The 123,803-nt window shown below is 44.6% G+C and overlaps 1 protein-coding gene across 17 annotated transcripts; it reads right to left on the bottom strand.

The window, feature by feature from the left end:
* Window positions 1–30,741: 30,741 nt before the first annotated feature.
* Window positions 30,742–104,578, bottom strand: ZBTB40 (zinc finger and BTB domain containing 40). Of its 17 annotated transcripts, none has more exons than XR_008376948.1 (19): window positions 104,444–104,573; window positions 67,307–68,065; window positions 66,703–66,836; window positions 55,334–55,526; window positions 54,577–54,719; window positions 50,344–50,536; window positions 48,200–48,336; window positions 47,609–47,810; window positions 47,114–47,247; window positions 45,354–45,522; window positions 44,596–45,063; window positions 43,653–43,859; window positions 40,545–40,709; window positions 37,757–37,971; window positions 36,478–36,640; window positions 35,673–35,759; window positions 33,752–33,978; window positions 31,688–31,977; window positions 30,742–31,587 (listed from the first exon to the last, which is right to left on the bottom strand). XR_008376948.1 is itself a non-coding variant. In XM_053576687.1 (19 exons), exons 2-18 carry the CDS (start codon window positions 67,998–68,000, stop codon window positions 32,427–32,429), a joined length of 3,549 nt encoding a protein of 1,182 aa, XP_053432662.1. In that variant the 5' UTR covers window positions 68,001–68,065; window positions 104,444–104,573; the 3' UTR covers window positions 31,850–31,977; window positions 32,385–32,426. The 17 variants fall into 17 exon arrangements, 12 of the variants coding, with proteins under 12 accessions (XP_053432658.1, XP_053432656.1, XP_053432659.1 ...); XM_053576687.1 differs by lacking the exon at window positions 30,742–31,587 and adding an exon at window positions 32,385–32,444 and having other exon boundaries at window positions 31,850–31,977; XM_053576683.1 differs by having other exon boundaries at window positions 30,742–31,977; window positions 104,455–104,578.
* Between the last annotated feature and the right edge of the window lie 19,225 nt (window positions 104,579–123,803).

Below are 123,803 nucleotides of genomic sequence, written 5' to 3'. Positions count from 1 at the left end.
CCATTGTACCTGGTGGGCCAAGTGGTCAGTCCCAGAAGCAAGTGAGAGACCGGTGGCCTCCTGGAGGTGGCTCCTGAGCATGGGTGTCCACGGGGGCACATCCCTGACTCTGCCGCTGGCTTCTAACTGGCACAGACCCCTGTCCCGCTTCCTCTGCCTTTGCTGCCAGCTCCTGTGGTCACTGGAGGAAGAGTTGGACCCAGGGCTGGTGGTTATATAGGGTGAGTGGACCCAGGGGTGGTGATTATATAGGGTGAGCGGACCCAGGGCTGGTGGTTATATAGGGTGAGTGGACCCAGGGGTGGTGGTTATATAGGGTGAGCGGACCCAGGGCTGGTGTTTATATAGGGTGAGTGGACCCAGGGGTGGTAGTTATATAGAGTGAGGAAGGTGATTTGGGGAGTATGTCCTATGAGTCGGATTCTGTTTTATGTGCTTTGCTTCTGTTTAAGCTTCACACAGCCCTGCAGGGGAGGTGCAGCTAAGGAAACAGACACTCAGAAAGGCCAAGAAGTGCTCAGATCCAGACCTCTTTGACTCCAAATTCCACTTCTTTACTCTGCATCTCTATTTCTTATAGAAAGAAGGAGACAACTCCATTTAGGCACTTTTTCTAACAACTCTGAAAGACTGCCTCACAAATGTAGGGAGCATCCTATTACCAGAGGCATTCAAGCAGATACTGGTTAGAGACTATTCAAGGATGCTGCAAAGGGACCAGAAGGGCATGGGGAACAGATTGGATGACACCCCAAAGTGAGAAACTCAAATCCCTGCATGAGGTAGACAGGCCCCCTCACAAAATCTGTTAGGGGAGCATACCCAGCTCCAGCCGATACGGCAGTGGAGCCCAACTTTCTGCATTTCCCAGAGAAATTATATATATGTACCTGGAACTTTTACTTGGTATCTCCTGATTTTTACCATCGACAGAGGATGCAAACATTTTAAAAACACCAATGCTTGGGCAAACCTGTAGCCACAGCCCACAGGACTCTAGCCTATTCTTCATTGCTTATGAGATGTTAGAGTTCACGGGTGGGAACTGAGTCCTGGGGGTTCAGGGGAGTCGGCAGAGGAGGGGCATAAGAATGCAGATAGCATGTGGTCACAAGCGCTCACAGGCACCCCTATTTGTTGGTGTGGGAGGCCTTGCTGGGGGTTGGTGTTCTCCACCCCCACACACACGTGGAGCCAGCCAAACATGGGTTTTGCCCATTTGGAGGGGAGAAAACTGAAGGCAGTAAGTTTTCTGAATCCAGAAAACCCTTAGGATTTGGGGCACATGAGGCGTGGTTCCCAGTCAGAAGTCTGCGGCATGTTCCAAATCCTCTTTAGCAAAGTAAGAGGTTGGTTCTGCCACACATTCTGGGGGTACTAAGAGCAACACACTTTCATTTGTCTTTCTGCCCCCTAGGAAACTCCCAGGCTAGCCCAGCTCAGGTGTGCCCTACCCCCCATTTCAAAATGGCAGTCCACAGGTCTGCCAAGGGGAGGGAAGAGGTGTTTAGACAAACAGGCATTTTCATCTCTTACGGGGCCCTTTAGGGAGATGGCACCTCCCATCCTCTCCTGAGGTCGGGCCGCTGCAGGGCAGCCAACAGAGGAAGGCCCAGGTGGGTGGCTGGTGGCTGGTGGCCGGCCCCCTGAGTGAGGCAAGGCTTCCTCAGCTTCACTATGGGCACTGTCATTCCCTGAGTACTGTCATTCCCTAAGCACCCTTCAGGTGGGACTCTATTATCTGTTTTCTCATTGAATCCCTGCAATGCAAAGCTACACCCATTTCTAAGACAGGCACAGTGAGACGGGAGGGGACTGACTAGGTGGAAGTTCTGTGAGGTCCATGAGCAGAGTCCCTGATGTTTGTGGTTTATTTTGTTTCCTTTCCCCCCACTGGATTCTGAACTGCTTGAGAGCAGAGTCCACACAGGGTCCTGGCTGGGTCTTCCTGGTGCACAGTGGGTGCTCAGAGAACGTGTGCTGGACGACTGGGCATCTGAATGAGCAGGCATGCAAGAGGCCCACACTCCGCTGGCCAGATGGGCCAGACGAGCCAGGGCTGCATTTCTGGGCTGCTCTTCAGGTGTGCTAGCTAGACCTGCCAAGTGAGCTTGACCTGAGCTCTAGGAGTGAATCCGAGAGCAGCCAGCCTCTCCTATCAGCACATTGGGACCTTGCTAGACAGAGCAGGCATGCTGGGGGTAGGGCCGGCCCGCAGGGCTGGGCTTGGTCCTTCCTCTGCTTCCAGCTACTCTCTGACCCAGGTCTTTTTCTCCCAGAAGTGGGAGGGAGATTCAGGGAGCATCAGGCAAACCTTGATCACGTGTGGACCTTCCCAGGAGTATTTCTTCTCACTTCACCTTTCCTTTTCTTTCTTTTTTTTGATCATTCCCATTCACTTCAGCTTTCTGAGCCTCAGTTTCTCCAATTATAAAACTGGATAATGCCACCAACGCAAAGGGTCGCTGGGAAGCTTAAGTGAGTTCACGGAGGCGAACGTGCTTAGAAAACTATTGAGAGATCTGAAGTTGGAAGGCATCCCGGTATTTTAGGGGGGACTGGAGCTGAGCAGCTCTTCATACCAAGGACAAATCACACAGGGGACCATTTTAGGCCTTTCTGGCAGGAGATGGGCACATATATGAATGTGGAGGGGGCAGTGGTTAATAGCTAAGTCTTCACCCATTCTTGAGCCACCCTGACCCCTGCCTGGACATCTTGTTGCCTTGGGCTGTCTCACTCAGAGCAGAGCCTAGACTCCCACAGAGAGGTCCCCACCCCACATTCCAGGGCAGGCTTGGTTCACTCTGTGATGGGGGGATGCGGTGGTGGGGTGGGCATTCTGACCTTTGCATATAAATCTCTCCTTTTCCGGGCGGCGCCTGTGGCTCAGTGAGTAGGGCGCCAGCCCCATATGCCGAGGGTGGCGGGTTCAAACCCAGCCCCGGCCAAACTGCAACCAAAAAAAAAATAGCCGGGCGTTGTGGCGGGCGCCTGTAGTCCCAGCTGCTCGGGAGGCTGAGGCAGGAGAATCGCGTAAACCCAAGAGTTAAGAGGTTGCTGTGAGCCGTGTGACGCCACGGCACTCTACCCGAGGGCGGTACAGTGAGACTCTGTCTCTACAAAAAAAAAAAAAAAAAATCTCTCCTTTTCCCCTTGCTGGAGGATGGAGTCGTTGGAGATTTTAGGAAGAGCCTGGTTTCCTAACACGAGGCCCATGTTGTTTCCTCATTTGCTTAGGGCCTCAGTTTTTCCATCTGTAACATGCCTTCCCCAGCTGTCTTCCTGAGTTGCAAAGAGCATAAATGGAACTTGGCACTGACCCTCCATTGGCTTTATGCTGGTGTTCCTAGGTAATAAGATACGACCTTGCCCTTGAAGTACTCCCAGGTCCGAAGGGACACAGCTCTCAGACAGCCCCCCAGAAATGAGTGAGGAAGTAGGTTATATTCCACAGGAGTTTCACCTAGACCCTGAGACTGTGTTTAAAATTTGTACTTTGCCTCTAGAGTCAGGGCAGAAGTGTCCAAGACAGCCCTGGTCAGATAGACATATGGTGTGTGCCACATTTGTAATTTAAATTATTTTAGTATCAGGCTGGGCGCCGTGGCTCACGCCTGTAATCCTAGCCCTCTGGAAGGGTGAGGAGGGTGGATAGCTTGAGCTCACGGGTTCGAGACCAGCCTGAGCAAAAAGAGAGACCCCTCATCTCTACCAAAAATAGAAAAACTGAGGCAAGAGGATCGCTTGAGCCCAAGAGTTGGAGGTTGCTGTGAGCTACGATCCACGGCATTCTATCCAGGGCAACAGCTTGAGACTCTGTCTCAAAAAAAAAAATTGGGGGCGGTGCCTGTGGCTCAAATGGGTAGGGCCCCAGCCCCATATGCCTGAGGTGGTGGGTTCAAACCCATCCTCAGCCAAAAAAAAACTAAAAGAAAAAAAATTATTTTAGTATCACATTAAAAAATAAAAATAAATTAAATGTAAGAATTTATTGGTTGGTTGAATGTTGCCTGGTATGTAATACTAATTTATCAGTCACTTCACTAATTCAACACATATGTGGGCATCCCCTATGGCCCAGTGCCACGTGCTGGAACACAATGGTTGGCCACACAGACGACACAGACTCTGATCACACACGGTCAGCCTCATGGGAAAGTAGATAATTAAATAAGCAGTTACAAAATCCCCTTCCACGCAAGAGAACCGTAGGCGCCCAAACTTAAATTTACAATTTAAAACATTCTCCCCCCCCCCCACAAAAGTCCTTTCTAAGCTGAATGTAATTTAGTCCTTTCAAAGTCGTCACTATGAACCAAGAGTTGTTGGATTTTGATGTGGAAAAGGATCAAGAGATGAGTTAGTCCAAACTATTGCTTATAGATGGTATAAGACAGAGGTGCTTTCTGGGCCTCAGACGTGAGTAGATGTTATTTGCCCCTGTACTATAATGTCCCACGCTGCTGTTTGGATCATGTTTCTAAATTTCTGTTTCTAATCTATTATGGGCTTAAATTAAAAAAAAAAAATTTAGGGTGACGCCTATGGCTCAAGGAGTAGGGCGCCAGTCCCATATGCTGGAGGTGGTGGGTTCAAACCCAGCCCCGGCCAAAAAAAATCACAAAAAAAAAAAAAAAAAAAAAAAAAATTTACTGCTTGTTAGAATTGTTTGTAAAGTAAGAGTCAATAGGTCTAAGTGAGTAAAGAATGTGAGTTTAGCATAGCTGCCCAGAGGTCTCTTCTGCTTATTCTTGGCTGTTCTCTGGCTATTTGTCCTCAGGTTGGAAGGTATGTGAGGTGTTGTTGTAAATACATAAGAGGCTTATTAATGGACAGGCATGCACAGACTAATTGCTTCCTCCTGTTTACACATAATCAATCACTTCCACAGTTTGGAGCCACTAGCAAGTGGCAGACAATGGAAGGACAGCTGGGTGGGGATGGCCTCAGAGGCCTGGGCTACTCTGACCTTCATGTTTGAGTCTTTCCCATCTTAACAAACCCAAACAAAAGCCTCCCTTGACCTTCTAGGTGGCCTATTGCCTCTTCCCTCTCCCTCCCTTCTGGCAAACTTCTGTTCTCACTGCCTCTATCTCTCTACCTTCTGGTCTCTTCTCCACTCTGCTCGCCTTGTGCTCACCAGAGTCCATTATCGATTCCACAGCCCCTTGCACACCCCCCACCCCTGACTGACATACTCCTCCTCTTCCAGCACCACTGCCACCTAGTCACATAGGTCAGGAACCTGTACCTTGTCCCAGGATGCTTTTCTCCACCAGCCACATATCCAGGACAGCCCATGTCCTGTTGCTTTTGCCACCTGAATGTACCCTGGGGGCACCCATGCCTCCAGCCCCATTTCAGTCTCCACTGCCACCGGCCTGGCCTGCACCCCTACCACCTCTCACCAGGGCCACTTCTGTGGCTGAATTGCAGCCTCTGTGCACACTCTCTGGACCCCTCCAGACACTTGCCACACTGCAGCCAAAAAGGCCATCCAGTGCACAAGGTCATAGTCAGCCCTGTCCACCTCTCCTGGATTAGAACCCTTCCAGAGCCTTCTATTGGTGTCCCTAGATAAAGACCCAAATTGTAATCACGCCAGCAAGGTCCCACCCAGGTGGTCTGGACGCTGCCACCTTTCCAGTCACTGCTTCTCCCTGTGAGCACTTTCCCAGATGCACTGCCCTGCTCCTTCACACACACACACACACACACACACACACACACACACACACACACACGGCCTTTGCCACTGAGACTCCCTCTTCCAGCTGCCTTCCCCTCCCCCATGCCCATCCTCCAGCTTGGCTCAGACTCAGGCAGCCCTGCCTCAGGAAGCCACCACCAGGCCTACCTCAGCCCTCCCACTGAGCCAGCACTCTGGCTCAGGTTGAAATTCTACCTTGTTCCAGGTATCACACCACCCTCCTGTGAGGGCAAGGACCACCCCTGCTCTCACTGGACACCAAATCCTCAGTGTCTGCCACATGGGCGTTCCCCTGCCCCCTGCAGATACTTTCTGCTTTGGTCCTGGCTCCCTTCTGGGGCCTGGCCCAGACCTGCAATGGAGGCTCGATTCTCCCTGTCACAGGCAAATCATGTTACCTCTCGGGGGTGCTGCTAGGCATGGGGGGTGGGAGGTGGGGGGCCTCTAAGGGCTCTCAACATCTAGGATAATATGACAGAATATTCACTATTCATATTAATCTTAATAACAACCCTTTGAAGTGAATTCTATTATTATCTCCATCATATCTGTGTAAATGAGGGTTGCTGGGGGAGGGGTGAGATGACTTGTCCAAGATGCCACAGCTACTAAGTGGCACAGTGGGGATTCAAACTCAGATCTGTCTTGTTCCAAAGCCCAAGCACTTAGGAGGCAGCCAGGAAGGGGTAGGTGAGTATGTGGGGAGGGGACACATGGGGGGGCAATGAGGACAGCTGATGCCGCATTGGTTCTGGGTTATTGATTTATGGGGGTGGGTTTGCCCTACTCACACACCCTGGCCCCTTAGACTTTTGTGGGGAACGCTGGGGGGCTTATGGCCCTGAGGAGAGGCAGGTGACAGGGCTCCCAGGCGGCAGCTGCGGGGGGGGACGGGGGGATGGCTCTAGATTTGCTGGGAGGCAGCAAAGAGCTCTGGAGTCAGACCTGGTTCAGACCTCAGGTCTTCCTGTGTGCTGTGTGGCTTTGGGAGGTCACCTTTCCTCTCTGAGCTGCAGTCCCGATCTGTAAAACAGGGACACCATCATGTGTCCTTTAGGGTTGTGGAGAATAAAATAACAGGATACCTGGCACAGAGTGGGGCCCTGGGTATCCCAGCCCTTTGCCCACCTCTCCCCATGAAGCCTCAAGTCCTCCCTGAGGAAGAAGGCTTAGGCTCATTTCCAGAAAGTGGAACTTTATGTCCCTGGTCTTATAAAATAACCTATCATCATTTTGCCTTGTGGTGAGGTGTTGAGCCTACATCAGCATTCCAACAGATGGGAGTAGGTCTCTGGGCATTTGCCGGGGTTTTCTAGAAAGAGAATTGAGAGAGGGTGGAGAGAGCATCAGTGTGTGTGAAATAGAGGGCGAGGTGAGTGCCTGATGACAGCAACTGTGCAGGTGGCGGTGGGGGGTTGTGTGGGTGTGAGCAGGTGGCACCTCTCTAGAGCAGGGGAATCGTTCCAGAAGGGTGACTTAGTAATACCCACTATTGAATGCATTGACATGCTAAGCAACTCTAAAGATCTCTGTCTGATTTTCACGAAAGCTGCCGAGGCAGCGGGTGGCACCATCCTGGCTGGGAAAGTCTGATTCCAGGAGCCAGGGTCACGGACAGCACTGAGGTCACCCCTACCCGCACCACTGCTGCCACCTTCCCAGTCACCACCACCATGGCTGCCCCTCTAGTTGGCACTGCACAGAGGAGCTCCGGCCCCTTGAGCAGCCTCAGTCGCTGATGCCACAATGCCAGCCCAGGGCTCCGGAGCGCGTGGCAAATCCTTCTCCCCTGCCTCCTGGGCTCATTTGCTCATCTATCGTGTAGGCAAAGAAGAACACCGTCCCATCTCCATCCCATTCTATCCATCCACGTTTTCTGAGGCCTGACAGCATGGAGACCTGTGCTGGGTGCTGGGTGCTGGGTGCGGGGGCTGCAGTGCCTGCCTCAGGGGACTGCTAGTCTGATGGCACAGACAGACCAGACCAGACTGTTTCATGGCATTGGAGTAGGAACATGAACAGGGTCCTACTGCAGGGTCCAAAGGAGGGAGAGCTAAACAGCGTGTGGGCAGATGAGGGGAGTGACTGCAGTGAGCTAGAGAGGAGAGGTGACTTCTCTAAGGTCACACAGCCAGCAGCAAATCTGGGCCTAGAACCCAATCTCCTGGCTCTTCATCCAGTGCTCTGGCCCCCACATTAGGCCATCTCACCACGGAGCAACCAGAACACGGAGAGGGGGCCAGGCTGGAGGTCTGTTTGAGTCAGCCTGAGGGAGAGACGGGGTGAGAGAGTATGTGTCCTGGTGGCCAGCAGGGAAGCAGAAAAAGCGCTAGAAGGTGCCACTGTCATTTATGAGGTGCCCACTGCGGGCTGAGAGCTTTGCAATTCCCCTCTGCACTAACGTCACACCGAGGCTGCAGGGGTGTCACCATTTACATCAGACTCCCTGAAGGCTCAGGATAGGGGGAGCAACCTGTCCAAGGTCACCCAGCCAGGAAGCAGCAGAACTGAGATGGGAACCCAAGGACATCTGACTGACTCCAGTCTGTGTGTGTCCCCTCAGCCAGAGAACTCCCTGGGGCAGGTTTCTTGGGAAGGAGAGAGAGTATAACTTGGGTGCTAGAAACCCCTTAGTGGCTCAGGGGTCCCCCAGAAGGAGTTCTCAAGAGTCTGGTTTAATCTGGATTTGCATCAAATGCAGATTGACTTCCCAGGATGTAAGTGGATGAAGGCGTGAGAGCCCAGTCCTGCCCTTACTGCAGGGCTCAGGGCTGCTGGGGCGCAGGCTGTCTGAATTCTAGCCAAGCTGTTTTCGGCCCTGGCCCAAGGTCGTTTGTTCAGTAAGAAAGGCAGCTCTTGGCCCAGTGTGCCTGCCCTCCCTGGCTCTGAGCTGGGAGCTGGGGTGAGGCTGAAGGACACTCTTTTTGGTGAAAGCAGATTACCGGGTCAGGGGCTGGCTGGGTGGGATGGCACCGTGGTGACAGGTCCATCAGGCTGTCTCCCTCCACCCTGTTTCCTGGGCTGCTGGTGACAGGCCCTGCCTTGGGCTGTGAAGGGGCCACTGCTGAGGTGGAGGCAGTCTGGCCCCACACCTGGGCTTGGCCTGCTTCCCTGGTGGCCTCACGGGCAGCAGCTCAGCCCCTCTGATGTCTCCTCCCAATTAACCTAAGCTTCTGGTCTCCAGCCCTGCTTCGGTACTAGACCATCCAGAGGCACTGACCTCTCTAACTCCATCTCCTCCCTCTCTCCTGACCACCACCTCCTGAGTATCTCCCTATCGCCAGGTGCCCCACCTCCAATCCCACTTCCACGCACGGCCAGGACAATCTTGCTAGAGCAAGTGACTCCCCTGCCGATCACCTGCAGCGGTCCCACTGCCCCAGAGAGAGCTCCTGCTACTCAGCCCAGGAGGCAGAACTTCTAGAACTTTGTTTCTAGAAAATGAAGACCCGCTTCTCCTCTGCCTGGCACCACCCCCCACCCTGCCACCCACCACATGGCCTAACTTCTACTCTGCAGGTCTCAGCTTGACATCACCTCCTCCTTGAAGCCTTCCCTGATCTAAACCCCTAAAGCTGGGGTTGGGAGCCCCCTGTGCTTACCCTTGGTGATTCCACTGTCAAAACGCTCGGTGACCTTCAGGGTGAGCAGACTTGCTCAGTGGTTAGCCCACATGTCTAATTCCATCCTGGCACTGACCACTGCAAACTGGGGGTGCCTTAAACACCCCCTTAATAAGGGGCATGGAGGCTGAGGGGACAGTGATGTGCTCATAGGCACTGCAGGCAGGTGGCTGTTGTGAGCTGATGAAGGACCCCAGCTTAGCCAGCACTGTACCCCGCATCCTATCCTTAGTGGCTCAGCTTCCTAGGGGCTCCACCCAGCCAACTCTGTTCAGTCAGACTGTAGTATGGGGCCAGCCCTCCCTGCCCCTCCAAGCTCCTGGCAGTGGGGGAAACGCCCTGTGAGTGTAACCAGGATCTCATAGCCCTCTCTTCTCTGGCTCTCCCGCCTCCACTTTGGGGCCCCTTGGCTGACCCCTGAGTTCCTGAGCTCACCCTTCATACCCTCCTAACTCCAAACCAAGCCTCCTGCTTGTCCTGGCCCCACCCAGCCTCCAGCTGCTGGCCCTGTGTGGTGGCCCTACCCTGGCCCTCCATCTGCTTGGGCTTGTTCTATCAGCCTGTCCCCCACCCCCAGAGCTTGTGCACCCCAACACAGGAGCTCAACAGTTCTGGCTCCACCTCCTGTCCCCACCGCGCCTAGGGGCTGGGGGGCTGGGGATGATGAAGTCGTCTGGGAAGAAGGGAGCTAAAGATGTAAACGAGCCCGTGAAATCCCTGGTGACAGCCGTGACCACTGTGGCTCCAGCCATTAAACACGGAGCTTTAACGGCCCCTGAAATACACCTGGGGCACTTGTCAGCAGCTCCTGCTCATCGCACGTGCACACATGGCCGTGCACACGCGTGCATGCACACACAGCTCAGCCAGCAGGCAGAGGGCGGGGGGAACACCTGGAGATGGTGCCAGCAGCCCCTTGCCTGAAAGATGGGAGATTAGGATTGGGGGCAGACCTCCCTCCACGTCTGCGAGGGAGCAGACCTTCTTTCAGGTGACATTTGCATGGTACTCACTCTGCCCCTGCACCCTCCCCAGAAGGACTGGATATGGGTCAGATGTGTGTTAATATCCACCCTCCTCTCCGCACGCAACACAAGCCTAGCACACAGCAGGCACCAGTATTGTAAGGACCGAGCCTGGTCAGTTGCATTGGCCATCAGGGAAAATTCCCAACCAAGAACCTCAGCGTTTATCTGAGTCCCATCTGGTCCAGTTGGAAGCTCCTGGAAGAAGAATTCTGGACTCACTGCTGACTTCTGTGTGACCAAGGCCTCTTTGTCTTCAGGCCTCAGTTTCCTTATCTAAATAGTCCCTGTCCTGCCCTGGTCAGAGGAGCATCCGTGGATGCTGTCTGAAACTGTGTGATGGGTGTTGGCAGGCTGGTGGTCCCTGCGGGGATGGTGGCCCAGCAGCCATGAGGGGCCAGGCACTCAGGGATGAGGAGGCCCTGCTGGGGGGGGGTTTGCTTTCTCTGTGGGTGGTCGGTTTAGTTCACATTGCACTAGGCACAAGTCACAGAGTAGATTCTCAGGGAAGGTTCGCTAGTCTGAACTTAGCCACTAATCCTGTTACGAGAGAACTTTCAGGAAGCATTCAGGGGTCCCTTTTTCCATGTCATTCCCCTCCAAGAGCATCCTGCACCCCAGCTCTCACTTCTCCCTCCAGCTGAGAGTCTCACCACCTCTGCCTCCCCAGCTCTAAGCCATGAGAATTCTGAACTATCCTCCCTGCCTGCTGTGGCCCCTCTGTGCCCCGTCACTGCCCTAGCTGGCACACCCCTCTGCTCCTCACTCTGGCCTCCCCTGCTTCCCCCCTCCTGGGTCAGGTGTGTCCTCAGGGCTGCCTCAGCCTCCTGAGTGTCCACATCACAGAACTGGTCACAGAGGCATGGCCATGCTGGGTGGTATCTCTGTTCCCCAGGCACTGGTGATAACTTTCAAGGCCTGGCATGTGGGAAGAACCGACACAGGCTTGCTCTAAGGGCAGCTCAAGGTTGCCATGGTCCCGTGGGCCCTCACTCACGACTCTGGTGCCCACCTGGCCCTGTAGCACCCGATGCCTGTTGTGCCTGGCCACACCTAGGCGGGGGCCCCTCTGCCGGGCTGCCCGTCCTGGAGAGCCCAGGGGCAGCTGCTCACCTGCAGCGGGTTCCGCCAACTGCACAAGTGTGCTCATCTGGGGACCGTAAGTCCCGGCACAGGGTAGGGTGAGACAAACACCAGCCGTTCCTTTCTGGTGCCTTTGCCCAACATAGCAGGCCCGTCTCTTCTGTTCCCGAGGTTCTCAGAGCTCAGTCTTTCCATCTCAGTCGAGTTACTTTTGCCCTTTCCGAGGGTCATCTGTCACACGTAACAGGAAGCAGGTGTCAAGGACTTTCACAGTTCCTGAGCAGAAAACTGCCTGTCGCTGTTTGCCTGGTGGTAGCTTGTAATAAGACCAAACCCCAAAGGATTATTCGCCGTGGAAAAGGCCAGACCAGCGGGGGCAGGTAAGACAGAAAGAAAAGCCGGCAGGCTTGGCAGCAAGGGACGGGGGCTCCAGGCAGGGCTGACAGGAGGGACAGGACCCTGGAAGGGGGCCGGCGGGGGCAGCTGGTGGAAATTGAAGTGCAGACAGTTGGTACTGGGGATAGTACTTGGGGCCTGGGGTGGGGGCACTGTGGGGGAGCATCTGGAGAGCTGGGTGGGGGAGACAGTGGGTGGCAGAGGAACTGTGAGCAAATGAGTCACTTTCCTGGGACCCGTTTTCCCCTCAGTAAAACGGAGATAATACTAGTAGTTTCCTCATAGGGTTGTTCTGAGGATGGAATGAGTTAATAATATAAGTACTGCTGTTAAAACAATGGTGGACGCGTATGTATTTGCCGTGACTATTACTGTTAATGACTGCGCATTTTTGCCATTGTTACTATACCAGCCAGATCGTTTGTTTAGCAGCAACAGTGTGCTGGGTGCTCTTCCTGTAATAACTCATTTCATCCTCACCACACCCTGTGGATAAATGATTCCAGTTGGCAGAGGAGGCCTAGAGGGACGAGGTCAGTTGGCCTGGGTCACAGGCTGGGCAAGCAACAGCAGATGGACAAGGATAGGAAGGCCGGCGTCTGACCCCAGTGACTGTGCACAGACCTCCACCCCAGGGCCTCAGGCTCTCAGTCCATGGCTCCTTCCCCAGTCCGTGCTGCTCACTCACGAGCCCATGGTTCGGTGGTACCCTGGGAGAGGAGGGGAGCCCGGGGGGCAGCGGAGTCTTGGCCTATGAGGCTGGTGGCTGGCCCAGTGAGCCGGCTGTCAGGGAGCCCCCCCCCATGGTGCCTGGGCGTGTCTGGGGGGCTGTGGTTGGGAGGAGGGGCCCCACGCCCAGTCCCCGAGATGTTAGCCCTGCCCAAACACTTTTCCTACCATCTCATTTCCAACAGGGACTCTTTTAAGAGCAATGACCAGCTTGCTAGCGGACTTCAAAGATAGTATTTGATGAGTTTTAGCAGCTTCAGCAAAACTCTAATTTGAATTTCAGGCGCTGGTGTGTGATTTCCTTGGTGACAGCTTCGAGGGATGCTTGGGCTCGGCTGTCATCCAGTGGGGCTTCTTGCTGGCTGCCGCAGCCGCCTGCCTTCCCAAGGAGAGGCCATTGAAGCTCAGGGAGGAGAGGCACAAACAAGTGATAGGGAGAGAGGGGCGTGGGAGGGAGGGGCACAGGAGAGCAGAGGCGAGGGACAGAGAGGGAGAGAGAGAGGGAGCGTGATAGAGACAGCAAGAGAGAGAGGGAGGGAGGGGGAGAAACGGAGAGAGGGAGAGGGAGAAGGAGAGGAGGAAGAGAGGATGCGGGTGAGGTTAGGAGGCTTCAGGGAGACAGAGAACAGAGAAAGGAGGGAAGGTAAGAGGACCCAGCAAAGAAAAAGTGAGAGAAGGGAGATGTAGAGAAATAGACAGACAGAAGGGAACTGAGGGAGAGAACAGGAGAGACCTGGGAACCACAAAGAGCCCGGGACAGAGGTGAAGACAGAGTTGCAAGGAAGATGGGTTGGGGGGGGCAGGAAAGGGTTAGGAGAGGAGAGGCAGAGAGAGGTGAGCAGAGGAAGGGGAAGCGCCTTCTCGGTGCCAGTTCCCCTGGGTTGTGGGGCCCTGGCATCCCAGGGGGGACAACACAGGCAGGTGCCGAAGGCCATGGAGGGGCCTGAGACAGGGCACTGCAGGGAGAAGAAAGTCCACCTCCCAGGCCCCGTGCCCTCCAACAGCCCCCTCCAACCTCAGCCAGTGCAGCTGGTCCAGAAGTGAGGGGTGAAGTGTGCTGTCTTCCACCTGCTGCCCCGACCCCCAGCATCAGGCAGTTTTCTGGAGCTCTATGCCGAATCCCAAGGCAGGAGAAGGGAGTTTATTTCCCACGTGGCCTCTGCCCTCCATGCACACACACACAGACACGCACAAGAAACAGAGAGGAGAGGGAGAGACAGGATAAAAGAGGGATCTGGGAGCAAGGAAGAGCCACTTCCTTCTCTGAGCCTCAGTTTCTTCTGCAGAAATTAGGACCAGAACATTACACATCCCGCAGGACTCTCGGAGGGTAAACTGAGATGATTCATGGGAAGGGCTTAGCACTGGCTTAGCTGAATCTGAGCCAAAGGGACAGCCCCGCTCTCGCCCCAAATGGAAGTCGGGTTTTGACATCTGTTTTCCCAGGAAGTTGCCCTTCCTTGGGAAAGAGGAAGGCAAGGCCCTTCCCTTCTGCATCTTCTCTTCCCAAGCTGGGCAGGGTGGGAAGCCTTGGGGTGGGCGTACAAGCAGGACCCCTGCCAGCCTCAGAGCCATGCTCTCGGGGTCGCAGGCCTCATAACTGCCATCTAGACCAGCACTTGGTCAGGCAGGGAGGGTCTGGGAGAGAGGGAAGCCCACAGGAAGGAGCCACCAGGGCTCAGGGATGCCTGAGAAGACAAGACAAAAGTTCTAGAAGAGCATGGTCCAGCAGGGCAGCCGCCAGCCATGTGTGGCTGGAGAGCACTTGAAATACAGATAGTCGGAACTAGATGATGGAGGATGTATGAGAAACCCTAAGATACCTCATTAGTATTTTATACTGATTCCATGTTGAAATGGAAACAATTTGGATGTCTTGGGTTAGAGAAAATGTATCACTAAAATTAATTTCACCTGTTTCTTTTTACCCTTTTAATATGGTGATTATTTTAATATGGCTATCATTTTATTATGGCTATTAGAGAATTTAAAATGACGTACATGACTCACATACTTCTATTGGATGGCCCTGATCCAGAAGAGGTGGGGAGATGGAGGCCCAGAAGGAAAGAGACTTGCTCCAGGTCCCACAGCCACAAAGGACTGTTTGGAAGGCTTGAACTTAGGTGTCAGGGACAGAGCTGGGAAGAGCATTCATCTCCTCTGGCGCTACCCGGGCACACAAGTTCATTAGGAGGAGATGACAAAACATAATTTCTGAGAGTTCAAACAGCTGCCAGGTGGATTAGGAGCTTGAAAAGGCTCCTGACAGGGCCGTCAGAGGATCCTGACCGCAGGCCTGAGGCCTCACCCAGGACAGGGCCAGAGAATTAATGATGCCGGAGCCGCAGAAGGAGTGTGCTCATTTTAAAAAACTGCAAAGGGGCGGTGGGGGGGAGAAGGCGAAGCTGAACTGTGAACAATTATGAAGCCTGCAGAACCTCACATGAACCTCCCATGAATGGGAGTTGTCTGAACCCTCAGGGGACTCCGCAGAAGGCTGTAGGAAGAACAAAGCCAGTGTCTTGAGCTGGACCTGGCTGGGCGACCTTGAGCTAGTCTGGTAGCCTCTCTGGGTGCAGCACCCTCATCAGTGGCCTAGTGTCTAAAGGTGCAAGCTTTGGAATCAGATGAATCTGGCCATCAGGCCCAGCCACTTAATCAGTGACCCTGCGCCAGTCACTTACCCTCTCTGGGGCTCCCCTTCCTTATCCCAGAACTGTGCCTAGGAGGGCCCAGTGGAGGGCAGATGGTGCTTAGTCACCACCGGCACACAATAGGTGCTGGCTGTAAGGCAGATAGTTATTGGCGCCTGCACTGCCTAGGCACTGGGGACCACAGTGAACAAGAGGGAACAGTCCCTGCCTCCGAGGGCTTTCAGGGCAGGCGAGAATACAGACCCATGAGTTAATAAAATTTATGCAACTTTAGATTGTGGTAAGTGCTATGAAGACAACTAAAGGAGGGGAAAGGAGGGGAAGTGACATGGGACTGTTCAGGCAGTGGGACAGGGAGGGCTCTCTGAGGTGACATCTGCCAATCCCAGTGTCAGGAAGGGCCCTCATCTCATCCTCCTCCTGTCCCCAGTGCTTTTCCCACACAGCCAGGGGCTGTGGCTCAGAAATCCAGGGTTTCCCCCCACTTCCACCTCCTAGGTGGAGCCCCCATGACCTTAGAGAAGATTCCTTTTCCACCCCTGTCCAGTGGGGTAATGGCCTTCCTGTGAGGGCCAGCAGGGCAGTCAGCTCACCCTGGTCGCCGACTCTGGCCTGTCCCTGCCTAGTGAGGCAAACGCAGAGACAACAGTGGAGCCTGCATCCACGGATCAGGGGAAGGGCAAGGTGTACCTTGTCTCCAGGGAAAGGGGACATCTGCGTCATCCCTCAAAGTATCTAAGGATAGACAGGGGCTGGTCAGGGAAAAATGAGGGCCAGGCTTCCTGGCACAGGGATAGCAGGAGCAGAGGCTTCTGGCCTCGGCACTGGGCCGGCACAGCCAGAGGGGTGGGGGCTCCTGGCAGGCTGGAGGCCTGAGCGGGAAGCGTGAGGCAGGGAGACTGAGTGCTGAGCTGGGCAGTTGGCAGACAGAGGTCAGCTCCCAGAGGGCAACGTCTGGCTGACTAATCCACCTGGGTTTCATCTCAGCTGCTGTGGGGGGTTGGATCTGTGTCCTAAGCAGGTCCCTCTGACAGCTGAAGCCCCATGAAGACAGCTCCTGGACTTCCCTTTTCTGGTGTGGGGTCTCCAGGGCCTCCAGCCGCCCCTAAGCCCATTTCCTTGGCACGTGCTCTGCTTGTAAATGGCCCCAGAGAGAGATCGTGGATGTCAGGTGGGCCCGTGGGCAAGCTGAGCACACAGGTGCTGCAGGGCCCAGGCCGCTTGCCTGCCTAAGCCCCCCGCCTCTGTCTTCTCACCCCATCTGGTCCTGCTTTCAGCCACTGGGTTAAAATCCTGTGCGACTAACTTTTCTATGTCTCAGTCACCTCGCCTATAAAATGGGGCAGAACCCAGCTTGAGTAATGAGTTCACGATCTCTAGGGCGTGATTGACTCTTCCGTATGCTTCTCCCATCCAACACCCAGGTGAAGCAACCACACACGTCTCCTGCTTTAGAGAGAGAGAAGTGGAGACTGAGGGAGTGGCCTAAGGATACTCAACATGCAATGGCATAGTTGGGACCAGTTATTTGGGCCTATATCATCAGGTTGTCATAAGAGCAATATCTCAAATTTAGGGATGATGTAGAGGTCTCCAGGTGTCTTCCATTGGTGAGAAGTCTTGCTGAGCTGCTTTCTCATCTTCCCTCCGCCCACCCTGCATCCCACCTACCCAAGGGATCAGCATGGGTAGGTACCTGCCGACTCTCTCCAAGGCAGGGAGCTGGGAGAGTAGGCTGCCCTTGCCCAGAGCTCTCTGCTCACCGATTATGGCCCAGTCTCCAGAGCTTTCCTGACCCCTTCTCTGCTCTGCCACCTTCCCCTGCCTGGCCCTGGCATGGCTCTTGTTATCGGGTATCACGATGGCTTTTTTTCTCACCTGCACCTCACTGGAGTGTGAGCTTCCTGAGGGCAGTGTCTCTGAGAATGATCACCTCTGTCCCCCGCATCAAGACTGTGCCCTGTCACTGTGTGGCCAAAAGAACATGTGCTCCCAGCCCTGATGCTCCCCTCTCTCCCTTAACTTGGTGTTGGTCACTCTTCAGTATTATTCCCAGGGTTCCTGTTGGGACATTTTCTCCCCAATGGAGTTTTAATCCGTGGACATATGGTGTATCTCTGTACGTACCGTATGCATATGTGCTTTAGTAGGAAGAAGAACAAAATGTTTTCTCCCCCAGTGGCCGCTGTCCCCCCAGAGAATGCACGCGTTGGCGTATGTCACTTGTGAGTCCTGTGCACCGCACCACACACTGCACTTGCTAGGCTGACTTAATTGCTTCACCACAGTTAATCACTTCTCAGTGGAACATGAAGACAGCAAAATTGATGTCAGGGCACATTTGCTAGTCAGACGGGTGTTCTGGGAGCGGGAAGCCGACACAGATCCCTCCTAGGCTGTGGGCACTCAGCCCAGGGGAGGGTGAGGACGGGCAAGTTGGCCTCATGAGTTTATGGGAGGGCCGAGTTGGTGGAGCACTTGAAGATTGTCTGGTCCAAGGTTACCTTACCAATGGGGAGACTGAGGCCCGGGGAGGAGGAGATTAGAGCATCTGTAACCAGACAGCGAGCCTGTGGAGGGGAGAGGCCATGTCTTCCCCATTCCCGTATCCCAGTGTCTGGTACCGTGTCATAGGCTAGATGTACATGTGGGGTGGGTAGGTGGATGGATGGGCAGGCTGTGTCACCTGGTCTCAGTCCCATGCTGAGGAGGGGCGAGTCAGAGCTGTGGCTCTGGTAAGGCCAGGTCCAGCCGGACTCAGAAAATGAACTAGAAGCACCGGACGGGGTGACTTTCAACACCCCTGACTCCAGACTCACACATCTCCACTTGGACATTTCAGAGGTGTCTCAGACTCAGATGCCCAAGCATATTCCTTGTCTTCTCTCCAAAACCTGCCTTCTCATGGGAGTGCCCAGCACAGCATGTGGCAACTTCATGCTTCTACTTCAGATCAAAAATCTTAGGAATCATGCTTGAGTCCTCCGTTTTTGTGAAATCCCACATCCAATTCATCAGCAAATCCTGCAGGCTCTGGCTGCCCACTCCTCGCTACCACCTGGTCCATTTTCCTTGCTTGGCTAACAAACGAGCCACTCGCAAACATCTTCTGGTCCCAGCCTCATTTTCATTTTTATGAAATTCTGCTGTGATGAGATACTGCGATAGTCCTTTAAGTAGTCTCCCAGGACTGTTCCCCACCTCTCGCACCCCACTCGCATTTATTTATTCTCTGCACAGCAGCCATGGCACTCTGCTCAAAACTCTCCACTGCTCACATCCTTAGAATGAGCTAGAAGGTTCTATGTAATCTGGGTTCCACCCCCTTTCCTCACTTTATCTCCTGTGAGTCTCTCCAAGCCCTCTCTGCTCCAGCCACGTTGGCCGTCCCCCAGATAGGCCATGCACATTCCTGCCTCAGGGTTCCTTCATGCCAGGACATGCACATGGCCATGACCTCAAAGCCTTCGGGTCTTTGCTCAAGTCATTTCATCAGCGAGGTCTTGCCTTGGCTACCCTAAAATTGTAATGTCCTGACACTCCCCGTGGTGCTCACCGTTACTCATTACCAATGACTATCCCCCCCACTAGCACGTGAGCGCCACCAGAGCAGGGACGGCAGTCTGTCCTGTTCACCGTGGTGTCTCCAGCGCCTAGAAGACTGTCCATCCCTAGCTAGTGGTCAGTAAGTATCTGCGTCGTGAGTGAATTCTGAGTTTAGGGATGTGTAAGTGAGGGGGCAAAGCAGGGGGAAGTCTCTATCTCAGGAAGACCCAGGCAGGTGTCACTGTCACTCTTTTCCTCTTCATGTGCTTGAGTCACTAGTCACAGGGCTGTGCGTGGGACTGAGACTGGAGGGCAGACAACACAGTGTGAAGCCACGTTTATGATAGCACCTGGACTTGGAGCAGCATGGAGGTGACAGGGCTGGGGTCACGGTGCGCAAGGTGACCGCTCAGAGACACAAGGCTTCCCGGGGGAGATGAAAACACTTCATGGGCTCAGATTTTCAGTGGGAAATGACAGAAGGTTCCGGAGCTGGATGGCATTAGTGGTTGCACGACAGTGGGAATGTACTTAATGCCACTAAACTTGAAACTCCCCTTAAAAATGGTTAAAATGGTAGACTGTGATTATGTACATTTTACCACAAAAAAGCAAAAAAAAAAAAAAAAGATACAAACGTAAATGACCACATGCTCGATACCCTGGGCTTAACGAGGTATGAGAGGAGTCCAGGGGACAGACTTGTGGCAACAGAGGCTGGACTGGGAGATATTTGGGGTGGGCTTGAGGATGGGGAGAAGCTGGGTGGGCAAAGGCTGGCAGAGGGTGTGGGCAGTAGACGGCGAGGAGCATGGCCAGCACCAAGGCCTGGAGACAGGCCTGTTAGGCACCAAGTACTTGCGCTTGGCTGCGGTGCATGTGACTTTGTGATGGGAAGCCTGAAGCTCTGGGACACCCCAGCCCAAAGCTCTAGGCATTGGAGACACCACAGTCCAGGTCTGAGTCCCTGGGGAAGGATGGTGGGAAGGGGGCAGGAGATGGGGAGTACCTTACACAGCCGTGTTCTGTTCTTCATTTCTCAACCAGTCGGGCCTAACCTGGAAGACCCAGAGCCCAGGAACACTGGACCTCAGGCCCTGGCTCCCTTAGTTGGCACCGAGGCCAGCAGTGGAGGTCCTCGCAGGCTCCCTCGCCCTGTTGTCCCTCAGACTCCACAGCCCTGACTCAATCTGAGGGCTGCCCTGGGCTCTAGACTCACTTCAGACCAGGACTGGCATGGCCACCATCTTTGTGGTGTGGCTGGGCCAGGTCTTCCCCCACCTCCAAGGAGCTTCCCTCTTCTGGACCTAGATGCTTTGGTCACCTGTCCTTGCTGGGTGCCAGGAGTTATCACAGCTCCTCCCAGCACGCACCCACTAAGGTGGGAGGGGCGAGACCATACTACGATGAAAGCTGCCGCACGAGGCTCTTCCTGCTGCTGCTGTCAGCACCCGTGCCAGCAACTTGGCCCAAAGAGGATGTGTTTCCCTCCTTAAGGAAAAGTTCTTCTAATATCGCTTCCTTTAAATGGGACCGTGGGGTCCTGCTGGGGTACTGTGCACACAGCAGAAAAGTGCATCAGTGGACTCGCACCCCGCGGCAGCCCCGGGCCGGGCTCTTCTCATGCCAGATCAGGCATGGTCCCTATAACGCTCCATGCAGAGGCCCCAGGACAAGACAGAGAAACTGAGGTTCAGAGGTAAGTTGCCCACCGCGAAGGTGGCAGTCAGGTCTGGGACCCTGGTCTCTCTACCACCCACACTATATAGAAGGAATCAGAGTGTTGGAGAAGGGCTCGCAGCGGCTATCTAAGGCCACTTGCTGGAGTGGGGCTGAAAAGACATGGCCAAGGTCACACAGCTTATGAGAAACAAAGAATTTGGTTTTCTTATAACGTCTGTTATAAGTGTGCTGGCAAACTGTCACAAATCTTATTAGAACCAAGATAAAACAAAAATTGCACTGAAGATTATGGTAGGCTTTAAAGAAGCATGCTTAAGGTCTGCTTAAGGCAAGTATTTTCTACAATAGTTGTCAGAAAGCCATAAATACACAGGCAGGGAGGCTGCCCCTGGGAATAGCAGGACAGCCCTGCTGCCCGCTCTGTGTGGACAGCAGCTATGGCTGGACAGCACGCCCAGTGCCATGTCTTGAAGTTGGGGGAGGTAGAGAGCTTCCTGGCTGCCTCTAATTTCACTTTAGCTCTGGTTTGGAGCTGGTGAGAAAAAGAAGTAAGAACAGGGCACTTTGTGGTTACACCAGTGTGACCCTTCTAGCAAAAACTAGGTTGACAAGATTCTCAACCTTTTTGGAGCCTCCATTTAATCCATGAAATGGGATAACAGTGACATCATGGTAGAGTCTGCATCGGTCAAATCCAGGAGGAGCCCTGGGCACAGTGCCGGGGGGTGATGGGTGCTCCATCAACAGTAGCGGCACTGATGGGGATGAAGACAGTGGAGGGCAGAGTGCTACCATTACTGTCTGAGCACACAGCAAGGGGTGGCCTTCATGAAGTACATGAAGTATCCTGAACCACACAGCCAACACTTACCACTCAAGTGCATTTCCCTCCTGAATCTGGGCATCAGTGGGAATGTCACAGAGACGAGGGTTCTAGACCTGACTCCCACTTTCACGTGTGTCAATAGGCTTTGGAATATGATAGACCTGGGTTTGGACTTGGGCTCAGGCTGCATCCCACCACCTCACCTGTGCTTTTCCTTGCAAAGTGGGTGTAATGCTGGGTTCGGCTGTTCTCCCCACAGTTTCTGCTACTGACTCGCTGTGTGACCGAGTGACAAACTGTCCTGAAACCTCAATTTCTTCATTTGGAAAATAGTAATTCATGCCCCTGCAGCCTCCGAGCACTGCTGCCAGAATCAAGCGAGTAAATGACTAAAAGTGCTCTCAAATCCAAGGACCGCGGCAGACACAGAGACAGCACAGTCAAATGGGGAAGCCTAGATTTGGTGTCAAACACTTGGACTCCAATTCCACCTCTCACTAGCTGAGGAACCTTAAGTGTAAGGCTGAGGTCTTGTAATGTCTGAATTTCTTTTTTTTTTTCTGTAGAGACAGAGTCTCACTGTACCGCCCGAGGGTAGACTGCCGTGGCGTCACATGGCTCACAGCAACCTCTAACTCTTGGGCTTACGCGATTCTCTCGCCTCAGCCTCCCGAGCAGCTGGGTCTACAGGCGCCCACCACAACGCCCGGCTATTTTTTGGTTGCAGTTTGGCCGGGGCTGGGCTCGAACCCATCACCCTCGGTATATGGGGCCGGTGCCCTACTCACTGAGCCACAGGCGCCACTTTACTGTAAAAGGAGTAACAATAAGGATACCTACTCTCAACCTTCATGTTACTATAAGGATCAAAAGAAACAATGTATGTGAAAGTATCTGCAAATAGCAGATCGCTATTTCAAAGCGAGGCATCATGGGACTACTGCCATCCACACAAAAAAGGGGGAGGCCCTGTCGGGTCAAGCACGTGCTGCCTTCTCTCTCTGTGTGTGATCTGCCTGCCCAGGAGCCCCACTCTTACCAGGTGAGGCCTCTCCTGCTCCCAGCCAATTGGCTGCTGTTTTGGGGCAGAAATAGAGACACCATATGGGTAAAATAACCTGTTCTGCTGATGCCAGAACAAGACATAACTTCACTGAGGCCACATGGCCCAAGACTGGGCAGCATCAGACCCAGGAAAGCCCCTGCATTGATGATACACACCCCCCTACCCACCCACCCACCCTCACCGGGCTGCAGGAGCTGGCTCCCAGCAGGCTCCCATGCTCCGAAGCACTTGCAGAGCCCGGCTCCACTCCTGGTTCTGTAGCTCAGCTGGCTGTATAAGAGATGTCTCCTGGGCACCAGCCATGTACTGACACCAGGGAACTGGGCACAGACAAGACAGCTAGGACATGGACCTGAATAGGGACCATTGTCCAGCTTGCTCTTTTTCATCCCTGCCTCCCAGATACAGAAGCCCACCTTACCTGAGCTTCAGAGGCACCCAGTGGGGTCTCTGCAGTGGGGGAGGGAACATCCTCGAGCTTTGGGTCCCCTGATAACATGACTGGTGTCATTTTTACTGAGTACTTGCTGCCAGCACCTATACCAGAGCCTTCTTTGAGTTACTTTTAATCTGTGCAATCGCCCTAAGAGTTTTTATCATCTCCCATTTATAAACAAGAGAATCATGATAAAAGAAAGGTTAACATACCCACAGTGGCATATCTAATAAAGAACAGAGCAGGGATTTGAACCCAGAGCTGAGTAACTCTCTGGTTGGGCTCTGAATCACTGCATTTTATACGATCTTCTGATCTCATACTCTCCAATAAAATGGCTGCTGTTCTGGAAAATGTCTTCCCTTTAGGAGCCCCGGGGCTGCCCACGTCAGGGACCCGCCCTTGCACACAGTGCCAGGCAGTGTGCAGGGCCCATGCAGGCTGTGGCCAGCCTGCTCTCCAAGGAGGAGTCCTAGGGGATCTGGCATGTGTTGAGTGAGGACTGGTGAAACCGTGAGGAGTGCAGGTTTCTAAAAGTGACACGACCCAGGCTACTAGTCCCAAAGCAAGGCAAACGACATGGCTCTTTTTGCTACTGAACACCCTATTTCCAGCTGATAAAAGCAGGGTTTTAGGCTTGTCTCACTGTCTCAGACAGGATGGATAGCAAGAAAGAGAGGAGAGAGAATAGATAGGGAGTTCTCTACCTGTCCCAGTAGCTATGAGAACAGTGCAGGTGTGACAGACAAGGCTGCTCAAGGCACGTAAAGTAAGGGTAAGGTACTTTTTCCGGCTGATTAGGTATTAAGCAAGAAATGCTTTAACGTCTCAATGGTGTTTAACAGCAAATCCCAGCTGTGCTGTTCATGGGCCGTGTGGGGACTTCACCTCTCTGGCATTGGTTTCCTCACCAGTAACAGGGATAATCTCAGCACCTACACCACACAGTTGGTGCTGCAATTCTAAGTAAGAACCACTTAAAAGTCCCTAGCTCATTGTCCACATGTGGTAAGCACTTAATATCACCACTTACCGACTAGGAGAATATTTCTAAAAAATATTCATCCTTCCCTTCTTCCCCCACCCATGGAAAAAACCAACCAACCAACCAAACACCCCCCTCCGCAGCATTTCTAGGTAACATGAGCTTCAGGGCTTAAGTCTAGACCGGCATGGGTGTTTTGGGTACTTGTTTCTCATCCTTGCCTGGCTAACTAGGTTGTAACCCCCAAACTGGGAGCCATGCACCCCATGAACTCCCAGAACTCCAGGTCTAAAACACCTGTGCACTCAGACACCTGATGTGTTAGACTAACTGCCTCTGGGTGTGTGTGCGTACGTGAAAATGAGGATAACACACCGTCCTTGCCCTTGAAGGGGTCATAGTTTAGTGAGGGAGGATCTTGAGTCATCCTGTGACAATCTAATAATCCCATGCTTCTGAACCCACATGCACTCCTCCTCGACATCGCTCCCACCCCCACGGCTACCCATTCTGTGGTGTTAGTTCCCTGGGCTCTCAGCAAATGCTGGCTTTGGTCTGGACCCTGAGTGGAGCACTTAAATGCAGTGAAAGCTGTTTGGTCCTATATAAGCCCTGTGGGCCCCCTTCCCCACCCCCTGCCCATTTTTATCAGACCCTCCTGATGGCAGGGCTATGCAGCTTCCTCTGGAGGGGACTATGGGTCCCTGGACTTACCTTGTGCTGATGTGTTTGATCAGCTGTTTCTGGCCAGCGCTGGGGGAGCCAGCGCGAGAAGCCGGCAGGAGTGGTGTTTGATCAGAGCAGCTGGGGGCGGTGGGGCCGGGCTGGCTGCTCTCAGCCTTCTGCCAATCTCTTCTCAGAGGGCAGAGAGAGGAGGATGCTCTAATAGACTAGCACACAGGTAACTTGGGGAGCAGCCTCACTGGTGGGAGTGAGATACGGAAGTGGGGTTCCCCCTGAGCACAGACACGAGGGTGAGCAGGAGGTACTGCTTGGCTACGACTGAGCCGTAGGGCGGTGGTTTTCAACCTTTTTTTTTTATCTCGCGCACACTTGAACCTATAGTAAACTTCCACGGCGTAAATTATGCTGATCCAAAAAAAGAATAAAGAAAAGAATATACTTACTATGCTTTGAACTTCTTTTGAAAATAATTTAATTAATGATCTTTAAAAATTTTCGCGGCACATTGGTTGAAAATCACTGCTCCATGTACACAACAGAGCGCTTCCTGCTCTTGGAGAAACCAAGGCAGCATGAGGCACCCCCTGTTTAAAATCCAAAGTGAGATGAAGCTGTGTAAGAATTAAGGCCCGAGCTGGATGCAGCGCTTCATGCCTGTCACCCCAGCCCTGTGGGAAGCCAAGATGGGAGAATCAGTTGAGACCAGGAGTTCAAGATCGGCTTGGGCAATATAATGAGACCCTGCTTCTAAAAAAATATTTTTTTTAAAGAATTAAGGCACAGCATATACAATTGCACAAGCGGGATTCAGTTGTGTAGTAGACGGATATGATAAATGTTACAATGAAGATTTAGGGAACGCTGGGGAAGTCCTTTCTCCATGACAGAGCTCAGGATTCCAGCAGCACACATGACCTGACCAAGCGCCCACTCTTTCTGCCCCACAAGGGGATGGAGAGGAGCAGACGGAGTGCTGGCATAGTCCACTGCTAGCTGCAAACAGCTCACACAGAACGCCTGGGGCACAGCCACACTGCCTTCCTGTCTCCAGCAGCAGGTGACATTTACTAAGCACCCACTGAGTACCCGCCCAGTACCAAGTACGCAGACAAACGCCCAGGCAGCTCTGGGTGAGGGGGCCAAAGACAGATGCACAAGAAAACGCCTGAAGAACTCCACCAAGGAAGACATGAGCTTGGTCTCTACGCCCACGTCCTATCACCCTGGTTGCAGTGAAACCCTAAGTTCTGAGATGCTTCCCAATGAGGAGTGAAGACCCTTGGTCTAGGGCAAGTCCACAAGGAACCATGAGCTACTTTTCACTCCAAACACATCCCTGAGCACAAGCTCACAGAGTAAGATAAACAATGAACACCAGAGGGGCGAGGCGAGGAGGCCAGAACTCCTCACACACTCTTTCCATTTTTCTTGCTCTCACTGGATGTGTTCCCACCTGGCCTTCCAAGGTCTGTACCTTTACTCAGATGTGAGCCCTCAGCTATGGCACCAAAGGGCTCCGAGAGTCTCTGCTCCAGTCCTGGTGCCCTCTCATCACTGTTCACTCTGGCCCGGCACAGGGGCCCTAGGTTGACTCTAGAGCAGCCCAGGATGTTCTGACCCTGGTTTGGGTACCTCTGCCCTGGGTTCAGGTCTTCCATCTTAGGCTACATTAGGCCTCCTCTCTTCCAGCCCTTCTCTGCCCTGACTTTTCCCTAGGTCCTTTGACAGTTTTATGCACATTAACAGCCATTCTTTGCGAAGCATCTGGACTGTCAAGCATTTTTAATTTTTTAAAAATTTCAGATTAATACGAGGGTACACAAGAGTAGGTTACATTGTTTGCATTTGGAAGGTAAAGTCCAAGTTGTAGTTGTTTCCTTCACCCATGATGTGTCCATTGCTCCCTTTGGATGGGAATTGGCCGAGCCCTCTCCTCTCCCCACTTCTTGAATTTAATTTTTTATCTCAGGTGAGCAGTAGTTGTTAATCTACTAGTTTCAACTTACTATTGAGCACATGTGATGCTTGCTTTTCCATTCCTGATACTTAAGAGTGTTTTCTAAATCCATTCAGGTTGTTAGTGAAGATACAAAATCTCCATCTTTTTATGGCTAGATAGTATTCCATTGTATACATATGCCACAGTTTATTAATCCTCTTGTGTGTTGAAGGGCATTTGGGCTGTTTTCACATCTTTGCAATTGTGAATTGGGCCTCTATACATATTTGAGAGCAAATGTCTTTATGGTAACATCTGTCAGGCATTTTATAAATGTTTTCTCCTCACACTCACCACAATCTCACTTAGGGGAGATTCACTTGAGGTCATCTGTCTACTAAGGGGTAGGGCTGGGGGGCTCCCAAGTCCATGCCGTGCCCACTGTGCTGCTGAGTCCCTTATAGCCAGCCACCCTGGCCCCCGCCTGACATCACCGATCACCAGGGGATCCCTCAGTTCATCCCCCACCTCTGCTTAGCCCTGCCTAGCCCACAGCAGCACCTCACCTCTGCTCACGCTCACCTTTATGGCTGGGTCCTGAATTTATGTTGCAATTACCCTGTGGCTGCCTGGGACACTCTCAAGACTACTGCCACAATTATAACTCAGACACCTCCACCTCCTCTCTCCAAAAACTCTTAGCAGAGGGACTTTCCTTCACAAAGATGCTTGTGGGCTCCGGACAAGGTCCATTTGTGCTAGTCTAGGACTGTCCCAGGAGACGCATGCACAGAGCCTTCCCCACTCCCTGCCTCCTCCGCTCAGGGCTGACTTCAACTTCGAGGGCTGCGGGTCTGACCTGCCTCCCCTTACCTTACCTGCTGGGTTCTCCTGTAGACATTATGTGTATCCCACCCGTGTGTGTCTCTCTCCAGTTTTCCTGTTGGCTGCCAGCGATGTGACATCTTCAGCTGTTCACTGGGATAGTTTCTCTTTATTTTATAGCTATCTGCTCAGCATGTTGGGCTTTGGGGACAGTTGAGATTTAAGAGATAAGTTAAAAGTAGTGGGCATTATAAGGATCCATCCCTAAGGATTCAGAGAGAGGAAGAACAGAGATACATAAAGGTAGAAGAAGGAAAATTCTCAGTGCCAGGGAATGCAGGAGATGACCAGCCTGTACACAAAGCACTTTAAAAATACCAACTAGAATTCCCTAAATTCTTTAAATTTGGGCTTTTAATTTGTATTCCAGTACTGTGGAGTAAGTACAATCATGTTCCCCATTTTAGGGTAAGCACCTCACTCAAGGTCACGCAGCACAGCTGGGATGTCCCCAGGTCAGAAACCAAAGCTTATGCTCTTAAACGCTGTCCCACACTCACTCCCTGGAAAATGGGTGTAGGAAACGAGATTCCACATGATAGGAGAGCTCCCCCCTCCCAGGCCATGTGTGGCCTGAAGCTACACAATAGCCTGCCCAGAACCAAACAGAAAACAGGTCTGTAACATCACAGTCCATTGGAAACTCAGATAACACGATTTTTTTCAAAGTACAATATTTTATTTACGCAGATTAGTGCAGGTCAGACACAAATATGGTTTGTAATCACATTTATACTACGAACAACACCACGTGGTTGTCCTGACCACAGGTGGAAGCGGGAGAGACTAGCCTTGGGAAGAGACAACGAACATGTCCACCATTTGGAAATAATCTAAATTTAGCTCAAGGGAATGATTTTTTTCCTCATCGATGTACTCTCCGAAGTACAGACAGTGCTTCCCTTACAGGCCCCATGGCAGCAGCAAGTTTCTGAGTTTCGTCAGGGCTTCCAAGCTTTTGGCCTATGTCCTTCCATCCCAAGGTTTCCATGGCAACAAAGCAATGATCAACTTGCCTCTGACACTCCCTTCATCCCCAAATCTTTCTTTTGCTCCTCTTTTCTTCCTACCTTGGTACCCTGGGCCACGCAGAACAGGACGGAGGGTGCTGACTTCTTCCTTTGGGAGGACTGATGAAAGCCTCCCAGCATCTTCTCCACCACTGTGCAACTGCTAGCCCCGGTTTAATAGGAAAGCTGCACATCCCTCCAGAACCACCTGTCCCCTCTGTGTATGGTGAGCACTTTTATCCCCTCAGTCTATTCTCAGGTCTCAAGTACACCCCGAGATACCCAGGAGGATGTCACCAAATTGTGGTGATCGCAGGGTCACTAACAGCCCCTGGGGTGAGAGAGGAACCCAGGGCCCCTCTCATCTTCTTCTTGATTCTGGGAGCTCCACCTGATTGAGGCTGCAAATAGAAAACAGAGATTTGTCTCCCCATTCACTGTGCGACTGGACCTCATCTTGTCCCTCTGCCTCTGATCATCAGAACTCTCGCCTGAGGGATGAGGTGATGTGCCTCCTGTGGACACTGGCAAGTCACAACACTTCCTCTTCAGAGAGGACCTGAATCACCAAGGGCACCTGGTATTCACACTGTAGACCTTGGTACTAGTTGGCTTAAAGTTTTCCAGACAGAGCTTCTAAGACAGAAGAGACAGGCTTTCTAAAATAAATGAGTAATGACCTCTGCCTCTGCCCCCTGGGTCCAGGCTCTGCTCATGTCCTTGGACGGTGAGTCTCATCTCCCTGCAGTAGCCCCTGCTCTTGAATCATCTACTTGCTATCTCACTTACCTCTGATGGGCAAATTCTATTCCTTACCTGAGACCCATATTCCCAAAGAATCAGATGCCAGTTTGAAATCTGACTGCCTCTCCCTCCTTACCAGCTAGATCAGGAGCTCTGAAAGCAGAAAAGGTCTGGGGATCCACTGAATAAATCCATGTGTTCCAGGAAGCCTGCAGACTCCCCCATACCACTAATGGCCCAAGTTCAGCCCAGAGACCACGAGTACATGGGCGCGAGGCAAACAGAACACCAGCGCCATAATGAAAGAAGTGGTAGGGACTAAGAAGACCACATTACCAGCGTCCTCTGTGGCAGCAATTCAGAAGGTCTCTTGGGTATAAGTGGAGAAAAGAATAAAATGGCAAATTGAACTGGGAAAGCTTTTCCCCATAAAACCCTGCTTGGGCTGCTCTAGGAAGTAATACTGTAGAATCACAGCCAGCCAAGGCAGGGGCCACCTCAGAGAAAACACTTAATTCAGGATGGGCCTTCCGCTCCTTCTTGACTAGAACTGGTGTGCGCCTCCTACTAGTGAGTGTGCCCTGGGTGGGAGGCCATCTGGGGGTCCTGGCAGCAAGTATGACTTCTCTGTTTGCTCTCAGCGTGGCAAGTTGCAAGTCTGGTGATTCTGAAGAAACAAGTGTCCTGCCATGATCTGGGTCCCTATCAAAAACCCGAGAAAGGATTTCACAGGGCTTGAAAGGACCCGACACCTATAGTGCTAGCTCTCTGACACTTACAGAGATCAACTTACAGCTGTCTTTCTTCAGAAAATTTTTTTCTTAAATCACTTTCTCCTACAAGCCCTCAGCAATTGATTTTATGTGTTTTGGCTGCAAGAAGTTTCACTGACACTGCAGTTCTAGGCACCACCCATGACTCGTGAGGAGATGTACCCTCAGCCACTGAGACTGGCACCTACACCTGTGACACGTGCCACCCCACTGCCTTTCAGCGGGTCTTATCTGGTGCCACAGGCAGAGTCAGTGCCATTTTTTCACTTGCAGATCAAGAGCTAGGCCTGAAAAACATTAAGAAGACAGGGACGGCCTTGGTAGAAACAGTGAGGTCTTCACATGGAGGCAAAAGTCTTAAAGGTTTGAGCACCATCTTCTGGTCAGCTTTTGGCTTTCGTGGCTGACTCTCCTTTAAAAATTCCCATTTTGTTCATGGTGAGAAGAGCTCGAACTGTCAAGCTCAAGCGATCTGCATATCAACAAGAGGACAGGACTGCAGGCAGAGGCAGCTGGACCTCCCCATGGACACCATCAGGCTGCCTGCACAAAGCCAGGCTGATGGCAGCCAGAGAACACACTGGTCAGTGTTCAGGTTCTATTTTCTGCTCTTCTAGCAGTGTATGACCTGAGTATCATAAGGCAGCAATGAAAGCTCCAACCATAACTGAACTTGACCCCCTGCCTCTGTACGTGGCATTACGTGGTTTGAGCCTATCTCTGCTAGTGTGGCTGGAGGGTGAGTCAAATTGGGCCTCTCCCTGCAAAGGATCAAGCCACACAATGTAGCAGGGAGCCCTGCCTACTGTGGAAACACTGCACCAGCAAATTTCAACTTTTTGGCATTGAAGGGAAAGAAGATAAATGCTAGTCATTCTCTCCAAACGGCAGGAACCCATATCCACCTAATTGCACTTCATAATGGATTCCACAAACCATTAATTATCAGATTATATTTTAGGAACTAAAGATAAAAAAGCTTTGTGAAATTCAGACTCTAAAAGCAGTCCTGTCCTGCAGTAAGTGTGGCAGCCTGGGGGGCTTAGCCAGCAGGCCACTCCCGTGGCATGGAAGCCAGTGGCAGAAATGAAGGCGGGGTGATCGCAGCTGCTCCTCTGTGCGGACAGGACTGCCCGCCTGGTGCCGCTGCAGCAGTTTCAGCACAGGCTCCAGAGGGAGCAAGCCGAGCCTGCAGGTTGGGCCGACGTTTTAGCCTTTGATTAGAGGAAGACGACGAGGATAATACGGCAGAGCTGTAAAAACCAGGCCTCAGGTAACCAACACCATGAAGAATGTCCTGGAAAGGTATATTCCTTGCTGCTGAACACCTCACATTAAACGCTTCCAGGAGAAACACTCCAAAGGCTTTGTTTTGGGAAGGGCTGACTACTGGCCAGGTGGGACTAGGCCTAGAAAGGAGGGCTTTCTGCACTGTTAACATGGGTACCCATCCCACTCCCACCACTAGGTGCTGGCTATGGCCATGGAGGCAGGGGATCCAAGCAGAGAGGAGGATGACAGGGGTCAGGAAGGGGCCAAGTGTGCTCACGGCTGGGGTCCCTGGATGCCCTGTAGGTGCTTCTTTCATTTTTCAGTGGCCCGAGGCACCAGCAGTGTTTGTGCTCCACTCTGCGGCCAAGGCCCCTGGTCACTGGATGCTGTCAGCACATCGTGCCCCCTTGGTTGCGCTGGTTACCAGCTCCCATCCCAGCACGCTTTCAGATTGTTTCAGAAGCTGTACTTTCCTCAGGATGGACAGTGTCAGCAGGGCCAAAGCAGCAGGCCTGTGAGGGAGGAGGCCTATCAGCTATGAAGGACGGTGGTGCTGGTGTCGACATTTCCCAAGTGAGATGGGTTTGACTGCTGCCAAGCTAAGATGCTCACCGCTCGGGATGGCCAGGGCCAGAAGGCAAAGGGTAAGTTGTGGAGCCTCCTCCCTGGTGTGAAGGCAGGAACCCCTCCAGTGGACGAGCAGCCACTCACTTGGCCTCACCACAGATCAGAGTCACGGTACCATCCAGCAAATCCTCTACAGTCACCGCCACAAGCTCAGAGCTGGTCTGAGATGTCTGAGAATCTGGCAATGTCACAAACACCTGTGACCCAGCAAGCTGGGTCTCCTCCAAAGCGATCACCTGCTCTGCTGGGGCCCCTGGCTCTGAGGCTTGGATCACCTGAAAGGAAAAGACCATGAGGCTGCTCTGGGCAGTGTTCACAGTTAGCTCGCCAGAATTTACATGGTTTTCATCTCATGCTGTAATGATGATATTTATGTTTTCACCTGAGGAGAGCAATTACACGTGCCTAATGGGAAGAGGCAAGTCTAACACACCAGTGATGCAAAAGAGAAGGCAGGCAAACAATTTCAATAACTCTGTGCACTAAATTGCTATAATTTCACTCAGTACGCCATCTCGGGTTGCCCGGACTCTATGATTACACACCAGTGAACACGGGCTCAGTTTCTCATACTGGGTATTCCTGTCTGCAGGAGGACACTGCAGAAGTGCGTGCCTGGGAGAGGAATGCTGCTGAGGGTGGCTGGTCTGGTGCCTGAAACATGGGAATGGGGGTGATTTACCAGAAGCCCAGGCTTGCCACGGGTGAGATCTCTGGACCTCTATCAGGATGAGAGCCTTCCCTGAAGGATACGAGGTATAGAGGTTAGGAGGAAGAAAGAATAGATGATCTGTGATGTTTATCAGCCCATTGACTGGGCTCCCAGCCGGCAGGGCAGGCACCCCATGCCCTTCACTTCCTCCCTTGCAAATCTGCAGCATCTGTTCCAGGTAACCTTCCCAGCTCAAGGAGAACTACTCTGCGGTTAAGCACACCCTTTTCCTGCCTGAACCTCCAAGTTGATGCTTCTGACCTGTGGACCCCAGAACAACTGGATGCCTCTGACATCTTCAAACCAGCGTGCCCTCAGAGGGAGCAGACATCTTGCTCTTGAGAACCAGCTGAGAGTGCAAAGCTGGCACAAGTGAAGAAGCCAAGGTCGGCACCTTCTTGGTGCTACCAGAGCAAGGAGATCAACTGTGAGGTTCAGTCAATAATTATTCAGGATGTAGTTTTTCAAACTCACATTTTGCTTTTTCCCTTCAGGAATGGAACCCCCGGGCCCCACTTTTCCCCCTGAAGGACATATTCCCTAATGTAAGAACATTAATAAATGAAAAAGATAAAGAAACAAGAGCAGAGCAGCACTGGTGATTTGGCAGCAGGAGTGTCACTGGGGTCCTGCGCACCTGACATCCCCTCTGCTGCCAGAGGCCTTTACAAACATAGTTTATCACAGACTGATCTGTGGAACCAGACGGTGGGATGGACCAACAGAGTAAAACGTCCATCAATTTCTAGCTCCTCTCCAGGAAACCACACATGACTGACAATCTACAGGACTGAGTTTCTTTCCATTTTCCGCCCACTCCCTCTGGAGATGATAGGAAGAAGAGTAAAAGAGGACCAGGGAAACAAAAAGAGGCTGGATCAAGGTCGCCCCTGAAGCACTGAGAGGTGGGTTCCTCCCCGAGGTAAAGACGAGAGGCCTAGCCCTGTACAAGTTTGTACCATGTCCAGCCCAGAGGACCTGCACAGCTGTTCTTCTGTACGTGGTCCCTGCCCAACGGTGAGTGATCTGCCTTCTCCAGGGTGTCCTACAACTCTCGCACATCCCAAAGCTTTGCTCAGAAGGCAGGTGAGTGTGTGAACTGAAATGAAGAAACCAGATTGTTCCTCCTTTTGGAAATTCTTGCTCCAGGCTCGCACTACCTAGAGGTCATTTCATACATGGCTACCAGAAGGCTGATGTTCTGTCCTGTTTGGTGAGAGGCTGAGAGAGACTCTCTATGAGGTCTCCAGAGAGTAAGACAGGTGCAACAGAGCCACCTTGAGAAAGCCTTAGGAGCCCCGTGCTAGCGCCCTGAGTAGCTGAGGCCCCAGAATCACCTGCACCATCTGTGAGGTCGCTGCCTGGGTCTCCGTGCCCACCACCTTTGGGTGCTCAGATTCCAAGTGACTGTCAAGCTGGGCCTGGGAGGTGAAGAGCTCCCCACACAGCTCGCAGGGGAATGTGCTCTCCGACTGCTTGAAGTGCTCCGTGGTGACGTGGTGCTGCAGTGCCCCGGGGAAGCGGAAAGTGGCTGCACAGTACAAGCACCTGAATGGCTGGGACCCTGGAGGAGGGGGAGACAGAAGGGATGGGCTGTGGTGGGACGACCGAGAGAAAGCAGAGGAGGGAGAGGTGAGAGGAAGCAGAACAGGATCATGGCGGACAGGCAGATCCTGGTCTTGTGGGACCTGAAGCTTATATAACATAATTGGGGGGAGGGCTTTTTTAAGACAAATAGTATAAAATGACCAATTCAGAACTAGGTGCAGAGCCTTGGAAGGGTCCTGTGCAAGTGAGGGGCATTGATACTACAGCTTTATTAGCATCAGACTCAGGCTAAACCCGTCCTTGCTTAGAGCCCATTATTCATTCAGCTGTAGATAATGATGCCGAGGATATTAAGTTTCATCAATTCTAGGAAGTGCATTTTAACATTTCTGAAACAGGATCAATGGCACCTCATGACTGCTGTGGGCTAGGCGGCAGTCGGGTCCAATTGTCAATGCACACGTGAACATAAAAGTGGCAGCATCAAGACTTGACAGAATGACTGTCCATGGCTCGGAAGAAAATTCCTAAGACAGGAATGTGCATGGTTTTAACTCAGAGGAACCAAATAGTTCAGAAAGGAGGAGGTAAGGGATGCAGGTGTGGCTACATTCCCAAAGCCGAAATCATAAGTAGACCAGTTTTACCTAACACTTAAGAAACCAAAGCCAATGGCCTTCAGTTCTTTGATGGAACCTTCCACTCTGTTCTATCACCAAGGCTCCTGACAGCAGAGGAAACGTGGGAAAACACGAGATCTGAAATGAACACTGCTCCCTTAACACACCAAGTGCCACACTAGAAAAAAATTTTTTTCCTTGAAGCTATAGTGTTTTACAGCTAGTTCAAGAGATGTGTGAGTTGCACAAGCTTCACAAGGCCTAAGGCTCAACACTAGCCTAAGTTAAATACAACTCACATAGCAGTTAATGTGTTCATCAGTTTGTTTCTTGGGTTTTCCTTTTCATGCACACACAGAGTGACGTGATAAGAATGTGTGTCAAATTAAGTCCCAAATAAGCGCTCAGAATAACCTACAGACTCTAAGGGATATGACAGCAGTTTAAGTGGCAGCAGCTTTTCTTTATGGTTTATTAAAACTGCAGCATCTTATAATTGGCATTTTAGCCATTTATTTTTAACTGGACTTTTAGATTTGATGAAATATAGCGCTAACAATGACAATCACAGCTAATGCTTAAGCAGTGGTTCTCAACCTTCCTAATGTTGCGACCCTTTAATACAGTCCCTTATGTGTTGGTGACCTCAGACCATAAAATTATTTTCGTTGCTAAGTAGCACTTAATTTGACACACATTCTTATCACGTCACTCTGTGTGTACATAAAAAGGAAAACCCAAGAAACAAACTGATGAACATATTAAACTGCTATGTGAGTTGTATTTAACTTAGGCTAGTGTTGAGCCTTTCGTTGCTAAGTAGCAACAAAAATAATTTTATGGTTGGGGGTCACCACAACATGAGGAACTGTATTAAAGGGTCGCGGCATTAGGAAGGTTAGAACCGCTGGCTTAAGGGATCTTACTGGTGTCCAGCCTTCAGTTGTTCACATTGCTGTGAGACAGGTACTGTAACACAATTGTTCTCATTTTATAATGAGGAAACTGAGGCACAAGTTAGCTCAGTAACTTGGGCTGGGTTGCTCACCTGGGTACTGTAGCCTAGGAGCATGCTGGAGGTGGCACTGACCTGAATGCTGGCACTTGACGTGAACCTGCAGCAGAGCTGGTGTGGGGAAGAGCTCCTTACACTGGTCACATTCATGGAACTTCATATCTGTGAAGTGCATAAGGAAAGAAGTGGTGGGAAAGAACAAAAGGAAGGCTCTCCAAGGTTGGGGAGTAACAGGGCTGGGAGCAGGGTGATGGCTAATACTTAGTAAGCATCAACCAAGTGCCAGGAACCTTAAATCTGTGATATACTCAAATAATCTAGTGGCAAAGAATATCAGAGCAGGATCCAAACTGCCTGAATACAAAGCAAGTTGTGAGAATAAAATGAGAAAATACACACGAAGTGCTTAGCACAGTGCCTTGCACACAGGAAACGCTCTGTAACTGACAGCTGCAGTGATTAGCCCCAAATTTACCAGCAAGGTAGGTTTTAATAGCTGCCATTCTAAAGACAAAGGAATAGGCTGAGAAAAGAGAAGTCACTTGTCAAGGTCATGCAGTTACAGCCGATAAGGGCTGGAATCAGGATTTCTATGGGGGCCTGCCTCCCACCAAAGGTGACCCCGTTCCCGTGTGCCGTGACTGGTTCCTGCTCAGGGGCTGGCAGGAGCTCACACTGCTCTGTTTCCAGGCTTGGGACCCACGGCCACTTAAGCTGCTGCTACTCACAGACCAGTGCTGCAGCCTTGAGGGGTGCTGGGGCAGAACAAAGGCAACCACCAAAGCACACGTGGCTACAGCACCAGAAGTCAGGATTTCTGGATAGCCCTGCAGAAATCGTCAAGGCCTCTTGACGATTTCAGCTCACACTCTGATTCTACCTGCATGCTCCGCTTTGATGTGCTTCTTATGCTCAATGGTGTTGGGAAAGGTTTTGTCACAGGAGCTGCACTGGAGGGAGGAGAACTTGGAAGACCGATGGTTCTGAGCAGCAAACACATCAGGGTGGTGGGTCCGATTGTGGTACCACAAACCAGATAATTGCTGCAAGGAATTTGGCAAATGTTAGGTTTTAGAAAGTTCCAGTAAGCTAGAGAGCTCACAAGGCCCTCAGCAGAGAGAGAGAGAGAAATGTTACCAAGTATGCTCTGGACCTAGAATCATACTCTCCTACCCACCATGCTGAATGCTGATGTGAGGACTGGCTGTTGTTGGTGGGAACAAGGCAACCACATACCCACTGAGAGGCCGCTGTAGGGCAGGGCTCAGGGGAGTCCTTCACACACCATCACTCCTCACAACAAGCCTACAGGGAGGTGTTAGGCTCTTTCCAGCAGGTGGAAGCTGAGGCACAGATGGACTGAATGACCAATCACACAATTAGTCAACATGAGGACCAGGATTCAAACCCTGGCCTTCTGAATATACCACCTGTGTTCTTCACCGCCGAGCTGGTCCCGCTGCTCTCCAGAGGCCTGCTGGAGAAGCACATGCTGTCCCTGCCTCATAAGCAAGTGTCCCTCTCCTTCCCAGCTCCAGAGCAGCACTGGGAACCCTCTCCCTGCAACTCCATGGTCTCTTAGAGCTCACGCCCAGGTCTTAGTTCTGCAATGCTAAAACTACAGCACAAGGCTTGGCACCAGTTAGTTCTGAAATTATAGGTTGTGCTTCTTAGCCTATTCCCAAATCTGACAAATGCCAGCACAACTGTTTTTTCCTCTGTGGTTTTAGTGTTTCTGATAAATGTGGCTTCTTTTTAGTTCTATATGGGGTTTCACTTTAATTATGTATCAAATTATTAAATAAGATAATTCCAGGTAGTATCACACTCCCCACTGTCACTGTCATGTCCCTTGACACATGGGGTCGATATAGAATGTGAGCATCCAAGGGGAAAAGTGTATGTACTTCAAGACAAGGCTGGAATCTAAGAGATGGGGGGTAAGAACGTGCTGCCCCAATTACAGCTTCCCCCTGCACTCCTCTGACCAGGTCTCCTCAGACAGTGTGAACCACAAGCTGCATTCTTCATAAGAATCAGCCAATTGTCACCTCCGGGATACCGGACACGATGCACAAGCTACACACATAGGAATCAGGGACGCTCAAATGAGTAGGTCAGAGACTGGCGGGGGAGCTCCCAGCGCCACCTGAGGTCACCTGGTAGGCCTTGTTGCAGATCCCACAGCTGAAGGGCTTCCCTCCGACGTGGGTCACCATGTGCCGCTCCAGCATGGACGGGGCACTGAAGATCTTCCCACATGTGGGGCAGGGGTGGTACTCCTTGGAGTGCACCTCGTGGATGTGCTTCCGGTGATCCTGCAGAGTGGGGAAACTCATCCTGCATTTCTTGCAGTCATAAGGATCTTCTATGTCTGGTTTCATGTGGGACATCCATGAGAGAAGGTGGGGAGAGAAAAAGACACCACAGGCAGCAATCAGTGACATGGTGGTGACTGTGCACAGCAACAGATTCCAGACTCTGTTTAAATATCACACAAGGCCACAGACGCCAAGGACCAGAAATCAGAGCAGCGATCACCTAACTATGCCTTTGTGCCAGGAGGTGGGATTCCTCCAAGATTTTAGAATTAGCCACCTTTGCAACATCAAAGAGCTCAGCTTAATTCCTTATTTTATATTTTAGAAGTTAAATACTGTTTTATTCCTTTCCAAGGAGTATCACCCTTATTCCCCCCATTTGCAGTGGGCCTTCTGAGTTTTCTAATTCTCTAAAGAGATTTCCTTTGTCACCAGTGGTGTGACTGGAGGAATGCTTCCTTGTTCCTCACTTTAGGGTCTATAATAAAAACATTTGCATGGTGACCTTTCATGAGTGCTCTATGACAGGCAAGTCCTAAGTAAGTTAATGTACTTTATGGATATTAACTCATTTAATCCTTCTATTATCTTCCCTATGGTACAGATTAGGAAAATCAAGATTTAGAGTGTAAAGTTAGTGTCTTGCCCAAGGGCACAACTAGGAAATGGCCGAGCTGGGTAACAATCCTGGCTCTCATTTGCAAGTACATGCTCTGAACTACGAGCTTAATTAGATAAGACAACTCTTGAGTGAGACCTCAAAAAATAAAAGCTTGCCTTGATGAATTCATTGGCTGCCCTCATGGCAGGAAACTTTGGTCTTTTTCTTAAACAACAGAAAGTGAAATGTTTTAATAGTAAAATCCTTTGCCCACAAGAAGGCCCAGCCCACAAGCTAATCTCATGCAGACATGGATTGAGATTGATTTAGGAATTCTGACATGCGGCAGCACTGACTGCAACTAGCGGGAATTCTGACAGGCAACTAGTTTGCCTGTGGACATGAATTTGGGGATCTCAGTTTTATATTGCCTTTGAAAACATTTTGATGCGTTTTCATAAGCAATGCTGTGGTCTGGGAAACAGGCAAAGAACTGCAGGGGATGAGATATACTAGGACGTGGCAAGTATTTGGGGTCCTTCCCGTTCTGAAAATGAATCATGTATTTCCCCTTTCCTGACTCCCACATACTGCTACTGGGAAAAGAATAAATGGAATGTCATTTTAAAGAAGTCAAGGGGATGTCACAATTGTGGTGTGAGATCCAAGCCAAATCTCACTCATCTGCAAGTCTATTGTAACTGGTTCTTTGGACAGCCTTGTAACTCCTTGTGGAGAAGGAGCCACAATTTATCTTCATTCCTCTTGCACCACCCAGCATCCAGCCACATGCTGGGGATACAGGAGGTCTGGCAAAGTTCTTGTTGGCTGGCTGATGACAGACTTGAATATGCTGGCACAAAGCACATTTGTGAGACACTGTATTTGCCAACAGCTAGAAACTAACGTGTGGGAAGATGGCAGGGGAAGGAAAAGGGGAAGAAGGGTGTGCAAGCAACATGCTGGCATGCAAGAAGGACAAGGTTTGATGGTGACAAATGGCACCTTGCTCTTGTCGCCAATAAAAATATCTGGCATTTCCTGAGCACTTTCTACATGTCAGGCATGGAGCTCCATGCTTTACATGTGGTATCTCATTTAACTCTCACAATAATCAAAGGTGGTGGCATAATTACTGGCTGTAGTTTACAGAAGGGGCCTAAGAGGCTTAGAGTGGTTAAGAAATTTGTTTAAGCTCTCAAGGAAAGTAAGCAGCAGGGTCAAGATTCAAGTCCAAGCCTGTGTGATTTCAGAGTCTAAGCTTTTAACCCCCCTGCTGTGCTGTGCTGATTACACTCCTGTCGCAACAAGAGAAGGTGAAGCAAACGTGACAGGGCCAGCCAAATGCCACGCCGGCGATTTCCTGAAACCATAATGAGGAATCACAGAATTTCTTTTACCTTCCCTGTGCATGCGTGTGTGTGTCTGTGTATGTGCACGCATATTGAATAAAAGTGTGTTTTTGCCTGTCATCAGTTCTGGTAGAAGGAGAGAATGATGGGGTCAGACTCCACTAATTGAGTGAAATATAATGGCATTCAGAAGGGAATGCTGGGCAGGAGGCTTTTAAGGGAACATGACCAGGGACCACTTATGACTGTAGACATTAACTCAGAAAGTGTCTCTGTTGCTCCGATGGGAAAAGGCAGATAAAAGATGAGAGTGGGAGGAGAGTGGTTGGGTAGAAAACAGAAGCTCATGGACTAATGGACATATCCCAGCGCTCTGTGGTCTACCAGTCATAGAGACTCTCTCCTTCAAAGATAATTTGCCTGTCAGGCAAACAGTGCCAGGTGGGCGCAAAAGGAAGATAAGGAAACAGCCTGGCTGGACAGAAATAACCATCATACAATGATATGTTAAAATGAGATTCTTTCTGAAATAGGAATGAGGGACTCTGGGCCTTCCAGAGCAGGGCAGGGGAATGAATGGGGGCTGCATCTGGTGGAGTGATGCCTCTGCTACAGCTGCCACGAGCATTCTCAGTGCCATGCCTAGCGCTGGGTGCCTGCTCTCAGTACGTACTGTGAAAGGTATGCAGGTGGATGGAGAGGCCATTAGCCTGCCGGAAGCCCTTGCCACAGTCCCTGCACACATATGGCTTGTCCCCGGTGTGGGTCCTCACGTGGCGAGACAACTCAATGGACTGGGCAAACACAGCATCACAGTACTGGCATGCATACATTTTTCCTGCAAAAATGCATGAGCTTATTAGAGCCAGCACTAAACATTTATGGCATTCCTACAAACAAAATCAAAGCACACGTCAGGGAAACATCATCTTGGAATAATATTAGAACATCAGGCAATCTGTAATACGCTAGGTGACAGGTCTGAGCCTTCTTATCACACAGCACCTCACAAACATGGGAAGTCACAGAGGGTGTGAGTGTGGTCGATGTAGGAATAAGGACAGAGCACTCATACACAAGAGAACCCATCTGTTCTCTAGGCCGCTGCACACAAGGAAAAGCTCATTTTCTCCCCAGTAAACAGACACGTCCTTGATCACTCAAACTCACTCAAATATGTGAGTTTGGATCTCTTGGCAACATACACAACTCCAACTGTGTGGATCTGCCATGGCACACAAAGACGAGAGGCGTGGATTCCGAATGAGCACTTTCTTTAACTGACTAGTTATAAAGTTATTACGTATCACTTGGATTCTTTATAGTTTCACGCACATAATGAGAATATAATGACCAGACTGCCAACGACTGTTAGAAAACACAGGTAAAGAGCAAATGTGGAGCACTGGCATTTGTAAAAATGCAAGACCAGCTGAACCTCCAAACTCCCTTGTGGGCCAGTCAATGAGGTGAGGCTCCAGACTGGGCCTGAGGCTCACTTCAACCACAGCAATCTGCCTCATTTTCATTTTTTACACACTGGGCTTTGAAATAAGCTTCTGTTGGAAATAAAGCATTTCTTGAGTTACGAATGAAATTACTGGGAAGCCTGGAGCTTAGTCCTTGACCCTCTCTGTCCTTACTTTCCAGCCGATCACTGACAGCTCCCATATCTGTAGCTCTAGCTCCCACAATTCCCCAGAACTCCGGACTTTATGTCTGACTCCCCATTGCTCCACCTCTTCACCAGGAGGTCGAACAGGCATCTCAGATTTATCCTATCCAAAATAGAGCCCCTGATGTCCTATGCACATCCACCTCTGGAGGCAGAGGCTAGAGTGATGTGGCCAAGAGCTAAGGAATGCAAGCAGCCCCTAGAAGCTGAGAAAAGCAAACAATGAGCTTTCCTACAGAGCAGTGGTTCTCAACCTTCCTAATGCCGCGGCCCTTTAATACAATTCCTGTGGGTTGCGACCCACAGATTAAGAACCGCTGCTCTAGAGGATCCAGAAAAAAAACCCAACTCTGCTGAAACTTTTGACTTTAGCTTCATGAGGCCCATTTTGGACTTCTAACTTCCTACCCCAAACAGTAAGATAAAACATTTGCATTGTTTTAAACCACTATTTGTGGTTATTTGTTATGGCAGCAAAAGAAACTAACACACTTTACATAGAAACGGGAGTCCTTAGCCTGGCTTGTAGGACCCTGCAAGGTCTGGCCTTCGCTGACCTCCTAGCCTTCTCTCCGGATGCCCTTCCTCGCCCTGCTGCAGCTCCTCCCAGCTTCCTGTGGTCTCTCAGCGGGTGAAGCACAGTCCCCCTTGGTGGGGGTGCTCCACACTTGTGATGCTCTTCTCCTAGGTCCCCCATTGGCTCCATCTCTCACTTTTTTCAGGTTTCTACTAAAATACCACCTCTCAGAAGCCTTCTCTGGTGATATGAACAGCCCACCCCAGCCCCGCCACTCCCTTGCTATGTACCCTGCTTTGTTTCTTCCTAGCAATGACTATTACCTAAATTTATATTACACATTTATTCGCGTCACCTATTGAAACGTTAGCTCCACATGAGCAGGGTATGTCTATGTACAACATCCCCCTGCCTAGAACAGTCCTCAATAAATTCATTCACTCAGCAAATACTCACTGAGGGCATATTGCTGCCCAGACCCGTTCTAAGTTCCACAGATAGAGCAGTGAGAAAAAAGATTAACAGCTGGACCTTCACAAAGCTTACACTCCAACAGGGGAGACTAAGTTACTGAAGTAGAAACAACATCATTATGATAACGCCATGGAGAAAAAGAACGTAGGAGAACTGGGGTAAGGACTGAGCTCTTACAGGGTGGTCAGGAAAGGACTCACAGAGAAGGCCAAGTGTGAGCAAAGACTCGAGGGAGGTGAGAAAGGGAAGCATGGGCTGTCTGAAGGGAAGAGTCCCAAGCAAAGGGACAGGCAAGCACAAAGCTCTTGGGGCAAGTGCCTGCAGGCCTGAGCCCTGGCCGGGAAGCCACAATGGGCAGAAGAGAGTGAGTGAGGGGAAGAGTCATAAGAGATGAAATCAGAGAGGAATGGGGGACTTAATCGCAGAGGTCCTGGTGGGCTATCCTAAGGACTCTGGATTTCACACTAAGATGAAACGCCATCACAGAGTTCTGAGCAGAGAAGTGACCTGACATGGGTTTAGTTTTAGAAGTATCTAGGGAAATGGTAAGAGCAAGGAGGCCAGCTACAAGGCTACGGTGACAAGGCAGGTGGGATGAGGGCTGCATTACTGTTTATACGTAAATGTTCCAAATAATACACGGACTTTCCCAAGAAGCCTTCCCTGACAATTCACCTCTGACCAGACTAAAAACCTCTTCATTCTTCCATATGGCCCTGGCATCACTCCGTATTACACCACTGATACTCTGAGCTGTCACTGTTTCTATCCTCCCCACAAGCTATGCGAGCATAGGAATGCCCAGCACTGCCCAACCTGTAGTCGGTGCTCAGTCAAAGCTGTCCTCATATTTGAACTCCACCCCAAAGCTCAAAGGATTCTGGCTTCATGTAAATTCTGTAACTATAAAGTCCTACTATATTCGCCAGCCCGAAACTCTCCCAGTGAGTATTTTGTCTGTGTAGACATGTATTCCCAGGTATCTGTATGCCTAGACACTTAGAATTCTGTTTTTAATTCACTTGAGAAACATATCATGCCTAATTCCAAGTGGGCTGTAGGCAGCTCACACAGTGAAGTCAGCAGGAGAAATGACGACCTTCTCCACGCCTTACCCTCCGAGTGCTTCTTCTTGGTATGGTAGGCCAGGGCGGAGGCCTGGGTGAAGGTCATGAGGCAGTGCTTGCACATGAACGGGCGGTCCCCAGTGTGAAGGCGAAGGTGGTTCTTCAGGGTGGAATTGGCTGCAAACTTTGCCCCACACTCTTCACAGGAGAAAGGTTTCTCATCAAAGTGCTCTGTCAGCTTGTGGTACTGCATGCCTAGGGAAGCCGTGCCAAGGACCAGAAGAGACACAACGATCAGCATGCCACATCCGCAGAAGGATGCAGAGAGCACTGTCTCCGGGCAGGCCTCCAGAGGAAGCCCGGCACGAACCGCAGAATGCCTTGCCGTGCTGGTTCCTACTGCACAAGGCCACACCACTCCTCTGCCCAGCTAGTGCCCCGAAGTCACCTGGCCTCACTCTAGGGTGGATTAGGCAGGAAGTGATGCTGGGTTTATCTTCCCCAATCCCCCTCTTGAACAGGACCCAGTCACTAAGGAACAGGAAAACAAAATGCATTTTTGTGTTTCATTAGGTTTATCTAACATCTGGACAAGGGAAACAATTCTGACCATACATCCCATGGCTTCCATGACTCTTGTTGATTAACCTACGAGTCAGGCTTTAAGGGACTGGTTATATTATTTTGTATAATAACCACTATAAGTTACTAGTGCTGAGTCTGCTGTAGGCGTTGGACAAGGTGTTTAGCTGTTATCCTAAATCTTCATAACAACCCAAAAGACCAAGTGGTCTGAGGGTACCTATTAAGAGATTTGGAGAAATCAAAGTTCAGAGAGCAGATTCCAAATTACTCTCCCTCTGTAGGGACCCACTCTGTTTCCTAAGCCCACCCACACCCCTCATTTCACAACCAGGGACAAGGCCGGGAATCCAATCTATAATAGCCAGAATTATTATCTTATATATTCTGTCTTCCTGAATGTACGTACCTGAGGCATGGGCAAATTCCCTCCCACAGAGGTCGCATGTCACTGGAAGCCTCTTCTTCTTCTTCTTGGGGACGTCGGGTTCTCCCCCTGCCCCATGGGCCTCTAACTGATGCTTCTCCAGCTCTTTCTTGGAGTCCTTGGTCTCGCTGCACTCCTTACACTGCACCTGTTTGCTCTTGGCCACTCGGCAGCGCTTCATGTGCACCTTTAGGCGGCAGTAGAAATGGAAGCTTTTGTCACAGGCCTTACAGACGAAGTTTTTCTTGGCAGAGTCTGGGGAGGCAGAAGTGTCCTTCTCCTGTTGTCCTGGCAAAGAACCCGTCTCTCCTTGATCATTTTGTTCCCTAGACTGGCAATCTTCTTCAGCTGGCTCAGCAGCCTTTTCGTCTTCTTTGTCATTGGCTTCAAGGTGAAACTTCTTACTCACTTTCCAGGCTTCCTTCTCTCCATTCTCCTTAGTAAGGAAACCTGAAAAACCGAGAAATCTCATGGCTCTGGGAATTCTGTTTCTACTTTGCTTTGTGACTTTTTTTAACATGCTTCTTACAGGAGACTAGAGACTACTTGGGATATTCGAAAACCCTTTGAAGTAATATCATTGTCATCTTTCCAATAAACACAAACAGCAGCATTTTACATCTGTCTCATGCCACTTTCAGGCATTGAGAACATACAGAATGAATACCTTCAGGTAGTGGTAAATCCTTTCATGAAGTACCGCCTCTTTTCAGACTCCCCCACTCCACCCTGTTTCTTACCAAAATATGCTAACTCCTGCATGATGGGCTGCAGGCCTGGAAAAGATTTGTGGACACTGCACAGGAGGTGACATATTTCAATAGCTGAGACTGCTTTTTCCATGGCTCTGCTCAACACTGCTCTCAGGGAAACTTCAGGGCTGGCTGTCTCAGAGGAAATGCTCAGAATCTAAATGAATACCATGAGACAAAGGTGTGGGGTTAATCTCAGCAGGTTTTCAACTTTACAAAAAAAAGGTAATTCCAAGAAGGAATATACTCCCATTTATAAGTAGTTTATACTTCTTATAATACATACATTGGAGAGCCTGTTTTTCTCAAAGAACAGGAAAATGAACAAAATAAAAAAAGGAAGCACATATCAAGATAAATATACAAACATAAAGATACAAGCAGGGAAGCATAAAACATTTTTTAAAAGAAATTTTTTCCCAGAAACTAGGAGTCACCTAGATAACTCTTTTAGATCTTAATATTAAAAGCTCAGAAAGCTACAGGACTTAGTTGTTGGTGTTTCTGCCTCGCAGATCAGGATCATTCTTCATAATATGTGTGATTGTCTCAATGTCTGGAAGTAATTCTGCATGATTAGTGGCTTCATATTTTTAGATTCTTAGATGTACCCTTTTAAACATCATTTTCTTTCGCAAAAACTCAGCGTTTTAAAGAAGGTTCAAATAGGAGCTTTAAAGAGGCCAAGAATATTATTTCAAAGCTTTCCTCTTTCAGAATGTTAGAATTATCAGCAGAAAGAGTCAGTACACTGAGAAAATAAAGCTAAACCATCCACAGATGGCCAAACGAAATTTTCATTTTGGAAGATATTTTATTTCTGCTCTTTTCAAGTCTATCGAAATAAATCTGATGTCCCTGGAGGCAGACATGAGACTAATTAGTGAGGCTGAAACTGATCAACTGCAGAAGCCCCATCTCTAAAGTGTGTGGTATGCTGAAGCGAGTCTAGCAGATGAATCTTCCCTCTGAAGCCCCACAGAAATGTATGTCATCTTATTCCCATCTGAGAGTCAGACCAACATGAGCTGTCACCTGTAGGAACGGAGTAAGAAATCAGCACTTCTGCACACCTTCCTTACCTACCGGGACCAAAAAGGTGAACGTATAGTTCAATTTTATATTCCTTTCTTATTCTTCCCTTCTCAAGTTGCACGTGATCCTGGGCTAGACATCCATAAGCTCCTCCAAGCTCCACCTGGTATTCCTGGGATACTAGCCACATTTTGAGAAGCCTTACAGAAAATGAGTTGGCACTATTTGTTACCCCATATGGGCAAAAGCTTTGTTCGATCTATGTTTATCTTGGCTTCTCGTGAAGCCAGAATAGAACACGTAATAAGACCAGTTATCCTTTCCTTCATCTGAGAGAACTTGCCTTCTTAGAACAGGTTAGAGAATAGTGTCATGGTTCTCCCTGAGATTTTCCCAGGTCTAGACAAATGGAATAAATCTAGTTATGAGTTACATGACCTGGGTTCAAATCCTGGTTCTACCCGGTACCTGCTGGAGCATCTAAGATGTGTAACTTAACCCCTTGGAGTCTGAACTCTTTTGCCTGTAAACTGTGACAGCATCACCTGCCAGGTAGAGTTGGGAGGATTAAAAGAGCAGAAGTGTTATAAAGTATGGCTAGGCACACAGAAGGTACTCTGCAGGTGTTGGTTCCTCCCTTAGGAATGAAGACAGCCTTGGCATCAACTCTACAGAACACTAGGGATTCCATTTGTTGTTCACTCCCACCACACCTCTTTCACAGTCTCTGCCAGGTGCTCTTCCTCTGAGCTAAAGCACTTGAGCTCCATCCTTTGTTGGATGGCCTCTAGGATCAACTTGTTATGCTTCAGGCATGTTTCTAAAGCAGCACTTTCTGGGGTGGTCACTGAAAGAGAGGGAGATTGAAAATTTATTAGTGAAACTATAAGCACCGTATTTTCCTTCCCCTTTCCTCAACTCAACTCTTCATAATGAGGACACATTTCACCTGTCTCCTGTCTGGGGTTGGCAGGGAGGAAAATGGCAGATAGCACTGTAATCAGAACACAGTAATGAATATAATCTTAGAATAATTACTAAATTCTAAAAAAAAAGGTTTACAAACTCCCATGTCCTTGAACAAAATTACCAGTCCTTACTTCTAATGGTAGGGATGTGAATGGCCACCATGAGAGAGCTCTATTTTCTGGAAATACTGGCAATACTCTCTAGTAGGGACAAAATCACAACAGCGGTCAGTAACTTACCTGCCCGGAAGAAAGCATCAGCACCAGGCTCCCTTCGTATTTCCTCCACGAGCAGGTTCAATGGGCAGGTCTTTGTCTCCTGAGCCACCAGCAGCAATTGCCAAATGATTATAGGGGAGAGAGCCTGCTTTTCTAGAACTGCTGACATCAGGGAACTGAAACCACCTGAACCAGAGTCACGTTTCACGAGCTTCTCTATGACCTTCAAGACAGAGCATAAATACGCACAGAAGAGACTTCCTAGCCGCTGGCCCAGCTGCACAGCTGCAACTCTGGGTATTGGGTTACAGTGAGCATACTTCTGAGAAGGAGTTTTTCAACATCCTTCACCTCTGTCAACCTGAGAGATTTCTTACATAAGTAAAGCTCTTTGTTGCTCCTTTCGAATGCCCTTCCTTACTACCACAACCCTACTTGTTACTACTTTGCCTTAAAAACTGAATTATCTTCTGTTTCTTCTTCTCTACTTAGCATTTCTCAACATGACTGTGTACGTGTATTTATAGAAAATATAAATGTGTGTATATGTATGTATTCACATTTTTTTGCTTCTTTCTCTTTTTAGCCTCCCTCCTTCCCTCCTTCTCTTACCTCTCTTTCTCCAGGGGCTAAACTTGTCATGTCTGAGACCACCTTTAGTAACATCTGGTTGTCTGGGAAAATCTCGGAGAGGTTTTCGTGATACCGTCTTAATAGCTCAGTCCCATAATCATCAAGGCTTGGTCGGACTGTAAGGACATTAGCAAAACAACAGTGTTTGATGCAACAAAACTCCTACGGAAGACCACGGGGTACTATAGATGAGAGAGTAAGCCAGAGATCAACCTGAGGGCTGTCTCCTGTGCAGAGCTGAGTCCAGCTCCCGGCTCGGGGCCTCACACACACGTGTTCTATACTTAATCACTTGGTGCTTCAGGGTCATAGAGCTACAAACACTTTGAAAGTGAGTGCCTGGTGATAGAAGCTAGCAGTTGCTCAACAGGGGGGTAATTAGAAGGCTGTGCTTGCCAAAGATTCAGATGTACAGATTCAAGGGGTGTTATTCATCATGCCTGAGGTAGAGTCCATGTGGTGATCCAGAATACAGCAGGCATGAGACAAGACAGCTCGTGAACTGACCCCTGGCTCTGTTTATATGCTCTTTGGGCCAACTTGTTAGGTTCTATCTTTTAAGAGGTCATTATTTACTTGAAAATAAAGAGAAAAATCAAAGTTATTAGACATTTCCTTTAGCTTTACAGATACTAAATAAAAATTTATTCTTTCTTTGGCCCAGTAACTTCACTTCTGGAAATACCACCTTAAGAAATTATCTGAAGGCGAAAAAAAAAAAAGCCCAAAAAACTACATATAAAGACAATTGTCAATGTATAATCTGTGACTATGAAGAAGAAGATAATAATAATTAATATTTACTGAGTGCCTATGTGCCAGGAACTGTGCTAAAAGTTTTACATGTATTATCTCATAGTAGCCCCCAAATGAACATGATAGGTACCAGTCTTATTCCTATTTCACAGAGAAAATGAAGTTCAAAAAGGTTAAGTCATTTGCTCAGGCTAACACAGCTATAAAATAGTGGTGTCAGACTCAAACCCATTATGCTACATTGGTCCTAAAATCAGAAGAACATTATAACATCTTTATGACAGAAAACTGTATAGGCTTCAAAAAACAGAATCATGGGAGTTTTTTTAAAATATGGGGGAGACTATTGTAAAATGAGAGAAATCATAAAATTATAACACATAGTAGTATCAACACTATAAAAATAAAATGATAAAAGATGTCAAAGTATTAATATACTTTGATAGGATTTTACATTTTCTTCTTTATTTTTGGAATTACCTAATTTTATGTGAGTACTTATTACCTTTGTAAGCTAGAAAAAAGTTCTCCCATTTCCCAAGTACCCCTTTTCTGAAAATAATTTCAGTCCTAAATATGCCGGGACTGGGATAGGGAGAATTGGCTTGAGTTGGATTGCTTTTCTTTTTTTTTTGAGACAGAGTTTCACTATGTCGCCCTGGGTAGAGTGCTGTGGCATCTCAGCTCATAGCAACCTCAAGCTCCTGGGCTTAGGAGATTCTTTTGCCTCAGCCTCCCAAGTAGCTGGGACTACAGGCACCTGCCACAATGTCTGACTATTTTGTTGTTGCAGTTGTCTTGTTGTTTAGCTGGCCCAGGGTAGGTCGAACCTGCCAGCCTGGGTGTATGTGGGCAGCACTACAACCACTGTGATACTAGTGCGGCCCATGGGTTGCCTTTCTAAAGCATGGGATATGGACTCATTTCCCTAACCTGAAAAGACATAAGGATAGTTAGCTTGGGGCACCACAGAAACCAAATGGCACATGAGTGGAAAAGGGGCAACTAACATGTGAGGTTTTGTAGCTCGTATTTGTCAACACCACTGTCAGGATGCTAAGCCTGTGAGTACGTCTGCTCTTTCTGCTTGTACAAGTGATCCTGGGCAGCCCCAGGAAAGACATTCATGGATAAGTCTTAAACCATAGGAACATCACGAGGAAGCTTAATCAAAAGAGTCATTCTCAGATTTCAAATTTTAACTCCAAAAATACTGAGAATCACCAATTTGAGAGAGCTAGTCTCTGTTTTGCAATGACTTTTCTTAATATTATTTTATCTCCCCAGCACAGAGCCAAAAGGGTGTTGTAAGCTATTATTTTCTATGGGAGTGGTTCTAGTCCAGAGAGTCAACAATTAACTAATACCTGCAGTGCTTGGCAAAGTGGCCAATTTCTGCAAATTCTTCAGTAGAAGGCCCAAGTTTGGGAAAGTCATCTTCACAGCCTGGAGGAGTTTTACCAAACTCTCAGCAGTCAGGGTCTTCTCTTCAGTCATTCTGTGCAACAAATTTTCTATCATCTCCTTGGGTGTTCCGCCCTCACAGCAATTCAGAATCACCTGCAGTGGCAAGCAATCAACCAGACACCAGTTACTGGCAATTCGAAATTTATCTGACGCACCACTGGAAAACCCAGCGAGATGGCATTATAAAGATGCCCTGTTTCCCAGTCCTCTTACGCTGTTCTCCAGCACTATTTTCTGTTTTCATAGTTTCTTCCTTGTTTCAATAAAAATCCAAAACATTCTCCAAACAACTCCACGAAAATCTTTCTTTCTCAATTGCAGGTTTGTGTATATTCTCTGCTTCAAACAGCTTGTGTTTTGTGAAAACATTCTTAAACTAGGCCTATATGATAAAGGAAAGTAGCTTGTATCTTACTCAGTTCTTTAGTTCGTTTAGACACTAAGATTGAGAGACACAGTCTGGCAGTTAATTAATATGGTATAATGCTTTTCAATTTCTGTTCAGTAGTTCATGACATGGGTAGAGGTTGTAATTTCAGAGTAATTCTACTATTTTACTTCCTTTCATTATATTTGCATAGTAATTTGAGTACCTAGATAATTTATAATTTGTGGACTCTAAAACAATAGATTTTAAGTGCCTTTCTGGATTATTTTTTTTTATGAATTCTTTATTATCCATTTCTCTCATTCCCAACGGTCATATACATCAGTCCCAGTCATAATTCAACACTTGTATACTCTCTCGTTCTTCTTGGCATGCTAGAGGATTTTTCTGAGTCAAAGGGCACAGAACTTCAGCAAAAGTTTGAAAAATAAAACACGTGGACAGACATTTTATAGATATCTTCCTATTACAATAGAACGATTTCTTAATGGACTACGATGTAGTATGCATCACTTAGCTCGGTGAAACTGATAAAGCAGGGGATTATTTCTAATATGCAATCTACAGATCCACAGTCACTGAATTTTGAGCTTTCCTTTGGGAAAATGCCAGCTCTCAAGAGAAACAGTCAAGCAGATCAATCATGATAGTATGCCAGAGGCCGCCATTATCAAATTAACTTCCATTTTAAAATAATGAATTTAGTTTTAAAACCAAATTGGCTTTATATGTATGAAAGGAATACATATAAAATAAGTCAAGCTGTCATATTCCTTGTCAGTACGAACTGAGTCGTTGTCTTTGTTTAAGGTCTAATATATAGATTTCCATTAAATACTAAATGAATCATAATTTAAAGTTTAAGAGTTTGTCTCTAAAAACCATACTGATTGCACCACTAAATCTTAGCTTTTAGGCAATAAGCTGATGCAAAATGAGGCAGTCAGTTACTGTTAAGAGTAGGTATGGGCTGAAAGCCAGTGAGACCTGGTTTGAACCATAGTTCTAACATTTATTGCCTTTGTAACCTTGGGCAAGTTATTGGATTCATTGACCCTTATGTTCCTAATTTGCAAAAGAAGATAACATTACCAACTCTTGCACAATTCATATGAGGATTCTATAAAGTGAAAGTGCTATTTACAGAGCCTAGCACAACTCCCAGGGCGTAAGTGATCTTTAAAAAATGATAGTAACACTGTCATTATTATAATATTATTAGGGAGCAGTGCACACAGTGGTTAAGAGGCTGCTTTAATTAGAAGCCTGGGTCCCAGTACTGGCCCCAAACAGCCGTGTCTTTGGGTGAGCTGCTTAACCTCCCTAAGTTTCTATTTTGTCAACTTTAAAATGACAGTGAAAACCATGACTTCATAAAGTTGCCACAAAGGTAAAATTCAGCAATGTTTAAAAGATCCTCAGCACACTGCCTGGCATATAGTAAGCAATAAATAAATGGCAGCTATAGTAATTACTAAATCTGTGTCCAGTCCTAAAGCAAAGACATTCCTATTTACAGCTTCTTACACAACTGAAGGTGTTTATAAAGGCCATGGCACCCACGATTTGCAGAATTTCATACCAGAAGAAAAAGTTTGAAATAGGGTACACATTCCACATGAAGTCAAAACACTGTAGTGGCCGACACTCGCCTCTACACTCCTGCTTTGTGAGTATGCTTCAGTTTTCACGAGAAGGAGCAGCTTAATGAAGCTCTGGGTGGAACCCCAATCTTAAGAAGTGTTTTTGTGATTTATAACTAATTTAAGTTCTTCTGCTTCAGCTTTCTGTATCAAGTAAAGTGAAAGTGACAGAAGAAAATGACAGTGTGGTCTATCTTGCTGCAGAGAATGAGGCTGAGCTTGGGCCCTACCTATGAATGCCATTTTGCCAAGATAATGAAACGGTTCAAGGGACACATCCAATCTAGCTAATCGGGAAAAGGTTTGAATGAATAATTGAATGAAATCACCAAAGAGGGAACATGGAATTTCTAGAGATACAAGCAATTTACTTAAACAGAATGCCTGAAATGACACTTAATCTGAAGTCTAAGGAGAAAATAGAAGTTTAATCTTTTTTTTTTTTTGTATATTATCTTTCTCTAAGAAGTCAAAGGACTTAAATTCTGAAAAACAGAATTAATTTGCAAAATACAATTTTGAGACTGTTACTTCTCTTACTTATATACACATATATGTGTAATATAAGATTACTGAGAAAATAAAATCTAGGATCCAGTCTGAGCTATAAATCCAGGGCTTAGTCATTATACCAATGGTTTCTAAAAACATTTAAGTCACTTCCCATGGTTTTAAGAATTGATGTCATTTCTATCCCTATTCTTGCTTTCCAGATATAAAAATATTTTTAGTACAAACTTGAAATCAATAACACCAACAAATACAGTTATCTAGTTGTCCTGAGAAGTCATGCCAGCAGTTATGAGGATTTTAGTAGCTGGCTGGTGGGAGAGTAAATTGGCACAACCTTCCTGAAGGGCAGTTCAGCAGCATGTATCAAACACTTGAAAATTTTTACACTTTCTATTCCAAAATTCCACCTCTTAGAAATTAGTCTAAGGAAATAATTTAAGAAGTATGCAAAGAGGGCAAGGATGTACTCTACATCATCACTTATTATAGCAAAAAACCTGAAAACAGTGGCTGTTCCGAAGTGAGTGAGTGATCTCACTTGACGGTTCACAGTCAGTTACAGACTGAACTCCTTGCTCTGCTCTTTCCCCACTTCTCACTACTGTACTTGTCTTAAAAAAAAAAACAAAACCCTGAAAACAAACACCCAGCAATGTATGGTACATCCATCAGACAGGATACAACACAACTATCAAAATCCATGTCATAGGTATAGCAATGTTTTGACATATTAAATAAAAAACCAAGTTAAAAAACTGTATGTTTCAGCTTGGTGCCTGTAGCTCAGTGGCTAGGGTGCCAGCGACATACACTGGAGCTGGCAGGTTCGAATCCAGCCCAGGCCAAACAACAATGATAACTACAACTGAAAATAGCTAGGCATTGTGGCGGGCGCCTGTAGTCCCAGCAACTTGGGAGGCTGAGGCAAGAGAATTGCTTAAGCCTAAGAATTTGAGGTTGCTGTGAGCTGTGACACCACAGCACTCTACCCAGGGAGACAGCTTGAGACTCTGTCTCAAAAAAGAAACAAACAAACAAAAAAACCCTGTATGTTTCATATAAGCTCATCCCAGGATGACTCAAATGAGAAAGGGCAGGAGCATGTGATCCAAAATGTTATTAGCCGTGCTCATCTCTGAGCGGTGGGAACTGAATTCTTTTTGTTTTTGCTTATTTTCCCAATTTTCTACATATTAACAAGAGAGCACATCACTTCTATAAAGAGAAAAAGTATCATAATTACAAATTTTCCTTAGCATTTCAGCTCCCAGTATAGCTATTTTTAGTGAAGACTAATTGGATCAGCGCAAGAACAGTATATATCCATCTATCCACCCACCCACCTATCCATCCATCTACCCACCCACCCACCGACCAGACGACTCAACATGTAAGGCCTCAGTAAGCTGCTGCAAGGGATACAATGGGGCATGAAACAAGAAACTGAACATCAAGGTGCTTACTATGCAGGATGTATAAAAATACTGCAAAGTATTGCGATGTGCTACCAAAGATTATTCTTTCTTTCTTTCTTTTTTGCAAGTACTATATGAATTCAGAAGGGGGCAGGAAATACTCAACACAGTTACCCTCTTTTCAGCACCAGTCAGGAATTCCTCCTTGGCTGTTTCCAGGAACTCCACAATAGGTCTCAGCTGTGTTACACATCGTATCAGGTCCTCTTTGTGTTCCAGTAACAGAACAGACAAGGTCTTTCCCTCCTCTGTGCTCTCTGGGGGAGAAAGAGTTAGAGACACACAAGAGAAGCTACTCAATTTGAAGAAAATGACAGCATGGTTTGTCAAGAGAGATCTAACAGAATAGTAAAGTGATTTCCAGCTTATTCTGAGCACCTGAATGTAGAATCTCTTTTACAGAGGAAAATACTTTATTATTCTGTTTAAACTCTATGAAAGGAAAAATGTTTCATTTATCTGTCGAAACACAAAGCTGCAGAGCTAGCCAGAGGTTAACTTCTGGTTGGCAAGGCCAGTGCTTTGTACCTAAACCAAATGAGAGACACTTCAGTCTTTAAGCGCTGTCAGCAAACTGTTTCACCCTGGGCACCCAAGTCATTGATTTGGTTGTGTGGCTTTCTGAAGGACAGGAGAACATTGATGGTATTCTCCAACTTTGAGGCACCAGCCTAGTTAACCATGGGGATAGAAATATAGACTCAAATTTAGTCTGTGTATATTTAACATGCAGCTTCTGGAATTGCATGTAGAACTTATGTAAAAACCACTTAATAGCGAAGCCACCAAAAAAGTGTACCATTGGAACAAACTTTATAGCATCTTCCCAGAATAAAACTCAGTCACTCCAGCAGACAGGATTTTCTCCTACCTTTTGGCTGCACTGTTTCTACACCTTCTGGTTTTCTGTTTAACAGTGCTGTTTTTACTGCAGGATTAGAATCTTGGTACAGCCTCAAGAGAGACACCACAGCCTGGACATCCAGGTTCTCATCTCTGACTTTATTCAGGATTCTCTGGAATGCTGAATGTCCTTCTTCAACCTCAAGACATTTCATTATGGTCTAAGGAACAAAAGTATCCAGAGAGAGATTAGCCAGCCACAAGAACCACATGCTGCTCTTGCATTTGGCAAGCAAAGCTCTCAACAGTTTGATCTTACACACCACACTTTCTTCCCCAGCGGCAGTTCCAACACACCCTGCCGTCTCACATTCCCTCCCCTGTTGTCTGGAGGACTCCTATTCCACAATTCCACACTCTAACCTTGATAAAGGTTACCTCTGCTGGGAAGCCTTTCCCACCACAGGCCCTATCTCCTCTTTACTTCTTTGTTTTTTTTTTTTTGGAAACAGAGTCTCACTGTGTCACTCTGGTGTCAATCACAACTCACTCCAACCTCAAACTACTGGGCTCAAAAAATCCTACCTCAGCCTCTCGAGTAGCTGGGACTACACATGTGTGCTACAGCTGGCTTATTTTTCTGTCTTTTGCAGGGACAAGGTCTTCCTCTTGCTCAGGTTGGTCTTAAACTCCTGGTCTCATGCAATCCTCCCGGCTCAGCCTCCCAGAGTGCTAGGATTACAGGTGTGAGCCACTGTGCCTGGCCTCTCTTTAACTGCTTTTAATTCTATATTTGTTACAATACATTATAATTATTCTTTTTTCCCCCCGCTTTTCCAATTAGGTTTCTGGAAGCCAGTGATTGTCCTTTCTAAAGCTCAGTACCCCTGCAACTAGTGTGGCCTGACACACAGTAGGTGTTCTGTGAATGTTTAACAAAATGCACTCTTATCTAATGACACCTTTCTGAATCTTATAATATTTTGAGTATTTCTTGGGCAAGGATATCTGAATTTAAATGGAATGAACTGTCATTTTATTATTTGAGAATGCAATTAAAGTCTCACAATTTAGGAAAAAGAGCACTTTAAGTCATTTACATTACGAATGATAGACTATTTAAAAAGACATGGGCCTTGGGCGGTGTCTGTGGCTCAGTGAGTAGGGCGCCGGCCCCATATGCCGAGGGTGGCAGGTTCAAACCTAGCCCCGGCCAAACTGCAACCAAAAAATAGCCGGGCGTTGTGGCGGGCGCCTGTAGTCCCAGCTGCTCCAGAGGATGAGGCAGGAGAATCGCGTAAGCCCAAGAGTTAGAGGTTGCTGTGAGCTGTGTGACGTCATGGCATCTACCCAAGGGCGGTACCGTGAGACTCTGTCTCAAAAAAAAAAAAAAAAAAAAGACATGGGCCTTATTAATTTTAGATAGATTCTATAACAATTAAGGTTAACAATGTATTGGCTTGTAGTTGCCAGCTATAAGAAGAACATGTGATTCACACTTTAATTATCCCACGTTAATGACGGCTTCCAACCTGAAGGGGCCTTGCAGTTTCTTCCCCTAACCAAACCTGTTCACACAACAAGACTTCAAGCCTTGCCTCTGGTCTTGTGCCACTTAACTCTCAGTGGCACTTGGCACTGGCATTGCCACCATATCACAATTCTTCTGACTTCAGCAACACTCAGCTTTTCCCCAACTCATAATCATAAACAGTACCCTTGGAGAGATTTTATCTTTCTCCCCTCCTCCCAAATAAATAGGAATTACAAATGAGTTAGCTCTTGTGTTTCTTTTCTTTGCTTTATCTTGCTTCCTAATCATGAAATGGCTGCATAAAACTAAATTAAATGTTTAAAAAAACTTCCTGTTTTTTTGTCATCTCCAAAAGTAAACATAGATAAAACACAGTTTAAAAACCCACATTAAGGTATCATAGGAGTAAGTAATTTCCAAGAACCTAAGGTAACTCATCTTCTATTCAAAAAAAATAATAAGGCTGGGTACAGGGTCTCATGCCTGTAATTCTAGCACTTTGGGAGGCTGAGGTGGGAGGACCGTTGAAGGCCAGGAGTTTGAGACCAGCCTGGGCAACATAGCAAGACCCCATCTCTAAACAAACAAACAAACAAAAGAATAGCTGGGTTATGGTGAGGCACACCTGTAGTCCCAAGCAACTTGAGAGACTGAGGCTGGATGGCTGCTTGAGCCCAGAAATTTGAGGCTGTAGTGAGCAATGATCACACCACTGTACTCTAGCCTGGGCAATAAAGACCCTGTCTCAACTAACAAAAAAAAAAATAATAACAAACAAATACAACTCATCAGTTAATGCTTAGTTCCCACTGGTCTAACTGAATCAATGTTTCATGTTTTTGTTAGTCTATTCTTCAAAATGCCTTTTTTTGCTAACAGCCACAGGGCCCCTATATTAGGCAGCCTCTAAAGTGGCTCCCACTGATCCCTCACTCTAGGTATTCAGACACTTGGGCTGAACCTCACGACTTGCTTCTAAGGAAGGGAATACAGCATAAGTTATGGGATGCCACTTCAGAGGTTAGGGTACTACGGCTTCTGGCTTGCCTACGTTCTTCCTCTCTCTTTCTGCTCTTGCTCTGGGAGATGCAAGCTGCCATGTTGTGAGCTGCCCTATGGAGAGGCTCACATGGAAAGACACTAACATCTCCAGGCAACAGCCAGTGAGTAAGCTTGGAAGTAGATCTTCTGAAGCTTGCCAACAGCTATGAATGAGCTTTAAAAAAGATACTCCTGGGCGGCGCCTGTGGCTCAGTGAGCAGGGCGCCAGCCCCATATACCAAGGGTGTCGGGTTCAAACCCTGCCCCGGCCAAACTGCAACAAAAAAATAGTCGGGCATTGTGGCGGGAGCCTGTAGTCCCAGCTACTCGGGAGGCTGAGGCAGGAGAATCGCCTAGGCCCAGGAGTTGGGAGGTTGCTGTGAGCTGTGTGATGCCAGGGCACTCTACCGAGGGCAATAAAGTGAAACTCTGTCTCTACAAAAAAAAAAAAAAAAAAAATACTCCTTTGGTTGAGCTTTGAGATGACTGTAGCCCTGGTTGATACCTTGACTGCAGGCTTGTGAGGGACTCTGAGCCAGAGGACTCAGCTAAACTGCACCTGGATTCCTAACCCACGAAAACCTGAGTAATAAAGGTTTTTTAGCAGCTAATATTGAAAAGCAACTTGTGACACAGCAATAGATAGCTGCTACAGACCCACTCCCTGTGAATAAATCCCTTAGTGCGCGTGTTTCTTTGTCTTCCCTTTCCTTTCTTCCTTTCTTTTATGCATCCTAATTGATGCAGCATACAGCTACCTCATTCTATCCTAGGCCAGGATTTTTTCCCACATGAAGCTCTGCAAATATCCCAAATCTACCTTTCTCAGTATATCCAATTTGTCTGGCATTATCATTTGCGCCAGTGGGGAAGAGAAGCTTTCATCAATGGTGGCATCTGATGAGCTTCTCATTATCCTCTCTGCTGTCTCCCCCTCTGCAAAACTACTCAGCAGTGAAATTAAAACATTTGTTCACTTCATTGCTCAGCAGTGATGCTAGGGTGACCATCTGGGAAGAGAAGCAAAGGTGGGCTGATGAAAGGGCAGCCCTGCTCTCTGCTCTTTCTTCCAAAACCTACTGGGGACCTGCACCAGAGCCAGAGCTATGACTGTTCCTCCATCAGACCCCGAGCCGCCTGCGGCTCCATGGTGGAGTGAGTAAGCCCTTTGCAGAAAACAGCATCTCCACCTCAACAGAAGGTGTCACGTATCAAGACAAACTGGGGTTCGTTAATTGCTACCATGTAACAGAACTCCAAGAGAGGAACTAAAACAGTTTTGTCAAAAGGGGTAGGTTCTTTAATCATGCATTTGGAACTAACTCCTTTGATGCTCAGGGTTAAAGGTACTTTACTGAATTCATGTTAATTCATGGTCACACAAGCAATCAAAGTACTTCACCTATAAGTGAAATATAGGTATAGATGTTTAAAAATGAGACAGTTTCCTTTCTCTCTATCTATGCAAAATCATTTAATCATTCTCTTAACTAGTCTTTTAATTGAATTCACTTATTTTCCCCAACTGTTTGCCTACTTCCTTCAAATCTGTTTGAGTTACAACATATTCCTGTTCACTCAGGTATCCCTTGACTGCTGAGGACCAGATGGTACCAATAATGATATGAAGTACAATTGCTCACCGCTGTCCCAGACACTGCAGACAGGAAGGCCACCTACTTTCCTCCTCATAACAGTCCCCAGAGGCATTACTACCACTACAACATGTACTTTAGATGAGAGCCAGAGAGGTTAAGGCACTTGCCTAAGGTCAGGTACAAAGCAACTGCTCATCCAGAACAACCTGGATGAGACACGGTATTCATTCCATGCCCCTGGCATTCATTCTACCTCCCAGATCTGAAGTGTAATCAGATCTATTTATGCTGGTTCTACTAGACTTACCAGAGTCAACATTGCTTCAAACACGGGATCGAGGGGTGTCCAATGGGCAGCCCATATGGGCTCTATGTGGATTATTTGAGGACTGTTCTGCTTATCTGTGATGTTGGATATCACGAAAAGTATGTATGGATCTTTTTCTTTTATCATCAGCTTTCATTAAGTGTTTGTGAATTTAATGTGTGGTCCAAGATAACTCTTACACTTCTAATGTGCAACAATAAAGAAAAAAGATTAGATATCCTTGAGAAAATCTGTACCCTTTTTCTTGATCTCAATGATGAGTATAGAGACTGGTACATAGTAGGTGCTTGATAAATGTTTGTTTAATGAAATCCCCTTCATTAAGACCACTAGCCCCTCTATCTATGGCTGCACATCTCAGACTTAATAATGAATAGAGAAGAGATTTGGAAAAACAACTTATTTCCACTTCTCACAGACCAATAAAATGAATCCCATTAACTCATTCTCAAGAGGGCTACCCAACACCGTCAGTGAAGACAGTCCTCAAAACACAGAAACGCACCACTTGACAAGCCTCCAAAGCTGCGGACACACCTGAAAACATCAGATTCACATAGGAGAAGAGACTTGTTTGCCTTTGAAATATAGTTGAAGGAGAAAAAAAAAGCTTTGGGAGTGTTTCTAGAACTTTAGGTAGAAAGTGGATCAAAAAGCCCAGAAATCAATAGTAGAAAAAGTTATCTCCTTATTCTAGTTAAAGACCTGCTTTGCTATATACACAATTAAAAACAGAGACATGGCTAGGCATAAAGAAGGAAGACAATTAAAAGTAGAGTATAAAACTGAAAAAAAGTATGAGTTTGGCTTTATATAAAAGTTTTACTTGGCTTAGCCAGAGGTCAGTAGTGACCTCTTGGGTCACTATTTGCTTTTTCTAATGGGTAGGGATATTACACAGAGATAAAGACAGGCAAAAGACACTTCCCAGCCCAGCCCCCAAGAGATTTCTCCTTAATCAGTTTTGGCTTTGGCTTCACACAATTCAAGCAGCCTAGCCTCTTCTCAAGTTGCTGCAATCACTGCTCAGGGAATGGCTTTGCCACCTTTCATCACTGATCTCAGGGAAAAAAATAACCAGGACACCGGTTCATGGCATCCTCTCCAAATTCATTCTAGCCCAGCTGCACACCCTATACCTGGGTTCCAGAAAAGGAACAGGTGAGTCCACCTCAACCATCACTCACAAGCCTTACCAAGCCTCAAAATTATACAGAGGGGTAGATTATTAATAATGTTAAGCTGCCTGAAGTTACATTGTGATAATTAACCAAATCACAAAAATCAACAACCATGAAACACCACTTAGAGCTCTTTGGGAGCTATAAATGTATGAACACAAAAAATCCAAAACAACCTTTAAAACTGTACAGAAATGTAAAATAATGTGATAAGTGAACAATTCTTAAATGCTCTCATCTCTGAAGCCTTTCTGTAACTTGGCAACTCCTGTGCACACTTCCCCCCCAAATAATCACATGTGGCAGTATGCGGTACATCTTTGCTATCAAGACATAAGGATAGGATCAAGTCTAAAGTTTATTTTGCTAGCAGCCAGCTCAGGGTGTCTGGCACAAATTAGTTACTCAGTAAGTATCTGTCGAATCAAAGTACAAGTAAAGAATAACACTTGGGGAAAGTGGGTATTCAGCAGCTTCTCCCAACACTGAAAGGTGCCAGCACAGACATCACGACATCTGCCACCATATACTGTGAGTTTTGTAAGTCTTCAGCCGTACTTCTCAAAATGTGATCTACAGATACCAAACCAGCAACCCATGGGGAACTTGTTACAGATACAGATTCCCAAGCTCTACCAAAACCTAAGAATCAGACTCTCTGGAAAGGAAAGTGGTCTGGAGGTATACATTTTAACAAGCACACCAGATGATTCTTGCATACATGGCACCATTGTTCTAAGACTGCTTCATACCAGACACTACCTCTGTAGTTCAGGAAGCTACTTCCAAATACTTATTTGAAAGCATGCCTTACAAATCAAGCTTAAATAACAAACCATCTCATGTCAAAGTAAATGACCACGGCACCAGGATATTACAAGGTATTCAGTGAAAAAGGGTTTCAAGATCTATTAAGTCTAAAAACACTGAGTTAATGTATAAACAAACAATAGAAGTTGTTACCTGTTGATCTCCTACTGTGTGCCTGGCATTTTACTATGAGTTTTATATAAAATCTTAATTAATTCACAATGACCCTATGATGTAAGTGATCCCTTTTACCAATTAGGAAACTAAGGCTTATAAAGATTTTAAGTTGCTCGAGGTCACAATGATGGCAAATGGTAGAGCTGGATAAATAAATTTTATATCCAAAATATAGTATTTCCAATGGAGCACTACTTAGCAAATAAGAAGGAATGAACATGCAATAACATGGATGAATCTCAAAATAACATGCTGAATGAAATAAGGCAAACAAAAAATACATACGACCCCAATACTATAGAAAATGCAAACTAATGCATGGTGACCAAAAGCCCATCAGTAGTTACCCACAGGATGGGTAGGTGGAAGGGCAGGAGAGAGGGATTACCGAGAACAGAAAAAAACCATGGGGGTGATTGGAATGTTTACCATATTAATTGTGGTGATGGTCTCAGGACATACTAAAACTTACCAAATTATACACTTCAAATGTGTACTGTTTCCTGTATGTCAATTATGAGTCAATAATGCTGTCTAAAACAAGGAGAGAGAGAGAGAGACAGAGAGAAAGTGGAGGGACTAAGCATAAAGCAGCACCTCTGAACTCCACATTTAATTTAAACTTAAGTTCTTAAAGCATCTTTTCCCATTTTCTTTCTGAAGTTGAGAGATTTATTATGGACTACAACGGTTTAAAGACAGCCACCAAGTGATTCGTAGAGCTCTTACTCTGACCTCTAAAGCTGAGGAAGAAATTACATAAGCCTATAATGATCACCAACAGTGAATCAGTGTTATTCCAAAGTACTATTAATGTTATTGCCATCAAAAGATTAGAACAACAATCGGGGAAAAAGAAAGAAATGTTGAACGAATCCATATATATCAAGACATTTCTTGAGCACTTGTTATGTGCCAGACACTTCTTTTAGGTACCATTGTTTAAGAAAAAAATGCTTAAGACACAGTTCAAATAAGTACAGAGGTGATTCCCTAATAACTTGAGTACTGCTGATCTAAGGAATAATGTTACTATTCTATAGCCAGATAAATGGAAAGGAAGCCTTAAGAGCAAATGAAGAGGCGTGTTTATAAGCTATCAAGGTAACAAACTAATGACAAAAATGATGGATTGAACAGTTAAGAGACTTGAAAGTGCAAAAATATAAAACCATAATGTCCTTCAGCATAATCAGTACAAAGAGTACCAAGGATTTATGACTTGAAACCTCCCAAAGAGAGTCATCAGGTTTAGGCTAGCCTTGTAAACAGCTTGTCTCCCAAGAAAACAATTTATAGCTAACTGCCAATTAGCAAAGTTATAATAAATAGTAGACCTTGAATTTATTTTTTTAGAAAGTAAATTTGCTATGGATCAGGAAAACATTTAATTATTAGAAGGCATTTATTGCTTTAACACTAAATTTCCTACTGTAACATGGGAGGACCGACCCATCTCATCTCTATCCATCAGAGGAGCACGCCTGCCTGGAGCAGTGCCCTCTCTGCCAGCAGCCTCTCAGAATGGGGAAACAAGCCTGGGAGAAAGGGGCAGCCAGAGGAGTTTTAAAGTAGCTGTGGAGGTGAATCCTGTAGGGTCAGGTCTGAGGAACCAGGTAGTGAGGGAGCACACAGGTGGGCATGTGTCTCAGCTGAGTTACTTACTAAAGAAAACAAAAAGTCAGCTAAGAGCATGACGGTCACAGGGCAAGTTTTCTCATTCCAAACATTTATACATATATGTATCATTTTCACACTGTTGAGAGGCACCATGTGTAAGAGAACAGCTTTTTTTTTTTTTTTTTTTTGTAGAGACAGAGTCTCACTTTATGGCCCTCGGTAGAGTGCCGTGGCCTCACACAGCTCACAGCAACCTCCAACTCCTGGGCTTAAGCGATTCTCTTGCCTCAGCCTCCCAAGTAGCTGGGACTACAGGCGCCCGCCACAACGCCCGGCTATTTTTTGGTTGCAGTTTGGCCGGGGCCGGGTTTGAACCCGCCACCCTCGGTATATGGGGCCGGCGTCCTACCGACTGAGCCACAGGTGCCGCCCGTGTAAGAGAACAGCTTTAAAACCAGAATTCTTAGTTTGAATGCTGGCTCAGGGTTGTATAAGCTCTGTAACCTTTGCCAATTTCTTTGACACAGTTTTCTCATCCATAAAACAGGACTGAACACTAGTACCACACCTCAATAGTTTTTGTGAGGGTTAAAGAGAATAACGTGTACCAAGGTTAGCTTAGGAAGTATTCAATAAATGTTTATCATTATGTCTGAAAATGGCCAATGTATTCCTAAACACTGGATGTAATTAACTATATTAACTCTATATAAAGTTCTTTTTCATACGTATTTTGAGTATCTGTTGCTGTTTTGTTTTTGTTTTTATGGTTTAAATCTCTGATTTGGGGTTAGTCATGACTATCTTCTGCCTCATTTTATCCTTGATTAAGAGGAAATACTATGATCAGTGGAGTATCCTGGATCAAAACTGATTAGAGGCTGGAATTCACCTACTGAACAAAATATAACCTCATTTTGTGGAACAGAATAGAGAACCCTGAAAAAAAACCATATACTTATAACCAACTGGTCCTCAACACAGCAGACAAAAACATACACTGGGGAAAGGACACACTATTCAATAAATGGTGGTGACAAAACTGGACAGCCATATGTGGAAGAATGAAATTGGGTGCCTATCTCTCACTGTATATAGAATTTAACTCAAAATGGATTAAACACTTAAATGTAAGACCTGAAGCAGGAAAAAAATTCTAGAAGAAAACCTAGAAAAATCTCCTCTAGACATTGGCCTAAGCAAAGAATTTATGGCTAACACCCCAAGAACAAATGCAATAAAAACAAAAATAGACAAATGGGAACTAACCAGAAAGCTTCTGCACAGCAAAAGAAATAATCATCAGAATATAAAGACAACCTACAGAGAAAATATTTATGAACTATGTGTCCAACAAAGGACTAATATGAGAATCTATAAGGAACCCAAACAACTCAGCAAGAAAAAAACAACCACCCCATTAAAAAGTGGGCAAATGACATGAACAGGCATTTTTCAAAAGAATATATGCAAAGGGCCAACAAACACATGAAAAAATGCTCAACATCACTAATCATTAGGGAAATGCAAAAAGTAAAAATATAATGAGATTCTACCACCCTACCTCTGTCAGAAGGGCCATTATTAAAAAGTCAAAAAAACAACAGATGTTGGGGTAGATGTGGTGAAAATATACACTGTTGTTGGAAATGTAAATTAGTACAACTTTCATGGAGATAAGTATGGAGAGTTTCTCAAAGAACTAAAAGTAGGGCTTAGTGTCTGTAGCTCAGCAGCTAGGGCGCCAGCCATATACACTGGAGCTGGCGGGTTCCAATCCGGCCTGGGCCTGCCAAACAACAATAACAACTACAACCAAAAATTAGCTGGGCGTTGTGGCGGGCGCCTGTAGTCCCAGCTACTTGGGAAGCTGAGGCAAGAGAATTGCTTAAGCCCAAGAGTTTGAGGTTGCTGCGAGCTGTGACACCACAGCACTCTACCAAGGGTGACATAGGGAGACTCTGTCTCAAAAAAAAAAAAAAAAAAAGAACTGAAAGTAGATATATCATTCAATCTTGCAGTCTCCCACTCACTACTGGGTATCTACCCAGAAGAAATGAAAATCATTATATCATTATATAATGACATATAATGATATATCCTTTTTTCCAAAAAGGAAATCATTATATCAAAAAGCTATGAGCACTTGTATGTTTATCACAGCACAATTCACAATGGCAAAGGTATGGACTCAACCTAAGTGCCCATCAACTGATAAGTGGATAAAGAAAAAGTAGTTTATATAAACCATGGAGTACTACTCAGCAGTCAGAAAGAATGAAAATAATGTCTTGCTGCAACTTGGATGAAACTGGAAGTCTTTATCCTAAGTGAAGTAACTCAGGAATAGAAAAATAAACATCACGTGCTTTCACATGAACAGGAGCTGAATGGCTACATGAGGGTACACAGAGTGGTATAATGGATTGGAGACTCATAGAGGAAAGTTGGGATACAATGTATACTATTTAGGTGATGGGTGCACCAAAAGCCCAGACTCCGGCACTGTACAATACATACTTGGAATGGAATTCAACTTGTACCCCTAAATCTATTCAAATAAAAAAATTTTTCTGGGCACAGTGGCTCACACCTGTAATCCCACCCACTGAGGCGGGTGGATCGCCTGAGGTCACAAGTTTGAGACCAGCCTGAGCAAGAGCGAGACCCTGTCTCTAAAAAAAAAAATAGCTGGGGGTTGTGGTGGGTGCCTGTAGTCCCAGCTGCTTGGGAGGCTGAGGCAAGAGAATCGCTTAAGCCCAAGAATTTGAGATTGCTGTGAGCTGTAATGCCATAGCATTCTACTGAGGGTGACAAAGTGAGACTTTGTCTCAACAAATAATTTTTTTAAAATACATATTACTGCATTGAAATATTAAAATATATAAACTATAAATGCATTTATATATAAACTTCATTTTAAAAGTATCTTGCCTATACTTTTTCAAGACTGCCCCTTACAGATTAAATCTCCAAAAAAGTTAACATTTCAAAAATTGAAATGTTGGGATATTTTGTATTTTCATATTTCTGCTGCCCCACAAGAAGTTGGTATGATATCATGAACTAAACTAAACTAGCAAGGAAATAAAACTCAGAGGTACTTACCTCCTTTTGTGGGCCTTGAATTTCTGAACATACTTCTAGTTTTTTTAAAACATCCTGGGTAACCATGAGTGCATCTGAGAAGACAGTTTCATTTTCTAGAAGAAAATTCAGTTGGTTGTGTTTCCTCTCACATTCTGAATATGGAACAAAATAAAACAAACCAGCAATTCATTACTTGAAATGATGTTGTAAACACGTAAGCTGTCTGAGAACCTTCAGGTCACAGTCTACTGCACTAAGTGACATCTAGCACGTCAATTATGGGTCACAGACAACAGCCTCTCTCACGGCTTCCTTGATGGTGCCACCTTCAGTCCAGTTAAAATAATGGATAATTATCAGAAATAATACATCATTATTTCAATACTGCTTTTCTGATCTGTAGTTCATCTTCAGACTTTCAACTTTCAAAAACACAGATGCTTTTAAAAGAAGAATGTACCAGTAGGGTACTGCATTGGATTTTGGTTTTCTATGTAACACAGTAAGTAGTCTTTGGTAAATTTGTTGATGAAACCTAAAAACTGATTAAGCTCATTGAATTCAGTAATTGAAAATAGAAAGATAGTAATAGCTTACATGACAACTATGAAATGAATATTACCTGGTTCCGCGCTTGTCTCTTTTGCCTCACTAGAGGTTTGTACAACAGGGGCAGGGGAACAAACTTCAGCTGTGTTAGGAGTCTCCACTGGGGTGTCTGCATTCCCCTGAACCTCCCGAGCAGGGGGAGGATCCACACTCATTTCCTGGGTAACTGTATGGATTGCTTCCTCCATCTCAGCTTTAACAGGACCCCCTGGAGGGGCAGAAACCTCCGGAGAATGAGGCTCTCCAGCACCTTCCGGGGAAAGGATTTCTACTTGAGTCTTCTCTGATTCCTTCCTGATTGACTCTGAGGGTAGTGTGGAAACATCTCTTACCACTTGACCCTGAACAGAGCAGTTTACAAGGCTGGTGAGAAGATTTTTACAACTAACAGCTACATCAAACATCTGTAGGCTGTCGGCTAAAGAGATGATTTTGGAGAAGTTGTGCTTGCCCACAGGAAGTCTGCCAGTGTACATCATTTCTAACAGGAGGGCAAACTCCTCGGGGCTCACCACCGAGGCATCGATGGAGATGGTGTCTGTGTTGTCCAGCAGGGTTTTGAACAGGAGGCTGGCAGCGGCAAGGACTAGTTTGTGAGCCCTGAAGTAAATGGTGCCAATGGAAATGGTGCAGTCACAGAACTGCTGCTCTTTACACAGAGTGTAGAGCTGCTGCAGCAGCTGCCGGCTGTAGTTGGGGAGCTCCATCGCATCAGTTTGGTCCCGCAAACTCTTATTCTCTTCTTCTGGAGTCTACTTTGTGAGGATCAGCCCTAGAAACCCACAAAATACCATGTTGTTAGTTCACACAGGGAAATAGCCTGCATGAAATGCTACACAAATAAAAAAGGCCGTTCACTCATTCATTCAACAAAGGTTGCTCAACAGGGAGGGGCAGTATGCCAGGAATACTAATTAATAACGACCATTATAATCATCATCATGTGTTAACTGCATGAAAGGACTATGCTTTGCAGGGGTGATCTCATTTGATCCTCACAATGATTCAGTGGAAAACACGTTATTTTACCATTTTACAGATGAGTCTGAAGCTTAGAAAACCAGCCTAAGATAAATAGTCATTAAACGGCATGCCATTATCTTACTGACTTCAAAGCTGGGACGAAACTACCATATATCTTTCCTGCTCCCAGAAGACAAATATGTAGCCAGACTTGTAATATAGTGTTCTCAACCATCTGCAGTGCTGGATGGAGGTCACCATTCCCTCCTTCTTGCAGTTTTTGGCTGTGGCTGGGTTTGAACCGGCCACCTCTGGCATAGAGGGCCGGCACCCTACCCCTTTGAGCCACAGGCACCGCCCATTCCCTCCTTCTTAACATGCATTTATCACTTGGTTTCTCTTGCTAACTGTTTCCTTGTTGGCTCTTCTTCCTTTCTGTGGCCTCTACTGTCCAGAGCGCTCCAGAACTCCATCACCCCACCTCCTCTCTCTCACCTGGTTTCATAGCTTTGAAATATCATTTAAATGCTGGCAGCCTTCAGATTTATATCTCTGGCTCAGACTTCTCCTCTGAACTCCAGATCTATACCTCCCACTACCTATTCAACACCTCCAATTGGAAACCTAATAGGTTTCTGAAACTCAACATATCCAAAACTCTCCTGTCACCTCCTCCTCTTCACCGTTCTGTCCTTGTTATTCAGACCAAAACCCAAGTCATCCTTGACTTGTGTTTTCCTCATAGCCTATATCCAATCCATTATAAATTCTGTTGGCTCTACCTTTAAAATACATCCAATCACTTATCATTACCTTCCCTGGCTCTGCTCTGGTCAAGTCCAAGCCGCCATTATCATCTTAAAGCTGGACTATTCCAATAACCTCCTAACTGGTCTCCATGCCTCTGCCCTTCCCTGCTGCTACCCCTACCTCACTTTGCCTTCAGCCCAGTGATCAGAGTGATCTATTTAGCACACAGCCAGATCTTTTCACTTCTTTACACAAAAAGCCTCAAATGCTTCCAGCTTTAGAATAAAACGTAAAGTTCCTAGAATGGCCTACAAAGCCCTTCCTAAACTAGCTGTCATCAGCTCTCTAACCTCATCTTCTACCTCTCTCCCCCTCATCCATTCTGCTCTAAGCACACTGCTTTCCTTGCCGACCTTGGAGCATACTAAGCATGCTCTGCCTCAGGGTTGCCTTCCATCCCTGCATGGCTGGCTGGCTCACTTCCTCCAGCCTTATCTACTGCTGTATTCCGTGCTTAAAATTCTGCTAACATAAATATTGTCCGTTAGTTGGTGGAATGAATAAATAATTAAAAGGAAATGTAATGACAGAGATTTGCATAGGGAAACCCAGTTTGGGGGACAGGGAGTCCAGGTGTTCAAGTAAAGCTTTAAGGAGGAGGTGACAGCTGGCCAGTGTTTTATAAGAGACGGAGGCATTGCCAGGGTGAAAAGAGCAGGAGAAAAAGGCAATTCTGGCAGAGAAGCCTGCATGAGGCACGCAGGTAAGAAAACATCCTGTAGTGACAGGGGAGTGTTAGGAGCTAAGATTATTACTAGAACATAAAGCAGGGGATAGGCAGTGTCAAGAGATGAGTCTGGAGAGGCAAGCAGGGGGTTGGCCACGGAGAGATAGAAAGGCCAAACTTAAGAGCTTGGATTTATCCTAAAGGCAATGGAGGAACCATAGAAGGGGTTGAAGGCCTTTTAGCAGCAAAGTCACAAGGTCAGATATACATTTTAAACGTATCACCTAAGCCATACCTGAACAGAATTTGAGGAGGATAATGCTAGAGACAAACTCTATTACTGTAGGAGACCAGGGGAAAATCAATAAGGGCTTCAGGCAGGAGAAAGCCATGCCTTAGGGACTGAATGGGGGTAAGGGGAGGAGAAGCAGGTTTGGTGAGATGATCCAGATAATATAAGCAAAGGCCGTTTAGAGGAAAAGACATCTAGTTTGATTTTGGATTCAAAAACCTTACCTTTCAGGAAACTGTATAATCTCACTTTTTAAGAAAAAAATACACTAAGGGTAAAAAGATGTGTTAAAAAAGACCCAGTAATTGCCTTTGTTTTAAGATTACAGGTGACTCCCTTTCTGAGTTCTTGTTTCCAGTCTGGTATATAAGGAATTTAGAAGTCATCAATCTGTCCTCACAACAATTAAAAAGCTGAACAACCTGAAAAATCAACCCTTCTTAGATTTATTAGAGAACAAAGGAACAGGGCAAACCACTGTCCCTAAAATTGGAGACAGGCAGACACAGAGGATCACAACTTAACAAACAAAAAACCCATAAGCAAAGCCTCTATAGGAAGAAAACCTGAACTGTAACTGGTGAATTGCTGGAAGCTCAGTGCGCACAACTCTAGGAGTTTAATTTTCAGGGAGATCTGGTCAGAGGAGGACCCCACACTTCCATGAGTTTTATCTCTACGAGCTCTACCAAGTCCTCACAATGACTAGCAGGAAAAAAATCCCCTCTGCCTCTTGCTGGGGAAGGGGGGAAAGGAACCATTCTGAAATACACTTACAACAAAGCACTCTGTTCTTAATAAGGGCTGCCCTCTAGAGAACTTATTTTACCAGAGCCTAACTTATGGCGAGGGGGATCCAACTCCAGCTCCCTCCAGCTATCCTATATCTGTAGGCCCCAACCCCAGGCTGTGGACCAGTACTAATTAGCAGCCTGTTAGGAACCAGGATGCATAGCAGGAGGTGAACTGCAAACTTCATCCGTATTTACTGCTATTCCCATCGCTCACAGCACTGCCTGGGCTCCTCCTCCTGTCAAATCAGCAGTGGCATGAGATTCTCATAGGAGCAAGAATCCTACTGTAACCTGCACATGCCAAAGATCTAGGTAGCTTGTTCCTTGTAAGAATCTAATGCCCTACCCCTGCCACACCACCCTGGTCCCAGGAAAAACTGACTTCTATGAAAGCAGTCCCTGGTGCCAAAAAGGTTGGCAACCACTGCTATACCATTTAAGAAGCAAAAAAACCTGACAGCACTTGTGACATTCAAGTCCAGGGCACAGGCTCACTAAGACTGACACCTAATCACAGGATTACAGAACACTTCTCCTCCCCTCACACCTTACCACAACATCACTTAAGGCCTGTTTACATCAGTAACTATGTCTACCTTTTAATAAAAACTACAAGGCAACAGATGAGACCCCATCTCAGGGAAAAATTAGCAAATTGACTCCAACAATGCCTTAAAAAATTGCATGCTACAACCAAAGTGAGACTTATCACAGGTATGAAAGGCTGTTTCAACATCCAAAAATCAATTAATGTAATCATCACATCACTAAACTTAAGAAGAAAAATCCAAAGATCAGATCAACAGATGCAGAAAAAGCATGTGGCAGAAATCCAATCCCCATTTGTAAATAAAATAAAACTCTCAACAAACCAAAAGTAGAGAACTTCCTCAACTTCATAGAGAACATCTACAAAAATACCTACACCTAATGTCACTCTTAATGGTAGGAAACTGGAAGCCTTCCTGCTGAGATAGCTCACCAGAGATGATACAGAGATGGCAAATAAGCAGATGAAAAGATGTTCAATGTTGTCTTTAGGGAACTGCAAATTAAAACAAGGAGATACCACTGCACACCTGTTAGAATGACCAAAATCCAGCCAAATACCAAATGCTGGTGAGGATGTGGAGAGATAGGAACACTCAGTCCTTGCTGGTGGGAATGCAAAATAGTACAGCCCCTTTCAAAGATAGTTTGGAAGTTTCTTACAAAACTAAAACACACTTTTGCTACATGATCCCGCAATCACAGTCCTTGGTATTTACCAAAGGAGTTGAAGACTTCCATACACATGAAGATTCCACATGATGGCTACAGTAGCTTTATTCATAACTGCCCTAATTTTGAAGCAACCAAAAAGTAGGTATAATGGATAAACCGTGGTACACCCAGACAATTGAATATTATTCAGTGCTAAAAAGATAATGAGCTACCAAACTATGAAAAGACACGGAGGGAATTTAAATGCATATTACTAAGTCAAAGAAACCAGTCTGAAAGCACTACATACTGTATGGTTCCAACAATATGAATTTTAGAAAACATATAAAGATAGTAAAAGATCAGCGATTGACGGGCATTCAAGGAGAAGGGATAAATACAGAGGATTTTTAGTGCAGTGAGCTTATTCTGCATGAATCTATCTGTGATGGTGGGTGTATGTCTTCACACATTTGTCAAAACCCATCAAATGCACAACAGCAGGAATGAACCCTAATGTAAACTATGAACTTTGAGTAACGAATGCATGTCAATACAGGCTCACTTCTTGTAAGAAATATATCACTATAGTACCAGACATGGGTGGTAGGGAATGGAGACGAGGTGTGGGTGGGGAGGAACGTGGAAACCCTCTGTACTTTCTGTTTTGCCTGTACCTAAAACTGCTCTTAAAAAGAATGTTTACTGGGCGGCGCCTGTGGCTCAGTGAGTAGGCCGCCGGCTCCATATGCTGAGGGTGGCGGGTTCAAACCCAGCCCTGGCCAAACTGCAACAAAAAATAGCTGGGCGTTGTGGTGGGCGCCTGTAGTCCCAGCTGCTTGGGAGGCTGAGGCAAGAGAATCGCATAAGCCCAAGAGTTAGAGGTTGCTGTGAGCCATGTGACGCCACGGCACTCTACCCGAGGGCGGTACAGTGAGAATCTGTCTCTACAAAAAAAAAAAAAAAGAATGTTTACTAATTAAAATTAAAAGTTTCTAAAATGAATATGAGTTGAGTTGTAACTACTCCAAATCCCATCTACGCCATGGCACCTAACATTATTGATCACTCGTGTAGTCACAGAATTTTTTTTAGCCTACTCAAAGAGGATCTTCGACACTATGCAGCCATATTGTTTTAATATCTGTATTACAAACATGAAAATGTGTTTTTAAGCAGATAAAGATGTAGTCCTAGCAGCTACATGACTTGCTGTAATAGCAGTGGCAGCAGGAACAGGACTAGAATTTGTATCTCTTGGTATTTATAGAAAGAGGAAAAAATTCTGTAAGATTTAAAAAAAACAAGTAAAAGAGCTAGCTTTAGAAAAAGGGGATAACTAAAAAATTTTAAATTAACATTTTAATATTTGAGGAAAAATCAGAACAAGAATTGAACTTGCAAATGACAGAAAGCATAAACAGGCACTGATGAGGTTTTCCTAAAGGACGAATTATATCAACATAAAGGGATTTATTCCATAAGGTAATACATAAACCTATGGATTAAAATAAATCAAAAGACTTACCTGGACATACACCAGCTCTTTTTAAACATTCTTTTACAAGAAACAAGTCACTGGGATTGTATTTTCAAGACAAACTGAAACTTAAAAGGTTTTTCTATGGTTATTTTTCAGGGGAGGGTATCCATATCAGACTAAAAATAGATCCACCAAGATGCAGAGGAAGATATTTAGAGAATTAACTATAGGACTTTGTGGTCAGAGCTACTGAATGCTTTTGTTAACAAATAAATTAGACAATAATAGAATAACTTTAGAAGAATGAGCAATTGGTCAAGATTTAAAACAAATCAAACCAAATTATGTGGCTTACCAATATACAGATACTAAAAAGATGGTTATATGCTTGAAGAAGAGTGGGGATTATTAAGGCCAAAACAATCAAGGTGGTCAAGGGCAACACAATGAATATAAGTTAGCAATGTTGAAAGTTTACTGAGATTATTAGGAATTAAAGAACAGACATTTTGCAAAATGGCACACTGAGCTGATGTAAATGGGTCTTTTCTCCCATTACAAACATACAGAAATGAGGATAAAACATAACAAAAAATGCTTTTAAAATATATAGTCAAGCTTTGGTGGGAAGTGGGGGAATCCCCAGGCACTTTAAATGAAAGAGACATCAAAATCAAAGCTAGAATAGTCAGTGGGCGTGGGGACCATGGTGGCCCAGAGGGGTTCAAACTCCTGTACAGGCCTTGAGCTTGGAGGAGAAAGCGTGAACGCTCACATAAAGACTGTAAATGTGGCTTCAGGCAGGTAGAAAGTGGGGGAGCTAGAACTGAGACCCTCACATAAAGCTGAGAGCCTGAAATACCTATCCCTCCTTGAAATCTGTGTTTGCTGGCTCATGGAAATGGTGACAAATATTACTAATTATCTAGTCCTTGAATAGGAAAAAAGGCACCCAGAAGAAATCTAAAATGTAGGCTATTGCATACAAAGGCATAAGATGCAAATTTACACTGTATCGTATAGGAATCTCGCAGGGAGAAATTAACATAAAAACTGGTCTCTGGCAAGTAGCAGACAAATAAAAATATTTTCATGACTCATAGGAAAAAAATTAAAAATATAGAAAAGAGGCTCATTATTACAAACCATATGAGAAAGACCTAAAAAAGTAAATCCATAAAAGCTAATAGCAGAAAATGTCAGAGGGGACATTTAGAAACAGGATAGGGAAAGACTTCAACAATGCCCTCAAAGTGAAGAAAGAGAATAAATTTGACTACAGAGGTATTAAAAGATTTTGTCAAAGAACGCTAGATAGATTAGCAGACAAATGACAGAAATGGGAGGTAACAGTTGTACAGTTTAGAGGCACAAGGAATTAATATCTAGAATATAAATGTAGAAATTCCTGGGTTAAAAAATAGATAAATTCCTACAAATTTTAAGAAAAAATTGAAACCCAGCCGGGCGTGGTGGCTCACGCCTGTAGTCCCAGCGCTGTGGGAGGCCGAGGCGGGTGGATTGCCTGAGCTCAGAGGTTCGAGACCTGTATGTAACAGCATGTGAGCCAGAGTAAGACCCCGTCTCTACTAACATCAAGAACCCGCCAGAGGAAGATAAAAAACAGTACTTCAAACAAAGAAGAATGAACAAGGAAGTTGAAATTAAAAATAAAAAAAAAAAATTTAAAAAAAAAAGAAAAGAAAAAATTGAAACCCAACAGAAAAAAAATTAAGCAAATTGGCTAATAAGTAGTAATAGTAGATAGGATAAAACAGTGGCTAACATTTATTTGATACCTATTATAATCAGGAAATGGTTTATATGCTTTACAGATGTTAGTTCATTTTATCTTCTTAATAGCATGATGAGGCGAATACTGTAATTATCCCCCTTTAACTGATGGGGAGACTAAGGCCCAGAGAGGTTGAATAATTTCTCTAAGATCTCACAACAACATGTGGTAGAACCTGGATTTGAAGATGGGGCACCATAGATGGGTAGATTAGTTAATATAGCAATTCTACAAAAACAATCTGATAATATTAAGTAAGGTAAGTTATGCATATTTGCCTCATGACCCAAAGATCATCCTCCTACAAATGTTTCCTAGGAAAATTCTCACATATGCCCATAAGGAAATAAGGCCTGAAAGACCACTGGGTCATTGTGGTTCTAGGATGAGGGGCAATTCAGACGCCTGTCACTAAAAGCCTGTATAAGTAAATGTACAGATGTACATCTGGAATACAGTGCATGAGACAGGAGAAAAACTAGCTGTTCAGACAGAAACATGAATAGATCGTAAACGTCCAGTACTAAGTGAAAAAATAAGAAACAGGATGAGCTCTGGAGTGTAATACCACTTGTAGTTACCAACACACAATCAAAACAATACTATGTATTAGATAAAGCTACACGTGCAGTGAAAAACATTTTATCAAATACATTAGAGTGGGTGCCTATGGGGGAGAGGGAAATGGGAATAGGAGTTGGAGGTGAGGGGGGAAAACAAAAGAGGGGCTGTACCCAGATAGAGAAATGCTAGAGGGTCACGGAAGAGGCTCCCTACCTCCCCCCAACACCAAAAGGCAAAATATCAAAAAGTCAAATTAGGAAATGAATCATGTAACTTCACTATGACGGAAAGTCATTAGATACAGGAAAACAGAAGAAACAGCATCTTAAAGAATTGAAAACTATAAAAGTTATAAGATACTATAACAAGCCAAATGAAAGGATGCCACCATGAAAGAACGTGACAGCATGAAAAAAAGAATGGCAGACGTGATAAAGGACCAAAAGAACTTCTAGGACTGAAAAATTTAGTCACTGAAATCCCTCCAATGATAAATTAAATCGATTGACTTAGCTAAAGAAAGTCAGTTATTAGGACGAGAAGTCTGAGAAAATTGCTCAGATGGTGCAGAGAGTTAAAAAGATAGAAAATATGGAAGAAAGGTTAGGAGCATGTCAGGAGGAATGAGAAAGTTGAACACAAATCTAATAGGCGTTCCAGATGGAAACAAAGGAGAATGTGTGGGAGAGGCAATTTGAAAACATAATTTCCGAGAATTTTCCAGAATTAAAGATAGACACAAGTCTTATGAAGAAAAACTTCAAAATGTCAACACAGGAAAAAAAAATGTAAGTAAACCAAAGAAAAAGGTATGACTTCTAAGAGAATGACAATTAGACTGATACACATTTGTTATTATTAGTAACAAAAGATGTCAGAAGAAAATGGAGTAAGAGTTTTCAAACACTAAGGGAAATACCAATCAACTAAGTATCTTTAGGATGATAAACTGTCTTTTGAGACTGAGTTTTACACTCTCACTGAAAGAATTACTATAAGAAGGAAATGGAACCCGAAAGAAGGGATAGTATGTAAGAAAAAAACCGAAAGCAGCGAGCAAAGAAATTGCTAAACATCATATCCACTAAAATCATTAAAGTCAGGGAGACGGAGAAACACCAAAGGCCGGTGAGACTGCGGAGTGTCTACACCTCTCCTACATTGTTGTTGGAAGTGTAAAGTGGAACAACTACTGGAGGGACTGTTTGGCGAGTTCTCATAATGAATGAACTACTACACGTGCAACAACACAGATGAATCTTAAAAATACCACGTTATGTCAAAGAAGCCAGACGTTAGAAAGTTATACTACATGATTCAATTACAGGAAACTATAGGCAAAACTAAAGTGTAATAAAAATCAGATAGTGGTTGCAGAGGTGATGGGGGCGATACAGAAAGAGAACTTTCTGAGAGAATGGAAATATTCTGGATCTTATTTGGGAAGGTGGTTACAAGCAGATATTTCTAAAATTCTTCAAATAGAACACTTAAGATTATAAGGTTATGTTAATTATATCTCAAAAAATTACTATGTTGGTGTATCTAAAATGTGTCAACTATTTAAAAATGGATATGGAAAGGGGAGGCTCAGAACAAGGTAGAATAATGACAATGACGGTAGCTACCACATTTTGAATGCTTGCTATGTGCCAGACATTGTTCTAAGTGCTTTGCATGTATTAACTCATTTAATCCTTTCAACCGCTCTAATGAAGTGAGTGTTCATCATGTTATAGACAAGAAAATTATGGCACATAGAAGTTATGTAACTTACCAAGATCACACAGCTAACATATGATAGGGTAGGGTTCAAAATCAGGCAGTCTGGTGCTAAGGGCTATACTCTTAAACACTGTAATTCACTGCCTCTCTGAAATTAAAAATCAACAACAGGGAAATGAGAGGAGACTAGAGTTAGGGTGTTGTAACAGGCAACAGGACAATAAAAATCACGAGTAACTTTGGTCCTTGTTAACATGTAAAGATATGAGAATAGAAGCTAAATAAATATTTACAAACAAGAAGTATAAAAGAAAATAAAGAAAATCCAGTATTGAGTGGGAAAAGAGAAAAAGGCAGGCAAGAAAAGGGTGATAAATAGAAAACAAATTAAGATGATAAGAATAAGGCCAAACGTATTAGTTATCACAATTAAGAAACATTAATTTTTCTTGTTAAAAAACAGATACTCTGATTGGATTTCTTACAAGGAGCTATATGTTGCTTATTATATGTAGGTATGTTTACATTTAAAACAGTGTGTAGCTTGTAGTAAGCACTATTTGCTTTATCTCTTATAATTGTTTAGGAAGAAAAGCTATGAAATCATCCCATTAAACAGTTTTGAAACCAGCCATCTGACTAGAGAGCATAAGTATCTGTAAATAAACAATTAAACCATGTGATCTTTGTAGACTACTTTCAGGTACGTATATCTGTTATTAAGTAAATATACACAATCATGAAGGAGATACCAGGGATTTGGAACTAATGAAATATACTACAAAGTCTAAACTATACTTAGCTGTTCTCACAACTGAAACGTAAAAGCCTCTAACATCCATTTTTCTGGGTTTCTGCATAATTCACTTTGCAAGGAAGTTAAATGGAGGAAACAGAATATAGCACTAGACACTATGTACAGCATGGTAAAAGTGTGCTTTTCAGAGGGAAGAAACTATAGTGGAATGCAGAGGGCTGGAATCGTGTATAGAGGGAGCCTAAATTATGTTATTAAGCACTTACTGAAATTGCTAGGCTCAGAAAATTGTCAAAGGTCCCATGGGAGGAACATTTAAGCAACAGAAGAACACCAGAAAGATGGATGTTCCTCAAAGGAACAATGTTAAAGCCTCAAGAAAAGACTATCCTGATGCAGAATAGAGATACTTAGAAGAAATTTAATTGGCTGAACCAAGTACTGCATAATGACCCAAAACACAAATGGGAATTCAACACAAAGTAGAAACTAGGCCAGCCTTCTAAAAGGAGCACAAAGAATATTTATTTATTTAAGTTTTTACTCTTGTCTACTTCCAAAAAGGATTTGAAAGTTTGAGGATTCTCTAAGTTACAAAGAAACAACAGTTGGACACAGGAGAAAAAGTGCAAAAAGCAAAAGTGAGAACTAAGCCACAGTTGGTAAGAAATGTGAAATCCCTTTAATGACCAGGGAAGAAAATAATACCAAAGATTTACAGTTTCAACATACACTGCTTAATTAAATAAAGCAGATGCTCTAAAATCCACAACTGCTGGCAAATTCCCTAGCAAAGCATCATGCGAAGGCCTCTGCTGCCACTACAAGAGGCTCAAGGGCTGTTTCTGTACCTCAGAGAACTGGACCTGCTGTTCCCTGATTTACTGTACGTTATTTCCTCCTTAGTCTTCACCCGGCAATACACAATAGACCGACAACTATTTATGGGTCAAATGCCCACCATTTACTCAGCACATTGCTAGGAGCTGTGTGGGAGACAAGTTAAATATAAGCAAGATCCTTGTCCACAGGTAATAAAGCTGACCCAACACTGGAATGATCAAAAACAGAAGTCTTAAAAGGACTCAATCCACAAGAGACAAGAAGAGGGAAAAGAAGAGAGAAGAGAAAAAAAGACTAATCCTGGTGAGTAGCAAGAAAAGGAAAGGGCTAGAGGTGGTAAAGCAAGTTAGGTTTAATTTTAACACACCAGGACGAAAAGGTAAAGACCCACAGAGGGAGAAATATGAACCCAGTCCCTGAAAAGGCACATTTGGTGTTTCTGCTGGAAGTAATGTATGCGCACAGGCAACTGGCACTGCACTTGGCACCGGAAAGGTGCCAGCAAGCGGTTGCCATCGTATCACAAATAACATGGGCTGGCTACGGTGGGTCTCCAAAAACACCTGTGTAAGCAGAAGTGTGGCGCACGAGGCCAGACGATGAGCAGAGAAACTCACACCTGCTGTTTGAGAAAGGAGCTTCTGAAATAGGAAGAGCACAATTAAAGCAGAGCTTTACCAGTGACAGATGGGATGGACTAATAAGGAAAAGAGATTAGCTCCAGGCTTTCTATACACATATATTGACTACTAATAGTCAACTGGAGGTTCATGAAGCAAAAGCTGGACACGCTTCTGCCTGAGGATTCCTGTATTTCAATATCAAAGACAGAAAAACCACTCTCATTCTTGATCAAGGTCCCTTAACAATGATTCTGGCTCCCTTAACAATTCTGCACTCTCCTTTGGACACACCTACCCCATGACCTAAGACAGCTTTCTTCTGGCCTGACTTGATGCAACCTTACCTGCTCAAAGTATTGTTTTATTGTTGCAATTGATAATCCCTATCTTCTGAATAATATCTTGACTTCTGTCTTTATGCCTGAGCTCTGCTGGAACCAGAGAGCTGAAAGGGACCTTGGAGAGACCTATTCATTGCTTATAGAACAGGAGTTCATTACTTTATCTATCACGTACTCTTGTCACATGACCAAATGACCTTAGTCCAATCTCCTTCCTTTTTGAGGGAGGAACCTGAGGTCCTAAGAGGCTGAGTTGCTCTCTGATCCTAGTCTGCCTTAACCCCACGGCTGTGTAGTATCTCACAAACAACTCCAGTCAGGTGAAATAACAGGCACTCGCAATATAGTTAGAGCAAAGATCACACATTCAGAGACAAGAAATGGAGGATTTGCTACACACAAAAAGATGATTTAAAATGTAAGGTATCTGAGGAATCAGCTAAGTTAAAAGAGAACCCCTAGCAATTATTTCTGAGAATGCAAGGAGGATTGGTGAGGTTAAAAAAGGGTGACTATAGCTTTTAGTGGGTCCAAATTTCTCAAGTTCAAAAGCAGCTGTCATTTGGTCTGGTCTTTTATACTGAAGCCCTAAAAGGCAGCAATGTACAGTGTAAGGGAGGAAGATTATCATTTTTGACAGTACATGTGACAGATTTCATATGTATTATCATTGTTTCTAATGTTATCATCATGATCATCATTACTTCTCCCCAAATGCTCATCTACATCAGTTTCAATTCCTGAAATTTGGAGCAATAGTCAAATGCCCTGTCTACTTTTCTAAGGTATGTTCTAATCCCTGGGAAATTCAGGTAGCCAGAACAGCTCTGAAGAACTCCAGCATAGAAGACTCTAAAGGGACTGAATCAGGCATAAAATTCACCTTTGGGGATTTGGGAGGCTGTCTAGTAGCTCTGTTGTAGGTACCAAGAAAGGATGATGCTGAGAAAAGAACACTTTGCTTATGCGTTGGGATTTACAGCTCACAATCCCACTTATCCTTGTTTTACAGAGAAAGACCAAGGCTTAGAGATATTAACTGCCTTGTTAAGGGCCACAGAGTTAATAAAGGGCAGAATCTGAGGCCAGGTCTCAATCCTAAGACATGGTTTGTTCCTCTGTAACACACAGGCCTCATCGGAAGCTGAGTTAGCTACTACTTTTGCAGCTAATTCTTCCAAGAGTTCAACCATTAAGAGGTATAGCTGTCAATTTCTGGTTACTAGCATAAGCACCTATAGTCATACACTGGGGGAACTTGTCAGCAAGCCAACCACATCCACTGCCCCATTGGCTCAGGAGACCATATTTTTCTCAATTACAATCCATACCTGATGACAAAGTGAGCCCTGATGACATCCTGCTCTCTTTTCACAGTCTACCAAATTATACTAGGTTATTACTTAGCAAATAACCACTAATAGGTTCTGATATTTAAATCCCTTACTATGTTTCAATGTACTTTTTACATATTACTTCCTTTAATACTAACAACCCAGCAAGATAGTTAAACCCAATTTACAAATAAATCCCCTGATAGTGGACAGATTAACTAACAGGCTCAAGGAGAAATAGCAAATCAGTAGAGGAAATGAAATTTTCATCTGGTCTGTCTGACCCTAAAAAGCTCATGCCCTTTTATTGAATAGAACAGCTTCTCCAATTTTAATACCCTTTCTTTCTTTTTTGGTAGAGACAGGGGTGTTGCTATATTTCTCAGGCTGGTCTTGAACTCCCAGGCTCTAGCAATCCTCCCTCTCTTCGTCCCTAAGTGCTGGGATTAAAGATGTGAGTCACTCTGTGTGGCCTTTCAAACTTCACTATGCATAAGAATCACCTGAGAATCTCAGAAGGTCTGGAGTGGGGCCTGAGATTCTGCATTTTTAATAAGTTCCAGGTAACACAGATGCTGTTGGTTTAAGACCCATCTCTGAGTAGGAAAGTACTATATGACACTGCCTATTCTCAAATCATAATTTTTTCACATCCAGTTATTATCAAATATGTTTTAAGCAACTTCTAAAAAGTCACGTCATCCTGAAATCTCTCCTTTTTGTACTTGCCGTGGCTCCAGACAGAAAAACAAACTCCACAGTAGCTCTGGGAATAAATTTACACAATATTCTAAAACCAGGTATTAGATAAATAGCTCAGTGGCCTCTGGTACCAACCCAAACTCCTGTGGAATGCAGTCCCAGCAACCTGTTCTTCCAGGACCAGCCCAGCTTCCCTGGCTGCTACCAAAGCAACTAGACCCTAAGGCCTTTGTCCCAGGCCAAACTGCTCCTGATCCAGAGTGAAGTAGCCAAGTGGCCAACTGACCTAGTAAGCCTTGGAAAGACCTTAATGACACAGCCAGTCAACAAATGTATGTAGCACTGAATTCAGTGACATCTGGCTCATGACCTACTATGACATTACCTTTTAGACATTATGGCATCTGTCTTCCCTCACAGAATCAGACAACCCTACTTCTTTTCCCATAGCCTCCTACCCAGATCCCTGAAAGCTGTATTAAATAGCACTTTGAGGCTAGTATTATCTTTTGTAGTGTAAAGTCTAAAATTAAAGCTCAATATTATGTGCTGTCTTGGCTTGGCACCTCAAGCGGCTAAGGTGCCAGCCACATACACCTGAGCTGGCGGGTTCGAATCCAGCGTGGTCCCACCAAAACAACCATGATGGCTGCAACCAAAAAAACATCCGGGCGTTGTGGCAGGTGCCTGTAGTCCCAGTTACTTGGGAGGCGGAGGCAGGAGACTCGCTTCAGCCCAGGAGTTGGAGGTTGCTGTGAGCTGTGATGCCACAGCACTTTTCTACCCAGGGTGATAGCTTGAGGCTCTGTCTCAAAAAAAAAAAAAAAAAAAAGTATGTGCTGTCTTGACATCTTATAAAATTGGGAGGGCCTCACATGGCCTAACCACAAGCTCCCTCCCCACTCTGTTCCCTTGGATAAGGTCCCCTAGCCAAACAAGTCTCCATACTAAAGGGACCAGGTGCAACTCCTGCTTATCCTTGAGCAGTGGGTTTCAGTTCCCAAGCATGGCCCCAAAATTATTCAAACAAGCCAGTCAAATCCTCTGGCAGGAACCAGGGGTGCCTCACCCTCTTGATAATATAAAGGGTCTCCCACAGCACTGCTTGGTGGCTTGCTATTAAGTGTACCCCCACAGGGCCTATGTGGCATTTGGTATTCTTCTCACCCAGGCTGTGAGTACAGGTGACCAATAAACTGCTGTGGTGCCCATCTGCCCCCTGGCCAGGTAGGTGTCTTGTGTTCAGCCATCCCGTAATGCCAGGTGGGAATCCCTCCCTCATCAATAAGGTGAAGAGGAGGTGAATGAAACATTTTTTTTGTCCAGTCCACTGGTCTCTGCTCTTTCTCATATCCTTGACTCTCCTGAATGTCTTTGGGAAGGTCATCAACTCAGTCATGGTAATAATGTGTGGTATTGTGCTAAGCACTTTCCATACACTTTCTCATTAAATTCTCATAATATCCCTATGAGGTAGATATCATTATTATCCTTATTTTATAGATGAGGAAACAAATATCCAGCCAGGTTATATAAATTACCCAAGAGCACACAACTAAGAAGTCTGAACATGGGCGGTGCCGGTGGCTCAAGGGGTAGGGCGCTGGTCCCATATGCCGGAGGTGGTGGGTTCAAACCCAGCTCCGGCCAAAAACCAAAAAAAAAAAAAAAAAAGAAGTCTGAACAGAGCTCAAATGCAGATACACCTGGCTCCCTGTTCTCAACCAGCGCCTTCGTGTCTCTGGTTGACATCATTTCTGGGCTCACGGCTATCATTCCTTACTCCCTCTCACAGACAGGTGCTGCCGGGTAGCCTCACAGGAGTATTTACATTTGAGACTGCTTGCTTCTTATGCTGGTCTCTGCTGAAAGGTGGACAGAGATGCTATCTGGGAAAGGGTGCTGCTGGAATAGGCCAACCAGCTGGCTGGCTGCCAAAAGACTTCTCAAGATGGCTTGAACTTAATTTACCAAAAGGTCTAGTTTCATCATCAACCTTGCAGATACAGAAGCCCTATCCTGTCAAAGTCTCACAGTTAATTAGACTTGGGGAGGTTGGATCACAATCTAAACTTGTAAGAGAAGAAATACAAATCACAAAGTCAGTTCGTTAATTCCCAAGGTGAAATATTTTGCAGTTATCTGTGGAAAAAATCCAGGTGCCAAGATCAAATACCACCAGAAAGCCTTTTAGGGATCAGAAAAGAGAGCAAAGAGTTAGCTGTACACAAGAGACATTCAGTGGAAGCTGGGTGTGTGTCTTTGCCATTAAGTAAATGCCTGGCCCCCAAACTGGGCAGGGAGGGCCCGAGGGGTCAACATATACTGCATGGGCACGGCCAACTGACATTCTGTCTTGTTCCTTCCATCACTGAGTTCTGGACTCTTTCGTGGCTCTAGTTTCTCTTCTGATATAGCTGCATTGCTGAACTCTGTCTCTGAGATAACCTTCTGCAGGTATCTAATAGCACTGAGCATGTGCTAATTTTTTAGTCTCTCTTTCAAAATGTAAGGGGTACTATAAGCTTTTCTTTTGGTGCTCTGGACATCGCCAGCAAATCAAAACTCCTCCTCCTCAAGCAGTCTAAACCCAATGAAGCTCTCAACTAACTTCAAACTCAGCCCTCTTCTAGCTCCTTCAGGGTCACTGATCATTCTTTGGCTGTACCCCACTCAATCCTCGTTCCCTTTCGCTCCTTTCTCCCACACTTCCACTTCTTGTTCTGCCTTCCTTCAGGCCACTCATCACCAATTAACACTTAAAAAAAATTGCCAATACCACATACATGAAATGATTCCTTATTAGAAGCATAATGAAAATCAAAATTATCCACCTAGAGAAATCAGCCCTGTCATTTTACAGATGGAAAAACTAATAGAAATTAAGTAACCTGCCCAAGTCATATAGCTAGGTACAGCAGGGCCAGAACCAGGACCCAGGTTACTGAGCTTTCAAGTGAATACGTCAACCAAAATACCAAACTCCTAAGTATACACAATGGGCGCTCAGTGGGGAGGGCTTCCACGTTCTCTCTCAAACTGGTGAAGCATTGGGTGTATTGTATAGCCCGCTTACAGGTTTTTTATTTTTTTGAATGCTGATTAAAATATCAGCCAGTGATAGCTCTTTCAATGGGAAAATAACTATTAAACCATAAAACTGCCCAAAAGTATCTCAGGAAATACATGATTGCAAATTTCTCAAATCACTGCCATTAGAACTGTTAAGGTAAATTTGTGACTCGACAACAACAAAATTTAAGTGACTAAAATATATAAATAATAATATAGCCAAGTGCAGTGGAGAGGGCCTGTAGTCCTAGCTCCTTGAGAGGAGGATCACTTGAGGCCAGGAGTTCAAGGCTATAGCGTGATACAATTGCACCTATGAACGCCACTGCATGCCAGCCTGGGCAACCCTGTCTCTTAAAAAAAGTAATGTATTAATAAAAACTTAACTGAAGTCAGGGTAAAGAAGGCCTTTCAACACATAAAGGAAACAGAAGAAATTCACAAATGAGCAACAGATTTGACTACATAAAAATGTAAGCTTAGTTTTTAACCTGATTTATAGAGCAGAAAGGTTAAAAGCATTTAAGTCTTGTTTGGTACCCATGTTGCCTTGGTGCTGGGTATCTGGCCCCTTTCCATAAACATTTCTTTTTATTCCACTTAGCTCTTCAATAGAAAGCTGCTATTCTGTATATTGTCATTTATGAAGGAAGTTGGAAAGTCGGAGCTTTATCTATGATAGGGTTTGCCTAAGGATTTGATTCCTATTACCTAGGGTATCTCAAAAGCAAGTTGCTCTCCCACCATTTTCCTTTCTTTCTGCCACCATTCCTTATGCAATGCTGCAAAGAGAGTTCTACTTCTCAGATGATTGAGTACTATCTATTTTGTTTGTTAATGGGCGACTTTGAGGATGAAATGGGAGGGCATAAATTTGTCCCTTAACACATATTTGGATGTATACACTCTCTGGCTGAAGGAAGTCTTTATGTTTAGTTTCAAAATATATTATTCTCTAGAGTCTCCTTCTTAACTTTTTCTAACTCGGGGTCCATTGTTTTTCATTGCCTCCTCTTCCAGGCAACTCTATTCTTGCAGAGCCATGGCAGGACATTTTAAAATTCCAATAGAAAACACTAAAAGGAAAGTCTGTAGAGTCACTAGAGACTAAATACTAAGAACCTATTTTCTCAATCTTCTTCTATGTTGTGTTCTTTGTATTCTCAAGATGATAATATATTATGTATTTGAATTTCTGAAAAATTGAAAATGTTGAAGATATATGTATATAAAGCGTATGCTGTATTGGTGCAATAATGGTAATTAAAATATGGAAAAAGAAAAAAATGTAAACTTAAAAAAACCACCATCAACAAAATTAAAAGAGAAATGATAAACCAGCGAATGCTTTATGTCACAGAAGAAGTGAAAAATAAGTAGTTAGGGCGGCACCTGTGGCTCAGTGGGTAGGGCACTGGCGGGTTCAAATCCAGCCCCAGCGGCATTGCAACAAAAAAATAGGCAGGCATTCTGGTGGGCGCCTGTACTCCCAGCTACTTGGGAGGCTGAGGCAAGAGAATTGCCTAGGCCCAGGAGTTGGAGGTTGCTGTGAGCCGTGTGACGCCACGGCACTCTACCGAGGGCGATAAAGTGAGACTCTGTCTCTACAAAAAAAAAAGAAAGAAAGAAAGAAAAATAAGTAGTTAATATTAGACTAGAAAGATTATATAAGTCAGTAAGGAAAACGTTAAGAATATTTTTTTAATTTTAGAAAGAAAAACAAGATAATTCAGAATAGAAATAAAAAGCAAAAAACTTATGAAAAATTCACCCTCATGAATAATTAAAGAATCCAAATTAAAGCATCAACTTGGAAAGGTTTTTCAGTGATGACATGTGTTATTGGGAAGCAGTGGTTTTAGATCTTAGACTCTGATTTGGCAGATTAACTTGAACATGTGCTCAGTGACCTTGGATATGTCACTTTAATCCATGTGAGTCTTAAAGTCTTTACAGTTTGGGTGTGGAGATGGAATGAGATAATGTATCTGAATTTCTTTAGCAAAGTGACTGTCAACAGTAAATGTTCAATAAGTGTTAGCTGTTATTATTATAAAAATACTACTTACGTTAATAAATGCAGGAGAGGGAACAATCAGATAGGTGCCTGCGATGTGCTAACAGAAATATAAACGGGTAAAATCTTTCAGGGAAGTAATGTGGTAAATAATCTAGAAGTAATCTGCTCATCTGAAGCCATAAATATGTCCTTAGAGAGATATGAGAATTTGGGCAGTGAGGAGGGGTATACTTTATCTGCACTGTTTGAATGTTTTGCCACAATCAGTTTACATACCAGTAATATAATTTTAGATAAAAAGAACATGATAGTAAAGAATTTTTTTCAATGTTTATGCCCTTTAGACCCACTTCTAGGCATCTATCAATACTGAAATAATTAATTAGCAATGCAATGAAATATATATGTACACCATATTCACGGCAATAGCATTAATGGTTAAAAAAAGAAAACCTGAAAACTTAAGTGTATGGTTTTTAAGTAAATAAGACTTTCAGCCATATTATACTATATTATCCAGCAATTAAAATTAGGCTTTCTCTATAGCACTAAAGAACAAGTAACCAAAGAAAAATTAGATAAACTGGATTTCATCAAATTTTAAAGTGTTTGCACACCAAAGGACACTATCATGCAAGTAAAATGATAACACACAGAATGAGAACAAATATTTTCTTTCTTTCTTTTTTTTTTGGAGACAAGAGTCTCACTATATGGTAGAGCACCGGGCATCACAGCTCACAGCAACCCCAAGCTCCTGGGCTTAAGCGATCCTCTTGCCTCAGCCTTCCAAGTAGCTGAAACTAAAGGCACCCACCACAATGCCCAGGTATTTTTTTGCCACATTTGTCATTGTTGTTTAGCTGCCTGGGCTGGGTTCAAACCTGCCAGCCTGGTACATCTGGTCGGCACCATAACCACTGTGCTATGGGTGCGGAGCCGAGAACAAATATTTTCAAATTATGTATCTGACCAAGGTCTACTTTCAAGAATATATAGCATATACCAGAATAAGGTATCCTAAACTCTTACAATTCAACAATAAAAGGACAAATAAGCCAATTAAATGGGCAAAGACTTGAACAAACATCTCTCCAAAGACAGACAAAATGGCCAATAAGCACATGGAAAGACATTCACCATTAGGGAAATGCAGATCAAGGCCATAATGAGATATCATTTCACATACACTAGGATGGCTATAATAAACACAAACAGAAAATGCAAGTGTTGCTGAGGGCATGGAGAAACTGGAACCTTCAGAGAATTGCTGGTAGGAATGTAAAAATGGAGCAGCCACTGTGAAAGACAGTTTGGCAGTTCCTCAAAAAGTTAAACACACACAGAGATACCATAGGGATTTAGCAATTCCACTCCTAGCATACATGTAAGAGAAATGAAAACACATAACCTCACAAAAACTTATAATGCTCATTGGCGCATTAAGCATAACAGCCAAAAGTGGAAAAAACCTAAATGTCCATCAGCTGAGGAATGGACAAACAAAATATTGTGTATCTATAGAACGGACTGATTCAGCCATAAGAGGAACTAAGTACCATCCATGGTACAGCATGGATGAATACTGAAAACGCACTAAGTAGAAAAAGCCAGACACAAGAAGGTCACATGTTACCATATGATTCCCTTTATATTAATGGTACAGAACAGGCAAATCCACACAGACAGAAAGTGGATTAGCAGTTGCCAGAGGCGTCAGGAGGAGGAAATGGGAGGTGACTGCTAACAGGTACAGCAGTGGTTCTCAACCTTCCTAATGCCACGAACTTTTAATACAGTTCCTGTGGGTCACGACCCGCAGGTTGAGAACTGCTGAGGTACAGGGTTTTCATTTTGGGGTTTCTTTTGGAGTGATTTAAGAAAGATTCTGGAATTAGAAAGTGGTGATGGTTACACAGACTTTTGAATTACACACTTTAAAATGGTAAACTGAATGTTACGTGAATTATATCTCATTTTTTAAAAAACATTAGGCACTTGAACATTTTTAATAACGTGAGGAAATGCTCTCAATATACTACTAAAGGAAAACAACCAGCATGCAACTGAATGTATGTACAAAACCCCTTTGGTTTAAAAATACGTGTATGCATACACACATTTACATTTAAAAATATAGAAATTAGAGAGGAGGGAGGGAGAAAAAAAATACAGATAAATATACCAAAAAGCTAATAGTGATTATCCCTAGGAAGCATCATTATGGGAAACTTATTTTCTTCTTCATACTTTTCAAAATTTTCTATAGTAAACACACATTTTTGTAACCAAGAAATTTAAGAATAGAAACCTAGGTCTGGCTCCAATGCTGGTGTCATTTCCAGCATTCCATTCATTCATTAAATATTTATTTTGCTCCTATGTACTAAGCACAGTTAAATAAGACATAACATGCACCTGAAAGGCACTTACCTAAATTCTAGGGTGGGGTTCAAACCTAAGTCCCTAGGCTGGGTATGGGAGAAGGAGTCCAGATGCTCTTTAATTACTAAAGCAATGGTGCCCATCTGCGTGCGTCGGGGGACGGCCCACAGCTTTCATGAGCAGCAATGTAACTTAGTGGTTAAAGGCTGGGGCTGGAGCCAGACTACCTGGGTGTGAATCTTGAATGTCTAATTACAAACTGTGGGCCTTTGGGGAAATTATCTAACCTCTATGAGGTTCGGTTTCCTCATCTGCAAAATGGGGGTAATGACAGTACTTTTCTCATTGGCTGCTGGAAGAGTAAATGAATTAATATACCTAACGCACTGGCACTGTATGCCAGGGACACAGTAAGTGCTCAGTGAATTAAGCAGCTGTTCTGCTCCTCCTCACAGACTCTCAAGGAGGAGACATGGAGAAGATTAAGGACCACTCAAAAGGTTGCTTTCCAAATCTCAAAACTGGAAGCTAGCATCTGACTCTTGATGTGCCTATAATAACCATTCTATTCGGCTAATTTCTTTTTCCAGTTTCTCTCAATTTCTAATGAAACTCTTCTTTTGAGGCAATCTATAAAATACGAGGCAAACATCAAATGTTCAGCATAACAAATTGCTTATGTCCTCTTATCTTCTGACTAATTCACAGAACAAGCGATTTTTCAAGGCTATTATAACAGAAGGAGGCTTTGAGAGATTTAGGTGCCTTTCCAGGCCATGTTGCTCTGATCCAGTAGTGCATCCAAGATCACTCCTTACAGACCAAACTGCAAAATCTCCTGAGCAACACATTCATCTAATGAGTGACTAGGGATTGTGACTGCATTATTCTTAATGCCAACCTTCCTGTCCTGCAGTTGAGAGTTTCAAAAAGCAATCACCACTTCAATGCTTTCAAATCCAACCTCTTAGGTGTTAAAAAGACTCTTGGCTTTGTCACTGTACTAAAAGACATTTTGCTCTGACCTGAATGATGAATGATTTCTAAGTTTTCATCAACTTGATTATCACAATATACTGTTTCTTCAACAGAAAATAAATCTGGACCACACATTAGCAAAGTACCAAATTTCAAATTCAAAGATACCTGTCTAATATAAAATGTAAAGGGCTTTGGCCATTAAAGAATACGCACCAGGCATCATGATGCCAAAGGCTGTGTGCTCAACAATGAATGGGCAGGAGCACAGGCGTTTAGAGACAGACAGCCCCGGGCGTGAATCCCTGGGCTGCCCCTCTTAAAAGCTATATGACTTAGGGCAAGTTGCTTATTCTCTGAATCTCAGCTTCCTCATATGTAAAATGGGGTAATGATAGTGCTTATCTCAATGAGATAACTGTAAGAATTAATAAGCTAATTAACAAGTAAATGAGTCGATACACATAAAGAACAGTATCTGCAACAATATAAAGTCCAGGGTGTGCAACTTTTCTGCCACACTTTGGAAGAAGAGTTGCCTTGAGCCACACATTAAATATACAACCACTAACGAAAGCTGATGACCAAAAAGAAAACAGGTCTGTGCCTAATTGTCACAATATCTGACACAACAGGCCTCAAATAATTCATGTGGCCTGTGGGCCACAGGTTGAACACCCCTGTGAGTGCATACACTCATCAGATGTTAGCTATTATCACCTTCAAAAAAGGATGGGTAAAAATACACTTGCCAAAATATTTGTTTTCATGACTCTGCTTCACCACTTTTAAGTTACATATTATCTTCAACCTATATCAAATAATACATAGGGTTTTTTTTGTTTGTTTGTTTTTTGAGACATAGTCTCACTATGTTGGTCTGGGTAGAGAGCCATGGTGTCACAGCTCACAGCAACCTCAAACTCTTGGGCTTAAGTGATTCTCTTGCCTCAGCCTCCCAAGTAGCTGGGACTACAGGTGCCCACCACAACACCCGGCTGCTTTTTTTTTTTTTTTTTTTGCAGTTTTTGGCCAGGGCTGAGTTTGAACCCACCATCTCCGGCATATGGGGCCAGCACCCTACTCCTTTGAGCCATAGCTGCTGCCCCCAGCTGCTTTTTTGTTACAGTTGCCATTGTTGTTTTAGCTGGTCTGGGAGATTCAAACCCTCCAGCCTTAGTGTATGTGGCCAATGCCCTACCGGCTGAGCTACGGGCACTGCCCATACATAGGTTTTTTTAAAGGAAAGAATTCACAGACAACCACATGGCTAGTTTCATATAGCTGGTCCCAGATGGGAGTCAGCTAAGAAAGGGGAAAAGAGTGACAAGAGGTAGACCTCTCATAACAAGAGCACTGGACTATAATTGAGAGATTTCATACAAAACCTGAAACTCACTAAAAATTAATAGACACAAAGATCTTTTGAAATCTCCTGAAAAAAACAGTATCCAATGTACTTAATACTACTATGAAATCAATATATAACCACCTACACACTCATACGAATGGCAAAATATAACTATAGTCCAGAAAGTAGAAGGGAAGAGGAGAGAGAGGGGAGGTAGGAGGGATATAGGAGGAGGGAGGATATTTGGGGGGACCTCACCTAATGTGCATGATGCAATGGTACATTTCAAAACTATTTAGAAATGAGTCTAATTGTGATAGATGTGTTACTTAGTTCAAGGTAAGCATTTCACCTTATATATCAAAGTAGTATCCTGAACCCCATAAATGCATTAATGTAGAAAGTTATGATTTAATACAAAATAATTAAAAAAAAAAAAAGAATTAGACCTCTCATAACAAGAGCACTGGGCTATAATTGAGAGATTTCATACAAACCTGAAACTCACTGAAAATTAAGAGACACAAAGATCTTTTGAAATCTCCTGGCCCAATTCTCACATCCCATAGATGAGGAAACCAAGACCTTAAGAAGTAAAGTGTTTTGAGATCTTCCAGTTCACTAAGGACAAAAATGTAAGAGTTTTCCTCTTACCTATGTCTTAGATATATATTCAAGTGGGAAGCAAAGAGAAAGACATTTTAGAAAGGGGAAAAAGCCAGTGGTGGCTCACGCCTGTAATCCTAGGACTCTGGGAGGTTAAGGAGGGTGGATAGTTTGAGCTCCCGGGTTCAAAACCAGCCTGAGCAAAAAAGGAGACCCCGTCTCTACTAAAAATAGAAACACTGAGGCAAGAGAATCGCTTGAGCCCAAGAGTTGGAGGTTGCTGTGAACTGTGACTCCATAGCACTCTACCAAGAGTGACATAGTGAGACTGTCTCAAAAAAAAAAAAAATAATAATAATAGGGGCAGCGCCTGTGGCTCAAAGGGGTAGGGTACCAGCCCCATATGCCAGAGGTGGTGGGTTCAAACCCAGCCCCAGCCAAAAACTGAAAATAATAATAATAATAATAATAATAATAATAATTTTTTAAAAAACCATGAACTTTAGAAAGGGGAAAAAGACACAATTTAGGAGGTTAACACTAGCACCTAACATCTCTCAAGCATTTATTATATTCCAGGCACAGTGTCAAGCACTTTATATTGGTGGCCTGATGTAATTTTTGCACAACCAGTTAGATAGTTACTATTATTAACCGAACTTTCAACTGAGAAAGTGAAGGCCTAGAGAGATTAAATGGCTTGGCCCAAATCAGAAAGCCAGTGAGGGGTAAAGTTGGTAAATGAACTCACGCTGTCTTGACTCCAGAGCTGGAACTTTTACCACTAAGTGATATTACCCAAGCTTAACAACTTAAAAAAGCAGTGAGGTCCTTAATCCTCGACTCTTTCTCCTACTTTTTTTGGATAACTTCTCTCTTCAGAGGCATTGCAAAGACTCACAGTAAAGAAAGTAGTTTTTAAATAAGAGCAGGTAACGATGATGGGGAGCCTGCCTGTTCTGTGTGTGTGAGGCGCCATGCACACATGCCTCACCTGCCCTCACCCCTAGTCCAAGGGCACACAGCTGGTAACAGGGCAGCTGAGGGATGGGAGCCCATGTGGTTACGGTGTGGCTCCAAAGCCCAGTTTCCCAGCCTCATCAGTGCACAGGACGTGCCTGCCCCCCAGCACACCTTCACTGAGCTCAGCCCTTAGCTGAGGCTTGGCACTACACAGAGAAGAAATTCAGCATAATCCCTGCCCAGCTAGGAAGAAGAGACCATTTTTAGCTTAACTGTTTCTTTGCTTACACCTTTGTAGTTAAGTAATCACAGTGCTAAGGGGACTGCGGACCCCAACCTCCTATAACCCAGTCCTATCACACTATACCCAGATCACTCAGCCACCAGCAGCTTCTTCTATATATTTCACAGATGGACTCCATTTTCCTCTCCTCCAAGTGCTGTAAGCTTTTTCTTTTTTCTTTAAAGAGCAGGAATGATTTTCATCTCTATCTTTCCATCATCCTTCACCAGGGAATATGACAAAAGGGTTAACTTAAGGCGCTAACAATAACAAAAATGCAAAAGAGGATAACTTCTCTATGGCCTTTAATTTGGGGAAAGAGCCTGTGGGACTCCATAGTATTTGCTCAAAAATGTTCAAAGGAAGACATGGAAAATTTCATCTTCAACGTTTTCTTGCCCAGGAAAAATGCCCAGAACTCTGGGGGCCAATTATTCTGCTGCCTTGGACTTTGACCTTAGAAAGTCTCCCTCTGGTTTTAACCTGAGTGGAACGGAGGGCAGCTGACAGCAGAGTGCCTGTTGAATGAGCAGCTGTGTCTAGGGTGGTCAAATTTAATGACTCCTGGGTCTTCAGAGCAGCATTCAAAAGTTACAGGACCAAGCCAAACCCATAGGCTAAATGAGTAAGAGCAGCAAGCTTCACAGTTACTTCATTTTTTTTTTTGGTTTTTGGCCAAGGCTGGGTTTGAACCCGCCACCTCTGGCATATGGGACCAGCGCCCTACTCCTTGAGCCACAGGCGCCACCCACAGTTACTTCATTTAAATGGTTTAGTTCCTACTATGTTCATGACATCATGCTAGGATCCAGGTGTTCCCAACAGTAGCGAGTGACCGTACTAATAAAACTGGAGAAAGAGAAGACAGAGTGAGCAAAGCACACAGGAAAGCAGCAGAGGCAGGAGGGATTCCTGTTTGCAAACAGAAGTGAGGAAAGCACTGGGATGTGAATTAGGAGAAGGGAAGGCTAACATTACCAGGCGCAGTTAGAAGGGTGGCTTTTGATAGTCTCCCTTGCTTTTGGCCAGCCAGAGCTTAAAATTTAAAAAACAATCTTAATAAGGAGCTATAAAGAATTATTAGGTTTTGGACCTGCCTTACTTTTTTAACCTTTAGTTACTTAACCTTTTAAAACTTGCTTTCTCAATTGTAAAATAAAGTTATAACATAATATGGGAGTTTAAAATGCTATTCTCATAATTCCCATATTTGAAAATTTTCTTTCTTTCTTTTTGTAGCCCTCGGCAGAGTGCCGTGGCATCATAGCTCACAGAAACCTCCAACTCCTGGGCTTAGGCGATTCCCTTGCCTCAGCCTCCCGAGTAGCTGGGACTATAGATGCCCGCCACAACACCCAGCTATTATTTTTTTTTTGCAGTTTTTGGCCGGGGCTGGGCTTGAACCCGCCACCTCCGGCATATGGGGCCGGCACCCTGCCCCTTTGAGCCACAGGTGCCCCCCGCCCCTCACCACCCAGCTATTTTTTTGTTGCAGTTTGGCCAGGGCCGGGTTTGAACCTGCCACCCTTGGTACATGGGGCCGGCGCCCTACCCACTGAGCCACAGGCACTGCCCTGAAAATTTTCCTAACAATTTTTTTTAAAGAAGGGTAAAAGTACCCATTCCTTAATTGCTGTGCGGATTACATGAAATAATTATATAAAACACATAGTATAGGCTTGGTACTTTGTATGTGTTCAAAAAATAGTAACTATTATCAATATGATGTGAAATATAAAATATAACAATATGAAACATAATATGAAAAGTTTTAAGTTCTGGGATGGGGCAAAAAGAATAAAATACCATGAACTAGTAAATAAATGACTACAGACTTAGGAATACGACAAGGACATCCTTTGCAAATAGTCTCTCCCCCACTTTCATATACCCCTTACTACTCTGTCTGCTCAACAAATATGTACTGTCAACAAACAAATACAACTGATGCCAGACGCAAGGCTAAGTAGTAAGAATGAGAAAGAAGCAGACAGACAACAGAAGGGGTTTCAGAAAACAGTATGACCATATGAGCTTGAGGGGGTATCTATGAGGTATTTTGAAGTCATATGCAAAAAATTTTCAATAGGTAGGTATGTAAAATTTACCTGGGAAGTTCTGGAGGGATTCTACAAGGAAGTATTTATTAAAAACAAACAAACAAACAAAAAACTAAAGGGGCGGCACCTGTGGCTCAGTGAGTAGGGCACCAGCCCCATATACTGAGCCACAGCACTCCACCAAGGGAGACAAAGTGAGACTCTGTCTCAAAAAAAAAAAAAAAAAAAAAACACATAAGAATGAAGGTCTAATAAACTGAAAAAGAAGCATAAAGAATTTATACAAGGAAAAACATAAAACACTCCTGAAAAATCACCAAACTAGCCCTGAGCAAATGAAAAGACAAGACCCTGATCTTGAATGGGAAGAGCCAACATCCTAAACAAGTCAGTTCTCTCTAAACTCATTTATAAATTTAACACAATCCCAATAAAAATACCATCAAAGTTGTCGTCTCCTGAAACTAGACAAATGGTTATTAAGGTCAGATGCCAGGATGAACCAGCAAAAACAATGAGGAAAACCCTGAAAAAAGAGCACTATGAAAAATCAACCTGACTTTGTAATGGCATATGAATCGACAATCAAACCAATGGAACAAAACAGAAATTTCAGTAAGAAACCCAAGGCATACAAAGGACAATATTCTTTATTTTCATTGGGATACTAGGATACAGCATAGCAGCAATTCGTGCACTTTATTTCTAAAAACCGAAGCTCAAGTGAGGCTGAGCTGGTCACTGTGCAAGATGAACCAGCAGGACATTCTCACCGCGAATGAAAATTTGATTTATGTGTCGAGTGAATACCTGCTGGTAATCCACTTTGGGCTTTCGTTTTTTCTTACGGGTCTGGCCCCTGGAAAGGATGGTAGCCCTGGAAAAGGAACCTCCCATACTGGACCCTTCTGTCCGTGTAGTCCTCCCTGACAGCTCCGCCCTGGACTCTTCCCTTGCAGAGGCCTGCAGGGAGGAAGGGACAGAGCGGGAACGTTTACGTGAGCCCTGGTCAGTGTCTTCTCTTCCCCACACTGAAGCCACCTTCCAAGTGGATGTCTGGGAGTATCTGGAGAGAGTGGAGTCTTCAACTGCAGACTTAGAATCTGCTTCCTTCTTGGAGGAATCGAAGTTTCAGAAGATCAAATAGCTAATATACAACAATAGGGACCCTGGTCACTGGGCAAAGGATAATATTTTAAAGACAGCATCTCAAAGCAGAGGAGAAGAGAGTTTTTAATGAGTAGTGTTAAGACAACTGATTAGCCATTAGGATAAAATGGGATTCTTCCTCAAATCAAATGCCAAGATAAATTCCAAATGGATTGACAAATGTTAAAAAAAAAAGGTAGCGCAGCACCTGTGGCTCAAAGGAGTAGGGCACTGGCCCCATATGACAGGGGTGGCAGGTTCAAACCCAGCCCCGGCCAAAAACTGCCAAAAAAAAAAAAAAGTGAAAGCACACATGTACTATAAGAAAACATGAATGAATTCCTCATAAATTGCTAGCAGGGCAACTTCCCAACTATGACCTAAAATCCAAAGCAACACACTGTAAGACTGATAAATATGACTATATACAGATGTAAAACTTCTGGATAGCAAAAAAAACTTTGAGGGCGGTGCCTGTGGCTCAAGAAAGTAGGGCACGGGCCCCATATGCTGGAGGTGGCGGGTTCAAATCCAGCCCCAGCCAAAAACTGCAAAAAAAAAAACTTGGACACATGCAAAGTCAAGCATATAACAAACTAGAAAAATATTTTTGTGACTTATCCCATAGACTTGAGCAAATATCCTTTATCTCATAAAAAGAGAAAACAAATTTAAACTATACTGAAATGTTATTTCTTCCCTGACATATTGGCAAAACCCCCAAACTTTGAGATCATACTTTGGTATGCTAGGTGTGGGAGAAAGAGAGAATAGGAGTCAGATAGAAACTTCTATATATGTTACCTTTTTCATTTTAGTACCATGCAAATGGTTTACATAGTTAAAAAACACAATTAAATTTTAATAGCAATCAAGTTGATGGAATAACTAATTATACAGAGAAAATAATTACATCAAATGATTTTAAGACAGTAATTGACTACACATCTCAAGTAGCAAATATTCTAAAGACAACAGGAATAACATAGAAGACTAAAACTATATTTGATAACATACAATAGTCAGTGTAGATCATGGCATTACTACTGGCCTGGCTGATAACATGGCCAGGGAAATCCAGGGAGAGAGAGCAGGCTCAAAGCCTCAGACTGTGCCCCAGAAAGGATGAAGATTTGTGGCCCCATGAGTATGTTCAACTGTGCTCAAGTAGAAGGTAAGAGGAGAAAGGAGGAAATCCTCAGAGATGAGGCTCAAGACGGGCATAGCCAGAGTTGGGGGGTAGCACCTGCCAAGCCAAGGAATTAGGCCACCCTGAAGGCAGGCAAGTGATACAGGAGTTTTAGGCAAGCGAATAACATGTTCAGATTTGTGCTTTATAAAGATCACAGGCAACAGCGTACCAAACAAACTGGAGAGGAATAAAACTAAAAGGTGCTGACCAGCTAGAAGCCTGATTCATAATCTAGGACGAGAGATTACAGTAGCTTTAACCAAAGGGAGAAATCAACAGGCTTACAACTTATGTGCTGAAAGAAAGGGGAAAACGGGACCACTCCCAGGTCTCTGCCTTTGAAAACTCTGTGGTGTCAAGCACTGAGACTAGGAACTGACAAGCACCAGATAAAAGAAAGTAAGTTTGCTGCTGTCAAAGCCCCGTGACCATCTTCTGGAGCAAGTGGGAATGAGCTAAAGGAGTCAAAAAGGAAGACCCAACAGTCAGGCCGCAGTCCTAGAAAGCTCAGAAACAAAAGGAAATAGTGAGTTAGATTACCTCTTGTAGAATCTTCTCAAAGTCAGAAACAGAATCACATACTGTTCACTTTTGTTCTTATATTAAAAAAAAAACAAACACTATTCAAGTAATATTTGGAGCCTCAAAAGCTATTATTTAAACATATAATTCTTTGTTTCTAATTTCTCTCATCCTTCTCGGACCTTTTCCTTCATAATGTATCTTCCAAAGTTTGGTTCTGTCCCAGAGCGAGACTCTAATGCCTAAAGCAGAGGACATTCATCCAAATGCCTCCAGGGGTCAGACAGACAGAAAATCTCATTTAGTTGCCTAAATGTAAGCAACTAATTTTCAAACACTCTATGGGCCAAACCATGGCCTACCAATAGTTTTCTATTGAGATTTCCTTTTTACAAAATATCCTAAGATAAAGATATTTCTTTCCTTTTATTTTCTTTTGGGTACTAATAGAACCAGAAAATTACATCTACGAATTCTTTTTTTCCTTTTAATTCAGCTTTCCTAAATCTGAGGCAATGACTCCATTTCCAAGAAGCTGATGCCTAGAAACAAAGAGCTGGGCGTCCACTACCTCCTTCTTTCATCTGTCAGCAGAAATAAATACGGTATCTGCTAACAAGGCTGCCGAGACAATAAATACGTCCACATCTCACCGGTGTCATGTAAAGTAATGACAACCACCCATCTCTAAGGCATTTATGAAGCACTTCACTGGGCAGATCTCTGTATTATACAAACATTCAACTCTGCTTGACCACTTTAGACAGGAATCAAAGCCTGAAAAGACACTTTCAAAACTCTGAGGTTACGGTTCCAGAGCAGTGAAAAGTAACTGGTTTTGCAGAAATTCTCATCATGACTTCAGTCAGGTGTTGTTACAGGTGACATTTCATTGTTGGCTCCGTATCTTTTAAGGGGCTAAGGGCCCCATCTGAGATCTAATTAAAGAAATGGGCTCTTTTCCCAGAAAAATGACATTCACACAAATCTGCAGGCAACTTCAAAGGATTCATGGGTCCCTTACAATTCAACCACTTACCCCAAGATTAACCTCTTAACTTATGTGGATGAACTATAATGCATTTACTTTATGTAAGGAAAAGAAATACTTAGCATCATAATGTTGTCAAGATTTGGTTAAATAACAACATGAGGGAAATACAAAGAAAGCTAGTCTTCTTTTCTTACTCCTTTCTCCCCTGAGGGCTTCTAGAGTCGGCAAAACTGCAGGCTCTCTGCAAACGAAATACCGTACACTCTGCATGACTTAAAGAAAGTGACAATCTCATTTCTGAATTTAAATGCCCTTAATATTTAATTCGTGCCTCTATGTGGTTAGTAGTTTGCTTTCTCCACATTATCAAGATGATGGCTTTAGAAGGCAGGCTATTGGAGATCCAGAAAATCACATATCCCAATTCAATTTCCTAGTGAAAATCAAAGAGCTCACTCTGTTGAAGAGCTGAAACAGGCTGAGGGGTCACTGCCTTTCTCCAGGGCGCTGGTACAGGCAGTACTCCAGCAGGGTAATGTAAATACTCAGTATGAAGCAACAGGGCATACCAATTTGTTTTTCAATCTATTTTGTTTCAGTTCAAGGCATCATTGCAGACAGATAGTCCAAGAAAACAAGCCACACTTGGGTTACACACAGTCTTCCTCAATCTCTAAAAGCAGCTGAGTATTGCCAAAAGTGTAGCTCGTTTGCCTGGGCTGCCTGTCTGCAATGATGCTTTGAACTGAAATAAAATAGATTGAAAAACAAATTGGTATGCCCTGGCTCTTCCTGCAGTTTCACATTATCCTTCAAAGCTAACGTTACCACCTCCTCTTTACTGGAACCCAAAAGACCCAAATCACAGAGCAGAACTGCAATACTTCAAATGCAAAGGTCCCACCCAAACCTAAAATAGCAATTTAATTCAGGGCTTGTTGCTTAACGTTGCATTAATGTGCCACTCTCTGTCCAGTTCCTTGCTCCATTTGCTGGGTTGGATTATATTCGCTGATGACATGAGCAATACCGTTACTGGATACAGTTTAAAGTAAAACTTGACACTGTTGTTCTTATATAGTTTCCTTGATTTATTACTGCCTCTAATTTTTCATGTTCATGAGCCCAAACATCTTCCTATTTTTTTACCTATTCAAAAAGTCTGCCACTTGCTTCAAAGCATTCATTCCTGTTTTAAACTATGCAACATTATTTTGAAAACCTGAAATCACTTGTAAAAAAGTTTTAAAATTACCACTAACTGGAACTCTAACACTTTCTTAGCATGCTTTAAGAAGGGGCACTTTCTTAGCATGCTTCAACAGAAGAACACAATGGTTTCAAGATTAAAACAGTAAGATGCTGAAAATGCTTTGCATAGACACTTGGTTTAAAATAATTAAATCCCATCTGGAAAAGTTCCTTTCTAAATAGAAACAGTAAGAAAAAACAAGATCTGCTCCCCCCCACCCCAAAATAAAAAAACACCTCCCCTGGGCGGCGCCTGTGGCTCAGTGAGTAGGGCGCCAGTCCCATATGCCGAAGGTGGCGGGTTCAAACCCAGCCCCAGCCAAAAACCACAAAAAAAAACACCTCCCATTCCCATTTTGTCTATAATATACTTCTGGATTTTTGTTATTAGCACTTTAAATAGGTTTCCATTGGGGGTTACATTGTGTCAGTTTTCTTTAATGGAATTTAGCAATATGTACAACAACAACAACAACAAAGATAAAACATCAAAACTACTCATACATTTTCTCTTATTTAATCTGTACAATGACCCTCTGAGGAAGTACCATGACCTACATTTTACAGATGAGACAACTAATCTGTAATCTGCCCACAGGTGTGCAACTTTTCCAGTAGTAAAGCCAGGTTCAGGGCCAGGGACGGTGCACAGGAGTTAAACACTGCACAATTGCTCCCTTCTGAGTTCTCCAACACTTCAAGTTCTTGCCCACCTGAGGTTCTCTTAACCTGGTAAAAAGTTCTTCTCCCAGCTTCTCTTCCCTTTCCCTTTTTGTTAGGCTGGCTCCTTGTCACTCAACAAGTTGCAGCTTACAGTACCCCTCTAAACAAAGGTTTTCCCTGACCACCCGGGTAAAAGGTGGGTCTCCCAAGTTAGTATCTATCTCAGCACTATCTTGTTTCCTTTACAGCAGTTGCCACCTTTGTTATTTCTTCACTGTCTTGACACTAGGTTTTAGCTTCTAGAACAGATAGCCCCAGGTTCATCCTGCTCAGCCAGATAATCATAAGGCCTCAGATGATGGTGCTTGGCATATAGGAGGCCCTCAAATATTTGCTCAATGAATGATCTGGATTTGTTTATTTAATATTTACCTGAAAATAGCAAGTTGTAAGCAATGACAGGTAAAGTATGGTCCCTGCCCCGGAGGACCTACTAAGCTACACAGTAGGAAAGATAACAAATAGTACAGGGTGGTGAGTGAGATCAGTTTAGCTGCAGCTCTCAGCTCCCGTATCCATTAGTTATGTACCTTGGACATCTTTCCTCTGTAAGCCCCAGTTTCCTCATCTATAAATAGGAATATAAATACTACCCATGTCATAGTGCTAAAGTGAGGATTAAATGATAGTCCATGTAAATAAGGCACTGAGCAAAGTAATTAGTACAAAGGAATCACTCAATAAATAGTAACCACTAATTTTATTATATGCTATAGCAGCTTTAACTGAAATTATCTTTGTATATCTGTATATAATTTGTTCAAGGATCCTACAGAATTTAAACCCATGGAAGGGCAGAAATCATGTTGGTCTTGTTTACCATTATATTTCCAGGAATTCACACTTGAGAACAGGAGTTTATTACCAGCCTGGGCAACATAGCAAGATTCTGTCTCTACAAAATAATAAAAAAAAAAAAAAATTGCTGGGTGCAGTGGCTCACACCTGTAATCCCAGCACTCTGGGAAGCTGAGGCAGGTGGATGGCTTGAGCTCAGGAGTTAAGAGACCAGCCTGAGCAAGAGTGAGACCCCATCTCTAAAAAACATAGCTGGACATTGTAGTGTGCGGCTGTAGTCCCAGCTACTTGGGAAGCTGAGGCAAAAGGATCACTTGAGCCCAAGAGTTGGGAGGTTGCTGTGAGCTATGACGTCATGACACTCCACTGAGGGCGACAAAGTGAGACTCTGTCTCAAAAAAAAATTAGCTAGGCATGGTGGTGTGTGCCTGAAGTCTGAGCTACTTAGGAGACTGAGGTAGGAGCATTCCTTGAATCCAGGAGTTTGAGGTTGCTGTGAGCTGTGATGATCTGCACTCCAGCCTGGGCAACAGAGCAAGACCCTATCTCTTAAAAACAAACAAACAAACAAACAACAACAACAACAAAAAGATGAAGAGCTAGGTTTGCAAACTACTGCAATAGAAGAAAGGTATCTACATTAGGAAGGGGAGGGCAGAAGTTTGATCACTTAGGCAAGCTAAGAAAAATTTCACTTTGAGATTGTAATTAAAATCTCCATGAACCATACAAAGATCCAGATACAACTCCAGGGAAGAACAACAAAGAACAACAGTCTCAGCAGTTTGACCTGGCCCATGAGCTGGGGGTGGGGGTGGGGGGGCTCCCAGAGACAGGGTCAATTTGCTAGCCCTATAACCTATAAGCTATAGCCCTTCAATAGCTTCATCGTTCAAAACTGGCTTCTTTTGTAAAATGGAAATTACTTATAAGGCGTTGTCATAAAGCACATTATGTATAATCATAAATAAAGCACCTGGCTTATTGTAGACGTTAGGTGGACGGTATTATTGCTATTCAAGGTGGGAGAAACAACTCCTACTTTGAACAGGCGGTAGTAAGACCAGAGGGGTAATGGAAGCCAGAATGTTCTCCCAACTAAAGAGCTCTAAGGTGCATGGGGCAGTTTTAACTTGTTTCCCATGTTGTAAGGAAGGACAAAAGGAATCGGTTCAGGACAACATTGCCCCAATCTACTTGTGTCTAGGGCACGGGTCATCACACTTTTTCTGTAAAGGGCCAGACAGAAACATTTTTGGCTTTGTAGGACAGGCAAGCAAAGCCAGGCAATAGCTGCGCAACCACTCAACTCTGCGTCTTGGCAGGAAAGCAACCGTAGAGGATTCATCCACGACGAACATGGCTCAGTTCCATTAAATTTCATTTATAGACACTGAAATTTGATTTCATATTATTTCCGTAAATTACATAAAATACACCCCCCCCAATCATTTAAAAATGTAAAAACCATTTTTAGCTCCCAACAAACAGAAACCGGGAGGGGGAGAAAAAAGAAGGGTGACAGATGAGGCCCAAGGTTTTAGTCTGCCCACAGCCGGTGCAGGGACCCGAAGAGAGGGAGGGAAACTGCGAAGAGGCCTCCGCTGGGGCCCAGGGGACGTGCGGGGCGACGGCAGGCCCCAGGCGGTCACCAGGCCCGGCCCAGAGCCCCCACCCAGTCCCCGCGGCCTCTTCCCTCCGGAACCTACAGCTGAGCTTGCGCTCCAAGTGCGGACCACCCCTGGGGGACCACGTTCCGGGGCGAAGTGAGGCGGCTATGACTAAGGCAAGCCCCGCGCCGGTCGCCACACCGAAGGGTCTGTGTACACCCCTCAAGTTGGGTGCCCGCGGGCCTCTGCTGCAAAAAGGGTCTCCGCGCTGAATCCCAGCCCCGTTTCTATGGTTACCTGTTCAGTACCGATTCAAACTGCCGTTCTTTATTGACAGCGCCATAGAGGACACGAACACTCCTGCCCGAAGGGAACAATAAAGCTTTCGCCATTCAACAGCGCCAGATACGCCAGAAGGCGGCCATCTTGAGGCCGGCGCGGAAGGGGTATAAGCGGGAGGGGGCGGCCCGACCTGCCCCGCGCGCCGGTCACGTGCTGGGGGCGGGACTCCCGAGCGGGTGGGGCCTGCGTCACGCGCCCGCTCTCCGCCAATGCTACCGGTAGGACCCTGGGGCAAGCTTGCAGCTGGCCTTTTCTCTGACCTCTGACCTTGGCTACTCCCTCCCTTCCCTCAATCCTAAGGAAAGTTCTAAAGGGGTTCCAGCATCTCTTGCTGGAGCAGCTATAGAGTTAGTTTACTGAATGGCAGGGAAGTCAATACAAAAGGCTTCTTTACATTTTTCCGTGAAAACACGTTCACGTGCAAGGCGGAGTGGTGACCTGCTCAGCGTCCCAGACGCATTCTCATTGGTGGAGAGACTTGGCTCCCTCCAGGCGTGATGGGCTGAGATGTCCTGGAGGCAGTTTGATCCCGCCTCTCCACTTCCCAATTTTAGCTTTAAGGGTTTTGGAGGTAAAAGTGTTTGTAGTTTATCTTTTGCTCATTTCCCATCTCACATACTTTGTCACTCACAAAGTGTTCCATGTGAAGCGTCCTCTTGCTACCTCATAGGCAAATATTTAAAGCAGATCCAAGAATATCAGTCACATCAGCGCAGGCCCACTGGACACAGTCGCCCTAGCATTGACATGTGGTCCCTTCTTCTGTCACTGCAAGTCATGCACCCAAATCCAGTCATCTTAGCCTATAATGCTGAGCTCACTCCGTAGTGACAGCTGTTACATCTACAGTGTCAATATTCAGTCGTTTTGACAGCTGTCACTTTCTGACTCAGTCCATCACAGCTTTAAATCACAAATTCAACCTACTGGGTAGAACTGTCGTTCACATTGTTGCTGTCACCTGATCGATATTCACTTTCGCAGTCTGCTGTGCAACTTCAAATGGTTCTGTTCAGTACTTGAGTTGTTTTCACTGTCATTCTCACTTAGCTACTTTCACTGACACATAGTTAAGCCAATATTTAACAGGCCCCTACACAGTTGTCCTTGTTACCGCCCAATTAGTCACTTACTATTACACCCACATGTCCGCTGTCACATTCAGGGTCAGACTTACTGTAGCTGACATCCTGTCACTTTTGTGGTCGCTGGAGCTGTTGTGTCTCCTAACCACTCATTTCCATCGTCCATCATTCTCCTTTAGTGGGAGCCCTGTCACCGGAATTTCTTCTTCAGTAGGTCCTTGGTCTTGGGGATTAGAAGAATTAACCCACAGACCACAGATCCGTGATAAAGTCGGATTTTATTAGACAGAAGGGAATACAGAAGGAGTAAAAAGCACCAGAGCATCTGGCAAAGAGGAAGACCCAAGTTGGAAGTTCCTCTCTCGTCCTTTGTCTAGAGGTGTACATTGTCTGGAGAATAACATTTTGGCTAGGATTTGGTAGATGGAAAAATATCCTTTCCAAGTTGAATGCAGTCCCTCCCCTGGGGCAAGGTTATTAGGTCTTTGCAGTTTTTGTCTTAGGGAAAGAATTAGGGTGTGTGTGTTTCCCTAGTCAAGGTGGAACCACCTCAAAAACTTCTCAAGCAGTTTTTGTTCCCGATCTTGTTAGAGCCCAGAGGGTGTGGCCTGGAAAAGGCAGCCTGTTTGTGCCTGGAAATGGGGGCCTGATTTCTGAGCTCACTTGGGCCTAGAGAATGGGGGAATCCCTGTCCAGTCCTGAGTAGGGGAATCCTGTATCATCCCCAAATGGAGGGTTGCCAGTCTCCTGAGCAAACACACACATGTAGAATCATGCTTGGCACATAGTAGGTGCTCTAGAAATACTTATCGAATTATCAGACTTTTAAAAAATGGTAACATTGCCAGTGTGCTGTATGTGAATGTGGATGACTTGACTCTTTCCCAAGAGTCTCAAACAATAGGATTAAGGTTTTTGTTTTTTTGAGACAGTGTCTTGCTCTGTTGCTATGGCTAGAGTGCAGGTGATATAGGAAAGTGGACCCCCAAACTAAGGTCCAACTCGAAGGCCAAGTGGGTTCTTGCCTTCGCATAGGAAAGAATCCAAGAGCAAGCTGACAGAGTAAGGCAAAAGCAAGTTTAATGAAGTAAGAAAAGAAAAAGAGGGAGGGTGTCCCCCCAGACAGAGCAGTGACATCTCTCAAAGTAGCAGAGAGTAGCACCTTGTGAGTTTCTGGGGTCTTATTTTATATGCTTATTTAATTTTTTTGTTGAGTGGGAGAGAGAATTATTCATGAGATTTCTGGGAAACGAGTGGAGAGTTCTCCAAACTGAGGGTCCCTCCCCTTTTTAAGCCATATAGAGTAACTTATGGGAGTTGCCATGGCTTTTGCAAACTGTCACGATGCTGCTGAAAGTTTCTTTTAGTACGTTAATATGCTATAAGAAGGATATTATAATCGGTGAGGGTAACCTGAAGTTGTCTTTATGGCTGTTTGGGTCCTACCTGGTTTTGGTCAGTTTTTCCCAAAGACCTGGTTGGGGGCTTATGACTTCTACCAGTTCCCTATCGCACAGTGGCATCATTTTAGCTCACTGCAATTTCAAATTTCTAGGCTCAAGTGATCCTCCTGCCTCAGCCTCTTGAGTAGCTAGGACTATAGGTGGGCACCACGATGCCTGGCTAATTTTTCTCTTTTATGTGGGGTCTTGTTCTGTTGCCCAGGCTGGTCTCATAAACACCTAGCCTCATGGATCTTCTTACCTTAGCCCCCCAAAATGTTGGGATTACCATGGTGTGAGCCACCGTACCTAGCTAAGAATAAATTTTGAGGCACAATCTATCTCCCCCAAGTCCATTACACTTAACAAAACTCTGGCTGGGTGCGATGGCTCACTTCTGTAATCCCAGCACTTGGGAGTCCAAGGTGGGTGGATTTCCTGAGCTCACAGGTTTGAGACCAGCCTGAGCCAGAGCGAGACCTTGTCTCTAAAAGATAGCCAAAGCGTTGTGGTAAACACCTGTAGTCCCAGCTACTTGGGAGGCTGAGGCAAGAGGATCACTTGAGCCCAAGAGTTTGAGGTTGCTGTGAGCTAAGACGCCATGGTACTCTACCAAGGCTGGCCAAGTGAAACTCTGTCAAAAACAAACAAAACTCCACATGCTATGGAAACTAAGAGAAGTGGGCATGAGACAATGGCCACCAAGTACACTACATTCTTGGGACCACGATTGCAAAGAAGAGGATTTTTAAAAAGTATTTTTCTTCTTATTTTAAAAGTAATATCAACGTATGTTTATAATTGTTTTAGACATAAAAAGAATGCCATTTGTGGCCAGGCGCCGCTGCTCATGCCTGTAATCCCAGCACTCTGGGAGGCCAAGGTGGGTGGGTAGCTTGAGCTCAGGAATTCAAGAACAGCCTAAGTAAGAGCAAGACCCCATTTCTACTAAAAATAGAAAAATGAGGCAGGTATTGTGGAGGGCACCTGTAGTCCCAGCTACTTGGGATGCTGAGGCAGGAGGATTGCTTGAGCCTAGGAGTTTGAGGTTGCTGTGAGCTACAATACCCAGCATTCTATCCTTGGCAATAGAGTATGACTTTTCTGTCTCAAACAAACAAAAAAAGAATGCCATCCTCCGATGCCCCTCCCCACACACATTCATAAAATCTGTGGGTGAATGGCTGCAGTTTTCCCACAATCATTTACTTGAGATTTTGCATTATTAGAAATTCCTGTGGAGCTGACTTGTGTAGGATCATGGAGAGTAATGCCCCTCACTTCTGGCTGTCCATCATTTGGAGGAATAAGAAGACAATGGCTGGCTCGGTGCCTGTGGCTCAAGCGGCTAAGGCGCCAGCCACATACACCTGAGTTGGCAGGTTCGAATCCAGCCCGGGCACGCCAAACAGCAATGACGGCTGCAACCAAAAAATAGCTGGGCGTTGTGGCAGGCACCTGTAGTCCCAGCTACTTGGGAGACAGAGGCAGGAGAATCGCTTGAGCCCAGGAGTTAGAAGTTACTGTGAGCTGTGATGCCAGGGCGGCAGCTTCAGAAACTATCTCAAAAAAAAAAAAAAAAAGAAGACGACAATGTCTAGACCCAATCTAGACTTTCTAAGTGTCCTACCACTCCACAGAGCCTCAATGGCCTTGGAAAAATAATTCGTGCTTCCCAATTGCCAGAAGAACCCAAACCTTGACCTTGAGGGAGAAGGTACTTGAGAACTTTTCAACTTTTTTCTACCTTGCCATAGAATGTTCCCAGGCCACTGCCCCGTGTAATATGCTTGAGGTGGCTCCAGCTGAACTGCCAACTTAATTCTCATAACCACTCAATGAAGCAGGCACCATTTTCACCCCACTTTATATAGGAGGAAGCAAGACTCAAGGCGAGTAAATAATTTGCTCAAAGAAACACAGCTAGTAAAACACAGAGTTTAAACCCAGGAGGTCTGACTCCAGAGCCTGCACTGTTTTCCACCTACAGTAATAACTTGGGGATTTTACACAATAAATATGTTTATTATAAAGAATTCAAGGATTACAGAAAAACACAAACAGGAAATCAAAATCGCTATAAACCCTATCCTGCCACTTAGCAGTAACGTATCATTATAGATGAGCATTTCTTGCGTCTCTGGGAGTATTTACATAGGTGGATGGGAGAAAATAATGACAATGACAGCTTCTACCCAATAAGCACCACAAGCTGGACACTGTTCTAAGCGCTTTCCATGAATTAACACATTTAATTTACCCAAGGAGAGATGGAGAGACATAATTTTATTAAAATGAGCTCATTTCACATATTCAGGGTTCACAGCAGCCACCAACCACCTGGCGATGTTTTTCCCGAAAGCTTGTTCTTTCCTCAGTTTCGCCGTCTTCTCCCTGCATCCCAATCAAATCCTCGGCCCAGAGTCCTTGGGTTGCAAAAGCTGAGACTTTAAATAGTACCCTCAGCACAGCTGCTGCCCGGTCAAATGTCTCTGCTGTTCCCCAAGGCAGTGGTGTTATTTGTGGAAGGGAAGTTCGCTGGAGGCTTGACATACGCTTTTTATTTGTTAGAGTAGGTGTCTGGGCCTTGGCATGCTCCTTTTTGGCTTTCTAAGTGTTAGAATTTCAGTACCTTTTCTCCAGTCCAAAAGAAGCTCAGTCTTCAGATCTTGCCCAGCGGATACCACAAGAGCCTCAGATGAGGATGCTGTTGGAATTTGCCGAATGATTCAGAAAGGTCAGCCGGCTGCTCATCCTTCCCAGATGACAAAAGATGAGGAGGAGGGAGACTGCTCTCCAAAGGGGCTGCCCAGCCAAAAGATGAGGAGGAGGGAGATTGCTCTCCGCCTTTTGTTCCCGTGGGCCTGACCTTAAGAGTCCCTTGCCTCAGCTGCCCCTGAAGGAAAAGGCGGTTCTCACATTTAGAAGGATGGAACCAACACCTCCAGGGAGACGGCTTACAGGCAGAACGGAAGAGGTGATTTTTCCAGCCAGCCTGGGAGGATGGAGCACCCCCTGTTCTCTACCCTCTTGCTACCATTGACACTTCTCTTTCTGACCCTCAATCAGTTACAAAGTCTTGTTGATTTAACTTTGATACACGGTCCATTTTCTTGGCCAAAGGAGCCAAGGTACAAATGGCCTTTACCTCTCAACCACTGTAACACTCTTCTCCTGCAGCCTCTTTGAATATCCTTTATTCTGTCCTGCAAACAGCAAGTCAGCGTGATTTTTCATTCCCTTTAGAATCAACTTTCTTATAAGGTATAATTAACATACAAAAAAGTACTCATTAAAAGTGGAATTTGGGGGCAGTGCCTGTGGCTTGAGTGGGCAGGGTGCTGGCCCCATATACCGAGGGTGGCTGGTTCAAACCCGGCCCCAGCCAAACTGCAACAAAAAAATAGCTGGGTGTCATGGAGGGCACCTGTAGTTCCAGCTACTCGGGAGGCTGAGGCAAGAGAATCCCCTAAGCCCAGGACCTGGAGGTTGCTGTGAGCTGTGTGACTCCACAGGACTCTACCATGGGCAATAAAGTGAAACTCTGTCTCTACCAAAAAATAAATAAATAAATAAAAATAAAAGTGGAATTTGGGCAAATATATACACCTGCGTAACCACTACCATATCAAGACGTAGAACATTTTTTTTTTTTTTGAGACAGAATCTCACTCTGTCACCCTGGGTAGAGTGCCATGGCATCACAGCTCACAGCAACATGGCATCACAGCTCACAGCAACCTCAAACTCTTAGGCTCAAGTGATTCTCTTGCCTCAGCCTCCTAAGTAGCTGGGATTACAGGTGCCCGCCATGACTCTGGCTAGTTCTATTTTTGGTAGAGATGCGGTCTCACTCTTGCTTAAGCTGATCTCTAACCCCTGAGCTCAAGCAATCCACCTGCCTCAGCCTTCCAGAGTGCTAGGATTACAAGCGTGAGCCACTGCGCCTAATGACACAAAACATTTTTAATAGACTTTATTTTTTAGAGCAGTGTTGGGTTCACAGCAAAACTGAGTGGAAGATACAGAGATTTCTCATCTATCCCTATCCACACACACGTAGACTCCCCTACCACCGACACCCTGCACACGGTGGTACATTTCTTGCAATCGTTGAACCTACACTGACATGCTATTATCACCCAAAGTCCATGGTTTACATGAGAGTTCACTCTTGGTGTTGTACATTTTATAGGATTTGACAAATATGTAATGACATGTATCTACCATTATGATATCATACAGAAAATAGTTTCACTGCCCTAAAAATCCTCCTTCCCCTCTGACCACTGGCAATGACTGATCTTTTTTACTGCCTCTATAGTTATGCCTTTTCTAGAATGTTACATCCTCAGAATCATACAGCACGCAGCCTTTTCAGATTGTCTTCTTTCACTCAGTAATTTGCATGAGTTTTCTCTTATTTTTTTCCATGGCTTGATTGTTCCTATCTTTTTAGCACTGAACAATATTCCATCTTCTGAATGTACTACCGTTTATTCATCCATTTGCTACTTCTTGGCTTTCAAATTTTGTCAATTATATATAAAGCTGCTATAAACATCGTGTGTAGGTTTTTATGTGGACATAACTCTTCATTCCTTTGGGTAAATACCAAGGAGTATGATTGCTGGGTCATATGGTAAGGATATATTTAGTTTTGTAAGAAACTGCCAGACTGTATTCCAAAGTGGCTATACCATTTTGCATTCCCTTGAGTTCTGGGGACATGATTGAGAGTTCCTATTTCTCCACATCCTTGCCAGCATTTGGTATTGCCGGTGCTTTTGATTTTGGCAATTCTGATAGATAAGCAGTGGTATCTCATTGTTGTTAAAATTTACAATGCCCTATGGACATACTATGTACAATATCTTTTCATTTGCTTACTTGACATCTGTGTATCTTTGGTGAGGGATCTGGTTAAATCTTTTGCCCATTTTTCTTATTGTTGAGTTGTAAGAGTTTTTTTGTATATTTTGGATGACAGTCTTTTATTAGATGTGGTTTTGCAAATACTGTCTTCTAGTCGGTGCCTTGTCACTTTATTGCCTTTTGCACAGCAAAAACTTTCAAATTTCTTATTAAAGACGAGTTAAGTGCAGTAGTGAGAAGGGAGGAAAAAACAGAATGAGTTCTAACTATGAACAATCAACTCACTACCTTTAGGCCAGCCACTTTTATTAACTTTAATGAGGCTCCACGTATTATTTCTTTCATCTATTATGGTTTTGGAGTTGTATCTAAAAAATTGTTGCCTTACCCAACATCAGGTAAGTTTTTTTCCTTGTTTTTTTTTTTTTTTTGAGACAGAGTCTCACTTTCTTGCCCAGGCTAGAGTGCAGTGGTGTGATCATAGCTCACTGCAGCCTCAAACTTCTGGACTCAAGAGATCCTCCTGCTTTAGCCTCCTGAGTAGCTGGGTCTACAGGTGCATACCACCCCGTATCTGGCTCATCTCCTACGTTATCTTCTAGGAGTTTGTAGCTTTGCATTTTACATTTAGATCTCTGATGTGTTGTGAGTTGATGTTTGTGAAGGGTTTAGGTCTGTTTCTAAATTCATTTTGTTGCATTTGAATGTCCATTTGTTCACCACATACGAAAACCATTATCTTCTCTCCATTGTATTGCCTTTACTCCTTAATCAAAGATGAAATAAATATATTTACGTGAGTCTATTTCTGGACTCTTCTGTTCCATTAATCTATTTGTCTATTCTTTTGCCAATAACATGCTGACTTGAGTTTTGTAACTTTACAGTAAGTCTTGAACTTGGATAATATCAGTTCTCTAAATTCAATATTAGGTTGACTATTTTGAGTCTTTTGCCTCTCTACATAAACTTTAAAATCAGTTTGTTGATACCCACAAGATCATTTGCTGGATTTTGATTTTGATTGTAATTGAATCTATAGACCAAATCGGAAAGAACTGACAACTTGAAAATATTTAGTCTTCCTAAGAACATGGGAATATTTCTCCATTTATTTAATTCTTCAGTGTCTTTCATTATTTGCAGTTTTCCTCACATAGTTCTTATACATATTTTACTAGATTTCTACTCACGCATTTCATTGTGGGGGTGCTGATGTAAATCTAACACCATATAACTCAACTCAAAATGGATTAAAGTCATAAATGTAAGGCCTAAAACTATAAAATGCTTAGAAGAAAACAGCTTTACAACATTGGATTTGACAATGATTTCTTAGATATGACACCAAAGACATTGACCACGAAAGAAAAACAAACTGGACTTCATGAAAATTAAAAAAGTTTGTGCCTACTGCCAATGTAAGCACACCATGGCAAGTTTGCGAACTTAATTGTGTAGATGCTGTATACATACAAGGGAATGTTATTCGACATTTAAAAGGAAGAAAATTCTGCATTATTCTACAACATGGATAAATCTGAAGGACATTATGCTACGTGAAATAAAACACTGTATGATTCCACTTACATGAAGTATTTAGAATAGTTAAAGTCATAGTGCCAGAAGGCAGAGCAATGGTCTCCAGGCACTAGGAGAAGGCGGAAATGGGGAGTTATTGTTTTAACGGGTAAAGAGTTTTGGTTTTACAAGATGAAAAGAGTTATGGAGATGGACAGTAGAGAGGGTGGTGATAGGTGCACATTGTGAATATATTTAATAACTGAACAGTATACAGGAAGGTGGTTAAGATGGTAAATTTCATGTTATGTGTATTTTACCACAATCAAAAAAATTGGAAAAAAAATAAGTGTGCCGGCCCACTCCGCCCTCTGGGTCTCCTGAAGTTTTTATCTCTTAGACTTGTCTGCACTGAGCCTCTAGCAATCCATCAATTACCGTTCTGGCTTCCCTGCCCAGCACGGGTTTCCATGGAGGTTTCTGCTCTAGTAAATTGTGATTTCCTGTATCGGCCCATCTGTCTCTCCAATTCTGGGGGCAGCGGTTCACCCTGTGAACTCACTTCTATAAATCTGAGAGTTGTGGACGTTTCAGCTTTTACTTGTTAGGATGGAGTGGTAACTTCTGAGTTTTTGACATGCCGGATGGGAAACTGAAGACCTACAACATTTTCGTCTGCTGCCAAAGTTCCCTCTGATCTCTTTCTGGTTCTATGCCCGCCCTTCCTCTCTACACGCAAGATATAGAACAGGGACCAACAAACCTTTTCTGTGAAGGGCCAGACAGTAAATATTTTCAGCTTTGCCTGCCACCCAGTTTCTTTGCAATCATGCGATTTGCCTTGTCATTGTAGCATAAAAGCATTTAGACAGTACATAAACAAACATGAGTGGGGCCAGAACTGGCTGGATTTCACTGACTGCCAACAGTTGGTCAGAGTGCTGCTCTGCATTCGTGTATACAGAGAGAGTGCTATTTTTGTGTTAAGTGGGGGGTGGGATAAGAATGTAAGTTTGTATTTGCTTATATTTGCATAAAACATTGGGATGATACAGAAACCAGGGAAATCTGAACAGGGAAACTTTAATATAAAGAATGACTAACCCAGTGTTTTTTAACCTTCTAAATCTCACAGCACACTCAGACCTATAGTCAAACTTCTTTTTTTTTTTTTTCTTTTTTTGAGACGGAGTCTTAAGCTGTCACCCTGGGTAGAATGCCATGGCATCACAGCTCACAGCAACCTCAAACTCTTGGACTCGAGGGATTCCCTTGCCTCAGCCTCCCAAGTAGCTGGGACTACAGGTGCCCACCACAACGCCCGGCTGTTTTTTGGTTGTAGTTGTCATTGTTGTTTGGCAGGCCTGGGCTGGATTCAAACCCACCAATTTCGGTGTATGTGGCTGGCGACCCAGCCACTGAGCTACAAGGGCTGAGCCCTATAGTTACGGCACACTTAAATGACGGTGATTAAAAAAAAAAAAAGGGTAAAAAAAAAAAAAATATATATATATATGTACTTACTGTGCTTTGAACTTCTTTGGAAAATAATGTAATTAATGATCTTTTTTTTTTGAGACAAAGCCTCAAGTTGTCACCCTGGGTAGAGTGCTGTGGCATCATAGCTCACAGCAACCTCAGACTCCTGGGCCCAAATAAGTCTCCTGTCTCCGCCTCCCAAGTAGCTGGGACTACAGGCACCCACCACAACGCCCGGCTATTTTTTGGTTGCAGCTGTCATTGTTGTTTGGCAAGCTGGATTTGAACCCACCAGCTAAGGTGTATGTGGTTGGTGCCTTAGCAGCTTAAGCCACAGGCCTTAATTAATGATCTTTTTTTTTTTTTTTTTTTGTAGAGACAGAGTCTCACTTTATGGCCCTCGGTAGAGTGCCATGGCATCACACAGCTCACAGCAACCTCCAACTCCTGGGCTTAAGCGATTCTCCTGCCTCAGCCTCCCGAGCAGCTGGGACTACAGGTGCCCGCCACAACGCCCAGCCATTAATTAATGATCTTTAACATTTTTCATGGTATGCCTAGATCCTCTCATGGCACATCAGTTGAAAATCGCTGGACTAGGCTGGGCGCAGTGGCTCTGACCTGTAATCCTAACATTCTGGGAAGCTGAAGTAGATGGATTGCCTGAGCTCAGGAATTCAAGAGCAGCTTGAACAAGAGTGAGACCCTGTCTCCTAAAAATAGCCAGGCATTGTGGTGGGTGCCTGTAGTCCCAGCTACTTGGGAGGCTGAGGCAAGAGGATCACTTGAGTACAAGATTTTGAGGTTGCTGTGAGCTATGATGCTATAGCACTCTACTCGTGGCAACAAAGTAAGACTGTCTCAAAAAAAAAAAAAAAAAGAAGGAAAGAAAATCACTGTACTAACCAGTAATATACCTAGCATGATACGTCTGAAGCAATAGTGTCAGGTAGAACTTTCCACAGTGGTGGACCTGTTCTATATCTGCATTGCCCCATGCAGAAGGCATCAGCCATGTGTGGCTAGGAACCTCTGGAACTGTAGCTAGTGTGACTGAGAACCTGAATATTTACTTTAACTCCTTTTAATTAACTTATATTTAGATCCTAAGGAACACATCTGGTGGCTTGTGGCTACCACATTGGACAGAGCAGCTCTGAAGAATACAGACATAGCAGATGTTGGGCGTAGCTGCTATCTCCAAGGCTGAGTTGACCCAAGGAAGGCACACGCTTAGAAGCACTCCTGTCCCGTCCCCCCAAGGATGGGATTCAGACCTCCCTGGAGAGTGTGGGTGCTGGAATTGTGTATACCACTGGCTTTCTTGTACACCTTCAACAGAGAAGCCATCCACTGGCAGCCACACTATAGAGGCCTGAAGCCAGAAGGAAAGCAGGAGAACCAGGAAGCCCCTTCTTCTTGCAGCGTCCCTCAGCGCCCTCTACTGACAAAGTCTAGCATTTTTCCATCTGCCAAAGTAAAAATGTTGAGAGTCTAGCTCCAAGGTCACAAAGCAACATAAAGAAGAGTGAAGTTAGGGCTGAGAAGCAATAAAAATGAGAGAGGGCAGATAGAAACTAGGGGAAGCATACTTTTCACTGAACACTTTTTAATATTATTTTGACTTTGACTCACCCAACAAATTAAAGAAGATGGGTAGGGTGCCCATAATCCCAGCACTTTGGGAGGCTAAAGCAGGAGGATCCCTTAGGGCCAGGAGTTGTATACCACCATTCTGGGCAACATAGCAAGACCCCATCTCTACAAAAAATTTTAAAAATTAGCTGGGTGTGGTGGCATGGGCCTGTAGTCTCAGCTACTCTAGAGGCCAAGGCAGGAGGAATCACTTGAGGCCAGGAATTCAAGACCATCCTAGGCAACATAGTGAGACCCTGTCTCCACAAAAACAAATTAAAAAAAAAAATAACCAGATGTGGTGGCACATGCCTGTTGTCTTAGCTACTGAGAGGCTGAGGCAAGAGGATCGCTTGAGCCTAGGAATTCAAGATAGCCTCTACTCTCCAGTGTTAGCATCAGAGTGAGACCTTGTCTCTAAAAAATAAAATAAATAAAGATGAAAAATACATACCAAACAAATACAAATCCAAAGAAAGCTAGGACAACAAAGTATTAGTACAAAGTAAAAGGGCCACATATATCATTAAAAAGATCTTTATACTTAGAGGGTACAATGATCACACATAAATATACATAGTAATATAACTTAGAAATATATATGTTAAATTACTGATAGACTTATAAGGCAAAGTAGATGAATTTACAATGGTAGTTGAAGATACTAACATTGTAGGGCGCTGGCCCCATATACCGGAGGTGGCGGGTTCAAGCCCAGCCCTGGCCAAAAAAAAAAAAAAAAAAGAAGATACTAACATAACCCTCTGAAAAACAGGTAAAACAAAGAGAAAAAAGCAAGGATACAGAATATTCGAACAATTAATGAGCTTAGGCAAATATATATAACTGCACCCACAAACCCAGAATATAAATTATTCTTAAAATCACAGGTGATGAGTAAAAATGAATCATGTGCTAAGCTACAAAAGAATCATTACTCAATTCCTAAGAATTGACAATAGTTATCTAAATCAAATGCAGTGAAAGAGAGAATCAATAACAGAAAAGCTCTATATACCTGAAAACTAAAAACCATACCTCTAACCCATGTGCTAGGGGCACTATAATAAAGAAAATCAAATTCTTAGTATTAAGACAAAGATATATTAAAATCAGCAAGGTGTTGCTAAAGCATTTCTTACAGGGAAAATTATAACTTTGAATGTATATCTTCGAAAACAAGAAAGTGAAAACTAGATGATGTGAATATTAAAGAAGCTTAAAAAATAACAGAGTAAATCTCTTTGGAGGAACAAGAAAATAATATAGATAAGAGCGAATATTTATGAAATGGGGGCCCAGGAAAATAAAGATGATTAACAAACCAAACATTGGTTCTTGAAGAAGAGGAAAAATCTAAGAAGATAGACAAACTCCCAACAGAGAGAGAGAGCATATGAATGAAATACACAATACAAGACAGTAAATTAAAAAAAGAGAGTAAATAACTGTAGCTATGGGAGAAATATTTATACAAAACCATAAAGAAGTTTTGCTGTATCAGGATGCTCTGAGCTTTTAACAATAAAAAAAGAAATCTACCTAAATTGATTTATAAAATAAAGATCTTATTGTCTCATCTAACAGGCAGCCCCAAAGAAGGATTATTCAGGGATCGGTAAATTTCACTTCCCTGAAGTCATAAAAGCCAAGTTTCTTCCCATTGTTCTTCTTGTCGGGCCTCCGTGCATCACCCTTAATACATAGATCAGCCCCCTTTCTAGACAGAAGATAGGAGCTCCAGGCTTCACATTGTCACAGCTACATTCATTGGCAGAAAAGGGCCTGTTTCTTTCTGTGTTTCTGATTTGTTCAGAAAAAAAAAAATTATTTACCCTGAAGTCTACCTCCCTCTGCTCCTTACATACTTGTCCCTTCTGCCTCATTGCCTCCTACGCCCACATCGAAGCCAATCCCCAACAAGGAAAAGGGGACCGTCGTGGTTCGACCAAGGCCAAACCTAGGCTGCTCTCCAAGGCTGGAATGAGTTGCACTCTCTCTTGAAGCATATGACAAAGGGAAGAAAAACGGAGGAAGGGGGAATGACTTTGGGGGAGGCGGGCAACAGTGTTTGCTATTGTTATGAATAGCTATATGACAACAATTTTTGGAAATCTAAGAAAATGGACACATTTCTTGGAAAAATATGAAATTCTTAAATCGGTACAAGAAGCAGAAAAAATTTCAGGTGAAATATTATTCTGTTCATTCGGTAATTATTGAGTGTCTATCAAGTGCCAGGCAGTGTTGAAAACTTGATCAATAGCTGCCACCATCATTCCCCTGCTCCCTGCTATCAATCAGAAAGTCACCAGGCCAGGATGGATTTACAGGCAAAGTCTACCAAACTTCTAGAAAACAGCTAGCTTCTATTCTTATTCAAGTTTTCCCAGAGACAAGAAGAGAGAAAGTTGCTTAACCAATTTATGAATCTCATTATGACTTGATATTATAGCCAGGACAGAATGAGAAAAGATCATTATAGTCCAGTTTTACTTAAAATTACAGATACAAAATTCCCAATCGAAAAACTGGAGTAGGGTTTATTTTAGGAATGTACAGATGATTTAGAATCAGTAACTCTACTGAGGTACTTCAGATTAAAGGGAAAAAAATACTTCAATATTTCAACAGCTACAGGAAAACACCTATTTGGAATTAAAGTAGCTTTCTTCATCTGATAAAAGTTCTCTATCAAATACCTACAGCAGACATCATTAAGGAAAAAATGTAGATTGACCATTAATATGGAAACCAGACAAGAACACTTTCTTATACCTCTGCTGTGCTGGAGATCTGATATATAATAAAAATGGCATCACAATTTAAGGAGAAAAGAACAAATTATGTAACAGCAAAACTAGCACAAATTTCTTTTTCCTTCTTCCCGGTGTCACAGATAGAAGATTTGTTCTTACTGTAGAGCTTAGCAACCTCAGGATACAATTTTTTTTCCTAATTGGGTCAAGAACTTTCACCTTTCATTTAAAGCCCTTGAAGGCTTCCCTTTGGCATATCCAAATTGCTACATCATTACTCTTGTGCTTTGGGGCCATGATTAGGTAAAATAGTGTTACTTAAACACAAGTTTTGCAATATGGCAACTGTCAATCTGATAACCTAGATAGCTATTAAGTGACTCATGGGTGGTGGCATGTACAGTGTGAGTACTGGACTGAGGGAGGATCACATCCTGGGCAGGACGGTTCAAGATTTCATCGTGTTACTCAGAATGACACACACAATTTAAAACTCATGAATTGCTTATTTCTGAGATTTTCCATTTAATATTTTCTTGCTGTGGTTGACTGCAGGTAACTGAAAGTGAGGATAAGGGGAGACTACTGCTTTAAAAAAGGTCAAAATACCTTTAGGTGAATGGATGAAGGACCTAAGGTGAAAAAGCAAAGCTATAAAACTATTAGGAAAAAAAAGGCAGGCAAACGCTGCTGTGCTTTTGGGGTCAGTAAGAATTTTTCAAAGAAAATGGATGGATTTGACTGTGTCAAAATGAAAGACTTTTGCTTGTATCAGTTAGATCTAGGCTTACCTAGGAGAGCAAGCAATCCAGGATTGGCGATGGACCCAGTCCTTCCATGGGGGATGTTTCAGCATCCTCAGCACTTGGCTCCTACTACTTGACACAACAGTGGGAAGGAGGAAAGAGGAAAGAAGAAGGGGGCCTTTCTCTCCATGAATATTGCCTGCATGAAAATAAAAAAAGGAAAAAACCCCAAAACAATATTGCCTGCAAAGTCCCCATTACTTTCTTTTATTTCTTATGGCTACACCTGCAAGGTATTCTGGGAAATGTAGTCTTTTTTTTTTTTTTTGCCCAGAAGGTTTGGGTCCAGTTAAAAATTAGAGTTTGTGCATTTGCTTAAGAAAGAAAGGGAGCACAGTTGTGCACAGTTGTTGGGGACAGTTAATAAGCTGTACAGAAAGAAGCACCACAGACAAAGTTAACTGGCAATTAAGCCAGGAGAATATATTTTGGACATACAGTATATGACAGACATTAATGTCTCAAATACACAGCAAATCAGAAGACAAGAAACAAGAAGGGGAGTATTTTACATAAAAATGTGGAAATAATATATGCAAGCAGAGAAGAAGAGACCAGCATGGCCAATAAACAAAGAGATGTTTAAGCTTATTAATAATCAGGGACATGTGAAATCAAGTGAGAAACGGATACTATTCTGCGCCCAGTGATAAAATACGGGATAAAACTGTTAAGGACATGGGGAAAGTAGAGCCCTTATACAATGCTGGGGGGCATGACAATGGGGCAGCCACTTTGAAGAGCAATTTGGAAGTCTGTGTCTCATATACCACAAACCCAGCCTCGTGTACGAACCACAGAGAGATTCTTCCTTAAGTGCACAAAGAGATATGTTCAGGGCCGCTTATTACAGCATAGTTTGTGCATAATGATAGTGTTGGGAGTAACATAGATGTCCAGTAATTACGAAATAAAATATAATGTGCATAAATGATGGAATATATGTGTCCAAAAAATTCACTAGATCTGCAGTCCTTTACCCACCTACCTGTTGACGTTGATGTCAAAGTAGCAGAATAAGTAATGTATCACCATATCATTACCAGCAAATGGGGGAAATGCTTCTTGGGTTAATCATAAGAAACATACTGACATTATCAGGTGTAAAATGAAAAGGTTTTCACAAACCTTAACATGCCAAAAGTTGGTTCTGGAAGAAGAAAAAAAATTTGAAAGGACAGACGAAGTCCTGACAAAGATTGTCATTGTGATAACAGTATCATATGTTGTGTATATAAATGCACATGCATGCATTTAACATGCAGATGAGTTTATAAGTGTAAATAAAATGGACAGAGAACCTGAGAACGGTTCATGAGGCAAGTGGAATAGGACTGGAGAAGGAAGATGAACAGAAAAAAATTGAATTAAAAATACAACAAATAATAAACCATGGGGCAGATTGAAGCTTCTTAAGGGTAGATCTGGGCTCAACATACATCTTTCAAGTCACAGACACCCAGTTTTATGAATAATTGGGTGCTCAATAATTTTTCTTGCTTTTTTTTTTTTTTCTTTTTTGCAGTTTTTGGCCAGGGCTGGGTTTGAACCCGCCACCTCCGGCATATGGGGCCGGCGCCCTACCCCTTTGAGCCACAGGCACAGCCCTCAATAATTTTTCTTAAATGAATAGATGACTACCCCCCAAACACAATATCACTGAGTCTGATGCGCTACCCCGTGGTTCTCAACCTTCCTAATGCCGCAGCCCTTTAATATAGTTCTGTGGGTCCCGACCCACAGGTTGAGAACCGCTGTAACATGGGATTTGTGTAGCAGTTTCTATGAATATTCTGCTCTTTGGGTTGTGCATCATTTGCCTCCAACTGCTTAATCTCATCAAGCAGCACACTCACAATTTCAAGTTATTTCTTGTGAGGCCATTATCATTGCGGGGTGTTTTTTTTTTTCCATTTGGAATCGTATTTCCGAAGCATCTCTTTCCCTGCACGTTTTGAGCCATCTGCGATAAAGGAGGTACTTAAGATTTCAATAACAACAAAAACAGATTAACTGTTTGCCTTTGATGTTGAGTGTATTTCTGCTCCACTTTCAGGTGCTATGCTACAAAGAGCATTTTGTTTCAGTCGATTGAAAATGAGGCCCAGGCACTGGATGAAATGCATTGGTTCTCTTTTCAACTGTTTCCAAGTGTGGAACTCTTTTCCCTCAGATATCCACATGGCTTCCTTCATGTCTCTGCTCAAATGTCATCTTTTTGAGAGGCTTTTCTCTATTTATAATAGCATCTCCATGACTTCCTCACCCCTCCACCCTGCCTTAGCGTCCTTGGTTCCACTTCTGATACGTTTGTTTGTTTATTATCCGTCTCCCCCACCGGAATGTCAGCTGCACGAGACCAGACCTTGTCTACTTTGTTTTCTATTCCCACATTGGGAACAGTGCCTGGAACAGAGTACGTACTCATTAAATAGGTATTGACTGCATGAATGATGCATTTTCTGAAGAGTTTTATGAAAACCTTTTCATTTTACACCTGATAATGTCAGTATATTTCTTACGATTAACCCAAGAAGCACTCCCCCGTTTGCTGTTAATCTTTTCATCATATCTACACACAGTAGCACCTCTGTAAGTTGACCAGCCTGGGGGACTGTAACAAACTGGTCAACATATGGAGGTGGTCAGCAGAAGGGACTGGGCTTACTGTACTGATATGTACATGTGGTGCATGTCCGGTCTATGAAAATTAGGTCAATTTAAGAGGTGGTCAATGAAAGGAGGTGGTCAACTATGGAGGCTCAATTGTATTTATTTATTTTTATTTTTGTAGAGACAGAGTTTCACTTTATCGCCCTCGGTAGAGTGCCATGGCGTCACACAGCTCACAGCAACCTCCAACTCCTGGGCCTAGGTGATTCTCCTGCCTCAGCCTCCCGAGTAGCTGGGACTACAGGCACCCGCCACAACGCCCGGCTATTTTTTTGTTGCAGTTTGGCTGGGGCCGGGTTTGAACCCACCACCCTCGGTATATGGGGCCGGCGCCCTGCTCACTGAGCCACAGGCGCCGCCCTCAATTGTATTTATTTATCTGACATTTCTTGAGTTCCTACCATGTGCCAGCATTGTGGTGGGTGCTGAGGGATTCTGAGGCAGATGAGACTGACCAAGCCTTCTAATTTTTCTTTGCTGTCACCGAGACTGATCTCACATTGCTAAAATTGGCATACCCTTATTAATAAGTTTACTCTGTGCCAAGCAAGCACAGAGGCAATCTCATTATATCCATTATCTTTTCCAAACCTCACAACAATCCTATAACATTGGTATTATTATAGTGTCTCAAGATTTTTTCCCCCATAAGCATGCAGTTTATTGGCAGTACATTAAACAGCAGGATTATCCCATAAAATTGAGCTCATGGTTTGTCAAAATCAAATGGAGACTTCTAGAGAGGCATATAGGGTGTAACTATGGAGAAAAGGTGCAGAGCTCCTGCAAAAACACTCCACCCCACCCCACCTGCTCCCCAGGCATTCTAAGGCTCTGAGCACCAAGCACACCTTGCCCTTCAACTTTATAGATTTATTTAGTGACTGTTTTCTCGCCAAAGGCTTTTATCCAGAAGAAATGCACAGTCATGGGGGCTTTAGAACATATTTGAGCGTGATGCCAAACATGTCTATATATAATCATCTTTTCCATGACACAGTCAGCATTGCCCTTTCAAGAGAGGACTTTGGAGAAACACC

The sequence above is a fragment of the Nycticebus coucang genome, chromosome 22, assembly GCF_027406575.1.
Source record: "Nycticebus coucang isolate mNycCou1 chromosome 22, mNycCou1.pri, whole genome shotgun sequence".
NCBI lineage: Eukaryota > Metazoa > Chordata > Mammalia > Primates > Lorisidae > Nycticebus > Nycticebus coucang.
The sequence above is the reverse complement of the archived record's forward strand: the minus strand, read 5'-3'. Positions and strand labels throughout refer to the sequence as shown.

Bases quoted from the DNA above. Each gene is read 5' to 3' on its own strand.
- ZBTB40 (XM_053576683.1), bottom strand. From the start codon at position 68,000: ATGGAGCTCCCCAACTACAGCCGGCAGCTGCTGCAGCAGCTCTACACT. The intron at 66,837-67,306 runs GTAATATTCATT...TTCCATATTCAG, and splicing joins AGAGACAAGCGCGGAACCAG to AATGTGAGAGGAAACACAAC. The intron at 35,760-36,477 runs GTAGAATCAGAG...TGCACTTCACAG, and splicing joins CATCAAAGCGGAGCATGCAG to ATATGAAGTTCCATGAATGT.